This window comes from Rutilus rutilus, assembly GCF_951802725.1.
Source record: "Rutilus rutilus genome assembly, chromosome: 8".
NCBI lineage: Eukaryota > Metazoa > Chordata > Actinopteri > Cypriniformes > Leuciscidae > Rutilus > Rutilus rutilus.
In genome coordinates, this window is record NC_140222.1 from 5410103 (window position 1) to 5553973 (window position 143871).

Consider the following 143871-nt stretch of genomic DNA (forward strand, 5'->3'; position numbering starts at 1 on the left):
TTTGAACCAGATAATAGTCACTCCTGATGGGTAGAAACCTGTGGCATGACACACTACTGGAGAAGAGGGATGCTTCTGTAACAGAGACACTTCAGGAGCTGAAAAAGATTGAGAAAAATTAGGGACAAAGTTTAATACTTCAGATCATATACATTTAAGAATAAAAAATATACTTGGTTTAATGAAGACAATGAGATAAAACAGAGACAAACAATGACTCATTATTAAAGATGCATCGATGTATCAGCCGCCAATATTGAGAGAAATAAAACCATCAGAATATCGGCTAATCGGTAATAGCATGAAAAAGGCAGATTTAAAAAGATGCAAAAATTTTGTGTGCGCGCAAGAGCATTGACATATATTTCTCTCCTCCCATCTCATGTTTCTTCGTAAAAAATGGATTCAATCCATGTTCAATGAAAATGATTTGATGATGCAGATAAATCCTATCAGTGCATCCCTACTCCTATATCTCTCTCTCAATATATAAACATATAAATTATCTACTTGGTGAACAAAGTAAATTTCTAAACAATAAGGCACCTGTTATCCTGTCAGCCTCTTTCCTTAACTTCAAGAACTTCCTTAGCCAGTAAACACACTCATAATCATAGTATTGTTTCAGAGATGTAAGCAGTGCTCTGTCTTCATTCCACTTAATCACTGGGAGTACTCCCTGTTGTACAGGTGTGATGTATCTGAGCTCTTCCAGGTCCAGTGAGATGAAGTCCTCTCCATCATAACCGTACTGATCAAACCCTTGTGAGTCTTCAGTCTCATCATCCCATTCACAGCCAAACATCCTCTGATACGCATGAACACCTGAAGAAGAGGACACCATAACATCTGCTCTTTTTTAATGTACAAGATAATCTTTAACATTTAAAAATGTAGTATAAAGTTTTTTCTCTCACCCTGTGACTGATTGAATCGCTCCATAATAACATGAATGTTGATTTTGCAGATCTGCTGTTGTTTTTCTCTGATCTCAGTGTATTTCTTCCACAGTTCTTCAGATGCAAACTCCTTCATCCAGTCCTTTTTGGGAATCATCTTCTTTATGTTACTGTCATTATAATAGATCTGTTGTCCATCCAGTGTCGTTACAGCAGAAAACTCTGGAGTTCCTGCAATCGTCTTTCCATTTAATTCAGTGTATGTGGTGAAGAAGCTGTGTATCTCTGAACAAACAACACAAAGACACAAAGCTCTCAAACGCAACTTACAGTGTCATTCACTTTTTTTCTTTTAATTTCAAATCAATACTTTTGCACAGATATTTTAGTATTTTAGGTATCATTAGAAAAAACATTTAAAATGAATCCTGTGAAACTTTTGAAATTGAACATTGTTTTATGGTAATGCTACTTTAAAACCTTTTAGCGGTAAAACCTTTTTGAGACATCAACTTCAAATTTGGACACAACTTGGTTAGACATATTGCTTTGATTTAACAATTTAAAGTAACAATTATTCTGTAAAACAAATATAAAAGTACATTTGTCATAAATCTGTCATATGGCGAGTTTTCTCTGAATTTATACTCTTCAGCCACGCCTATTTTGGCGCGCTCGAGGCTGGCAAGGTGCCAAGCATTCCGATTGGACTGCTCACCTCTGCTGACTCGCCATAGGTTCGTGCAGTTGCTGCAGCACAGCCAATCATCTCGCTCACTCGAGCTATGATGCTCTAGCTGTGCAGCTGCAATGCATTTTAAAATAAAGGCTTCAATTATTCTCGAGAAAGGAGTTTCCCATAGTGTTTGCAACGCAGTACGAGAGAACCGTTCTCGTACGGGAACCAAAGGTACGCAGAGGAAGAGGATGATGAACTTCATTATGGATGAAAATCCTTGTATTTGACCCACACTTCATTAAGTGAAGTCGCCGAAGAGCGCTGTAAAAACTCTTGTCTTCACCACATGTGGGTCAACAGGAAGAAATGGTTACTAAAGGAAGATGCAGATTGTGCAGAACTGACGTCACTGATGCTCTAGATAAACAGTCTCAATACAGACATTTAGAGGAAGCTTTTCTATACATATATACTAAATGTTCATGCTCCAAAAAAAACAAAGGTAGCATGAAATTAATCTGTGTATCCATTTTATTTTGCAATGTGGAAATTAGCAATCTGTGAATGTGCAAGACATTCGATTCATTAGCCGCCAAAGAGAAATAAAGGGAAATAATGAGAAGAATAACAAAGAGGCCATATTATAACCTTTAACAAAGTCTTGATTTTGTTTTTGGGCTCTACTAGAATAAGAATAGAATATGTTCAAAACACATTATTTTCCCCATATTTGACATTGTTGCAGCTTCTCTCTCTCTCTCTCACGTCCACTTGACTTATTTTAAAGGATCTAAGCTCATGGTCTAAAGCACAAGTGCACTTAGGGTGTCCGAACGGGACGGGAAAAATGGTCGGTGGTCCCGGCGCATGGTCTAAAAGGGTTATCTCTATTCTCTTCATGAGTAATGGCTGTGTTTTTTTCTCTATTCTCTATGAGTAATGAGTGTGTTTTTGGCGTAACGTGCAATAAACCAATCAGAGTCTCTTCTCCCATTCCATTTAAAAGCCAGTTGCGCTTGTGCCATGGCGGATTCACTTTTACATGACGGAATTTGCATCGGAAAAACTGAACAGAGAGGAAACGGATCTGCTAGTGTGTGAGGTTAAGGCTGTGTGTGTGTACAGTAAGTGTTGTTAGTAAGTGTGTGTGTGTGTGTGTGTGTGTGAGAGAGAGAGGTTAAAGCACTCATGCAGACTATCTACAGGACAAGCCGGATTCCACCATATCTTTATGTACACAATATTCATCTTTTATATTGTAATCCTTTTTATTTTTAATATTTGGCATGTTTGTGTGCTGCTGTGCGTCCCTGTGTGTGTAATAAGCAAAGTATTCACGCGTTGTGGACCCGCCTATTAGACTCACATTACTAACGTGCAACAAGTTTCATAACAAAAAATAAATAAATATTGCACCATTGACTTTAGAGCAGGTGTCAGTTGGTCAATGGCTCAGTCTATTTCAGTTCCTCAAAATAGCAACATGCCAACAATGCGCCTGAACACACTCGTTCTCAGACCAGTAGCCCATGGGCGCACAAATGGGCGCAAATGCATTTGCTATAAAAACAATGTGGTGCAGGACGTGAAAATGAAAACTGCGTTGGGCTTAAACCAGCAAAAAACACTTGTTTGGTGCTGCATTGCGCTGTGTGTATGATAGGGCCCTAAATCTGTTAACTACTTCTTTTAGCTTGGATATTATAAAAGATGTTTAAGAAAATTTTACACATCAGATTAAAAACAACTCGTGATTTTCTGTTAGTTCAACAACTAACTATTAAAAGCATTTCTGTTGACTTCAATAAAGCTGAAATAAAATACAATTAATAATAAATACAAATTTTAGTTGAAAAAAAAAAGAAGAAAAAAAAGTTGCCTTGGCAATAAACGGAAATAATAAGTTGAAGAATTAAAATTATTAATTTGTTTTTCATTAACATTTTTTGTTATTCTGGTTGAAACTAATAATAGAAGTGGTCTAAATTTTAAACATTTACATATATCTTTTGTGGAAGTCTCAGGACCAAAAAATGTTTGTTCGATCATTGCATTCGGTCCGAATACGATACAGTGTCCTTCCTGTCTGTCAACGTATTTATTTCCAGACATGCGCGCACCTGCTCACGCAGACATCACACGGCATCAACGCATATCGTTAGGCTATGCAGAGTTGTAGACAGACGTCAGTCACCGAGTGCCGCAAACGAACAACAGCCGTCTTTTACAGTTCCTCCTGAACCAAAACAACTAGCTGATACTGCGTTCACGCAATGCCGTAACTGTAATTACAATTGCTCATTGCTGATCGCTGTACATCTTCATGTGTTTTGAAGGATGCGTGGCTTTTGAGATGCACTGAAGGGAGGGTGAGAGCTAATGCTTTCAAAGCTAACTCGCTATTGCTATCCTCTCCGAAATTGCCTACCCTACCTTTAACAGAAAAATAGAAAACTAAAAGTTTAAAAAAAAACTAATAAAAATAAAAGGCAATTCAAAATAATCATAAACCTATACTAAAACTAAAGTAACACTGAGTTCAACACACGCGTAGCTGAAGGCCTTGCATGACAGAGAATTCATCGTTTAAATGACTTTATTAAATGATTCTCACCTGAGTAAACCAAAGGTACGCAAAGGAAGAAAAGGATGAACTTCTTCATTATGGACGAAAATCCTTGTATTTGACACACACTTCTTTATGTCCAGTCGTCAAAGAGTGCTGTACAAACTGTTGTCTTCACCACATGTGTCAACAGGAAAAAGTGGTTACTAAAGGAAGATGCAGATTGTGCAGAACTGACGTCACTGATGCTCTAGATAAACAGTCTCAATACGGAAGTTTAGCTTTTACTCACTAGTGGTCGTCGCTTTGCTCAGTAACCATTTTTTTCCAGACAGACAATTGATGATTTTTTTTTTTGCATGTGCACATCCTTGATAAACCCGTGTTTTAAAGGGATACGCCACCGTTTTTTCATATTAAACTATGTTATCCCCTTAACTAAGAAGAGTTGATACATACCTCTCTCAACTCAGTGCGTGCACTCAATTGCTCTAGCGCACGGTGACACTTTGAAAGCACTTAGCTTAGCCCAGTATATTCAATGGTATCTAACAGCAATGAATTTAGAAGTGACCAAACACCTCCACGGTTTCCCTATTTAAAAACAGTTACACGAGTAGTTATACGACCAAGTATGGTGACAAAATAAAACGTGGCGTCACGTCTCTTGACAGAAGTGAGAGGAAGAGGATCAGGCGTGACTTTTTACTGCGCCGAGTCGAAGTACTCCCAAAAGTGCTATTCCGCCATACATTATAGTTATCCTTTTTAACCCGCTTAGAAAAGTTAGTTTTATTTTGTGTCACCATACTTGGTCGTATAACTACTCGTGTAATTGTTTTTAAATAGGGAAAACGTTGATGTGTTTGGTCACTTCTAAATTCATTGCTGTTAGATACCATTGAATATACTGGGCTAAGCTAAGTGCGATCAAAGTGTCACCGTGCGCCAGAGCGATTAAGTGCACACACTGAGACTAGAGAGGTATGTATCAACTCGTCTTAAGGGAATAACATAGTTTAATATGAAAAAACGGTGGAGTATCCCTTTAATAGACAGCTTGATTAACTTATTCAGGCCAACATTACTTTAGAGAGGTTGAACTGTGATCTTCAGTTCCTGCCACAACATAACCTCCATTGTTTAATCTGTTGTGGTTTTGCACCTTTTTTGTCAAGACTGCATTGGCTCCCTATTAAACATCATGTTAATTTTTAAATATTGCTGATTATTTACAAAGCACTAAATGGTTTAGCTCCCCAATACTTGAGCGAGCTCTTAACGAATTATAGTCCTTCACGTCTATTGCGATCTCAAAATACAATGAGATATCATTAAAAGAAAAACTTATTTTTGTTTTCTTCCAGTTGCGTTCCATTTTTCTGGCTGCTCTCTTAAGGGCCCGAGTGTGCTCGTTGTACCACGGCATTGGACTATTTTCTTTAATCTTCTTTAAGCGCAACGGAGCAACTGTGTCTAAAGTGCTGGAAAAGAGAGAGTTAAAAGTTTCTGTTGCAATATCTAGTTCTTCTAAGCTATCTGGGATGCTAAGATTATGAAACTGATCAGGAAGATGATTAATAAAGCAATCTTTAGTGGCAGAAGTGATAGTTCTAACATATTTGTAACACAGAGTCGACTTTGCAACCTTGGCTAAATTAAGTTTACATGAGATTAAATAATGATCTGAGATGTCATCGCTCTGCTGCAGAATTGCTACGGCATCAACATCTATTCCATGAGACAATATTAGATCTAAAGTATGATTACGACAATGATTCCTGACACATGCTGTCTAACTCCAATTGAGTTAAGAATGTCTTTAAATGCCAATCCCAATGCATCTTTTTCGTTATTTACATGGATATTAAAATCACCAACAATTAGGACTTTATCTGCAGCCAATACTAACTCTGATAGAAAGTCAGCAAATTCTTTGATAAAGTCTGTATGGTGCCCTGGTGGCCTGTATACAGTAGCCAGCACAAATCTCAAACGTGATTTATAATTTACACTAGATAACGTTACAGAAAGCACCATCACTTCAAAATTATTATATCTGAAACTAGACTTCTGAGTAATACTGAAGATTTTGCTATAAATTACAGCAATACCCCAGCAATACAGTAATTGTCTTTTCCTTTTAAACGAGCCTCGTGTTTATAACAGTAATCTCGCGGAGTGGACTCATTTAAAGTAATGTAATTGTCTGGTTTTAGCCAGGTTTCTGTCAAACACAGCACATCTAGATTATAGTCTGTAATCATATCATTAACAATAAGTGCTTTTGAAGTAAGAGATTGAATATTCAGCAACCCAAGCTTTATCATTTGTTCATCTGCATTATAGTTTTTTATTTGTTGAACATCAATCAAATTTCTACCCTTAGATAAGTTTGGAAGTTTTTTGTATGTCCTAATTCGGGGAACAGACACAGTCTCTATATGATGATATCTAGGTGAAAGAGGCTCTATGTGATGGGATTAATCTGACCTTGGTGACGCGAGGCCGCTAGCAGATGGTCGGTTTAGCCAGTCTGTCTGCTTCCAGACCTGAGCCCCAGATTGTCATGTTTGAGCTCTAAGACTATGAGCCATATTACTAGAGAGAAGAGCAGCACCATCCCAGGAGGGATGAATACCATCTCTTTTCAACAAGTCAGGTTTGCCCCAAAAACGTTTCCAATTGTCCATGAACCCTATATTATTGTGCGGACACCACCGAGACAGCCAGACATTGAGTGAACACAATCTACTGACTATCTCATCACTCCGGCGAACAGGAAGGGGGCCAGAGCAAATTACAGTGCTTGACATAGTACTTGCAAGTTCACACACCTCTTTAACATTAATTTTGGTGATCTCCAACTGGCGATCATATAATGTCTGCCGACGTGAATAATGATCTTATAGAATTTACGATTAGCATTAGCCAGCACTTTTAAATTTGCTTTGATGTCAGGCGCTCTGGCTCCCGGCAAACATGTGACTGGTGGCTGGTGTCTCTATTTTCACGTTCCATGTGATCGAATCACCAATTACAAGGGAATAATCAACAGGATTCTCAGTGGATGTTTCACTGAGAGGGGAGAATCTATTTTAAGTTGTAATCGGAATGGAAGAGCGGTGTTTTGTCCCGCGACTATGGCGTCTCACGGTCACCCAGTTGCCCTGCTGCACGGGCTCTACAACCGGAACCGAACAATGTACAGAGTTCACTAAGCTAGTCGAATCCAAAGCAGTATCTAAAGCCCTTGCACTCTTGCTATCCTCGATTAAAGTTTGGATGTGTGTCTGTCTCTGTAGTTATGAAATCTGACTATCTCCCTGCAATTATAATAATATTAATAATAATAATAATAATAATAAATACATTTATCATATGTAAAGCACTCTGTGCTGACAGAGAAGGCTATACTATACATGTGACACGCAGTGCAAGTGACAATAACAGGAGAATACATGACTCACCGTGTTTGTTGACTGATCCTATTCACCACAGTTGTTTGATGAACTCGAAAAAGGCGCGAGAGAGAAAAAAGATGGCAAACAGGCACGGCAGATTAACAGGCTAGCGAAAGGCTAGCGATAGTGATTTAGATCAAAGCTAGCGAAGTCAGATCAATGTGACAGACAAAATTAGATAATATCAGATTTCTGGTTGATGAGTACGATATATTTAGCGATATAAACAACAAGGAGTGATAGTAAATAGAGATTCAAAACGCAAAGCTATATGGAGCTTACAGACGCAAACCACACGGCAGCAAGACAGCAAGGCAGACCGGAGCCTCACATAACAGTCAGTAAACCACCTGAACAGAACAAGAGGTCTACAGTTTATAATATACCTCTTTTTAATGTAGGATGTACTTGCAATGCCTTAGCTGTTGAACAATTCTTCCGGGTTGAATGAAGAGATGGTAAACCTGTGGTGTTAGTCTGACTCGGTTATGGTCAAGAAAGTTACGAAAGGGCTGGTTGTAACTTGAGTGCTGCGCACCAGGGAAAAGGTCTTAAAAGGCCTTTTTTTTTTCTTCACACGAACAGCAACCAGAAGAAGAAAGAAGAGAGGTGGCTGGCTGCAAATTAGCCAAACTAAAAAATAAAATTACACTTCAAATGTTTTTTAAAGATGGTGTCTGTCATTTTAGGTAGCTCTTATTACGATGTTTTTTTCTTATAAGCTTAATTTTAGTTAGTAATTTGATGCTATAAAATAGGGCGTGGCGTCATGATTGACAGCTCTGCTGGAGATTGAGTCTCAGACTCGGGAAATGGCCATTTCTGTATACAGGCAGTGCAGAATTATTAGGCACGTTGATTTTCTGATCATATTTTATTCCCAGGAACATTTTGCCAATTCCAAACCATATTAATCTTAATAACTACTATTCATTTTGTATTTAATCATTTATAAGTGATATATAATTGTTCATGAAGGCTGGAAATGAAAAATGCCTTATTTTCAGGTGTGCAGAATTATTAGGCAAGTTTTCTTTTTCAGATAAAATAAGCCAAAAAAGAGACTGAAAAGTCAAAAATTATTAAATGCCCATGAGAAGAATGCAATACTAATGCAATACTAGAGATTGCAGTTAAGTTAACTGCATAAGAATTAAGAATTAAGGTGAAGAATTAAGTGTGAAACCATCAGGAACCCTTTAGTCTTCAGCGCCACCATTTTCCAGACCTGCAACCTAACAGCAGTCTCCAGAAGGGCAAGGTGTCAGGGTCTCAGAGACTTGGGTTAGGAAAAGAATCCTAAAAAATGACCCCCTCTTAATAAGAATCACAAGCTGAATTGTTGTGAAATACATGAAGACTGTTTTTTTATAGGCTTTATAGACAGACAGATTGAGAGTGAGACAGATTGACTCTTGAAGGACCAGCACCACATCCTCTTCTACCACTGTTTGAAGAATTCATCTTCCAGAATACGTTTTAATAAGTTTTGTGATTTTATTTTTTGTCAGATAAACGTTCGACGAGTCCGTCCATTTGAAGGTGGTACACGGTCGTCCGCAGTTGCTTTACCCGGAGTAGGCGGCAGAGATCAGCCATTAGCCGGGACATGAACGGTGTTCCCTGATCGGTCAAGATCTCCACCGGTATGCCGACTCGGCTGAACAGCAGAAAGAGCTCGTGGGCGATATTCTTCGCGGTGGCTTTCCGGAGAGGGATTGCTTCGGGGTAGGGAGTGGCGTAGTCGACCACGACGAGGATGTGTTCGTGTCCCCGGGCCGACTTTGGCAACGGCCCTACCAGATCCATCCCGATGCGCTCGAAGGGCACCTCTATGATGGGCAGCGGTATTAGTGGTGTGGGGGGAGGTGACTTGGGTGATGTCTTCTGGCAGACTGGACAGGCTGGACAGAAGCGCTTCACTTCTGCCTCCAGGCCGGGCCAGTGGAACCGGTCTCGAATGCGTTGGGTGGTATTTGCTGCGCTGAGGTGTCCTGCCAATGGATGAGAGTGCGCCAACTGCAGGATTGTCTCCGTCTTCAAGCACGGAACCACTAGCAACTTTTTTTCCTCCCCCCTCCGCTGGGCGACACAGTAGAGAAGACCGTTCTCCACGACGAAGTGGGGGAAAGGATGGGGCTTTGGCCGTGTGTCTTTTCCATTCATCATGCAGACCTGTGTCCAGCAGTGTTTCAACCGCTCATCCTCCCGCTGAGCGCGGCCAAAGGAGCCCCTTCCCGAAACCTGTTGTTAGATATCATAGAAGAGATTAGTGGAATGGGAAGGGGACTCACCATCTCTCCCACTGTCGGAGGCCAAGAGAACGAGGCGGCGGCGGGACATCTTCACTGGGCGCCGCCCATTGCGACCCCAACTGGGTTTGACAGGTTGTGTGGCGTCGTTGAGCAGGGCTTCGAAGCCCGGCCAGTCTCGGCCCAGCAAGACAGTTACGGGCAAATCTTTAATGAGCCCGACTTCCATGGGCCAGGATCCCGGAGCTGCGGAGATAGTGACGCGCCGAGCGGGCACCTGTCGTGTGTCCCCATGCACGCAGGTGATTGGCAACACTGTCTTGGTCTTGTTGCTTGGGGGCAGAATCTCCACCCTGACGAGGCTGACAGCGCTGCCCGAATCGAGGACCGCTTTGAATGGCCGGTCGTTGATCTCGATCTCGGCCTCTGGGGCTCCTCTGGGGAGCTTGTGGTGCACCGCACATCCTACCAACCAGCTTAGGCAGAAGAGGGCGCTGTTGGCATGGACTCATCTTGTGGCTCGGAGGCCGCCGTCCTGCTTATTGGCCGCGAGGTGCCTTCCGGTGCGTGCTGCTCTGGAGCCATCCTCCCGAGAAAAGGCGGTGCTCACTCCCCAGCCTCACGTCGGTGGGTCGCCTCCGCCAGCTCAATCGCTTCCACTAGCTCTGACTTGGTTGTGGGGTTTCGCAAGCTGACGGCCTGGCGGCAGGTGCGGGGAAGGGCCCGAAGGAGGCGGTCAATGACCACGCGTTCCGTTACCTGGGCAGGCGTGGGTGCTCCATCCATCAGCCAATGTTGCGCTATACGAGACAGTTCGGCCGCTTGAGTACTTGCGGGACGTCGGGGCTGATACGACCAATCATAGAAGCACTGGGAGATAGCCCCACTCTAGCCAAAATTTCCCTTTTTACATCCTCATACCATTTTGCCATCGCTGTGGGGAGGCTGAAGAAGGCACGTTGGGCTTCGCCAGTGAGAAGAGGGGCGAGTGCGCGGGCCCAGTCATCCGGGTCCCACCCCTCCGTTGTAGCAGTATTCTCGAGCATTTGTAAATATGCCTCGACATCATCATGGGGGGTCATTTTGGGGAGTAGCTGGGCGGCCTGAACCCGTGGGTCAGGCAACTGAACGCGCTAGCGGTCGGCCGTGCAGAGGGCAGCGATTTCCTGGTCAGCCTGGCTCTGGCGTGTGGCAAAATGCTCCACGATCTGGTGCTGGCGCATGCTGACCTCCGTTAACTGCCGGAGAAGTTCTTCCATCCTGAGGGGAGGAGTACCGCCTGTCTGGAAGAGAACAATGTGAGAATCTGGAGATCACTTGTCGACGGAAACTTCCTTTTAATCTGCCTGCATTCTCCACCACTGTGACGGGGTGGAAGAATCACGTGACAAGGAGAGCTCAAATTAATACCCCGGAGGGTGGATTTATTAACAAGTGGTCGGTGAAGAGTGAAGAGTGAAGAGTGGCTTGCTGAGGTGGTGCGGTGTTCTCTGTGAGAGATTTCCTTGGTGCGGTGAGTCAGTGCTGTGCTCGTGTCAGGTCTAGCTCGGTCACACGCTGGTTTCTGGAAAGAACAAGAGACGACACGTTAGTTCTCAGCTTTCAAGACGCCAGTCTTGCCGTTATCCAGCCTCATGCTGCTTATATCACTTCACTCCACTTATCCCGTAGTCTTTTGGACCGTAGGGGCACCACTGAAGACTTGGCAACCAGCTTCTTCCATTCCTTCTGGTTCTGTGCTTTCCGCACTGTATCACTCAGTTCTAGACCTGTCCACTCTCTGATGTTGTCTTCCCATCTCTTCCTCTGTCTACCTCTTCATCTGCTTCCCTGTACTGTGCCTTGTAATATTATGTGGGCAAGTCCTGATGATCTTGTGACGTGCCCGTACCAATTCATCTTGCGTTTTTTTACTGAAGATAGGAGGTCTTCATATGACCCAATGGCGCTCTCAATTCGGGCTTTCACTTCTACATTAGTGATGTGATCTCTGTAGGAGATGCCAAGAAGTCTGCGGAAGCATCTCATCTCCACCGCCTAAATCCTTCTCTCAATATCGGCTGTCAACGTCCATGACTCACATGCGTATAGAAATATTGACATGACCAGAGAACGCATCAGCCTGATATTTGAGCCAATGGCGATGTTACTGTCGTTCCAGATGACCTTCAATTTGGTCAAGGCGGCTATGGTCTGTGCTATCCTGGAGAGTATTTCTGGCTTATTTCTGATCCTTCATCCGAAACGATGGCTCCCAAGTACTTAAAGCTGTTAACAGTCTCAAGCTTCTTATTGTTTATCTTGATCTCAGTGCTGATTCCATTGGGGTTGTTGGTCATCAACTTGGTTTTCTCTGCATTAATCTGCATATTATATGCTGCCGATGCCTCGTTAAGATGTTTCACAAGATTGTTCTTTTCCAGCTAATCCATCGATGTCATCGGCAAAATGCAAGTTTGTAATCGTCCTGCCTCCGATGTATGATCTTCCAATGCGTCGGTCAGATTCGTTCTAAATAGATGTTAAAGAGAGTGGGGGAGAGCAGGCAGCCTTGGAAGACTCCGACTGTGGTTCGAAACCATTCTCCTATGGTTGTTATTGGAGTAGACTGCACTAGTAGACTTGTCATATAGGCGTTCTATTGTCTTGATCAGGTTGGCATTGATGTTGTATAACCTCATGGTAGCCCATAAAGCCGCATGCCAAACCCTATCGAATGCCTTTTTGAAATCTATGAATACGTGGTAGAGTTCTTGCTGATGTTGTAGGTACCTCTCGCAAGTTATTCTAATACTGAAGATTTGTTCTGTCGTGCTGCGGCCTGTTCTGAAGCCTGCCTGTTCTTCGGCAATGATCTCCTCTGCTTGCTGTCTCAATCTATTTAGTAAGTGAAGTGAAGTAAAGTGAAGTCAAGCCCTGGTGAGCGAGTGCAGGTGTTTCGCGTCTTTCTCCAGGGCAACGCTGATGAGTGCTCGGGACGCTCGTCACAAAATGAAATCTTCATCAGATTTGACCCATTTATTACAATTGACAAATTGACATGGTTAGACGAGACTCTTTTTTTATTTAGACTAGTCCAGTGGTTTTCAACGGTTGGGGTTTGCCTCCCCAGAGGAGGGGCACAGAGTGCTCAAACATTAATGGAATTAATTAATGATTAATCATTTAAATCAATACATTATAGCAAAAACAATTCTTTAAAAAGCAAAAAGATGCAGGGTTTTTGACAAGAGACGTTGTTATGTGTCCGTTATTATTAATGTGCAAACATACTGGGTGTGTTCAGCACTCTCGGCGCAATAATCTCTATTGAAAATTCGTTTAAAAAAATTGGGTGTATGTGTTGTGTATGTCAAAAGTGAGGTCCACTGTCTTTGAAAACTCCTGGATTAATGTCAATAAGACTATTGTGGTTCATTTAAATGCAGCAAACGGGATTATGCATCTAGTGATTGACCGCATTAACAATATGTCTAATTCCTTGACATTTGAAGATATTTTGGAGTCAGTTTACACTAACATTCAAAAGTTTATCACATGTAAATTTAACTGAAATGATGGCTATTGAAGATGAGGCTGTGCAGTTTAAAAACAATAATTAAGAATAATAGTGATTCTCAACTTTAGTGAAGCATTAGCTTAGTTTAATTCCAATTTAATGGAAATTCTATCAAATGCATTAAATTATTATCTGTGTAAATCAAAACTTGAATGAGAAATAAGAGCAGAAAAAAGACATGTAAACATATACAGTACTTACTAGCTTAAACCTGACTGCAAAACCAATAACCAGGACTGTCAATACTCCCATCACACAGTGCTACTTATGGCGCTTTTCCACTACACAGTACCAGCTCGCCTCGGCTCGGCTCGGCTCGACTCGACTCGGCTCTGTTTGGTTTTCCACTGTGTAAAAGTTGTACCTGTACCTGCTTCCAGGTACTTTTTTTCGTACCACCTCCGGCGAGGTTCTAAGCGGGCTGAGGCGAGCTGAGGCGATACTAAAATGTGACGTGAAAACACGGCAGACTGCTGATTGGTCAGAGAGAATCGTCACTATTCACTGCATCATCATTGCACACGCCAGACGGAGTATCCTGAATAAAAAACAGCAAAAACAAAAACATCCAAAAACAGCATACACTCGATTTCCTCCATTGTCCTGTGTGTGTGGGTAGCGGGTGTGTTTTTTTTTTATTTTTTATTTTTTTTATTGCAGTTGAACAATCAAATAACAAATAATAATACAATTGAACATTCATAACAATGAAATGGCAGTGGATGACAAAACAAAGAAGGAAGACAATACAAAAAAAAAAAAAAAAAAAGTATTAATCCAATTACACTTCACTCAACAAAAGATCATATAATTTTAAAAATGGGTAGCGGGTGTGTCTCGCGCGTCTCGCGTAAAAGATTAAGTCACGGCAGTTTCCTGCGGCGTCGCTATGACGACCAGGTACTATTGTGGAGGTACTATCTGCAATGGAAAACGGAGCGAAAAGCGAGCCGAGCCGAGCTGAGTCGAGGCGAGTCGAGTCGAGTCGAGCTGGTAGGCCTACTGGTAATGGAAAAGCACCATACGTTTGCATTTGAAGGTTCTGTGATGGATCACGATAAATACCGTTCTTAAAGGGATAGTTCACTTTGAAATAAAATTTTGGTATGTTTTAGCTTACCTCAAGGGCATCCAAGATGTAGGTGTCTTTTTTTCCGCAGTAGTTTCAATTTTGATATTTTTAGGTCAAACCGTTCTTGTCTGTCAGTCATATAATGCAGGTCGATGGTCACTGTCTCAAAACACAAGCACAGAGTCCAAATTAAAACAATTCCCCATCGTCCAAATGAAACAATTCCCCATCGTAAGTACACATTGATGGCCTAAGACACGAAACGAGCGGTTTGTGTGAGAAAACGAACAGTATTTATATCGTTGTTATCTCTTGAACACAGCACACGTCCAAATGATCTGACGGCGCGGGCGGGTATAGATATATACATAGATGTCGCCTTGGCTACTGCAGTTCATTGGAACGAAACCGTAGCCAAGCGACATCCAGTGTATACATCTATACCCGCCCGCGGGCGGGTATAGATGTATACACTAGATGTCGCCTTCGCTACTGCAGTTCATTGGAACGAAACCGTAGCCAAGGCGACATCTATGTATATATCTATACCCGCCCGCGCCGTCAGATCATTTGGACGTGTGCTGTGTTCAAGAGATAACAACGATATAAATACTGTTCGTTTTCTCACACAAACCGCTCGTTTCGTGTCTTAGGCCATCAATGTGTACTTACGAAGGGGAAATTGTTTAATTTGGACGATGGGGAATTGTTTTAATTTGGACTCTGTGCTTGTGTTTTGAGACAGTGACCATCGACCTGCATTATATGACTGACAGACAAGAACGGTTTGACCTAAAAATATCAAAATTGAAACTACTGCGGAAACAAAGACACCTACATCTTGGATGCCCTTGAGGTAAGCTAAAACATATCAAAAATTAATTTCAAAGTGAACTATCCCTTTAATTATGCTATAGTTAAAGTTTATAGAGATAATCACGTGGTAACTAGAGAGCCTATCCTCTAGTCGCGCCCTCAAGAAGTTAGACGATCAGTCTATTCAAATGAATATTCCATTATAAAATAATAGATGTATTAATTGTATTTTAAGTCTGCCTTTTGTGGTACTTCTTAAACCTTCTTTGCAATATAACAACACCCTGTTACATGCTGCCTCTTTGGCTAGGCTATATGATCAAATCAAAATGCATGGTAATAATTATTTTATCAAGAAAGAAATGCTCACCCCTCGTGCGTCTCCTTCAAAAAGGATTTCCTGATCCAGGCAGAAGAAAGTGTACTCAAATGATCCAAGGTCCAGTCAGATGATTATAGTAAAAGTTATAACAAACTTTATTAAAATGAAAAGAATACTTGTTACAGAACATAAATGAGTACTAACTAACAGATGTAAAAAATAGCTAAAGATAGCATGCTTCTTGCTTCTAGTAAAAGCTGGCACACTAGATTTTCTAAGGCAAGGAAGAGCAATAAATCTTCCTTTGTTTGCGTCTTATATAGTCTTAAATTCAACTGAACTCAGGTTCTGCCTTTTAAAATTGTTTCCACACACTTATTACAGCATAGCTCTAAAAAGCTATTCTAACGGCATAGCTTCTAACAGTCGTTGATACTGATCTTCCGCACAAGCTCAAGCATCTCTGCTTCCGACATCTCATGGAGGATGGGTGACTTTCTGTTCTGTTGTTTTGTTCCAGAAACATCCATTGCCTAGGAAATGCCATGTTGGTAAGGCATGCGGAGAGGCCCTCTCTTAGCAGACTCTTTCACAGTTCTAAAAGATAAACAAACAAACAAAAAACACTTGAGAATACTATAATATAAACAGCAATAAAAGGCTGAAACAACTAACTGATGAAATAAATAATAATCAATACTAAAAATAAGTTATTAGTTAGGTCCAGTTAGGTTACTGTAGGTTAGTTAGGTTATTATCCTTAACAACAACAAAAAAGTTAATTGAAAAACAGCTCAAATCAAATTAAATATATTAGATGAAAAACAAAAACAAAACGAAAAAAAAATTTCCATGGAAAATACCCCAAATGGGTTTAAGTCAAAGTACTGTAATATAAAATAAATACAAAACTAAAACCGAACAAAAATTTAATCAAACCTAAATAGTACTATAAAAAAAAACTAACAACAATGACACAACTACATAACAAAATTACAAAAAAATATATATAATAAACAGAAAATGAATATGAAAAAAAAAAAATCGAATACAAAATATTAATACAGAACTATAATAGTATATAAATAAATAATACTAAATAACACTGGATGGCTGGTCCTAATAGTAACGGTTTGATTTTGCGTCTGAAGACTGACTGCAAGAATTAATTTCTTCATTTTTGGCTGAACTATCCCTTTCAAATTGTTAATGTTAGATATTGACTTCAGATATCTATTTGATAACTATTTTAATGATTAAAATCCATTTGATAAATTTGCCCAGTGTAACCTTAAAATCCTATTAGCCAAATGTGGTAGGATAGGATAATGACTCATAATAACAAAAAATCTACTTTTCGAACAAAGTGAAGTTCTCAATAACAAGGTACCTGTTCTCTCGAAACCCGGTTTCTTTAACGCCAAGAGATGTTTCAGCCAGTAAACACACTCATGATCGTAGTATTGTTTCAGCACTGTAAACCGTTCTCTGTCTTTATTCCACTTCTCCACTGTGGGTGTTGCCTGTGGCACATGTGCAGTGTATCTGAACTCCCTCACATCCAGCGTGATGAATTCCTGTCCATCATAAGTGTACCGATCAAACCCAACTGATACTTCATTCTCATCATTATAATCACATCCATACATCCTCTGATACATATGAACTCCTGAAGAGGGGAAAAAAAAAGGGAGAAGGTACAACTTTTTGTTTAATACACAAGTAGGGATGGGCAATATGACCAAATTCTTATTTCACGCTATTTTTACAATAACAATAAAGAACACGATATATTTATTTTGTGTTATTTGATCTCATTTCTGTTAATAAAAATAAAAAAAAAAGAAGCAAATTACAAAAACTAGGTCAAATATAATATAAATAAAATATGAATGAAACAAAACTTATTGCGCTTAATGACACTTTTTAACATCAAACACGTCCCAGATTCGCCCATCCACATCCCTCCCAGCCCTCTGCACAAGGTAATCGTTTAACATTTAAAAATGTAGTATGAAGCATTTTAACTCTCCATCTGAATGGTTGAATCGCTCCATTATAACATGAATGTTGTTTCTGTAGATCTGCTGCACATCTTCTCTGATCTTAGTGTCTTCTTTCCACATTTCTGTCAATGTAAACTCCTCCATCCAGTCCTGTTTGGGAATCATCTTCTTTATGTTACTGTCATAGTAATCGATCTGATCTCCATCCAGTCTCGTTTCAGCAATAAACTCTTGGATTCCTGGAGCCGTCTGTTCATTTAGTCCAGTGTATGTGGTGTAGAGCTTGTGATACTCTGAACAAACATTGACCAAAACAACACAAGACATAAAGCTCTCAAACATGGTTAAGAATCTCATAATGTCAAATCAAATAACTATAAAATACCATTATCCAAATGAATATTACATTAATCTGAGACACCAATCCCACTGAAATTACTTACTTACTTTCTTTATTCTTTGATATTTTAATCAATTCTATTACAAACATCTCATGATTGTGTGTCAGTTCAACACACGGAAGTAGCTGAACGCCTTGCTGACAGATAATTCATTGTTTAAACGACTGTACGAAATTAATCTCACCTGAGTAAACCAAAGGTATATAGATGAAGAAAATTATGAACTTCATTGCTGACGAAAATCCATGTATTTGAGACATAATTGTTAAGTGTAGTCGTCGAAGAGAAACTTTACTGAGCGAGTTACGACAACCTGTGAGTGAAAAGTTCCACCCTTCCGCATTGAGACCGTTTCTCTAGAGTTGGTGACGTCAGTTCTGTACCCGTCATTTCCTGTTGATTCAGATGTGGCAAAGACTAAAGAGTTTTTATAACACTCTTCGATGACTACTGTCGCGGAAATTTTAAACTGTATATTAAACTAACCATGTTTCTAACATCTAACCTTATTTAACATCTAACATGGGAACAGGATGTACTGTACGAAACCAATGGAAAACTTGTGTCTTTGACTATGTGCGTATGTGTGTAAAAATAACACAGTTTGGGGAAATGAAACTAGACGGTCTGTTAGAATCTTGTGATTAACAGATGAAGTCACCACAAGATCAGAGTTTGCTTTACCTAGTAACAGAGGGGTTTGCATATGAAGAACCAATCAAATAGTGGGGAAATTATGTAATGCAGCCTGACATTTATGCCATACCTCTATGCTATAAAAACTGTTGTATATGTGTTTTACGGTGGGATGTCTCAATGGAATTTGTCTGAGATCCTCCAGCCTTGATTCTTCTTGGGAGAGTTTCTCTGAGAACTGCTCGAAGACTCTCCCGGCCGTTATTAAAGCATTTAGAGGACATTTGCTGAAAGTCTGTCTGTTCATTTCTGCTGCGCAGCAGGTCGGTTTAGGGAAGCAAGTAAGTTAGGGTAAGAGACTCGGCCAGTTGTCGACTGAAGACGCAAGAGCTGGAGTATAAAGGTTATTAAGTGTCGATTGTAGACGCTCTGTGTCGATTGTGGAGGCAACAGATTTATTTTGTTTAAGTGTCGATTTGTAGACGCTAGATAGTCGGGTTTTAGGGGAAAATCCACTACACTACACAAAGAATTTTCATTTGCAATGTTTTTTTTTTTCATCTGCAATGAGGTTAATAATCCTTTTCTTCATCTACAAGCCTTTGGTTTACTGAGGTAAGATTAATTTTGTGATGTCATTTTAACTACGAATTCTCTTTCAACAAGGCCTACTTCCGTGTGTTGAACAGACAGAAACTAAGAGTTTTCAAATCTGATATGTAATATTTTCTCAAACATCTTGTATAATATCCAGGATAATAGAACTTGTTCTTGAACTGAAAAGCAGGATTTTGATTTGTTGAAGCTGCACTGAAATTTTTTCTCAGTATTTTTGTTTCAGAAATGGTTTCAGTATTTTCCAATTATATGTATTTGTCTCATGCAGCCTTCGGCTCGCCAGGCCATGAAGGTGGCACATGCAGGGCTCTCACGCACTCCTCAGATGAGCACCGTGAGTGCATTACCTGCCTGGACTGTGCCCACGCTGAAGCCGCGCTCATCGAGACAAATTGCTCTCGTTGTGCGAGCGTCTCGTCCTGCTCGCCACACCCGGGTACATCACTCTTCCCACTCTTCACAAGGGGATTCCTTCTCCTGCGAAGACCAGCACCCACATCTGGTGTGAGCGGTTTGGTCTATTTCCCAGGTTTCCGAGGAGGAATTCACTAATGACATTCACCATGTCATTGGCAACTTATGATGTGAAGGAGTGGTTGAACTCCATGGAGGACTCTGCCCCTTGCCGCCTAAGGAGCCAGTTGATGTCAGGCCTGGTCTGGACGCCAAACTTATCAGTTTCCTGACCAAGGCTGATGAAGAGCTTGGCTTGTAGTGGCCCCGTAAGTGCCTGCCCGCAGCCGCCTTGACGAGCGGTTCCTGCAGAACTGCTCCATTCTTTCCCGAAAAGTCATGGCGCTCCCGCCTACTTGGCCTGTGTCAACTCTTTTGCTTTGCCTGCCCTCACCACTGTTGACGCCGCAGAGAAAAAAAGCTACAGGAATTCCTGGAGGAGGCCATTGTCTCTCTGCCTTGTTCACCACGCTAAACCTTGCAGGGCCACATCTGCCTTAGCAGCCAGAGCCTACTCTGTGGCTCGTCAAGCTTGATCTGCTTTCCACTTGATGGCGATCCTTCATAGGCCCTATTTTAACGATCTGAAACGCAAGTATCAAATGCGAAACGCAAGTAACTTTGCGGGCGGATCTCAGGCGTTGTTGCTATTATACCGGCGGGATAAATGACTCTTGCGCCCGACGCAAATCTAAAATGGGTTGGTCTGAAGTAGCTTCATTACTCATAGGTGTGGTTTGGGGCGTAACGTGAAATAGAAGACCAGACCAACAACATGCAGAGCACGAGCACTGCTGTCACGGATCCATTCGCTGAATTGGTGAACGCAGTTCGTCAGTCACTTCCTCCACCACCCACCACTTCTTCACCTGCTGCCTCTGCCAGTACCATGGCCCGACCAGCAACATACTGCGGCGAGGCGGAGGATTGCAGCGGGTTTATTCTTCAGTGCATCCTACACTTAAAAATAGGATTTTATTTTAGAAACAAAGCCTGTTTTTCTTGGAAAACCAGGAGGAGATTGGTTGCTGCCACCTTTCTCACTGCACTCGATTACGGTGATTTGCTCTATAGAAATGCGCCTGGTCGATGTTTGTCTTTGTTGGATACTGTCTACCATAATGCATTAAGATTTGTGACTGGATGTAAGGCATCAGTACATCATTGTACCTTGTACAAAATGACAAACTGGCATATACATTGGCTTATTTTTATTTATAAGTCTATGCTGGATATGCTTCCATCTTATCTTTGCTCCTATATGTCACGTAATATCAGTTCTTATAATTTACGCTCTGGTAACCTGTACTTGTTATCTGTACCTACGGTTCGTACAGAGCTTGGTAAGAAGGCTTTTAGTTATGCAGCCCCGGCCACCTGGAACACACTACAGACTGATTTGCAATTGCGAACTCTGATTTCTTTTGGTGAATTTAAACAATGCATGAAAGTTTTGGAAATAGATGCCATAAATTGTTGTCACTGTTTTTAAAATAACTAAATCGTTTTAAACCTTTTAAATCGTTCTTACTTTTAAGTAGTCTTATGTTGTTTGTTGTATCTTGAGGATCTTGTTTAAATGTTTCTTGTTGTTGTGCGTATGCTTGGTGATCATATTTGTAACTATGCACTGTTAATATGCTGCCATTTTGGCCAGGTCTCTCTTGAAAAAGAGGTTTTAAATCTCAATGAGATCATCTGGTCAAATAAAGGTTAAATAATTTTTTTTTTTAAACTTCGAGATGCAACCTCATCTTTACACCACCGATCGAGCGTGCATACCGTTTGTGCATACCTCCGGTCGTGCTCTTCAGTGGACTCAAGTGCTATGGCAAGCTGAAATTCCCGTTACTAAGTCAATGTCTGCATTTCTAAGACATTTAAAAAAAAGTCTTCGGTCATCCACTCTATCCGTCCATGATCAACTCTTTCACCTTCGACAAGGTAAACAATCGGTGGGTTCCTACACCTTGCACTTCCGTACACTCGCAGTGGCAAGTGGATGGAATGAAACGGCTCTTCTCACAGCCTATCGTCAAGGTTTAGATCCTGAGATTCGTCAACTAATGGTTGTTCACGATGATAATATGGGATTAGAGAACTTCATCCAGAAATCTATCCGAGTTGCCCAACGACTTACTGCTTGCTCATCATTCCAACCCGCTTTGCATCCTCCGCCTCAGGTACCATCTGCCGCCCTTCCAACACCAGAACCCATGCAGGTAGATACTTACCATCTTACACCGGCGGGGCGTCAAAGGAGGTGGTTAAATTATCTATGTTTGTACTGTGGGGGAGAAGGACATATCATTTCCAACTGTCCCTTTCGACCTCCATGCCCAGCGGTGAGTACCATCCAACTTTCTCCGAAAATTGCATCTCTGACCCATACCACAGTAACCCTTGTAACGTCCCTTTCAACTGTTCCAGCACAAGCTCTCATCGATTCCGGCTCAGCGAGTAACTTCATCTCCCACAACCTCCTACAAAGGCTCAATGTCAAGAGAAAACGCTGTCCGCAGAACCTAGAGATTCACACCATCCAGGGTAAGCCGCTGGGTTGTGGTCGTATCTGTCACTTCTCCCCACCATGATGCTCCGCATCGGCTGCCTACATTCCGAGGACATCTCGTTCTTGGTGTTGGAAGGATCCACCGTGGACATCATCCTGGGACGCCCGTGGATGCTCCAACACGAACCGCTGATCAACTGGAATACTGGTGAGATTCTTCAGTGGGGCAGATCCTGTCGCCTAGCCTGCCTAACACCTGTGATCAAAGTTCTCCATCACCAACACTCCCCATCGACTGCCAGCAGGCAAACTGGTTCCACTGCCAATTCCTCATCGCCCATGGTCCCACCTGGGAATCGACTTCATGACCGATCTTGAGCCGGCCAACTTTATCGTGTGGAGCTATGTCTACCGAGGTGGGTAATACATCACACACATGATCATAGAACATTCACATGTACATTTTGTATTCTGTTATCAACCATAAACCGTAACAGGGGGTGGGTGGATGAAGCTAGCAAATATTACCGCTTATAAATTATCTTAGTTATAGCCTAACCTACCCCCAATGGGACTGTGATTGCCAAGTTTAGCTTATCATCGTGCAGACAAAACTCACATTGCATTCTTTTATAATGTGGACGAGATAAATTATAGTTTACAATGACTGTGTTTTACCTGTTATTATTGAACAATTGTAGATCATAAAGGAGTTATTCGACCTAAGTATAAACAATTTACGCCCATTCATTTTCCTTTACTACAACATCAAACGTTAGCCTAATAAATTAGCTCCTGACGGTAGACTACACAATGATTCATTTAATGATAATATTACAGGATTCAACTTCGAATTCGGCCTCGTCAGAATTCACCCCTCAGGCGATAGGAACCAGAAGTGCTAAAGCTAAACCTCTAAGGCTGAGGGCACCAATGAGGGGCACAAGACCCAAGGACCTCGAACCTGATGTCCAGAGCAGGCTGAGGGAACTGCAGGAGAAACGGACAGATGAGACAAAGGTTTGTTTGTGATCAGACAACATTAATCTTACTGTTAGTTTTTGTCTGAAGATATATGTATCTAATAAAACAAATAATGTGTTGTAGGAGAAAATTCATTCTCTGGAGCCTGGCCAGAAGGACGTACTCCTTGAGAAAGTACTCACTAGACTACCTGGGTTGATGTTTGACATCTTGTCCCTAATGGAGGTAACACAACAACCGGACCCTGACCCAGAAGGACTTCACTGGTGCGTGTGTGGCCATTGTCGGGATATGGCAACAGACATCGAGAAGGTCTGCTGTTGCCAAACACCAGAGCACTGCATCAGTAACATAGCATACATGGCGTACTATATATTAGACGAGGGGGTGTTGCGCCTGGCCCGTGGAGCTTGGAATGACATTTTTGCCATAAATGATCACCAGGAGCCAGGGGAGGAGCAGTGACAGTATAGACATTCAGCCTACCGCCAGTTTGTGCTGGGGCAGCATGGCTGCCTTGGAATTGAGAACAGGGTGGTCATCCCAAGCTGTTGCATCTGGAAAATTAGAGACCAAGGGGTCAGTACATGGGATTTAGGGTCATGTTTGAATTTGCTGAATCTTTTATTGTAAATAGTTATTTCAAACTTACAATATTTTATTGTACATTTGAATAGAGACAGTTTTTTCGTTGAATGTGTTTATTTGTAGAATAAAAAATATACTAATAAAAAAATAAAAAGGCCATAATTGAAACTACACTTTGAAAATTGTAAGAGGGAATAGTGTCAGTCCTCTTGTGGGTTTGTGGGTGCAGTGTCCCCTTGTGACACATGTTTTTGGATGAGCTCTGATGTGGGTAGTGGTGGCTGTGCAGAGGAAAGCAAACCAAGTCGCCTTGGATCGTCTGCCCTTAGAGTGGTCTTGCGAGGAAGGCCGGTCCCACTCTTCAGCCTCCTACCAAGAATGGCCTTCTGGAGGTCAGGGATGTACTTGTATTCCTTTTTCTCCTTGACTGTATACACAGCCCCGTTTTTGGATTTTTTTATTGTACGATCAATCAATTTTCTTTTGTACCTGAAGGGCAGTTTGTAATATGCTGAGTCACAAAAGTCACAAAAGTTTGAACAAAAATATATATAACATGGCAAGGTGTATTTTAAAAAAAAAACAAAAAAAAAACTTTATTATTATAGTAAGTACCTACATTTTGTGGCCATCCTTGTTTCGAGCTGGCATGCGTTGATTGTGCAGATTATAATCAATCGCAGCCAGCAGTGTCCTGGTCTTGTAGACAAATGGGGTGTACGACATGCGCTTAGATGCGTAGAGCAGAATATGATTTTGGAAACTCTCCAAATCCGACGTCGTCCTGTGAAGTGTGTTTGGGGCAGAATAATTGAAGTTAGATTATCTCAGCTCTCACCACACGTTTACAAATCTACTGTGACCCTTTCCTTATGTCCAAATGAAATAAGGACCTCAGCTCAGTATGTCAAATATCTCATTTGATAAGGAAATAAATGACTATTGCTTGAGTGCACAATTAAAAACATTGGAAATGTTAAAGTGAGAGCAGATGATTACCTGAAGTTTAGGAACTTTTTCACCTAGTTCAGCCATCTCTTATCGAATACAATTGCAGCCAGGGCCCGGTGGGCTGCTGAACCTGTAAACGCATCATATTATGAGTGAAATGAGTGCAGTCATGTAGGGAATTCATTTTTACAGGTCTATTTCTTATATGGTCACCTTGCTCCATCCAAGGCTTGTTTTGGCTGCCTTCCTCCAACGGCTCATGCTGACAGCAACCGGTTGGCCAGAAATGTTCGTTGCGGACATGATGCATCACACCAACCCACATCAACTGCAAGAAAAAGTACAATACATACAACTAAAAACCAATCTGCCACAAACTTTTTTTTTTTTTACACTAAAAAACTCTACTCTCAAACATACCTTGAATTGCTCCTCTGTGGAGGCCTGTTTGCTGCAGTACCAAAAGTGGTTGACAATGTCCCGGGTCCAGACCTGAATTTGCCCTTTCACTGCTCCATCCTGAGCATCCATGCACATCAATAGCAGTGTCAATATGCAGCTATAAACAAACTCTGCTTTTGCCATGATGTTACAGGTAAAACGTTGGTCCATATGGAATTGTTGAGAGTATCCTGGCAGTATGATATTGTGGATGGAAACATACCTTTCGGAGCCTTTTGCTAAGACTTTTAGCAGCATGCCAAATGTCAAGTGAATGCTGTAAACCCCATGCTTTATATCGTCCACGTTCAGGATCTGTGAATAACAAAAAAAATTGACACAACTACGATATGAAAGTCAAGACTTCAAATAATACAACACATAAGTTCTGCTTACTCAGTAATGCGGTGATCTGTGATCAGTAACCACTTCTTTTATTGTGACATTTGGGAGCAGAGCATCCATGGTGGGGAATGAAGCACTCCTTCTCCATGATCACCGAGTTGCGACTACTCTCCCTTTTGTCAACAGAAACGATGTGGACGATATCTCTAGAGTCATGCTCAATTGTTGTATATGTGCAATACTGAGCACAGTGTCCTGAAGCATAAGCACAGTTGTCAGCATATGAACTATGTTTATCACACAAAATAAACGTATGCACTCAGAACTTACCAGGAGAGTCCATTTGGCCATCTCCTACAGCCAATTGAATAAAAGGTGTTAGAATCTAGAAGGTTTCAGATTGTCTTGGCTAAGCATAGATATCTAAGTAATTGATGTTGATGAAGACACAAAAGTATGCCTCACCTAGGACTACAATATGGTCCTTTTGGCGCATACGCTCCATGACTTTGGCATTGATGTTGTCCCAGAATTCTTGGACATGCTCTATGCAGTATGCATCTTGGATACGGTAGTATGTTGATTCTGTAACCATCCCCATGGCCATGAACTTGAAAAGCAAAGCTACTTTTCTGTAGTTGTTGCCAGACAGGAGTATATTTGTGGACAGCATGAAGTCACCACCCTGCATGTCAAACTTTAACGTTGGCTGTGAGTTCCACTTCCACTGGCTGTGTCCGAAGGGGTATAGCTAATGTAATGGGGAAAAAAATGTGCGACCAAATGTGCTGTGTCTATGCAAACCTTCACACATTTAATGGCTACAATCAGCAGACCCTGAAAGTCATCCTCCCCAATGCCTTTTGATGTGAAGTTGGGATCTAAATTACATGTACATTCACATTGTCCACCACCATCTTACCCATTCCAAAACTGCTCCAGTCCCCCAAGGTTTCAGGGTCACCTGAAATGGTGGAACACCAGGACATGGAACACCAGACAGTCTGTCCATGTGTTTGCACTTCTTGATGGGTAGTTTCAGGTGCCGAGCGGGTTGAAGGAGATTATCATTGTAGGTAATGTTGGCGCATTTACCAACCAGGTCTTCCTCTGTAGTTACTCTCTGCTGGTCCAGAACAGATTCTGATTCTGATGCCTCTACAGGACTATCAGATACTACAAAATCAAACACAGCTTCGTCCACACTGATTTCAGGAAGCTTGTCTGTTTTGGCACCAACAGTTCTTTGTGAAGAGACAAAATATGTATGCATTGATCACCACATCAAATTCCTATTAACTATTACATAATCAGTTTAATCACTGGTACGAGCAGGCCACCATCTAGTTTACTACCAACAAGGACATTTTATCTCAAATGAAGAAATGGGACAAAATCCTCATCGGAGCTGTCCCCATCTTCCAAGCCCAAATTACTTGGGTGAGCCCAAAAATCATCCATGACAATGCTGTGAATTAAACATGTATAAACACCTTAGAATGGTTGTATAAATCAGTGGATCTAAATGAAACACAATGTACATTACTTACTACGTATTCCTCAAATCATTCACCGCCTCTTCATCTGGTGAATCTTGGTTTTCGTGTTTACTAATATCCAGGGAGTGCATGCTGCAAGCATAACAATAAACACATGACCAACTAAATAAACAGGTGGATAGTAAACAGAAAAGATACATATCAACCCAAATCAAATACAAATACAGTACAACACAGTATGAGCAAGCTCACCTGGATTCCAAAACCTCAATTTCTCCCTCTCTAACCAGTGGTTGAACACCAAGCTCATGGGCATTCATTTCTCTGATTGAAAAGATAAACAAACCATCAATAAGTTTCTGCAAGATCGACAATGTCTGAAATAGTAGTGCTTTGGGAGAAAAAACGTACAGGTCACAATCCGACTCCTTGCCGATACTCGACACTACTGGTTGTGGTGGTCTGGACTGGCCCTTGCGTGGCGTGGACGTTGTCGCTTGCCAGCGCTTGTAGCTACAACAAAATCGAGAGGTCAGGCATCACCTTTACACAATGTGTATATTTTCTACACAATGTAAAACTGAACAGACATTGAGGACTAGTGCTAATCCATTACGAAATCTGATGCTTCGCTTCGAGTTAGTCTAGTTAGGAGACACGTATTTTTGACCTAGGCTAAAACACGAATGCAGAGACACATCCAGGATCAGGGTTATTACCCTAGGTTATTATGTAGCACTATAAGGCCCAAGGTAAAATGTAAATATGACAATAGTTGTCTGGCAAGTTTGCCACATAGATAACTGTTAGCAGCAACCCAATACAACAGCTACCAATCTACGTACTCAAAACAAGCACGTTGGCTCGCTAGCCAGCCAGCTACCACAGACGGTCATGGATTGAACACATTTATAAACACTAACAAGAATAAGGAATAAACAGAAAACAAAGACATACTTACAATTGCATTAGCAGAAACGCCAGGTCAGCATCTGTTTTGCATGCTTCACTTTACCAGCTCTCGCCACTCAGTGAACACACGACCAATGGTCCATCGTCGCTTGTTATCATAGCTAGTATTGAGGGAGGCGTGTGTGTTTATGTCGAATTGCCGTAAAGCAGTTCGTGTTTGCGCTCGTTCTCGCTTCTCACGAGACTTCCAATTTTTATCTTACCGGGACGTTAGTCCCCATGTTGCAAGGTTGGTTTTCCACCTGGGGACACTGGGGGGAGCGGGGAAAGTCATCAATTTCACCAGAACAGGTTGTTTAACCATGATTTCTAGACGGTTTTATTAAGTTAAAATAGTTGCCAAGTTCACCTCTAATGTCGGTGATTACCTCGCCCTACCTACCTTGCCTTTATTCAAGCGTCCTGGGCCAAGGCCTTTGAACGATTGCCATTCCGCAATTATAAGCAGAGTGATTGGACTGGTTTCTAGCGACGCAGTACGAGTGAGCCGTATCTATAGTACGTTCAGTCGGTTAACAGGAACGAGTACTGCGTAACTTGCCTTGCTATCATGCTGCACTCTTCAGTCGAATGCTCGCATTATATAGAGAGGTAGTGTTAAAATATTTTCTCTATTCTATAGAAAACAATTGTAGAAGTAGTTTGAATACTATACAAGCCATATGTGTTTTTAAGGCCTATGTGACTGTGACTATAAAGATCAACAAGAGAAGTGTGCAGCCACAGAGCAGTTTTTGCTTAGCCAGGGATTTTCCAGTAAACAACAGGTGATGTGAAAGATTAAGATCATTGTTAAGAGGTGTCACGTGAGAGACTGTTGAGAGGAGAAACAGTCAAAACAGTCAGCTTCCACAGTTATTAACATCGCACATCTAACAAAGTTTTCATATTTAATATATAATTTTAAAATTATATATTTAATATTTAGTATGAATGTACATTTATAACAATATATGTTATGTTATATTACCTTGGCATTACATTGCAAAAGAAAAACTAGTAAACACTGCTGCGAGGTTGTTTCTAAGGGAGTGACGATTAATTTGACATCTTTCTCTCTTCTGACTGCTGTAATCAATCTCTCTATATTTCCCCTTTTGGAAAGTCGTGGAAACGCTATTGGATCAAATGAAAACTCAAAAATTATACTTGATGTTTTCATTTGAGCTCCATCAGATGAGGCCGTTTACTACCGTTTTCTGGTAACCGTTTTATAAAAGAAATAAGGTACTTGAGGCGTGCTGTATTGTGAATATAGTCAAAGGCTATAGTCGTGTCTAACCACACCCTTCATTCGTGAGGGACTTATTCACAATACAGCACCCTAATTGCTTACATAAAATTACTATTCCTCCAGGGGGCGCTTGACATAATAAATGTAAGAAAACATGGAGAGACTCTTGAACCTTAGAGTGAGAAAGCTTTATTGCTAAAGGCAAGCAAACACAGAGTAAATATACAGCAGTCGTGGTTAATTGATATATGTGTCGTGTAGAGAAATATAAACAAAAAAATTTAAATTAAAACCTTTTTAAATAAAAATCTGACACTGAAAGAGAGAGCACAAGCTCAAACAAACACACTTGAAGTTCAGCGTTCTGCTTTAGATTTCAATACTTTCTGAAAAAGAAAAACATATAAAGGCAACAATTATTAAAACTCACAAATATATTTGAAAAATCGGTTTGTGAGAAATTAAATCAATCATGTACCTGATGTGTGAATATGTGCTTGATCTTTTTACAGTTCTTCTGGATCTGATCTCAAAAACCACAAGAATGACAATAGCCACGCCCACCAGAGCAGAGAGGACGAATCGGATCACAGCTTCAGTAGGACCACGCCAGTGGACAGAGTCTGAGGAATAAAAACATCAAACTGAGATCAGATCAGTCAATAAACTTTAATACCAAAAGTTTTCAGTCGTCACGGTCTGACCTTTACCATCAGATCAGACTGTGGCCCTCAGTTCATGTCTGCTCAATTTCAACAATTCTGTGAGGAAAATGACAGTCTACATGTGAAGACAAAACCAAAATGGCCACAGGCAAATGCTGAGGTGATGCGTCCAAATTAAAAGGCATATGAATGCTATCCATCCACTATCCATCTAGATATCCTCTGCTTCTGACCGGATGCCCCTTGGTGCGGCCTCCGAAGGATACAAAAAGCTGTTCCATGTGTCTAAAAGAGGCGGAACGCTCCATGTATATTCTCAAAGCCCTGACAGGGCAGAGTAAATGCAGCTCTTGTTCATCCGCGGACGGGGGAAGTGCCGAGAGGGAGATGACCTGTGCTAGCCTGCGGCCTGAAGTAGAGAGCACCTTAGGTACATAGCCCTGCTTTGGTTTAAGGATGACTTTGCAGTCGTTTGATCCAATTTTCAAGCATGAGGCGCTCACAGAGAGTGGATGTATGTCACCTACACGCTTGACAGTGCTAGCAGAACTATGGTCTTTAGCGTCAGTGGTCTAGTGCTGCTGCGTTTAGTCGACGTAATTGACCATGAAAATTAGTAGACGGCAATATTTTTAGTCAACGTGTCGTTTTACTATTGCCCACCTATTTATTTTTGGTCTCCCGTCTCAAACGGCTCACTGTAATTCACCTCCACACACCAGTCTGTGCGCTGTGCACGCCCTGCTGGTTAATCTGCTATCCTCTTTCTTCCCCCTCGCCCCGCCTTCACTGCTTTGATATGAAAAATGGCGGAGGCAGGTGACGGTGCTTTCACACTGGGCTCGTTTGCTGCGGTCCGAGCCCAAGCGCGATTGTTCCTGGTGCCCCCCGCAGCATTGGTCTGGTTTCACACTCAACTTAACTCTATCGAACCCTGGTGCGTTTGCGTGCATGTTACGTCATTGCCATGCACGCAAGTGTAAACGCGAGCAGCATAGCTGCGTGCCTGTCTGCTTTCAGCGCGATTCATTATTAGGCAGAGCTAAGCGGGGGGAGCTATAAGCGTAGTAGGCTAGCCAAGACTCTTTCAATTCAATTCAATTCAAATTTAATTATTTATTTATTTATTATTTGTAGCGCTTTTCACATTACATATCGTTTCAAAGCAGCTTTAACGAACATGCATGCATCTACTTTACGATTCAGAGTGATGTTATCAGTTATGCATTTCAGAAATGTACATAAACAAATTTACAGTTCCAGTTACAGTCTCAGAAAAAATTCTGATCTGGGGGATCAGAGCGGTCGGGGGAAAAGCGTATAGGAGAAGGCTGGGCCAGTCATGGGCCAGCGCATCCCTGCTCTATGAAAAATAAGTTGGGCAGTGAGAGTTGTCTTCTGAGGCGAAGAGGGGACGTTGCTTTGAGATAGCATGTCTGTACCTTGGTTCAGCTTGCCCGGCACGTGCGCTGCTCTCAGAGAGCGCAGGTTGTGGTGTGCCCATACCAGGAGGTGTTTCACCAATTTGAACAGAAGTTTCGAGGTGAGCCTGCCCTGGCGATTTATGTAAGACACCACTGTCATGCTGTCCGATCGGACCAAGACGTGGTGTCCTTTCAGGTCTGAAAGGCTTGACAGACTGCTAGCTTCTCCAGGCAGTTGATGTGTAGCCGACTTTCCTCATTTGACCAGGAGCCAAAGGCTCCAACCTGTGTTGGAAGCGTCTGTCGAGACCACCTTCCTTCTGGTGACCACTCCCAGCGCCACGCCAGACTGGAACCAATGAGGATTCCTCCAAGGGACCAGGGCTGAGACACAGGCCTGGTTCACCTTGATGCATAGGCGTCCGTGATGCTAGGCATAGGCTGGTACTCAAGGTTTCAACCAGTACTGTAGGGGCCACATGCGCAGCGGGCCTAGCTGAAGTACTGGAGATGTAGAGGCCATGAGGCCCAGCATCCTCTGGAAAGACCTGACGGTGGGACTACAATTTTGAAGGAGGCCGCGGGCTGCTGAATGGTCAGAGCGCGCTCTGACGTGACCGTGGCCCACATGTGGGTTGAGTCGAAGACTGTTCCCAGGAATGAAATCTGTTGACTGGGGGACAGTGAGCTCTGAGTCCCAGGCACTTCAAGTGGCTGAGGAGCATGGATCTGTGAGAGTTTAGCTCCGTCTCTGACTGGGCCAAAACAAGCCAGTTGTCGAGATAGTTCAGAATGTGGATTCCCATCTGTCACAGAGGGGAGAGGGGCTCCCCAGGAAATATCCATGCACTTCGTGAAAGTGCAAGAATTTCATGAAGGCGCGATTCAGGCATATGAGGTCAAAGATGGGTTTGAGACCACCATCTTTCTTGGGGACAAGGAAGTAACGGCTGTAAAAGCCTGACTGGCTCTGTGCTTGTGGGACCGTTTCTACGGCTCCTTTCGTCAGTAAATTCATCACCTCGATGCGAAGGACGAGAGCTTCGCTGCTCCTTACTGATGTGGGAACCCCGCCGCTGAAGAGTGGTGGTCTGAGAGCGAATTGTAGAGAGTAACCTCTTTTTATTATCCCTAAAACCCATTCTGACACTCTGGGGATGGCCTCCCAGGCCTTGGCCTGTGTGGCAAGGGGTTCTATCAGGTCGAGCGCCAGGCCGCTGTGCAGGGGCCTGGGGCTCGTGTTAAGTGGAAGAGGAAAAGAGCTCCCTCTTTTGAGTATGTTTGTGTTCGCTATAACAGCATGGGAGCGTGAAACTGAACAGGCCCAGAGGCTGCAACAAACACACTGTCTCCAGAACCGGGAACTGAACCGGGTGCTAGGAGGCATAAAAGAAGCTGTTTTGGGAGCCTTTGTTAGTTATATGAGCCTCACCTGACAGTCATGGAGGAGAACATCATATACAGTATTAATGAGCTACTAGCATCGCATTTAGCTGAGCGCTGTCAGTCCTGGTCATAGAGCGTAGAGCTCACTCTCGCAAAATGTGCAGCACTGAGGATTTCCCTCTGCTGCAAAAAAAGTGAGACACGCGGGATATAGACTGACGTGAGCTCACTTATGGCGCTTTTCCACTAAACAGTACCAGCTCGCCTCGGCTCGACTCGGCTCGGTTTGGTTTTCCACTGTGTAAAAGTTGTACCTGTACCTGCTTCCAGGTACTTTTTTTTGTACCACCTCCGGGAAGGTTCTAAGCGAGCTGAGGCGATACTAAAATGTGACGTGAAAACACGGCAGACTGCTGATTGGTCAGAGAGAATCGTCACTATTCACTGCATCATCATTGCACGCGCCAGACGGAGTATACTGAATAAAAAAACAGCAAAAACAAAAACATCCAAAAACTGCATACACTCGATTTCCTCCATTGTCCTGTGTGTGTGGGTGGCGGGTGTGTCTTGCGCGTCTCGCGTAAAAGATTAAGTCACGGCAGTTTCCTGCGGCGTTGCTATGACGACCAGGTTCTATTGTGGAGGTACTATCTGCAATGGAAAACGGAGCGAAAAGCAAGCCGAGTCGAGTTGAGCTGGTACTGGTAATGGTAATGGAAAAGCGCCATTAGACAGGGTTCCTACACATTTTCCATCTTAAAATTCCATTCTTTTCCAGACTCAAATTTCCAAACCTCTCTGTAGATTTTCAGATCATATTTAAAGTGCCCCTATTTAGATTTTTCGAATATTCCCTTTCATGCAATGTGTAATGCAGCTTTCTGCAAAGTTCTGAAGACAAAAGAGCACGCGATAAATAAAGTTGTTGGTTCTCAAAAGAAAGAATCGACTCTGAACTGCCTAAACAAGTCGTCAGGAATTTGAATCTTTCTTCCGTGACGGCTACGTCACTGGGTAACACATTTGCCTAATGCCCACCTATGTTTTATGTTGTCCGCCCGCAAACAACTTGACCTGCCCTCAAACACTGTAGCAGGTTCGTGTTGTGTATGTTGAGAAGACGCTGTTTTCTGCTCTGCAAAAGCAAATTCTCTTTGTAAACCCTTTCAAAGGATGAGGATGTGAAGAGTCTGGTTAAAATTACCACAGCGATACAACAGTAGTATAACCTTTAGACGAATGCTTCTAAAATCTCCATGAGGTCTAAATGAGGTTTACGCTTCTTTACAGTGTGTAATCGCTGAGGACTGAGGAAGCCTCCGGAGCTGAAGTTCAGTTATGGTAATGGATGTTTAGCTTTTGACAGGCGCTGTAAGCGGTCAACCAATCACAACAGACTGGGCTGTCTGGCCAATCAGAGCAGAGCAGGAAGCGGAAAGGAGGGATTTAAAGAAACTGAATTCATCGGACGATTTGTTTGAGAATCATTGAAAAACGCCTTATCACGCCACCATATGGTGATGTACAATGTATATTATGAGAAAATGAACGCGTTTGTTGTTGGAGACCTCCAAAGCAAAAATTTTATTTTCACCCCCAAAAAATGGTATTAAGACAGTTATTTATATCCTTTGCTGTAGTGTCAGTAGGAAATATCAGTTTACACTTCCAAACTTTTATTTTGCCATTGTAATTATCACAGTGAGATTTTAATATGCATTAGGAGTCCGACAACAGCCGGTGCTCCACATGGAGATCTGATCTCACCATCATCGAGTCCATCTGGGATTGCATGAAGAAACAGAAAAAACTACTAAATCCAGAAGAACTGTGGCAACGTTTCCAAGACGCTTGAAGAAACCTTCCTACAAAGCTACTTTATAAGCTATCTGCAAGTGTACCTGGACAACAGCTGTTTGAAACGCAAAGGGTGGTCACACCAAATATTGATTTGATTCAGTTAAAGGAGAACTCCGGTCAATTTTAACATTGAGCTCATTTTTTTGTAAATTTGGAGTGCTGTCAATACAGAGAACAACGACAAAAATCAGTGTTGCCTACACCGTGTTATCCTCTTTAAAAAATTTACACCCTGTTGACTTCAATGGGGCATATTTTAAACCTGCTTTTAGCCTCTTAACATCCTTGATGTGTCATTACAAGTGCCCAGCCATGTGAGTGATTCCTTCAGAGTGAACACGGTGAATCTGACTGCAGTAGATGTGAAAGATATGAATAAAAGTGATGTTAATTCAGCCAGCGCTCATACCTGTATTTACATCCTGTTTTCGGTCGAAGTCCACAGTAATCAAATGTCAAGTTCACGTGCGTGATCATAGGTAACTAAACCGGTTTAAAACTTGCCCCATTGAAGTCAACAGGGTGTACATTTTAATAAGAGGATAACACGGTGTCGGCAACACCGATTTTTGTCGTTGTTCTCTGTACTGACAGCACTCCAAATTTACAAAAAAATGAGCTCAATGTTAAAATTGACCGGAGTTCTCCTTTAATAGAAGCTACTTGATAAATCAAATCTATTTATGTCATTATTTTGGAAAGCATCCTCACTTTACACCATTTTTACACAAGTGCCTAAAACGTCTCACAGTACTGTAGCTTTGCAGGAAGGTTTCTTTAAAGTCCCTGTAAAGGCAATTCTAAAAAACAATTCTAAACACATTATAAATGTTAGAAATGTATTACTAAAACATATTACAAAGACTGTGAACTGTGAAATACTGAATTGTCGAGTTAGACCGTTAAACAGTTTTTCACCATTGCTGGATTTTTTGGGCGGGGCTAAAACGGGGGCTCGATGACGCACTGAAGCCCCTGAGCTCCTGGACACGCCCCTACTTGATGACGCACTGGAGCCCCTGACGCTGCCCCTCCCCTAACAATATAGCACATTCATTCACATCAGTTTGCCGATCGCGAGTTACTGTCAGTACTATTAGTTACTACAGCCTACAGTTTGCTAGCTAGCTATGCCTTCGTCACGGAAATGAGTACTACCTGGATGCGATCATGTACAAAACAGATCGGTGTCCTTATTTAAATTTACGAAAAATGATCACATCAAGAAGAGGTGGATTAATTTTGTGAAGAGCCACCTTGATGGACAGCTGAGGATCACCGCCAAAACCCGCCTCTGTAGTGATCATTTTACACGGGATAGTTTTATAAACTTTCTCATTTTTCCTCATTCCTCAACCAAATCATCCTCCCGTTGCGCCGACAACTGGTGCCATCGTCGGCAGTGCGAGCCCACCAATGAGTGTAAGTTGCCTTGTGTGCTTATGTTAGAATTATAGTAGGTAACGTTAGTCCAGGCTCGAACATGGCTTTGTAAAACCTAGGAGCATCCATTCCGGCTGTAGCGGTGACAGTTGAGTGTGGCAAGTCGGCGACGGCAGCTTTCCCGCGAGTGGGCGTGGTTTCAGCGCAGCCAGCGGACACGCCCCCAGCGTTTGAGTGCAGAGACTACTGCTCATTTTTTCAAGATTTTGATAGCTTATTTTATGTACTTGCCGGCTTTTTTTATCATTCAAATTTGGCTGGGTGGCTAATAACACATGTTTCTGTGGTGTGACAAACTCAGAACACATACTTAATTTTGAGTTAAGCATCTTGGAGACATTGCTGCAGTTCTTCTGGATTTAGTCTGTCTCAATTTTTTTTCTGTTTCTTCATGTAATCACAGACAGAATCAATGATGGTGAGATCAGATCATACCAGCTCTTGTCACTCCTTGTGCATGCAAAAATCTCACTGGATTATTACAGTTAATGGCAAAATTAATGTTTGGAAATGTAAGCAGACACACTACAGCAAAAAATATAAATAACTGGCTTAAAACTATTTTTTGGGGGGTGAAAATACTAAAATACTGCAAAAAGACTTTTGCACAGTAGTGTATATACAAACTCTTGCATGCAGACAAGAAACTTTCGTGCCCTCGAGAAACTATTCACATGCGCACAGTAATTTTTTGCATGCTTACAATCTACAATTACGCATTACAATTCCTAGTTTTACATACTATAACCTATGTTCTTTTTGCGTCCCTGCCAGCTTACTATGAAGAAAAAGAGAGCAAATATGCACATGAAATAATAGAATTATAGGCCCATTTGTTCAAAATTTGGCTTTCCTTAGGGTAATACCTCTAAAATTCAAGGCCTAATGTCCAATTTAATGTATCCTCTATGGCGGAGGAGAAACATGACATGAAATGGGCTGATGGCACAATATAGCACGCTTCTCTGCCATAGGCTCGTGCAGCTCCACTGCCTCGCCATTGGTTCGTTATACTACTCTGCACGAACCAATGGCCGTGCAGTTTCACTGGGTGATTAAAAAGGCTTCAGAAAGGAGTTTTCCACATAACAGTGTATAGCGACGCAGTACGAGTAGAGTATCAAAAGGGAACTATGAATTAAAGAGGCATAACCATAAAAATACTATGCAGCATTATTAACAACTTACTGTACTTATTCTTGATCTCATCGTCAATCTTCTGGATGGTTTTTCCCTGGTGCTCCACTTCACAACTGAACTGGTTGTTCTTCCATTCATCTGGAGAAACACGAAGGCTAGATGTCTTCTGGAAGGTCTCGTCCTCATTTGGCAGAAGCTCTCCAAGATCCACATCCTCATGGTGCTCCTGTCCATTTCTGAACCAGGTAATAGTCACTCCTGATGGGTAGAAACCTGTGGCATGACACTCTACTGGAGAAGAGGGATACTTCTGTAACAGAGACACTTCAGGAGCTGAAAAAGATTGAGAAAAATGTGAGAAAAAAAGTTTAATACTTAAGATCATATCAGTTAAATATTCATTAAAACAAAGAGACAAACAATGACTCATTATTAGAGATGCATCGATGTATCAGCCGCTGATATTGAGAGATATAAAGCCATCAGAATATCGGCTAATCGGCAATAGCATGAAAAAGGTGCAAAAGTTTTGTAAGAGCGCGCAAGAGCATTGACATATTTCTCTCTTTCCATCTCATGTTTCTTCGTAAAAAATGGATTCAATCCATGTTCAATGAAAATGATTTGATGATGCAGATAAATCCTATCAGTGCATCCCTACTCCTATATCTCTCTCTCAATATATAAACATATAAATTATCTACTTGGAGAACAAAGTAAATTTCTAAACAATAAGGTACCTGTTATCCTGTCAGCCTCTTTCCTTAACATCAAGAACTTCCTTAGCCAGTAAACACACTCATGATCATAGTATTGTTTCAGAGATATAAGCTGTTCTCTGTCATTATTCCACTTCTGCATTGTGAGTACTCCCTGTGGTACAGGTGTGATGTATCTGTTCTCCTTCAGGTCCAGTGAGATGAAGTCCTCTCCATCATAACCGTACTGATCAAACCCATTTGAGGCTCCAGTCTCGTCATTCCATTTACAGCCAAACATCCTCTGATACGTATGAAGACCTAAAGAAGGGGATACCATAACATCTGCTCTTTTTAATGTACAAGATAATCTTTCACATTTAAAAATGTAGTATAAAGTTTTTTCTCTCACCGTGTGACTGATTGAATGTCTCCATTATAACATGAATGTTGATTTTGTAGATCTGCTGTACATGTTTTCTGATCTCAGTGTATTTCTTCCACAGTTCTGTAGATGCAAACTCCTTCATCCAGTCCTTTTTGGGAATCATCTTCTTTATGTTACTGTCATAGTAATCGATCTGTTGTCCATCCAGTGTCGTTACAGCAGAAAACTCTGGGATTCCTGCAATCGTCTTTCCATTTAATTCAGTGTATGTCGTGTAGAGCATGTGATACTCTGACAAACAAACAAACAACACAAAGACATAAAGCTTTCAAACGCAACATACAGTGTCATAAATCTAATTACTGTTTGAGTCATTCGCTTTTTTTCTTTTAATTTCAAAACAATAGTTTTGCACAGATATTTTTGTATTTTAGGTATCATTAGAAAAACACTCAAATAAGAAAGGGGGCCCTATCTTCCTATTCTTCTGCAATCCAGAACAGCAGCAGCTGAAAGGTTTGTTTGAGCGGCGCCCTCTACTATACAGATGTGAATTTGCATTTCATTTTGCATTTGCACTTTTGGCCCTATCTTGCACCCAGCGCAATTGACTTTGTACAGCGACGCATGTATCATTCCTATTCTGCACCTGCGCACAGCGGACTTTTCCCTCGGCAGAAGCACGTCAGTAAATTAGGGAATGAACTTGCGCTCCTGGAGGCGGTTCAGCGCAAAGAGGAGGCGTGTTCCGGCGCAAACGTTCCCTGGTGCTATTTTGCAGTTTCAGAAAACAATTCCGCCACAGACCAGGAGAATAAAGTCAGTGGCGCATTTTCAGTGCCGCGTTCAGATGCTATTTTAAGGGTGCATGCTTATTTTAAGGCACATGCCATAATGTAGCATATCTCATCTACACAGATGCAGCAGTTCACATTTTTGCAAACCATACATAATTACAAGGCAAAATATTAACACACGAAGGGAATCATTGTGGTGTCCATGAAGATTTGAAAAATAGGCATAAATCTAGCTTACACATTTACCCAAATTATCATACGCCTGTTTAATCAAAGCTAATTTGGGTGTGTTTCTCCATCCCCAATGTCACTTCTCTGTGTTTTACGGCCCTGACGAGAGCGTCGGTCTCCTCGGCTGTGAACCGCTCCTGGCAAATCCGCCGTTATAATAGCAAACCGCCATGGAACAAGCGCGCCTGCTCTTAAAGGGAATGTGAGATGTCGCTCTGATTGGTTTATTTCACGTTACACCCAAACCACACCTATGAGTAATGACGCTTCTTCAGACCAACACATTTTAGATTTGCACCGAGATCCGCCCACAAAGTTACTTGCGTTTCGCGTTTGATACTTGCATTTCAGATCGTTAAAATAGGGCCGTATTAACACATTTCAGTGAAAAAAAAGATCAGATTAAAAACATCTCATGATTTTCTGTCAGTTCAACAACTTAAACTATTAAAACATTTATTTTAACTGAAAAAAATGAAATCAAATAAAATGAATAATAAATAGTGTAAATATTAGTTGAAAAACTTAGACAAAACTCAAATTAGAAATGTTGCCTCAGCAATAAATGGAAATAAGTTCAAATTGAAGCACTGAAATTATTAACTTAAAATTATAATAAAAAAATACTGAAATAAAAATGAATTCAACCGAAATAGCAATATATATATATACAGTGAGGAAAATAAGTATTTGAACACCCTGCTATTTTGCAAGTTCTCCCACTTAGAAATCATGGAGTGGTCTGAAATTGTCATCGTAGGTGCATGTCCACTGTGAGAGACATAATCTAAAAAAAAAATCCAGAAATCACAATTTATGATTTTTGTAACTATTTATTTGTATGATACAGCTGCAAATAAGTATTTGAACACCTGAGAAAATCAATGTTAATATTTGGTACAGTAGCCTTTGTTTGCAGTTACAGAGGTCAAACGTTTCCTGTAGTTTTTCACCAGGTTTGCACACACTGCAGGAGGGATTTTGGCCCACTCCTCCACACAGATCTTCTCTAGATCAGTCAGGTTTCTGGGCTGTCGCTGAGAAACACGGAGTTTGAGCTCCCTCCAAAGATTCTCTATTGGGTTTAGGTCTGGAGACTGGCTAGGCCACACCAGAACCTTGATATGCTTCTTACAGAGCCACTCCTTGGTTATCCTGGCTGTGTGCTTCGGGTCATTGTCATGTTGGAAGACCCAGCCTCGACCCATCTTCAATGCTCTAACTGAGGGAAGGAGGTTGTTCCCCAAAATCTCGCAATACATGGCCCCGGTCATCCTCTCCTTAATACAGTGCAGTCGCCCTGTCCCATGTGCAGAAAAACACCCCCAAAGCATGATGCTACCACCCCCATGCTTCACAGTAGGGATGGTGTTCTTGGGATGGTACTCATCATTCTTCTTCCTCCAAACACGTTTAGTGGAATTATGACCAAAAAGTTATATTTTGGTCTCATCTGACCACATGACTTTCTCCCATGACTCCTCTGGATCATCCAAATGGTCACTGGCAAACTTAAGACGGGCCTTGACATGTGCTGGTTTAAGCAGGGGAACCTTCCGTGCCATGCATGATTTCAAACCATGACGTCTTAGTGTATTACCAACAGTGACCTTGGAAACGGTGGTCCCAGCTCTTTTCAGGTCATTGACCAGCTCCTCCCGTGTAGTTCTGGGCTGATTTCTCACCTTTCTTAGGATCATTGAGACCCCACGAGGTGAGATCTTGCATGGAGCCCCAGTCCGAGGGAGATTGACAGTCATGTTTAGCTTCTTCCATTTTATAATTATTGCTCCAACAGTGGACCTTTTTTCACCAAGCTGCTTGGCAATTTCCCCGTAGCCCTTTCCAGCCTTGTGGAGGTGTACAATTTTGTCTCTAGTGTCTTTGGACAGCTCTTTGGTCTTGGCCATGTTAGTAGTTGGATTCTTACTGATTGTATGGGGTGGACAGGTGTCTTTATGCAGCTAACGACCTCAAACAGGTACATCTAATTTAGGATAATAAATGGAGTGGAGGTGGACATTTTAAAGGCAGACTAACAGGTCTTTTAGGGTCAGAATTCTAGCTGATAGACAGGTGTTCGGGGGGGGGCTCTAGTAGAATAGGTTTACATGCTTGAATGTTCAAAACACATTATTTTCCCCATACAGCGCTATGCATAAGTTTAGACACCCATGCTAAAGTTGACTAAAAAAAGGGAATAAAAAAATCATCTTTTGGAAATTGAACTTAATGCCTTAATGCCTTAAAAATCCAACCTTTAAGGACACCAATTTTCTTTGTGAATGAATAATGTATCGTAAATAAATAAATGTTCTTCCTTAAAATACAGGGTGCATAAGTTTGGACACCCCTATGTTAAATTCCCATAGAGGCAGGCAGATTTTTATTTTTAAAGGCCAGTTACTTCATGGATCCAGGATACTATGCATCCTGATAAAGTTCCCTTGGCCTTTGTAATCCTTTTTATTTTTAATATTTGGCATGTTTGTGTACTGCTGTGTGTTCCTGTGTGTGTAATAAGCAGTGTCCACGCGTTGTGGACACGCGTACAGGCGCACATTACTAACGTGCAACAAGCTTCATAACAAAAAATAAATAAATATTGCGCCATTGACTTTAGAGCAAGTTTCAGTTGATCAATGGCTCAGTCTATTTCAGTTCCTCAAAATAGCAACATGCCAACAATGCCCCTGAACACACTTGTTTTCAGACCAGCAGCCCATGAGGCACAGATGCATTTGCTATTTAAACAACGTGGTGCAGGACGTGAAAATGAAAACTGCGTCGGGCTGAAAGCAGCAAAACACACTTGCTTGGCGCTGCATTGCGCTGTGTGTATGATAGGGCCCTAAATCTGTTTACTACTTCTGTTAGCTTGGATATTATAAAAGATGTTTGAGAAAATTTTACACATCAGATTAAAAACAACTCGTGATTTTCTGTTAGTTCAACAACTAACTATTAAAAGCATTTCTGTTGACTTCAATGAAGCTGAAATAAAATACAATTAATAATAAATAAAAAGGTAAATTTTTGTTGAAAAACTCGCCTTGGCAATAAACGGAAATAAGTTTAAGTTGAAGCATTAAAATTATTAATTTGTTTTTCATTAACACTTTTTGTTATTCTGGTTGAAACTAATAATAGAAGTGGTCTCAATTTTAAACATTTACATATATCTTTTGTGGAAGTCTTAGGACCAAAAAATGTTTGTTCAATCATTGCATTCGGTCCGATTCCGAATACGATACAATGTCCTTCCTGCCTGTCAACGTATGCATTTCCATACATCCGCGCACCTGCTGACGCAGACATCACACGTCATCAGCGCATATCGTTAGGCTATGCAGAGTTGTAGACAGACGTCAGTCACCAAGCGCCGCAAACAAACAACAGCCGTCTTTTACAGTTCCTCCTGAACCAAAACAACTAGCTGATGCTGCGTTCACGCCATGTCATAACTGTAAATACAAGATGGCAACCTGAGCTGTTCACATCCTCAGACTTTATTTATGATATGTGCTTCAATGGCAACACTAGAGCTCCATAAGTTGTTAACGTTCATTATTGTAAAGTTGTGTGCTTTGAGACATGAGGTAGTTTAATGCTGTCTCAATTGACGGTTTGCAGACTCTGCTCATTGCTGTACATCATGTGTTTTGAAAGATGCGTGGCTTTTGAGACATATTTTAGACGTATTCAAAGTATTTAAAAAAAGCTAATAAAAATAAAAGGCAATTCAAAATAATCATAAACCTATAATAAAACTAAAGTAACACTGAGTTCAACACACGGAGTAGCTGAAGGCCTTGCATGACGTTTAAATGACTTTATTAAATGATTCTCACCTGAGTAAACCAAAGGTACGCAAAGGAAGAAAATGATGAACTTCTTCATTATGGATGAAAATCCTTGTGCTTGACACACACTTCTTTATGTGCAGTTGTCAATGAGTGCTGTAAAAACTCTTGTCTTCACCACATGTGAGTCAACAGGAAGAAGTGGTTACTAAAGTAGGAACTGACGTCACTGATGCTCTAGATAAACAGTCTCAATACAGAAGTTTAGCTTTTACCCACTAGCTGTCCGCCACTGACCAGGAAAAACCTAGTCTAAAGTCAGTGGTGCGTTGCGCATGTTATTCAAATGCTATTTTAAGGGCGCATGCTTGGACATAATCAATGTAGCGTGTGCACAACGCGCACACACTTTGCTTATCTCATCTACACACAGACACAGCAGTTCCCATGTTTAAAAAAAACATACATTATTACAAGGAAAAATATTAACAAACGAGGGAAATCATTGTTGTGTCCATGAAGATGTGAAAAAATATCCATAAATCTAGCGTACACATTTACCCAAATTTTTATACGCCTGTTTAACCAAAGCTAATTTGGGTGTGTTTCTCCATCCCCAATGTCACTTCTCTGTGTTTTACGGCCCTGACGAGAACGTCGGTCTCCTCGGCTGTGAACCGCTCCTGGCAAATCCGCCGTTATAATAGCAATCCGCCATGGAACAAGCGCACCTGCTCTTAAAGGGAATGTGAGATGTCGCTCTGATTGGTTTATTTCACGTTACGCCCAAACCACACCTATGAGTAATGAAGCTACTTCAGACCAACCCATTTTAGATTTGCGTCGGGTGCAAGAGTCATTTATCCCGCCGGTATAATAGCAACAGCGCCCGAGATCCGCCCACAAAGTTACTTGCGTTTCGCGTTTGATACTTGCGTTTCAGATCGTTAAAATAGGGCCCTATGTGCCATATTACTAGAGAGAAGAGCAGCACCATCCCAGGAGGAATGAATACTTCTCTTTTCCACAGGTCAGGTCAGGTCAAAAACTTTTCCAATTGTCTATGAACCTTATATTATTGTGCGGACACCACTTAGACAACCAGACATTGAGTGAGGACAATCTAATAACTATCTCATCACTCCTGCGAACAGGAAGGTGACCAGAGCAAATTACAGTGCCTGACATCGTACTTGCACATGTAGTTCACACACATCTTTAATGTTAATTTTATTGATCCCCGACTGGCGAAGTTGAACATCATTAGTGCCGACATGAATAATAATCTTAGAAAATTTACTAAGAAGCACTTTTAAATTTTGCTTTGATGTCAGGCGCTCTGGCTCCCGGCAAACATGTGACTATGGTAGCTGGTGTCTCTATTTTCACGTTCCGTGTGATCGAATCACCAATTACTAGGGCACAATCAACAGGATTCTCAGTGGGTGTTTTACTGAGTGGGGAGAATCTATTTGTTATGGTAATCAGAATGGAAGAGCTGTGTTTTGTCCCGCGACTACAGCATCTCATGGTCACCCAGTTGCCCATCTGCACGGGCTCTACAGCCGGAACCGAACAATGTACAGAGTTCACTAAGCTAGTCACATCCAAAGCAGTATCGAAAGCCCTTGCACTCTTACTATCCTCGATTAAAGTTTGGATGCGTGTCTCAAGTTCTGAAATCTTCTCAGACAGCCTGACTATCTCCCTGCATTTATAATAATAATAATAATAATAATAATAATAATAAATACATGTATCATATGTAAAGCACTCGGCGCTGACAGAGAAGGCTATACTATACATGTGACACGCAGTGCAAGTGACAATAACAGGAGAATACATGACTCACTGTGTTTGTTGACTGATCCTATTCACCACAGTTGTTTGATGAACTCGAAAAGGTGCGAGAGAGAAAAAAGACGACAAACAAGCATGGCAGATCTCAAACTCAGTTCCTGGAGGGCCACAGCTCTGCACAGTTTTGCTCCAACCCTAATCAAACACACCTGATCCAGCTAATCAAGGTCTTCAGGATTACTAGAAACTTCCTTGCAGGTGTGAGTTGGAGCTGGTTGGAGCTAAACTATCAACAATGCCTTAGCTGTTGAACAATTCTTCCGGGTTGAATGAAGAGATGGCAAACTTGTGGTGTTAGTCTGACTCGGTTATGGTCAAGAAAGTTACGAAAGGGCTGGTTGGAACTTGTGAAAAATAAGGTGATATCAAATGCATCACGTGGTGTGGTGTATTATTTAAAGGTACAGTGCACCCAAAAATGAAAACTGTCATCATACATCATGTTAAACGTTTGATGTTTAAAAGTCTTCTGGGTAAAAGGCAAATGCAGCAATTGATCTGAGATTATCAACAATAAAACTGTACTAACATATTTGTGATTGATACAACTTTAAGTTCATGAAAAAGACTCTGGACTGGTCATTCCAGTATAAATAACAATATAAACTCATAAACGGTAATCTGAATAATACATTCGTGCCGTGGTGCATTCTGAAAAGACATAACGCATTTATTGGTGTGGACAACAGTTCCAGTCAAAAGATAAGACTGATAATAAAGAAGTCACATATACGAGAACACATACTTGTAGAAACTAACTTAAATGGCAATTTACATAATGAGAAAATCAGTGAATTAGCAGCAAACAAATGAAGATATGAGCCTGTACGAAACTTGTGTATATTAGTGTTTACAAATATAAATTCATGTTTCTTTTTTTTTTCTCGGGATACTGAGACAAAACGTCTACATTGTGAGATATAAAGCAATAAAATAAATAAATATTTCCTAAATAAAATACTTTTGCAATTTTGCATTCAAATGCAAGATATTAACTAGTATTTAAAAATAGAAATGAAAATATTACAATTTCAAGAGTATTTCTCAATTTTTACACATACTTTACAAACTTTTACTATTTTCATCTTTATATTTTCTTACCTACAATTTTTATTTAAAAAAAAAAAAGAACTGAACATTTTCTGAAATGTTTCAGTGTTTATTTTGTTCCATTTGAAACGCACAAAAGCTGTCAAACTATTACTAATCAGTGAACTTACAACTTGAAAATAAATAAACCGTAAATCATTTATCATTTAAATCATTATCATTTAAAATTTCAACAAATGCTAAAATGAATCAACACTGAAGCGTGTCCCACAAGCATGCTGGAAATATCTGATCTCCCACATCCTGAAGATTCCCATCCGGGCTGAAATCTGGAGAGAGTGCAGACGACTGGAGGAAACTCTTCATTTTTTTTTGTCGGAGGTCTCTTCTTGACTAGATACCCGCTTATATCCATTGTTTCGTTTCTGCAAAGTTATGTCATAAATATTAGTTAAATAAGGCTATTTTAATTACACAATTTGTATGACCACTGAAACAGCATGTGACCAATTCCAAATCCCACATTTTTGCACTTACACACTGCAATTGTAAAAACAGCAAATTCTGCAAAGGTATTTCTCTAAAATGTGCTTAAAGATAAACATTTGGCTTTGACTGGTTTTGTAAATATAGCTTTTAAAACTTAAATTCAACTTTATTAATTGTTGTCAGTATAGCATCAAATGAAAACAAGAACCAAATAATAAATTATTTTTTATAGTTACAGAAAACTTTTTGAATCCAAATGAAATCTTCATCAGATTTGACCCATTTATTACAATTGACAAAATGATATGGTTAGATGAGACTCTTTTTTTTATTTAGACTAGTCCAGTGGTTTACAAAGTGTGGGGTGTGCCTCCCCAGGGGTGATTATTAATTAAATAATCAAAAAATTAATGGAATTAATTAATGATTAATCATTTAAATCAATACATTATAGCGAAAACAATCCTTTAAAAAGCAAAAAGATGCAGGGTTTTTGACAAGAGACGTTGTTATGTTTCCGTTATGTGCAAACACTTTACACTAACATTCAAAAGTGTATCACATGTAAATTTGACTGAAATGACTTTTGAAGATGAGGCTGTGCAGTTTAAAAACAATAATTAAGTGATTCTCAACTTTAGTGAGACATTAGCTTAGTTTAATTCCAACTTAATGGAATTTCTATCAAACGCATTGAAATGTCTGTGTAAATCCAAACTTTTGAATGTTTGTGTGATTGCTGAGGACATTCCCATCATCCTACAGCTGATGAAACCACTGGACTGAGAAATAAGAGCAGAAAAAAGACATGTAAACATAGACTTACTTTCATGAAAACAGTACCAATAACCAGGACTATGGCTCCTCCCATCACACACATCAAAAAAGTTGAAAAGTTTGCCTTTGAAGTTTCTAAAAAATAAACAAACAAACAAACAAACAACACTTGAAAATACTATAATATATTGAAACCGCAATAAAAGTCTGAAACAACTAACTGATGAAATAAATAATAATCAATACTAAAAAATAACAAGTCATTAGTTAGGTCCAGTTAGGTTACTGTATAGTTAGGTTATTACCATATACAAAAAAAAAAAAATGTTAATTGAAATACAGCTAAAATCAAATCAAATATAAATATTAGATGAAAAACGAAAATTACACTAAACAAATGTTTCCATGGAAAATACCTGAAATGGGTTTAAGTCAAAGTATTGTAATATAAAATAAATAAATAAACTACAAACAAACTAAAATTTAATAAAACCTAAATAGTACTTATAAAAAAAACGAACAAAAATGACAAAGCTAAATAACAAAATTACAAAATAAATAAATAAATAATGAATATGAAAAAAAAAAATCGATTTCAAAATATTAATACAAAACTATAATAGTATATAAATAATACTAAACAACACTGGATGGCTGGTCCTAATAGTAACGGTTTGATTTTGCGTCTGAAGACTGACTGCAAGAATCTTCTTCATTTTTGGCTGAACTATCCCTTTCAAATTGTTAAATTAACCTTACAATCCTATTAGCCAAATGTGGTAAAGATAGGATAAACATTAAAGTATATATAAAAAAGAAATATAAAAACATAAATAGATGGTTACAGATAGTTACATTTATATGATTAACTTAGTTTAAAAAAAAAATTGTTTTAATGAAGCAATGCATGAGAAAAGAGAAACACCAATGACATTTTAATAAAAAATAAAATTTTTTAACAAAGTGAAGTTCTCAATAACAAGGTACCTCTTCTCTCGAAATCCGCTTTCCTTAACGCCAAGAACTCCTTCAGCCAGTAAACGCACTCATAATCGTAGAATCGTTTCAGCACTGTAGGATTTTTTTCTGCATTGGCATTATTCCACTTCTCCACTGTGGGTATTGCCTGTGGTACATGTGCAGTGTATCTGCACTCCCTCACATCCAGCGTGATGAATTCCTGTCCATCATAAATGTACCGATCAAACGGTACTTCTGGTACTTCAGTCTCATCATCATAATCACATCCAGAGATCCTCTGATACATATGAACTCCTGAAGAGGAAAAAAAGGGAGAAGGTACAACTTTTTGTTTAATGCACAAGTAGGGATGGGCGATATGACCAAATTCTTATTTCACGATATGAGAAATGTTATTTTTACAATAACAATAAAGAACACAATATATTTATTTTGTGTTATTTGATATCATTTCTGTTAATAAATATAAGAAAAAAGAAGCAAATTACAAAAACTATGCCAAATATAATATAACTAAAATATGAATGAAACAAAACTTATTGTGCTTAATGACACTTTTTAACATCAAACGCGTCCCAAATTCGCGCATCTGGCTTCAGGATATATTGAGCTTATATATATATAGGATATATATATATATAAATATAAAAATATATAAATATAATATATATATATATATATAAATAAATAAATATATAAATATATAACTGTATATCGTTTTATATTGTGGTAACCAAATATATCTTGATACCTCCCAGCCCTATGCACAAGGTAATCGTTTGACATTTAAAAATGTAGTATAAAAGCATTTTAACTCACCACCTGACTGGTTGAATCGCTCCATTATATCAGGAATGTTGTGTTTGTAGATCTGCTGTTGTTTTTCTCTGATCTCAATGTATTCCTTCCACAGTTCTGTAGATGTAAACTCCTCCATCCAGTCCTGTTTGGGAATCATCTTCTTTATGTTACTGTCATAATAATCGATCTGTTGTCCATCCAGGAAAGTTACAGCTAAAAACTCTTGGATTCCTGGAGCCGTCTGTTCATTTAGTCCAGTGTATGTGGTCATAAACCTGTGTATCTCTGAACAAACATTGAACAAAACAACACAAAGACATAAAGCTCTCAAACATGGTTAAGAATCTCATAATGTCAAATCAAATAACTATAAAATACCATTATCCAAATGAATATTACATTAATCTGAGACACCAATCCCCCTGAAATTCTTAACTTACTTTCTTTATTCTTTGATATTTTAATCAATTCTATTACAAACATCTCATGATTGTGTGTCCATTCAACACACGGAAGTAGCTGAACGCCTTGCTGACAGATAATTCATTGTTTAAACGACCTGAAAATTAATCTCACCTGAGTAAACCAAAGGTATATAGATGAAGAAAATTATGAACTTCATTGCTGACGAAAATCCATGTATTTGAGACATAATTGTTAAGTGTAGTAGTCGAAGAGAAACTTTACTGAGCGGGTTACGACAACCTGTGAGTGAAAGGTTCCACCCTTCCGCATTGAGACCGTTTCTCTAGAGTTGCTGACGTCAGTTCTGTACCCGTCATTTCCTGTTGATTCATATGTGGCAAAGGCTAAAGAGTTTGGGAACAGGATGTACTGTACGAAACCAATGGAAAACTTGTGTCTTTGACTATGTGCGTATGTGTGTAAAAATAACACAGTTTGGGGAAATGAAACTAGATGGTCTGTTAGAATCTTGTGATTAACAGATGAAGTCACCACAAGATCAGAGTTTGCTTTACCTAGTAACAGAGGGGTTTGCATATGAAGAACCAATCAAATAGTGGGGAAATTATGTAATGCAGCCTGACATTTATGCCATACCTCTACTATAAAAACTAAGAGTTTTCAAATCTGATATGTAATATTTTCTCAAACATCTTGTATAATATCCAGGATAATAGAACTTGTTCTTGAACTGAAAAGCAGGATTTTGATTTGTTGAAGCTGCACTGAAATTTTTTCTCAGTATTTTTGTTTCAGAAATGGTTTCAGTATTTTCCAATTATATGTATTTGTCTCATGCAGCCTTCAGCTCGCCAGGCCATGAAGGTGGCACATGCAGGGCTCTCACGCACTCCTCGGATGAGCACCGTGAGTGCATTACCTGCCTGGACTGTGCCCACGCTGAAGCCGCGCTCATCGAGACAAATTGCTCTCGTTGTGTGAGCGTCTCGTCCTGCTCGCCACACCCGTGTACATCACTCTTCCCACTCTTCACAAGGGGATTCCTTCTCCTGCGAAGACCAGCACCCACATCTGGTGTGAGCGGTTTGGTCTATTTCCCAGGTTTCTGAGGAGGAATTCACTAATGACATTCACCATGTCATTGGCAACTTATGATGCGGAGGAGTGGTCGAACTCCATAGAGGACTCTGCCCCCTGCCGCCTAAGGAGCCAGTTGATGTCAGGCCTGGTCTGGACGCCAAACTTATCAGTTTCCTGACCAAGACTGATGAAGAGCTTGGCTTGTAGTGGCCCCGTAAGAGCCTGCCCACAGCCGCCTTGATGAGCGGTTCCTGCAGAACTGCTCCATTCTTTCCTGAAAAGTCATGGCGCTCCCGCCCACTTGGCCTGTGTCAACTCTTTTGCTTTGCCTGCCCTCACCACTGTTGACGCCGCAGAGAAAAAAGGGCTACAGGAATTCCTGGAGGAGGCCATTGTCTCTCTGCCTTGTTCACCACGCTAAACCTTGCAGGGCCACATCTGCCTTAGCAGCCAGAGCCTACTCTGTGGCTCGTCAAGCTTGATCTGCTTTCCACTTGATGGCGATCCTTCATAGGGCCCTATTTTAACGATCTGAAACGCAAGTATCAAACGCGAAACGCAAGTAACTTTGTGGGCGGATCTCAGGCGTTGTTGCTATTATACCGGCGGGATAAATGACTCTTGCGCCCGACGCAAATCTAAAATGGGTTGGTCTGAAGTAGCTTCATTACTCATAGGTGTGGTTTGGGCGTAAAGTGAAATAGAAGACCAGACCAACAACATGCAGAGCACGAGCACTGCTGTCACAGATCCATTCGCTGAATTGGTGAACGCAGTTCGTCAGTCACTTCCTCCACCACCCACCACTTCTTCACCTGCTGCCTCTGCCAGTCCCATGGCCCGACCAGCAACATACTGCGGCGAGGCGGAGGATTGCAGCGGGTTTATTCTTCAGTGCATCCTACACTTAAAAATAGGATTTTATTTTAGAAACAAAGCCTGTTTTTCTTGGAAAACCAGGAGGAGATTGGTTGCTGCCACCTTTCTCACTGCACTCGATTACGGTGATTTGCTCTATAGAAATGCGCCTGATTGATGTTTGTCTTTGTTGGATACTGTCTACCATAATGCATTAAGATTTGTGACTGGATGTAAGGCATCAGTACATCATTGTGCCTTGTACAAAATGACAAACTGGCCCTCATTGTCAGTGAGGAGGCATATACATTGGCTTATTTTTATTTATAAGTCTATGCTGGATATGCTTCCATCTTATCTTTGCTCCTATATGTCACGTAATATCAGTTCTTATAATTTACGCTCTGGTAACCTGTACTTGTTATCTGTACCTACGGTTCGTACAGAGCTTGGTAAGAAGGCTTTTAGTTATGCAGCCCCGGCCACCTGGAACACACTACACACTGATTTGCAATTGCGAACTCTGATTTCTTTTGGTGAATTTAAACAATGCATGAAAGTTTTGGAAATAGATGCCAAAAATTGTTGTCACTGTTTTTAAAATAACTAAATCGTTTTAAACCTTTTAAATCGTTCTTACTTTTAAGTAGTCTTATGTTGTTTGTTGTATCTTGAGGATCTTGTTTAAATGTTTCTTGTTGTTGTGCGTATGCTTGGTGATCATATTTGTAACTATGCACTGTTAATATGCTGCCATTTTGGCCAGGTCTCTCTTGAAAAAGAGGTTTTAAATCTCAATGAGATCATCTGGTTAAATAAAGGTTAAATAAATAAAAATAAAAAACTCTGAGATGCAACCTCATCTTTACACCACTGATCGAGCGTGCATACCGTTTGTGATCTCACTCCTCTCCGGTCGTGCTCTTCAGTGGACTCAAGCGCTATGGCAAGCTGAAATTCCCGTTACTAAGCCAATGTCTGCATTTCTAAGACATTTAAAAAAAAGGCTTCATCGTCCACTCGATCCGTCCATGATCAACTTTTTGACCTTCGACAAGGTAAACAATCGGTGGGTTCCTACACCTTGCACTTCCGTACACTCGCAGTGGCAAGTGGATGGAATGAAACGGCTCTTCTCACAGCCTATCGTCAAGGTTTAGATCCTGAGATTCGTCAACTAATGGTTGTTCACGATGATAATATGGGATTAGAGAACTTCATCCAGAAATCTATCCGAGTTGCCCAACGACTTACTGCTTGCTCATCATTCCAACCCGCTTTGCATCCTCCGCCTCAGGTACCATCTGCCGCCCTTCCAACACCAGAACCCATGCAGGTAGATACTTACCATCTTACACCGGCGGAGCGTCAAAGGAGGTGGTTAAATTATCTATGTTTGTACTGTGGGGGAGAAGGACATATCATTTCCAACTGTCCCTTTCGACCTCCATGCCCAGCGGTGAGTACCATCCAACTTTCTCAGAAAATTGCATCTCTGACCCATACCACAGTAACCCTTGTAACGTCCCTTTCAACTGTTCCAGCACAAGCTCTCATCGATTCCGGCTCAGCGAGTAACTTCATCTCCCACAACCTCCTACAAAGGCTCAATGTCAAGAGAAAACGCTGTCCGCAGAACCTAGAGATTCACACCATCCAGGGTAAGCCGCTGGGTTGTGGTCGTATCTGTCACTTCTCCCCACCATGATGCTCCGCATCGGCTGCCTACATTCCGAGGACATCTCGTTCTTGGTGTTGGAAGGATCCACCGTGGACATCATCCTGGGACGCCCGTGGATGCTCCAACACGAACCGCTGATCAACTGGAATACTGGTGAGATTCTTCAGTGGGGCAGATCCTGTCGCCTAGCCTGCCTAACGCCTGTGATCAAAGTTCTCCATCACCAACACTCCCCATCGACTGCCAGCAGGCAAACTGGTTCCACTGCCAATTCCTCATCGCCCATGGTCCCACCTGGGAATCGACTTCATGACCGATCTTGAGCCGGCCAACTTTATCGTGTGGAGCTATGTCTACCGAGGTGGGTAATACATCACACACATGATCATAGAACATTCACATGTACATTTTGTATTCTGTTATCAACCATAAACCGTAACAGGGGGTGGGTGGATGAAGCTAGCAAATATTACCGCTTATAAATTATCTTAGTTATAGCCTAACCTACCCCCAATGGGACTGTGATTGCCAAGTTTAGCTTATCATCGTGCAGACAAAACTCACATTGCATTCTTTTATAATGTAGACGAGATAAATTATAGTTTACAATGACTGTGTTTTACCTGTTATTATTGAACAATTGTAGATCATAAAGGAGTTATTCGACCTAAGTATAAACAATTTACGCCCATTCATTTTCCTTTACTACAACATCAAACGTTAGCCTAATAAATTAGCTCCTGACGGTAGACTACACAATGATTCATTTAATGATAATATTACAGGATTCAACTTCGAATTCGGCCTCGTCAGAATTCACCCCTCAGGCGATAGGAACCAGAAGTGCTAAAGCTAAACCTCTAAGGCTGAGGGCACCAAGGAGCGGCACAAGACCCAAGGACCTCGAACCTGATGTCCAGAGCAGGCTGATGGAACTGCAGTACAAACGGACAGATGAGACAAAGGTTTGTTTGTGATCAGACAACATTAATCTTACAGTTAGTTTTTGTCTGAAGATATATGTATCTAATAAAACAAATAATGTGTTGTAGGAGAAAATTCATTCTCTGGAGCCTGGCCAGAAGGATGTACTCCTTGAGAAAGTACTCACTAGACTACCTGGGTTGATGTTTGACATCTTGTCCCTAATGGAGGTAACACAACAACCAGACCCTGACCCAGAAGGACTTCACTGGTGCGTGTGTGGCCATTGTCGGGATATGGCAACAGACATCGAGAGGGTCTGCTGTTGCCAAACACCAGAGCACTGCATCAGTAACATGGCATACATGGCGTACTATATATTAGACGAGGGGGTGTTGCGCCTGGCCCGTGGAGCTTGGAATTACATTTTTGCCATAAATGATCACCAGGAGCCAGGGGAGGAGCAGCGACAGTATAGACATTCAGCCTACCGCCAGTTTGTGCTGGGGCAGCATGGCCGCCTTGGAATAGGGAACAGGGTGGTCATCCCAAGCTGTTGCATCTGGAAAATTAGAGACCAAGGGGTCAGTACATGGGATTTAGGGTGACATGTCATGTTTGAATTTGCTGAATTGAACATCTTTTATTGTAAATAGTTATTTCAAACTTACAATATTTTATTGTACATTTGAATAGAGACAGTTTTTTCGTTGAATGTGTTTATTTGTAGAATAAAAAAAAAAAAAAAAAAAAAAAAAAGTCCATAATTGAAACTATTTACACTTTGAAAATTGTAAGAGGAAATAGTGTCAGTCCTCTTGTGGGTGCAGTGTCCCCTCGTGACACATGTTTTTGGATGAGCTCTGATGTGGGTGGTGGTGGCTGTGCAGAGGAAAGCAAACCAAGTCGCCTTGGATCGTCTGCCCTTAGAGTGGTCTTGCGAGGAAGGCCGGTCCCACTCTTCAGCCTCCTACCAAGAATGGCCTTCTGGAGGTCAGGGATGTACTTGTATTCCTTTTCTCCTTGACTGTATACACAGCCCCGTTTTTGGATTTTTTATTGTACGATCAATCAATTTTCTTTTGTACCTGAAGGGCAGTTTGTAATATGCTGAGTCACAAAAGTCACAAAAGTTTGAACAAAAATATATATAACATGGCAAGGTGTATTTTAAAAAAAAAACATATTATTATAGTAAGTACCTACATTTTGTGGCCATCCTTGTTTCGAGCTGGCATGCGTTGATTGTGCAGATTATAATCAATCGCAGCCAGCAGTGTCCTGGTCTTGTAGACAAATGGGGTGTACGACATGCGCTTAGATGCGTAGAGCAGAATATGATTTTGGAAGCTCTCCAAATCCGACGTCGTCCTGTAAAGTGTGTTTGGGGCAGAATAATTGAAGTTAGATTATCTCAGCTCTCACCACACGTTTACAAATCTACTGTGACCCTTTCCTTATGTCCAAATGAAATAAGGACCTCAGCTCAGTATGTCAAATATCTCATTTGATAAGGAAATAAATGACTATTGCTTGAGTGCACAATTAAAAACATTGGAAATGTTAAAGTGAGAGCAGATGATTACCTGAAGTTTAGGAACTTTTTCACCTGGTTCAGCCATCTCTTATCGAATACAATTGCAGCCAGGGCCTGGTGGGCTGCTGAACCTGTAAACGCATCATATTATGAGTGAAATGAGTGCAGTCATGTAGGGAATTCATTTTTACAGGTCTATTTCTTATATGGTCACCTTGCTCCATCCAAGGCTTGTTTTGGCTGCCTGACAGCAACCGGTTGGCCAGAAATGTTCGTTGCGGACATGATGCATCACACCAACCCACATCAACTGCAAGAAAAAGTACAATACATACAACTAAAAACCAATCTGCCACAAACTTTCTTTTTTTTTTACACTAAAAAAACTCTACTCTCAAACATACCTTGAATTGCTCCTCTGTGGAGGCCTGTTTGCTGCAGTACCAAAAGTGGTTGACAATGTCCCGGGTCCAGACCTGAATTTGCCCTTTCACTGCTCCAGCCTGAGCATCCATGCACATCAATAGCAGTGTCAAAATCCAGCTATAAACAAACTCTGCTTTTGCCATGATGTTACAGGTAAAACGTTGGTCCATATGGAATTGTTGAGAGTCTCCTGGCAGTATGATAGTGTGGATGGAAACATACCTTTCGGAGCCTTTTGCTAAGACTTTTAGCAGCATGCCAAATGTCAAGTGAATGCTGTAAACCCCATGCTTTATATCGTCCACGTTCAGGATCTGTGAATAACAAAAAAAATTGACACAACTACGATATGAAAGTCAAGACTTCAAATAATACAACACATAAGTTCTGCTTACTCAGTAATGCGGTGATCTGTGATCAGTAACCACTTCTTTTATTGTGACATTTGGGAGCAGAGCATCCATGGTGGGGAATGAAGCACTCCTTCTCCATGATCACCGAGTTGCGACTACTCTCCCTTTTGTCAACAGAAACGATGTGGACGATATCTCTAGAGTCTTGCTCAATTGTTGTATATGTGCAATACTGAGCACAGTGTCCTGAAGCATAAGCACAGTTGTCAGCATATGAACTATGTTTATCACACAAAATAAACGTATGCACTCAGAACTTACCAGGAGAGTCCATTTGGCCATCTCCTACAGCCAATTGAACAAAAGGTGTTAGAATCTAGAAGGTCTCAGATTGAATATAAGTCTTGGCTAAGCATAGATTTCTAAGTAATTGATGTTGATGAAGACACAAAAGTATGCCTCACCTAGGACTACAATATGGTCCTTTTGGCGCATACGCTCCATGACTTTGGCATTGATGTTGTCCCAGAATTCTTGGACATGCTCTATGCAGTATGCATCTTGGATACGGTAGTATGTTGATTCTGTAACCATCCCCATGGCCATGAACTTGAAAAGCAAAGCTACTTTTCTGTAGTTGTTGCCAGACAGGAGTATATTTGTGGACAGCATGAAGTCACCACCCTGCATGTCAAACTTTAACATTGGCTGTGAGTTCCACTTCCACTGGCTGTGTCCAAAGGGGTATAGCTAATGTAATGGGGAAAAAAATGTGCGACCAAATGTGCTGTGTCTATGCAAGCCTTCACACATTTAATGGCTACAATCAGCAGACCCTGAAAGTCATCCTCCCCAATGCCTTTTGATGTGAAGTTGGGATCTAAATTACATGTACATTCACATTGTCCACCACCATCTTACCCATTCCAAAACTGCTCCAGTCCCCCAAGGTTTCAGGGTCACCTGAAATGGTGGAACACCAGGACATGGAACACCAGACAGTCTGTCCATGTGTTTGCACTTCTTGATGGGTAGTTTCAGGTGCCGAGCGGGTTGAAGGAGATTATCATTGTAGGTAATGTTGGCGCATTTACCAACCAGGTCTTCCTCTGTAGTTACTCTCTGCTGGTCCAGAACAGATTCTGATTCTGATGCCTCTACAGGACTATCAGATACTCCAAAATCAAACACTGCTTCATCCACACTGATTTCAGGAAGCTTGTCTGTTTTGGCACCAACAGTTCTTTGTGAAGAGACAAAATATGTATGCATTGATCACCACATCAAATTCCTAATAACTATTACATAATCAGTTTAATCACTGGTACGAGCAGGCCACCATCTAGTTTACTACCAACAAGGACATTTTATCTCAAATGAAGAAATGGGACAAAATCCTCATCGGAGCTGTCCCCATCTTCCAAGCCCAAATTACTTGGGTGAGCCCAAAAATCATCCATGACAATGCTGTGAATTAAACATGTATAAACACCTTAGAATGGTTGTATAAATCAGTGGATCTAAATGAAACACAATGTACATTACTTGCTACGTATTCCTCAAATCATTCACCGCCTCTTCATCTGGTGAATCTTGGTTTTCGTGTTTACTAATATCCAGGGAGTGCATGCTGCAAGCATAACAATAAACACATGACCAACTAAATAAACAGGTGGATAGTAAACAGAAAAGATACATATCAACCCAAATCAAATACAAATACAGTACAACACAGAATGAGCAAGCTCACCTGGATTCCAAAACCTCAATTTCTCCCTCTCTAACCAGTGGTTGAACACCAAGCTCATGGGCATTCATTTCTCTGATTGAAAAGATGAACAAACCATCAATAAGTTTCTGCAATATCGACGATGTCTGAAATAGTAGTGCTTTGGGCGAAAAAACGTACAGGTCACAATCCGACTCCTTGCCGATACTCGACACTACTGGTTGTGGTGGTCTGGACTGGCCCTTGCGTGGCATGGACGTTGTCGCTTGCCAGCGCTTGTAGCCACAACAAAATCGAGAGGTCAGGCATCACCTTTACACAATGTGTAAATTTTCTACACAATGTAAAACTGAACAGACATTGAGGACTAGTGCTAATCCATTACAAAATCTGATGCTTCGCTTCGAGTTAGTCTAGTTAGGAGACACGTATTTTTGACCTAGGCTAAAACACGAATGCAGAGACACATCCAGGATCAGGGTTATTACCCTAGGTTATTATGTAGCACTATAAGGCCCAAGGTAAAATGTAAATATGACAATAGTTGTCTGGCAAGTTTGCCACATAGATAACTGTTAGCAGCAACCCAATACAACAGCTACCAATCTACGTACTCAAAACAAGCACGTTGGCTCGCTAGCCAGCCAGCTACCACAGACGGTCATGGATTGAACACATTTATAAACACTAACAAGAATAAGGAATAAACAGAAAACAAAGACATACTTACAATTGCATTAGCAGAAACGCCAGGTCAGCATCTGTTTTGCATGCTTCACTTTACCAGCTCTCGCCACTCAGTGAACACACGACCAATGGTCCATCGTCGCTTGTTATCATAGCTAGTATTGAGGGAGGCGTGTGTGTTTATGTCGAATTGCCGTAAAGCAGTTCGTGTTTGCGCTCGTTCTCGCTTCTCACGAGACTTCCAATTTTTATCTTACCGGGACGTTAGTCCCCATGTTGCAAGGTTGGTTTTCCACCTGGGGACACTGGGGGGAGCGGGGAAAGTCATCAATTTCACCAGAACAGGTTGTTTAACCATGATTTCTAGACGGTTTTATTAAGTTAAAATAGTTGCCAAGTTCACCTCTAATGTCGGTGATTACCTCGCCCTACCTACCTTGCCTTTATTCAAGCGTCCTGGGCCAAGGCCTTTGAACGATTGCCATTCCGCAATTATAAGCAGAGTGATTGGACTGGTTTCTAGCGACGCAGTACGAGTGAGCCGTATCTATAGTACGTTCAGTCGGTTAACAGGAACGAGTACTGCGTAACTTGCCTTGCTATCATGCTGCACTCTTCAGTCGAATGCTCGCATTATATAGAGAGGTAGTGTTAAAATATTTTCTCTATTCTATAGAAAACAATTGTAGAAGTAGTTTGAATACTATACAAGCCATATGTGTTTTTAAGGCCTATGTGACTGTGACTATAAAGATCAACAAGAGAAGTGTGCAGCCACAGAGCAGTTTTTGCTTAGCCAGGGATTTTCCAGGAAACAACAGGTGATGTGAAAGATTAAGATCATTGTTAAGAGGTGTCACGTGAGAGACTGTTGAGAGGAGAAACAGTCAAAACAGTCAGCTTCCACAGTTATTAACATCGCACATCTAACAAAGTTTTCATATTTAATATCTAATTTTAAAATTATATATTTAATATTTAGTATGAATGTACATTTATAACAATATATGTTATGTTATATTACCTTGGCATTACATTACAAAAGAAAAGCTAGTAAACACTGCTGCGAGGATGTTTCTGAGGGAGTGACGGTTAATTTGACATCTTTCTCTCTTCTGACTGCTGTAATCAATCTCTCTATATTTTCCCATTTTGGAAAGTCGTGGAAACGCTATTGAATCAAATGAAAACTCAAAAAAATTATACTTGCTGTAGTCTTGCTGTTTTCATTTGAGCTCCATGAGATGAGGCCGTTTACTACCGTTTTCTGGTAACCGTTTTCTAAAAGCAATAAGGTACTTGAGGCGTGCTGTATTGTGAATATAGTCAAAGGCTATAGTCGTGTCTAACCACACCCTTCATTCATGAGGGTCTTATTCACAATACAGCACACTAATTGCTTACATATAATTACTATTCCTCCAGGGGGCGCTTGACATAATAAATGTAAGAAAACATGGAGAGACTCTTGAACCTTAGAGTGAGAAAGCTTTATTGCTAAAGGCAAGCAAACACAGAGTAAATATACAGCAGTCGTAGTAAATTGATATGTGTCTAGTAGAGAAATATAAACAAAAAAAGCCTTTCAAATTGTAATTTTTAAAAAATCTGACACTGAAAGAGAGAGCACAAGCACAAACAAACACTAGAAGAACAAGAACACACTTGAAGTTCAGTGTTCTGCTTTAGATTTCAATACTTTCTGAAAAAGATAAACATATAAAGGCATAAATTATTAAAACTCACAAATATATTTGAAAAATCGGTTTGTGAGAAATTACATCGATTAGGTACCTGATGTGTGAATATGTGCTTGATCTTTTTCAGCTCTTCTGGATCTGATGTCATAAACCACAATAATGACAGTAGCCACACCCACCAGAGCAGAGAGGACCAATCGGATCACAGCTTCAGTAGGACCACAACAGTTGTTCTCAGAGTCTGAGGAATAAAAACATCAAACTGAGATCAGCTCAGTCAATAATCTTTAATATAAAAAGTTTTCAGTCGTCACGGTCTGACCTTTACCATCAGATCAGACTGTGGCCCTCAGTTCATGTCTGCTCAATTTCAACAATTCTGTGAGGAAAATGACAGTCTACATGTGAAGACAAAACCAAAATGGGCACAGGCAAATGCTGAGGTGATGTGTCCAAATTAAAAGGCATATGAATGCTATCCATCCACTATCCATTTGGATATCCTCTGCTTCGTGACCGGATGCCCCTTGGTGCGGCCTCTGAAGCATACAAAAAGCTGTTCCATGTGTCTAAAAGAGGCAGAACGCTCTATGTATATTCTCAAAGCCCTGACAGGGCAGAGTAAATGCAGCTCTCGTTCATCCGCGGACGGGGGAAGTGCCGAGAGGGAGATGACCTGTGCTCTGAACGGAGTAGAGAGCACCTTAGGTACATCGCCATGCTTTGGTTTAAGGATGACTTTGCAGTCGTTTGGTCCAATATTCAATATTTTTAGTCAACGTGTCGGTTTACTATTGCCCACCTATTTATTTTTGGTCTCCCGTCTCAAACGGCTCACTGTAATTCACCTCCACACACCAGTCTGTGTGATGTGCATGCCCTGCTGGTTAATCTGCTATCCTCTTTCTTCCCCCTCCCCCCGCCTTCACTGCTTTGATATGAAAAATGGCGGAGGCAGGTGACGGTGCTTTCACACTGGGCTCATTTGCTGCGGTCCGAGCCCGAGCGCGATTGTTCCTGGTGCCCCCCGCAGCATTGGTCTGGTTTCACACTCAACTTAACTCTATCGAACCCTGGTGCGTTTGCTTGCATCTTACGTCATTGCCATGCACGCAAATGTAAACGCGAGCAGCATAGATGCGTGCCTGCCTGCTTTCAGCGCGATTCATTATTAGGCAGAGCTAAGTGGGGGAGCTATAAGCGTAGTAGGCTAGTCCAGACTCTCTCAATTCAAATTTATTGTTTTTTTTTTTATTTATTGTATAGCGCTTTTCACAATACATATCACTTCAAAGCAGCTTTAATGAACGTGCATGCATCTACTTTACAATTCAGAGTGATGTTATCAGTTATGCATTTCAGAAATGTACATAAACAAATTTACAGTTCCAGTTCCAGTATCAGAGCGGTCAGGGGAAAAGCGTATAGGAGAAGGCTGGGCCAGTCATGGGCCAGGGCATCCCTGCTCTTTGAAAAATAAGTTGGGGAGTGAGAGTTGTCTTCTGAGGCGAAGAGGGGACGTTGCTTTGAGATAACATGTCTGTACCTTGGTTCAGAGTGTGCCCATACAAGGAGGTGTTTCACCAGTTTGAACAGAAGTTTCAAGGTGAGCCTGCCCTGGCGATTTATGTAAGACACCACTGTCATGCTGTCCGATTGGACCAAGACGTGGTGTCCCTTCAGGTCTGGTAGGAAAGTCTGAAAGGCTCGACAGACTGCCAGCTTTTCCAGGCAGTTGATGTGTAGCCGACTTTCCTCGTTTGACCAGGAGCCAAAGGCTCCAACCTGTGTTGGAAGAGTAGGTCGAGACCACCTTCCTTCTGGTGACCGCTCCCAGCGCCACGCCAGACTAGAACCAATGAGGATTCCTCCAAGGGGCCAGGGCTGAGACACAGGCCTGGTTCTACTTGATACGTAGGCGTCCGTGATGCCAGGCATAGGCTGGTACTCGAGGTTTCAACCAGTACTGTATGGGCCGCATGCGCAGCGGGCCTAGCTGAAGTACTGGAGATGCTGAGGCCATGAGGCCCAGCATCCTCTGAAAAGACCTGACGGTGGGACAGGCTCCAATTTTGAAGGAGACCGCAGGCTGCTGAATGGTCAGAGCACGCTCTGACGTGACTGTGGCCCACATGTGGGTTGAGTCGAAGACTGTTCCCAGGAATGAAATCTGTTGGCTGGGGGACAGTGAGCTCTGAGTCCCAGGCACTTCAAGTGGCTGAGGAGCAAGGATCTGTGAGAGTTTAGCTCCGCCTCCGACTGGGCCAAAACAAGCCAGTCGTCGAGATAGTTCAGAATGTGGATTCCACATCTGTCACAGAGGGGAGAGGGGTTCCCCAGGAAATATCCATGCACTTCGTGAAAGTGTGAGGATTTCATGAAGGCGCGATTCAGGCATCTGAGGTCAAAGATGGGTCTGAGACCACCATCTTTCTTGGGGACGAGGAAGTAACGGCTGTAAAAGCTTGACTGGCTCTGTGCTGGCGGGACCGTTTCTATGGCTCCTTTCATCAGTAAATTCATCACCTCGGTGCGAAGGACGAGAGCTTCGCTGCTCCTTACTGAGGTGGGAACCCCACCGCTGAAGAGCGGTGGTCTGAGAGCGAATTGTAGAGCGTAACCTCAATTAATATCCCCAAAACCCATTCTGACACTCCGGGGATGGCCTCCCAGGCCTTGGCCCGCGTGGCAAGGGGTTCTATCAGGTCGAGCGCCAGGCCGCTGTGCAAGGGCCTGGGGCTCGTGTTAAGGGGAAGAGGAAAAGAGCTCTCTCTTTTTAGTATGTTTGTGTTTGCTATAACAGCATGGGAGCATGAAACTGACCAGGCCCAGAGGCTGCAACAAACACACTGTCTCCAGCACCGGGAACTGAACCGGGTGCTAGGAGGCATAAAAGAAGCTGTTTTGGGAGCCTTTGTTAGTTATATAAGCCTCATCTGACAGTCATGGAGGAAAACGTCATATATTAACGAGCTACTAGCATGCATTCAGCTGAGCGCTGTCAGTCCTGTGCTCACTTTCACATTGCACATAGAGCTGGGAAATCCCCTTGCTGCAGAGACGATGAGACACGCAGGAAATAGGCCGGCGTGAGCTCCCCTAGTCCCATTCAATCAGCATTGCGATTCCATTGTTTCTTTGTCTCATGTTAGAGAGAAAGGAAAACAATGTAGAACGAGGGGAGGAGCCTGCGAATGCATCGAGGCGAGACTCACGTTCTTCAATGAACACAGCACTCGTCTTCAATGAACACAGCTTGTGGGGCCGGAGCCGGCAAGTGACACGCTCAGATGTTTGGCATTTTACAGCAAACGCAGGTGAAAAATTGCTCTTTCAGAAGGAATATACTCCATGAGTCTCATCTAAGTCATAGAGCGTAGAGCTCGCTCTCGCAGCATGCGCAGCTCTGGGGATTTCCCTCTGCTGCAAAAAAAAGTAAGACATAAGCCGCTTTCCGACCAAGTAGTTCTAGGAACTTAGTTCTAGGAACTGTCCACTTCTAAACAGTTCTACCAGAAAGACTCGGGAGATAAAATGATATAACAAGAGTAAATTTATTTATAGCTCAGCAAGCATAGTCTTTGGCGTAGGCCCCATCCTTAGCAAGCAATGCGAGGGTAACGGAATCTGCAAATCCCGCCTGAAGATGAAGGCAGGGGCGCAGCCGACCCCCTGGAGGTAAAGGAAGGGACCATCCTGGTGGTGGTGGGGAGGATGGAGGGAAAGGACCATCTTGGAGGTGGTTGGGAAGGATGGAGGTAATTGGCGCCGTCAGTATCTGCGAACTCAGACGGATGTAAGTACCATTCTTTTATACTGAGAGTGTTAACACGTGATTGGTTAGAAGTGAGTTAATTCATGACGCGCTGATTGAGTCTTCCTGGCAGAACTTAACGCTAAGCTTACATTTCTAAGAACTACTCTCCCCCAAACTCGGTTTTGCTGTTTGCGTTGGCACTGGCCAAGTGGCCATAGGAACTGGTAGGAGGGGTAAGGGAGTGACGCAAGCACGGTGACTTTTATTTTGACGGCGCGACCCACCTTTATTTTGGCGGCGCTGAGAACGCCAGAGCAAACAATGCTCGCATTCTCTGTGTTAATTAGTTAGCGATCTGTCTAACAGTACTGTTTAATATCTTATTAGATAGAACTGTTATAGAAAGTAGACAGTATATGAAAAAAGGTTATTAGCCTATGCCGTGTGGTTGATGTCCAGTGTTGCTAGCTGGGCAGATAAACATAATCATGTTTGGCTTGGTCCCCTCAAAGTTGCGTTGGATTTTCTCTTCAGCATAAAGGTTTAGAGACCCATCTATCACTGTTTTCCATGTTTGTATAGTTAGTTTATGGAGTAAATATATAGGCTATAATCTGTGTGTTTACATTCTAGCTGTTTTAAAAATGGCGGGTGCTGGTGTTCCACGTGCGTTCGGTCATCAGCGTACACTAACGTCACGGATAGTTCCTATAGTGCTGGTTTAGACCCTACTCTGAAGTAGGACCCAAATTAGTTCCTACAAATGGAGTTCCTAGAACTAAAATCGTTCCTAGTTCCTGCGGTGCGAACACGCCGACATCCGGGTACTTTAGCCAATAGTTCTAGGAACTGTGAAAAGGTTCCTCCGGTTGGAAAGCGGCTATAGACCGACGTGAGCTCACTTAGACAGGGTTCCTACACATTTTCCATTTCAAAATTCCATACATTTCCAGACTCAAATTTCCAAATCTCTCTGTAGATTTTCAGACCATATTTAAAGTGCCCGTTATGCTTTTTCGAATATTCCCTTTCATGCAATGTGTAATGAAAACGAAAGAGCACGCGATAAATAAAGTTGTTATTTCTCAAAAGAAAGAATCGACTCTGAACCACCTAAACGAGTCGTCAGGAATTCGAATCTTACTTCCGTGACGGCTACGTCACTGGGTAACACATTTGCCTAATGCCTACCTATGTTTTATGTTGTCCGCCCGCAAACAACTTGACCTGCCCTCAAACACTGTAGCAGGTTCGTGTTGTGTATGTCGAGAAGCTGCTGTTTTCTGCTCTGAAAATTCTCTTTGTAAACCCTTTCAAAGGATGAGGATGTGAAGAGTCAGGTTAAAATTACCACAGCGATACAACAGTAGTATAACCTTTAGACGAATGCTTCTAAAATCTCCATGAGGTCTAAATGAGGTTTACACTTCTTTACTGTGTGTAATCGCTGAGGACTGAGGAAGCCTCCGGAGCTGAAGTTCAGTTATGGTAATGGGTGTTTAGCTTCTGACAGGTGCTGTAAGCGGTCAACCAATCACAACAGACTGGGCCGTCTGGCCAATCAGAGCAGAGCAGGCAGCGGAAAGGGGGGATTTAAAAAGACTGAATTCATCGGACGATTTGTTAGAGAATCTTTGAAAAATGTGGTGATGTACAATGTATATTATGTGAAAATTAAAGCATTTGTTGTTGGAGACCTCCAAAGCAAAATTTGTATTTTCACCCCCCAAAAAGGTTTTAAGACAGTTATTTATATCCTTTGCTGTAGTGTCAGTAGGAAATATAAGTTTACACTAACAAACTTTTATTTTGCCATTTGCCATGAGATTTTTATATGCATTAGGAGTCTGACAACAGCCGGTGCTCCACACGGAGGTCTGATCTCACCATCATCGAGTCCATCTGGGATTACATGAAGAAACAGAAAAAACTACTAAATCCAGAAGAACTTTGGCAACGTCTCCAAGACGCTTGAAGAAACCTTCCTACAAAGCTACCTGAAACGCTATCTGCAAGTGTACCTGGACAACAGCTGTTTGAAACACAAAGGGTGGTCACACCAAATATTGATTTGATTCAGTTAATAGAAGCTACTTGATAAATAAAATCTATTTATGGCATTATTTTGGAAAGCAAAATAATCAGGTCATACCGGCTCTTGTCACTCCTTGTGCATACAAAAATCTCACTGGATTATTACAATTAGTGGCAAAATGAATGTTTGGAAATGTAAGCTGGCACACTACAGCAAAATATATAAATAACTGGCTTAAAACAATTTTTGGGGGGGTGAAAATACTAAAGTGCCTAAGACTTTTGCACAGTAGTGTATATATACAGACTCTTGCATGCAGACAAGAAACCTTTTGTGCCCTCGAGAAACTATTCACATGCGCACAGTAATTTTTTGCATGCTTACAATTTACAATTACGCATTACAATTTCTAGTTTTATATACTATAACCTATGTTTTTTTTGCGTCCCTGCCAGCTTACTATGAAGAAAAAGTGAGCAAATATGCACATGAATTAATAGAAATATAAGCCCATTTGTTCAAAATTTGGCTTTCCTTAGGGTAATACCTCCAAAATCAAGGCCTAATGTCCAATTTAATGTATCCTTTGTGGCGGAGGAGAAACCATGACATGAAATGGGCTGATGGCACAATATGGCTGTGTGCATTGTCCTATTTGCCAAGTTCAAGGGTCTATCAAAAGACTGGTACTTAAAATTTTTTACAAAATTAAAAAAGTGGTAAAAATGTGGCTTTCATAAGGGCAGTACATTATATTTCAAGGCCTTAGGTCTAGTTTAACACGTACTCTATGGCAGCCAAGAAACCACACCGTGAAATGGGCTGATGGTGCAATAGGGGGCTCAGTGTGCATTGTCTATGCTAAGTTTAATGGTTTCTCATGCGCACACGAAAGTCTGCATATTTTTTTTTTTTGCAAAGATCCTTTTAGTGTCTCTGTAATACGGTGCTAAGAATATCATGAGAAGAAACCCAAAGCGCTTATAACCTGCTTTTTTGCATAATGTAAAAGTGCACCTTGAATTCAGTTCTGTTTGACAATCACTAAACAGCTGCCACGAAAACACACTTCTATGATAAATGTATGTTCATTAAGGGGGGGGTGAAATGCTATTTCATGCATACTGAGTTTTTTACACTGTTAAAGAGTTGGATTCCCATGCTAAACATGGACAAAGTTTCAAAAATTAAGTTGTACGTTTGATGGAGTATTTCTGTGCCAAAAATACTCCTTCCGGTTTGTCACAAGTTTCGGAACGTTTTTTTCGAGTATGGGAATGTGTGACGTCAGATGGGGCGGAATTTCCTTATACGGGTCCTAAGGGCACTTCTCCCGGAAGGGCGCGCGCGCACCAGTAGACCAGAGCGAGAGAGTGCTGTGCTCGGCTTTAGGGAAGTCATCGGCTGCGCTGCCCAGTTCGACGCCGGATTTGCAGATCTTCTAATGCTTAAAGGGGTCATATAATGCCATTTTTGTACAAGCTAATATGATTCTTTAGGGTCTAAATTAAAAGTTTGTAATATACTTTAATTAAAAATTCTCATTAGTATTGTAAGAAATGCTCATTTTACCTGGTCAAAAACAGCTCTGTTTTCAGCACGCCATTTAAGTGCATGTGTCTTTAAATGATAATGAGCTTTGCTCACCCCGCCCCTCTGTTCTGTGCGCACACCGTTTCTAACACAATAACACAATAACCATAATGCACTGTTCATTATAAACGTGGGATTATGAATTATATTGAGAACGTCATACATAAAAAACATGCCGTAATGTACCTGAGTGTAAACCTTAGCCGCATTCATCGTGAAGCGTGCAAGCGATTTGCAAAGATTAATATAAATATTAATATAAAGGTTAATAAAACGTTACACTCACTCACTTCTTCTGGAGGTGCAGCAGGAACACGAATATTTGGTACCGATCCTTTTTTCAGGAGCAGCTTCTTAGCAAAACCAGCTTTATAACGTTACTGACCCTCGTTTTTAAAGCAGTCTGGTGAGAAATGATTTGTGCAAACATGAAAGCATTGACGTTGTGGGGAATATTCCCTTCGAAAACAAACTCAGCCACTGCGTCTTCAGCGGTTCGGATTTAGGAACATCAAAATGACTGCTGTGTTCGTTATTACACCCAAGAACAGAACACCACAATCGCTTAGACGCCATTCTGCTCATGGACAGTGCTCCAGCATCAACAATGACCGCGCCGGTCCACGCGGACTATGATTGACAGCTTCGCTCACGAGCGAGGGCGGGTCTGTGTTGAAACGCTCCTGTCAATCAACAATCGTGGGAGGGGTGTCGACGGCTTGATTCAGGAGGGGGAAACATATAAGAAGATTTAAAAAAAAACACTGGATGGATTTTTATCATTATATGATGGTTGTGTACAGGCACTGCCAACACACATTTCAGTACAATCAACTTGTAAAAGTGCATGTACCATTATATGACCCCTTTAAGGATGGAGCAGTCCCAATGATAAAGGTTCACGGTCGTGCATTGGAACCCCAGGCGGTGAGTAAAACTGCTTTAAATGTCTGTGTTGTTAGCTATCGCATAAGCACAGCAAGTAAACAATATTCGTGATTCTTGCACTCCGTCCACAAGGCACGCCTCCAGCCACTCGTTTTTTTCTGGAAAGACTCGGCACAGCCTATCTTTCTTTTATAAATATAATAAAACTAAAGACTTTTTGGAGATATGAAGGATGCAATACTACTCTATAGGTACTCAAGATTAACATGAGATTGACTGAAACTGAGTGTTTTAGCTTAGTCTCGAAGTCCAGCGAAGAGACAGTCATCGTGGCTGAAGGAGAATTGATCTGAGGATCCTATGTCAGAATGCCTGCTTATATAGCCAAATGCCACGCCCATTCTGGCGCGCTTCTCTGCCATAGGCTCGTGCAGCTCCACTGCCTCGCCATTGGTTCGTTATACTACTCTGCACGAACCAATGGCTGTCCAGTTTCACTGGGTGATTAAAAAGGCTTCAGAATTCGGAGAAAAAGGAGTTTTCCCCATAACAGAGTCTAGCGACACAGTACAAGTAGAGTATCAAAAGGGAACTATGAATTAAAGAGGCATAACCATAAAAATACTATGCAGCATTATTAACAACTTACTACTCCTGATCTCATCGTCAGTCAGAATCTTCCGGATAGTTTTTGCCTGGTGCTCCACCACACAACTGAAATGATTGTTCTTCCATTCGTCTGGAGTAACATAAAGTCTAGATGTCTTCTGGAAGGTCCCGTCCACATTTGGCAGAAGTTCCCAAAGATCCAGATCCTCATGGTGCTCCTGTCCATTTTTGATCCAGGTAATATACACTCCTGATGGGTAGAAACCTGTGGCATGACACTCTACTGGAGAGGAGGAATCCTTCTGTAACAGAGACACTTCAGGAGCTGAAAAAGATTGAGAAAAATGAGGAAAAAAGTTTAATACTTCAGATCATATAAATTTATGAATAAAAGTATATTTGGTTAAATGAAGCCAATGAGATAAAACAGAGACAAACAATGATTCATTATTAGAGATGCATCAGCCGCCGATATTGAGCGATATAAAACCATCAGAATATCGGCTAATTGGCAATAGCATGAAAAGGCAGATTTAAAAAGATGCAAAAGTTTTGTGAGAGCTCAAGATCATTGACATATTTCTCTCCTCCCATCTCGTGTTTCTTCGTAAAAAATGGATTCAATCCATGTTCAATGAAAATGATTTGATGATGCAGATAAATCCTATCAGTGCATCCCTACTCCCATCTATCTCTCCCAGTATATATATATATATAATTATCTACTTGGTGAACAAAGTAAATTTCTAAACAATAAGGTACCTCTTATCCTTGGAGCCTCTTTCCTTAACTTCAAGAACTCCTTCAGCCAGTAAACACACTCATGATCATAGTATTGTTTCAGAAATGTAAGCTGTTCTCTGTCATTATTCCACTTCTCCACTGTGGGTACTCCCTGTGGTACAGGTGTGATGTATCTGTCCTCCTTCAGGTCCAGTGCGATGAAGTCCTCTCCATCATAACCGTGCTGATCAAACCCATCTGAGGCTCCAGTCTCATCATCCCATTCACAGCCATACATCCTCTGATACGTATGAACACCTGAAGAAGGGGATACCATAAGATCTGCTCTTTTTAATGTACAAGATAATCTTTCACATTTAAAAATGTAGTATAAAGCATTTTCTCTCACCCTGTGACTGATTGAATCGCTGCATTATAACATGAATGTTGATTTTGTAGATCTGCTGTTGTTTTTCTCTGATCTCAGTGTATTTCTTCCACAGTTCTTCAGATGCAAACTCCTTCATCCAGTCCTGTTTGGGAATCATCTTCTTTATGTTACTGTCATAATAATCGATCTGTTGATCATCCAGTGTCGTTACAGCAGAAAACTCTGGAGTTCCTTCAATCGTCTGGCCTCTTATTTCAGTGTATGTGGAGATAAACTTGTGCATCTCTGAACAAACAACACAAAGACATGAAGCTCTCAAACACAGTTAAACACCACATACAGTGTCATAAATCTAATTACTGTTTGAGTCATTAGAAAGCACTCAAAATTAATTATTTGAAGCCGTTTTGACATTGAAAATTGTTTTACTATGGTAATGCTACTTTAAAACTAAAAACATTTCAAATTGTACTTTAAGATTTTTTGAGACATCAACTTCAATTTTGAAACACAACTTGGTTAGACATATGGAGTATTAGAGTATTTGTCTTGTAAAACATATACAAAATAAAAATGTTTAGGTCAGTACATTTGCTTTAAAGTAAACCTGAATATCTAAAACTTTTGTATACTTCTATGTTTCAAAGTGCTTTCATTTCTGCAATAATTTGCTGAGTTTTTTATTTTTTTAAAGGTCTTCACTCCAAAACATTCATGATCAGGAGTGACAGTTAACAGGTTAATTAACATTAAAATGTGCATAACTTTATTCATTCTAATAGGACTATTCTCAGACTTGTTATAGTTTTTTTGCCTTGTAAATAGCCTGCATGAGACAGATCAACGTCATTGGAAAATACTGAAACATATTTGAACATTTCAGTGAGAAAAAAAAAAAAAAAAAAAAACTGCCTTTCAACCCACAATGGAAATGGCAAGCACTGAATCAGATTAAAAAGACCTCATGATTTTCTGTCAGTTCAACAATTGAAACTATTAAAAACCTTTTTACTGAAGTAAAGATGAAATCAAATAAAATTAATAATAAATAAAATGTAAATAGTAGTTGAAAAAGTTGGACTAAACTTAAATTAGAAATGTTGCCTTGGCAATAAATGACAAATAAACAATAAAATTGAACAAATTGAAGCACTAAAATTATTAACTGAAAATAAATAAAAAATATACACTAAAATTCACATTAAAATATAAACAAAAAATAAAAGCTAAATCAAAATGTTGATAAACATACCTTAAAGGGATTCTTCAGGATTTAGCATTAAGCTTTGTATCAGTAGAAAACCTGTAGTATTTTCGAATTACCGTGCTTTCCTCCCTCATATCCCCCTGGCCCTGAGACGAAAGATTCATGTATTTTTTGTCTGGAAAAAATCCTCCGATGACGCAAAAATGGTCATTTTGAGAATTACCTGGGTGACGTACTAATTATTGCAAGATTCGGACTTAAAGTGATAGTTCACTTTGAAATTAAATTTTGGTATGTTTTAGCTTACCTCAAGGGCATCCAAGATGTAGGTGTCTTTTTTTCCGCAGTAGTTTCAATTTTGATATTTTTAGGTCAAACCGTTCTTGTCTGTCAGTCATATAATGCAGGTCGATGGTCACTATCTCAAAACACAAGCACAGAGTCCAAATTAAAACAATTCCCCATCGTCCAAATGAAACAATTCCCCATCATAAGTACACATTGATGGCCTAAGACACGAAACGAGCGGTTTGTGTGAGAAAACGACCAGTATTTATATCGTTTTTATCTCTTATACACAGCCACGTCCAGTGATCTGAGGGCGCGAGCGCATCCTGGTGTGTGACATGTGCGCAGACTGGTGCATAGATATATATACACTAGATGTCGCATTAAAGACATTCGTTCCAATGAACTGCCGTAGACAAGGCGACATCTAGTGTATATATATATATCTATGCACCAGTCTGCGTACACGTCAGATCAGATTACTTGGACGTGGCTGTGTATAAGAGATAAAAACGATATAAATACTGGTCGTTTTCTCACACAAACCGCTCGTTTCGTGTCTTAGGCCATCAATTTACGATGGGGAATTGTTTTAATTTGGACTCTGTGCATGCTCTTTGAGACAGCCACAGACCTGCATTATAGGACTGACAGACAAGAACGGTTTGACCTAAAAATATCAAAATTGAAACTACTGCGGAAAAAAAGACACCTACATCTTGGATGCCCTTGAGGTAAGCTAAAACATACCAAAATTTTATTTCAAAGTGAACTATCCCTTTAAGTGCGTTCGAATATGCCTACTTTCCTACTATAGCGTATAGCAGGCGAAAACAGTACGTGATGGAAGCAGTACGTTCGAAACATCAGTATTCATAAAAGAGTAGGTGAGAAGTTCCCGGATGGCTTACTGCTTCCGGCCAGATTTTTGAGTGCTCAGCCGATGGATACTTTTCTATCCCAGGAGGCCACGCGAGAGGATACGTCATAAAAAAGAAGAAGAAGAAGAAGAAGGATACGTCATACCCGAACATGATGGAAAGGATGACGGACGAGAGTGTTTTCAAATGTGAGTATTACAAATCAAATGATCGCATGTGTTGAAGGTGTAAAGACGCTATTATAGTATGGTAAATTTGTGATTTTGCTGTAAATCACATTTTATTATGTATAGCTAACAGAGGAGCTCCAGTAAAGACACATACGTTTCCAAAGTGGATTTGCATACATTTCAATTACTAAATTACTGTCTATTTAATATCTGGCAAGAAAATCTTCTATAAGAATTGCAGATTACTACGTCTAATAGATATGAAATAGGCATCTGAGTGTATATGTGTACTATTGTTTAGGAGAATTCACTGTTGTCAACACTGTTTTCATTAGACGAATGTTTAATACATTTACATAAAGTAACTAAACATAAGTAATCTATTTCATTTGTCCATTAGTACTGTTGAAAAATTGTGGATCATTTATGATCAACATGTAAATGTAGTGTTGAGCTCATGTCTGGATGTTACAGGGTCAGATGAACAGATGTGTGTTTATCCAGTGGAGAGTTGCTCATGAAGCTGAATGCTGCCAGCAAAGGCTTTGAGTGAGTATACTGCAGAAATGAATAACAACAACTATTTGTTCACTCCACCTGCCCTTCACTCCACCTGCCCTTACGAGACCCTCCATCACTCCACATGCCCTTACGAGACCCTCCATCACTCCACCTGCCCTTCACTCCACCAGCCCTTACGAGACCCTCCATCACTCCACCTGCCCTTCACTCCACCTGCCCTTACGAGACCCTCCATCACTCCACCTGCCCTTACGAGACCCTCCATCACTCCACCTGCCCTTCACTCCACCTGCCCTTACGAGACCCTCCATCACTCCACCTGCCCTTACGAGTCCCTCCATCACTCCACATGCCCTTACGAGACCCTCCATCACTCCACCTGCCCTTACGAGACCCTCCATCACTCCACATGCCCTTACGAGACCCTCCATCACTCCACCTGCCCTTACGAGACCCTCCATCACTCCACCTGCCCTTACGAGTCCCTCCATCACTCCACATGCCCTTACGAGACCCTCCATCACTCCACATGCCCTTACGAGACCCTCCATCACTCCACCTGCCCTTACGAGACCCTCCATCACTCCACATGCCCTTACGAGACCCTCCATCACTCCACCTGCCCTTACGAGACCCTCCATCACTCCACCTGCCCTTACGAGACCCTCCATCACTCCACCTGCCCTTACGAGACCCTCCATCACTCCACCTGCCCTTACGAGACCCTCCATCACTCCACCTGCCCTTCACTCCACCTGCCCTTACGAGACCCTCCATCACTCCACCTGCCCTTACGAGACCCTCCATCACTCCACCTGCCCTTACGAGTCCCTCCATCACTCCACATGCCCTTACGAGACCCTCCATCACTCCACATGCCCTTACGAGACCCTCCATCACTCCACCTGCCCTTACGAGACCCTCCATCACTCCACCTGCCCTTAAGAGACCCTCCATCACTCCACCTGCCCTTACGAGACCCTCCATCACTCCACCTGCCCTTCGAGACCCTCCATCACTCCACCTGCCCTTCACTCCACCTGCCCTTACGAGACCCTCCATCACTCCACCTGCCCTTACGAGACCCTCCATCACTCCACCTGCCCTTACGAGTCCCTCCATCACTCCACATGCCCTTACGAGACCCTCCATCACTCCACCTGCCCTTACGAGACCCTCCATCACTCCACCTGCCCTTACGAGTCCCTCCATCACTCCACATGCCCTTACGAGACCCTCCTTCACTCCACCTGCCCTTACGAGACCCTCCATCACTCCACCTGCCCTCCTTACGAGACCCTCCATCACTCCACCTGCCCTTACGAGACCCTCCATCACTCCACCGGCCCTTACGAGTCCCTCCATCACTCCACCTGCCCTTACGAGACCCTCCATCACTCCACATGCCCTTACGAGACCCTCCATCACTCCACCTGCCCTTACGAGACCCTCCATCACTCCACCTGCCCTTACGAGACCCTCCATCACTCCACCTGCCCTTACGAGACCCTCCATCACTCCACCTGCCCTTACGAGACCCTCCATCACTCCACCTGCCCTTACGAGACCCTCCATCACTCCACATGCCCTTACGAGACCCTCCATCACTCCACCTGCCCTTACGAGACCCTCCATCACTCCACCTGCCCTTACGAGACCCTCCATCACTCCACATGCCCTTACGAGACCCTCCATCACTCCACCTGCCCTTACGAGACCCTCCATCACTCCACCTGCCCTTACGAGACCCTCCATCACTCCACATGCCCTTACGAGACCCTCCATCACTCCACCTGCCCTTACGAGACCCTCCATCACTCCACCTGCCCTTACGAGACCCTCCATCACTCCACCTGCCCTTACGAGACCCTCCATCACTCCACCTGCCCTTACGAGACCCTCCATCACTCCACCTGCCCTTACGAGACCCTCCATCACTCCACCTGCCCTTAAGAGACCCTCCATCACTCCACCTGCCCTTACGAGACCCTCCATCACTCCACCTGCCCTTCGAGACCCTCCATCACTCCACCTGCCCTTCACTCCACCTGCCCTTACGAGACCCTCCATCACTCCACCTGCCCTTACGAGACCCTCCATCACTCCACCTGCCCTTACGAGACTCTCCATCACTCCACCTGCCCTTACGAGACCCTCCATCACTCCACCTGCCCTTACGAGTCCCTCCATCACTCCACATGCCCTTACGAGACCCTCCATCACTCCACATGCCCTTACGAGACCCTCCATCACTCCACCTGCCCTTACGAGACCCTCCATCACTCCACATGCCCTTACGAGACCCTCCATCACTCCACCTGCCCTTACGAGACCCTCCATCACTCCACCTGCCCTTACGAGACCCTCCATCACTCCACCTGCCCTTACGAGACCCTCCATCACTCCACCTGCCCTTAAGAGACCCTCCATCACTCCACCTGCCCTTACGAGACCCTCCATCACTCCACCTGCCCTTCGAGACCCTCCATCACTCCACCTGCCCTTCACTCCACCTGCCCTTACGAGACCCTCCATCACTCCACCTGCCCTTACGAGACCCTCCATCACTCCACCTGCCCTTACGAGTCCCTCCATCACTCCACATGCCCTTACGAGACCCTCCATCACTCCACATGCCCTTACGAGACCCTCCATCACTCCACCTGCCCTTACGAGACCCTCCATCACTCCACCTGCCCTTACGAGACCCTCCATCACTCCACCTGCCCTTCACTCCACCTGCCCTTACGAGACCCTCCATCACTCCACCTGCCCTCCTTACGAGACCCTCCATCACTCCACCTGCCCTTACGAGACCCTCCATCACTCCACCTGCCCTCCTTACGAGACCCTCCATCACTCCACCTGCCCTCCTTACGAGACCCTCCTTCACTCCACCTGCCCTTACGAGACCCTCCATCACTCCACCTGCCCTCCTTACGAGACCCTCCATCACTCCACCTGCCCTTACGAGACCCTCCATCACTCCACCTGCCCTTACGAGACTCTCCATCACTCCACCTGCCCTTACGAGACTCTCCATCACTCCACCTGCCCTTCACTCCACCAACCCTTACGAGACCCTCCATCACTCCACCTGCCCTTACGAGACTCTCCATCACTCCACCTGCCCTTCACTCCACCAACCCTTACGAGACTCTCCATCACTCCACCTGCCCTTCACTCCACCAACCCTTACGAGGCTCTCCATCACTCCACCTGCCCTTCACTCCACCAACCCTTACGAGACTCTCCATCACTCCACCTGCCCTTCACTCACCAACCCTTACGAGACCCTCCATCACTCCACCTGCCCTTACGAGACCCTCCATCACTCCACCTGCCCTTATTGCCTCAGATTGCGAAGCACAACACATCACGCAACAACCTCCGGCACGAGGGAACGGCTCACCTCTGGTGGTCAGCTGATTCATCAGAATAAAGCCGCAGAATGGGAACTGCTGTGTTAAGACGGCAGAAGGATGTGGGGTTCAGCGCCTGTAGCCTACATACATGATTGTTGTTTGAATAAAGCTTTGTTTCATGTGTTGACTTGTATATGCATTTGTTTATTGTGTGATGGTGACTTTCATTCATTCTTTTACTAATTTATTAATATTTCTCATTGTTGTCAGTAAATAAAATATAATTATTTAATTAACGCTTTATTTAATTGTTTGAATGAAAATGTAGATATGTTCACAATATACACATCTAGAGTGTATTCAATCATGCATAGCTGTGTCATATGACATACATTACATTTTGTTTGTTTTATTGAATTATATCATTTTCAGTAAAAAGTAATAGAATTAAGTATTGGTCAGCATTTATCGTTGTTGTTATTGTATGTTTTGGGGTGGGATAGCAATGCAATTCATTCTGGGGTAATATTAATTTTTAATATTAATGATACTTACATTTTTTGAGTATAAAATCAACAATTTTCTCCAAAGGCAAATCTTCACACAGCTGCCCTTTGTGCAGACATTACAAACGCTGAGGAAACCCGTTCATGGTAGGGCTGTCGAGTTACTGATGTTATATATATATATATATATCAATCATGGGTTTGCATACATAATGAGATTTTTTACACAGGAAAAAAGAACCTACAAGGTTGAATATCTTAATATATATTTTCTTACATAATTCATTATAATACATTTTATTTTTTGTTATTTATAGGCCTAGGCCTGAGGGATGAAACAAGAGTTAAATTCAACAAGAAAAAGAGGAAAACATAAAGCAGTTAGCAATTTTTGCTTGTGGGTGAAAATGTTTGGATATAAAATAAAGAAATTAACAACATATTCAAGAGATGACAATTTTGGGATTTCGTAATAAAAATAAATAATATCGTTAAGGATAAAACGGTGGGTCACATTAGTAGGGTTAAATATAAGAACTTAAATCAACCCTAAATGTATTCACAAAATAAAAGGGCAGCAGTTTCTTCAACAAGACCACAAAATGAGCAAGTTTAATCAATATCAAGATATTTACAGATAGATGAATTAAACGTGTCGTTCAAATCAGTGGTGTAGTCTAGTTTTTTGTAGTGAGTATACTGTAATATCCCCCCCCCCCCCCCCCCCCCCCACCAGAAAAAAAGGTGTTATTTTAAAATACATTTTACCTTGCAATTTCTTTCTAATTTATTTGAGTTAGACCGAGCTTTTATTTTGGTGGTTTTAGACATTTGAGTTTCTGTGTGTTTTAATAAATTTTTATTTTTATTTATTTTAATAATTTTCTATTATTATTATTATTATTAGGCCTGAAGTATACTTTACTGTGCAATAGTAATATATTTCTGTTATAATTTCTTCAAGTTATACAGAACTTTTATTTTGACAGGTTGTCGTAAAGACATAACAGTTTATGTGTGCATGAATGAATGACGATAGTTATATCAAATGAAATGGTGAAATTCTCGTCAAGTGACTCTCATAGCAGCTCTGCGATGAAATGCACATGTGTAGCCTACATTATGTCTCAATACAGTGAAACGCTGAAAACACCACGAGCGTGAGTCACGCGTGCTTCTGTGTGTGTGACTGTGTGTGTAACAGTTAGTGGAGCACACATTGAGCGCTCATTCCCAGAGACGCGTAGAACAATTGCAGTCTCTTTTAGCTTTAATATTCATAGACACTAGTCCATATTATCGAGATTTGATTCATTGTACAGGCAGCCCTACTTTTGATTTATTCATTCAAAAAGAGCCTAATTCCATGACGTTCTGCTTTATACAGCAAGTTCCATTTGTGACTGGATTCCGCGATTCGATCCGTCGCTTCGCAAACACAGACAGGGTGAATTTATGAATGAAAGTGTGAAAGTTCTGACACAAAACGAAGTTGATACGTATCCTCACGCTTTTTTTAAGTTGTTATACGCAAATCCCGGATTTTTTGGAATCGATTCCTCACTGTTATTTTTGTTTTTTTGTTTTGGTTTTTTAAATACCAACACCGTGTCTAACATTGTCGCGTCTTACCGTGCCACACAGCGAGAAACTCTCTACACCGGGCGCGATAAAGCGACCGTTGCAAATCCATTTGTCCCTCCTATTAGACATATTGCAAGTGCTGTCATGAATAGAACGAGGCATTTAATTTGGGGATTTGCCACGTCGTGCTTCCTGCGTCAGGTGTAGACAGTAGACACAGTGTAAAGACTAGGAATATGTTCACCATATACATATATGCGGTAGATTCTATTTTACAGACATACCTACACACACACACACGTATACATACACTTATGTATGTGGATAGATTTTTATTTATTTGTGGTAGCCTACATATACTTCATTCAGTATCATAAAACTATAGCTAAAATTCCTGTTAAATTCTAAAAGCATTTTGTTCAGGACCAGACTCATGCACACTTTACACATACAAACTTTTCTAGGCCTTACACATATCAACTTTTTTTTTTTAGGACCTTTACACATATTCACTTTTTTTTAGGCCTTTACACATATACACTTTTTTTTACACGCACACCTGCAAACTAACACCGTTTTTACGGCGACACAAATAAATTACGAAAAGAGCTCTTTTCTGTCTGTGTCATATGGTCACGTGCCCACTATAATGTTCGCACCGTCTATGGTTTGCTCCCCTACACACAAGCACTGTTCCCACACACAGTAACCATTCCTCCAGGTTACGCTGCGAATGCAATAAATGCACTATGAAGTGCGCACCACTACACATAAGCAATGTTCCCACAGTTTCAAGTTTTCGTAAAAAAAGTTAAATACCTTGGAGGCATTCTTCTTCGCGTGAGTGTGATTGATTGTTGTTGACAATTGATTTAATAAATCAGATTTATTCTTCTTGTCCTAAACTACAACGAGTAAGATCAAACCCCGCCCAGCAACCGATTCTAAAGATTTCATTGGGTCAGTCATTGCGCTGATTGCCTACACAATGCTGAAATAATCATCCTACCCTAAACCATACTCTGTGTCACGACTGGATCCATTTATTTAGTCTGAACTTTATTTCTTTACAGGTGACGTGATTGTGTTGACAAATGAAATCAGCTACACGCCGCGGTTTGTGTTTAAAAAAAAAATCTTAAAGAGGAATCGATTCCCCTTAATGGAATCGATTCCAACCTTTGGAATCGACACTCAATTCCCAACACCTCGGAATCGATTCTTTTTGGAATCGATTCCCAGCCCTAGTCGTAGGTCACATGATAACGTCAACATGGCAGATGTCCGGCTCGCATTCATACTTAACGAGATCAGGCTATAAAGTAGCCTTTTAGCAGTCGTTAAGTAAGTAGGCTACTTATTGAAATTAAGTAGCCTACCTACTCATTGAGTATGCGGTTTCGAATGCAGCCACTGAATGTACAGTGTCAGCCATCTTTCATTTAGAAGCTAAGTTAACGGGTTCTTATTCTGTGGAGAAAGCTGAGTAGTAGGGGTTAACTTACCCATACATCCTCTTTTTCCCGGACATGTCCGGCCGTCGAGAATGTCCAAAATGTCCGGGATTCAGCTTTTGCTTTCTACAGTCGCCATTCATTGTTTACATGCACACCTTTTGTTTCAATCTAACTGAATTCATTCCGATTGGTGAATCTGAATGTAGTGTTTACATGAACGCAGGTGTAGAAAAGGCCCCAAAGTTATGTTTGTGTTGCTATTATTTAGTACAGTTGACCATATTGGGAGTTATGTTTTACGTTTACTGCCGTTATTCAGAGCTTGTAATAGGATAGTGGACGCGCGCGCTGGTTTGTATATTGTATGTGACGTCACGCGGTTAGTATGCAGTATGAAAGATAGTCGGTCGGTTGTCAAAGTTAGTACGCAGTACGATAGAGATCGTCAGTCAGTTGGATTCTCATTGTGAGCGACATTTTCCTCAGAGTGTGCGTGAATGAGAAAAGTAAGTATTTCTGCTGTATTACTCGTGATATTGCATTTCTTTGTTAGCTGTTATTTCTGTTATTTGATATGGATGAGAGTTAGAAGTTTAAGGGTCTCTACGCGAGCGTTGTGTTAATTATATTCGCGTTCGGACGTTACTTTCTAGCTTCGGTCCACCTGATTTATACTATACTACTTATCAGTACTTTGTGGTTGAGTAAAATCTGAAGTAAGTTGTGTTAAATATTATTATCTGGACCATTATAGGCTATCTAGGCTATTGAGTAGCTATATCATAGATGACAGAAAGTTCGTTATTGGTGACTTAATGCATAGAAAATCTGAGAATCCCATGTAAGTGTTTGAATCTTTCTCTGCCTACATTTTAGAGTTTAAGATATATATAGTCATATTCTGACTATTGTTTATTTATATTGTAATGTATATTAGTGCTTAAGGAGAAATTATGTGTATGCATATGTTTCCTTTATTCATTTGTATTTTGTTTCTCTCTGTATAGAAACCACACTCAAATTACACTGAAAATTACTGACACAAGAAAGAGGAAAGAATAAACAGAATAACAAGAACTATCTATCAGCTCGTCATTTCATACTCTGGAATATTTGGCCTTAAGTGGTGTTCTGGCCGACACTCCTGAGTGAACCTGGTGATAAACCCAGAATTAGCACCTAGACTGAGCTTCTACCCATTATCTTCACTTCATTGATGGTCCTTCGAGCCGGATCACTGGGTTTACGTCAGAGATGGAATTACATCCAGAGTATGATGCTTGCGGTACACGTCCCAAGCGGCACATTCGCCCACCTGTGCGCTATGCAGATTATGAGGTCGATTATCAAGGCTACATCGGTGAGAGGTACAGAGAGGAATTAGAGAGTACTCACCAGGAGGGAAATGCCAGGATGACACCCCTCACCTCCCCTTATGACTCTCCCCTTCGCCTGCAGAGGAGGGATGCTATTCTTCAGGAGATGGACCTGGGCTATAGGGTAGAGAACCAACAGCACAGCCAGAAGAATCAGCTAGCCCCCCAGCGGTTTCCGGAGAGAGAGTTTAGGGAACAGCTACGAGATTACTCTACTCCCTTACCTTCAGCGCTGCACCCCATACATCCACAGGAGGAGTGCCGAGTTGAGTTGGATGACATTCGTCATGAAAGACACCTCCTGCAGCAGACACAGCGGCACATGGCATCAGACTTAGTCGAGCTTAGAGCATTGCGAGCAGACATGAGACAGTTAGTAGATGCTGTTCGCAACATGCAGAGTCCTACTTCTATTCATACCAGAAAGCCAGAGTTAACGGTGATGTCGCCACGGCCACCTGTTGAAAGTGAATCTAGAGCTGAGGAAGAGGATGATTGGCCTGCACCACCACCATGGCCAGACCCAGTAATGGACAAACTTCCGCCAGACCCACCTATGGCACCATCTCTTATTAGGAGAATAGATGAGGTTCCAAGAATTAAGGAAGAAGCATTGCCAGCCACAGCTCCTGACATGTATGTGGGTCAGCCACAAGTTAATCACTCAGCACGTGAGGCCCTTCCTACTGCAAAGCCATGGGATGACACTGCCCGTCATCTATCGCCCTGGCTCAAGCCCTTTCAGTTTCCTCCGCAGCCACACAGATTACCTCCAGCTGAGCCCAAGTACCCTACGGCTTATGGTGGTCAACGGAGTGAGCTTGGCTGCAACCTAATGCCCCAACAGCGACATCCAGGCATGGCATGGACACAGCCCCTGCCCTTTAGCTCACCTCAAGGTCATAACTACGTCTCAGAGCCAAGTTACCGGGGGCCACGCCCAACAATCCGCAACTTCTCAAGTCGGGATCCAAGTGAGTTCGCACGGCTCAAGATCTCATTGGAGAACCTCTTACCACATGATGCATCTGAGTTGTTTAAATACCAAGTGTTGGTTGATCACCTACAACTAGAAGAAGCCAGGTTAATAGCAGATGCTTACCTTAACTCCCCAACACCCTTCTCAGACACAATGGTTGCCCTGAATGACAAGTTTGGCCAACCACATCAGATAGCGCTGAGACGTATTGCTGCTGTGATGGACTCACCAGACATAAGGCGGGGAGATTTTGTGGCATTTGAGAAGTTTGCACTCCAGATACAGTCACTGGTGGGGATGCTGAAGACACTAGGACACGAGGGTGAAGTGGAACTACAGTGTGGCTCACATGTTGCTCGTCTGCTGAGCAAGCTGCCGCCTGAGCAGAGAGCGGAGTTTCGCCGCTGCATGTACCATCAGGGCACACAAACCCACACCTTAACTAATTTTTCAGATTGGTTGAAATACGAGTCTTGGTGCCATGATTCTGAAGGACAGTTAGCTGTGAGAGGAGCTCGAGAGAAGCCGGTGTCCAGATATGAGGGTAGGAAGGGTAAGCAACCTACCACTGTCCTCCATGGTGCGAAGGATACAGCTAAGAAACCTGAGGCTCCAGTGCCAAGCCGCTTCTTCAAAGGGAACAAGAGCAAGCCATATTGTCCATTCTGCAATAATGAGGCCCACTACCTTAGCCAGTGTACAGAGGTATCCAGGCTAACAAAGGATCAGCTGACTGAATGGATAAGGAGCAACAAGAGGTGTTGGCGATGTGCACGGCCACACCAGGCGGCCCAGTGCAACTTAAAGAAGACATGTAGCCTCTGCCAAGGGAAACACCTTCAGGTTCTGCATGAGGTGAATATGAGGTCACCCAAGGAGGCAGTGTCAACACCGGCAGCGGAAAGCCAAGGCCCAACAGAGGTTCTGTATCTAGACAGACCCACTGAAGGCAGTCGGGTCCTTCTGAAAGTTGTCAAAGTCCGCATTCACCATGGTGACCAATCAATCAACACCTATGCCATACTTGATGACGGTTCAGAGAGAACTATGCTGTTGTCAGATGCTGCAGAGAAGCTAGGTGTGCAGGGGATTCAGGAGGATCTACCACTACGCACAATTAGAGATGAAGTGCAGACCCTCCGTGGTGCATCAGTGTCGTTCTCCATTTCTTCGCCGTCAAAGCCAAAGACCAAGTTCAAGATTGTAGGTGCCTTCACCAGTGGTCGTATTGGACTAGCTAACCATACTTACCCCATGGATCAACTCCGGAAAACCTACAAGCACCTCACTGGCCTTCCCATACGGACTCTTATAAATATCAAGCCTCTGCTTCTCATTGGGAGTGACCATCCTCATCTCGTCACTCCCATTGAACCTGTCAGATTGGGACCTCAAGGTGGGCCTGCTGCCATCCGCACAAGGCTGGGCTGGACTCTACAGGGCCCAGCGAGTGTAGTCCGTCATCTCGCCCAACCACAGCAGTGTCTATTTACAACAGTAACACCCCAGGTGAGCGAGCTGATGAAACATGTTGAGAGATTATGGCAGGTCGACACTGTCCTATTCAGAAGCGAGAAACTAGTTACTCGTTCAAGGCAGGACCAAGAGGCCATCAGCATCCTGGAGACCAAAACCATCAGGGTGGAGGTTGATGGCATTCTCCGTTACGCCACCCCGCTGCTCCGCCGGAAAGACATGCCGCTCTTCCAGGCTACTAAAGAAGCCGTCATGCCCAGTTTACGGAGTGTAGAGAGGCGACTTGCCAGAGATCCTGCACGGGCTGAAGCCTACAGAGTGGAGATGGAGAAACTTATAAAGGCGGGCTCTGTCATCAAGTGTGAACCGAAAGTTTCAGACGAGGAAGGTTGTGAGGAATGGTATATCCCTCACCATATGGTGAGCCATAATGGCAAGAATAGGCTGGTTTTCAACTGCTCCTATCAGTATCGAGGGCAGAACCTCAACGATCATCTACTGCCTGGTCCGACCTTAGGAGCATCACTACTGGGAGTTCTGCTAAGATTCCGAGAGCATGCAGTTGCAGTTAGCGGTGACATTAGAGGCATGTTCCACCAAGTTCGCCTCCTCCCAGAAGATCGTGCTCTGCTCAGATTTCTTTGGCGTGACATCAGTCAAGAAGGACCTCCTGCAGTGTATGAGTGGCAAGTGATACCGTTTGGTACAACATGTAGCCCTTGCTGTGCCACATTCGCCTTACAACGCCATGTCTCGGATAATAGCCAGCCAGATGAAGATGTGAGGATATCCGTTCTGAAATGTTTTTATGTGGATAACTGCCTCCAGAGTGTCCCCACAATTGCTGAGGCGAGGCATCTAGTCGACAAACTACGAGCCCTTCTTGCGTCTGCAGGCTTCGATTTACGTCAGTGGGCCAGCAACGAACCAGGTGTAATAAGTCACCTACCAGAAGAGAGCTGCTCGGCTAGTGTTGAGCTATGGCTGGCTCAGAACAAGACAGATACCCCAGAATCTACTCTAGGGCTAAGCTGGCTCTTCCACACTGATGTCCTTGGTTACAAGCATCGTCATGTGGAGTACGGGGTCCCCACGATGCGTAATATCTACAAGGTGCTGGCGAGTCAGTACGACCCCTTGGGCTTCATCTTACCCTACACCACCAGGGCTAAGATAATTGTCCGACACCTTTGGGACAAACACAGGGGATGGGATGATCCACTACTACCGGAGAAGCTTCTGCAGCAGTGGAAAGACTGGGAAGAAGAACTTCAAGTCTTACCTCAAATCACTCTGCCCCGACCGTACTTGTCAAAGTCCGTGGACATCTCCGGTCTCCAGAGAGAGGTGCATGTATTTTGCGACGCCTCTGAAGAGGCTTATGGTTCAGTGGCGTACCTACGGACCACTGACAGACACGGTGAAGTGTATCTGTCATTCCTGATGGCCCGTTCCAGAGTCGCGCCTAAGCGATTTCACTCTATGCCCCGATTAGAGCTCTGTGCTGCCCTTACTGGTGCACAGCTCTCGCAGGTGCTGAAGAGGGAGCTTACCATCCACATTGATCAGACAACCCTTTGGTCAGATTCCACAACGGTGCTGACATGGCTGAGGTCTGAATCCTGCCGGTTTAAGGTCTTTGTGGGCACCCGCGTGGCCGAGATACAGGAGCTGACTGACGGGCATGCCTGGAGATATGTTGATAGCGCTAGAAACCCTGCTGATGATTTAACACGAGGAAAGAAGCTGCGAGAGCTTGTTCAGCCAAATAGATGGAGCCTGGGGCCTGCCTTCCTCCTGAACAGTCCAGACTCATGGCCAGAGGACCACACTGTTGACCAAGCAGAAGATACCTCAGAGCTGCGCAAGTCTATCTTCTGTGGGGTCGCCGCAGTTGCATCAAGCCAGTCGACTTCAGACGTGGGCCAATACGGCTCGTGGAAGGAGCTGCTGGAAGTGACAGTGCAGGAGCTGCATGGGGCGGCCAACTCTAATGATAAGCCCACGGCTGTAGATTACCGACAGGCTGAACAGTTGATACTTCAGAGGGCTCAGAGGGATAGTTTTCAGCAGGAGTACAGCCTCCTGAAAGCTGGTAAACCCGTCCCAAGCAGCAGTCGACTTCGCACGCTGTCTCCAGAGCTGGATGAAAAAGGAGAGCTCATCCGTGTTGGAGGACGACTCCGTCGAGCAGAAGGCCTAGAACTGACCACTCTTCATCCAGTCATCTTAGACCCAGGTCATCGAGTGACTACGCTTTTGATCCAAGACTTTGATAACCGCCTCCACCACCCAGGCTCAGAGCGGGTGTTCGCTGAGCTTCGACGCTCCTTCTGGATCCTGCGAGGGCGTGAGGCTGTCCGGCGCTACCAGTATAGCTGCGCTGACTGTCGACGATGGAGGGCAAAACCCGCAGTGCCGAAGATGGCAGACCTGCCATCAGCCCGTCTGCGCCTTTTCAAGCCTGCCTTCTATTCTACGGGGATGGACTGCTTTGGGCCATTTGAGATCAAAGTGGGCCGGCGCCGGGAGAAGAGATGGGGGATCATTTTCAAGTGCCTCACAACTAGGGTGGTGCACTTAGACCTCCTTACCTCTATTGATACAGATGCTTTTCTGATGTCCCTTCGTCGGTTTATTGCCCGTAGAGGAACGCCTGCAGAGCTGTTCTCCGATCAGGGGACAAATTTCAAGGGAGGTGAGCGAGAACTCCGTGAGACCTTCGTTGGAATGTCTAACGAATTACAACGTCTACTTGCACCACAGAAGATCTCCTTCCGCTTTAACCCCCCAGCAGCTCCCCACTTCGGAGGGGTGTGGGAGAGGGAGATACGCTCAGTTAAGAGCGCACTCTATGCCACAGTCGGTGCTCAGCCTGTTCCAGAAGAAGTGTTACGCACCGTTCTTACTGAGGTGGAAGCGATCCTTAACAGTAAGCCCTTGGGTTATGTTTCTTCAGATGCCAGTGACCCAGATCCAGTGACTCCCAGTGTTCTTCTTATGGGGCGCCCTGATGGCTCGCTACCTCAGGTAGTCTACCCTGAAAGTGAGCTTATCTCTCGCCGCCGTTGGAAACACTCCCAAATCTTGTCTGATCACTTTTGGGCCCGTTTCATCCGACTCTATGTGCCGAGTCTGCAAGCTCGTCAGAAGTGGCAGGCTACACCAGCTGACATTGCAGAGGACTGTGTAGTGATGATCGCTGATCCACATCTTCCAAGAGCCCTCTGGCCCATTGGAAAAGTAGTCAAGACTCATCCCAGCCCTGACGGGCACATCAGGTCCGCTGATGTTAAGGTGAAGGAGAGAATCTACACCCGGCCAGTTGCCAGGCTGGTTGTCCTCCCTGCACTTCCTTCTGGAGAAGATGAAGACGGTTCCACTCCTGCCACTACACCCCAGCCATAGAACTTTGTTGCCTTTAATGATGAGCAAATGTATTACATACATTCGGGGGCGGCTGTAGAAAAGGCCCCAAAGTTATGTTTGTGTTGCTATTATTTAGTACAGTTGACCATATTGGGAGTTATGTTTTACGTTTACTGCCGTTATTCAGAGCTTGTAATAGGATAGTGGACGCGCGCGCTGGTTTGTATATTGTATGTGACGTCACGCGGTTAGTATGCAGTATGAAAGATAGTCGGTCGGTTGTCAAAGTTAGTACGCAGTACGATAGAGATCGTCAGTCAGTTGGATTCTCATTGTGAGCGACATTTTCCTCAGAGTGTGCGTGAATGAGAAAAGTAAGTATTTCTGCTGTATTACTCGTGATATTGCATTTCTTTGTTAGCTGTTATTTCTGTTATTTGATATGGATGAGAGTTAGAAGTTTAAGGGTCTCTACGCGAGCGTTGTGTTAATTATATTCGCGTTCGGACGTTACTTTCTAGCTTCGGTCCACCTGATTTATACTATACTACTTATCAGTACTTTGTGGTTGAGTAAAATCTGAAGTAAGTTGTGTTAAATATTATTATCTGGACCATTATAGGCTATCTAGGCTATTGAGTAGCTATATCATAGATGACAGAAAGTTCGTTATTGGTGACTTAATGCATAGAAAATCTGAGAATCCCATGTAAGTGTTTGAATCTTTCTCTGCCTACATTTTAGAGTTTAAGATATATATAGTCATATTCTGACTATTGTTTATTTATATTGTAATGTATATTAGTGCTTAAGGAGAAATTATGTGTATGCATATGTTTCCTTTATTCATTTGTATTTTGTTTCTCTCTGTATAGAAACCACACTCAAATTACACTGAAAATTACTGACACAAGAAAGAGGAAAGAATAAACAGAATAACAAGAACTATCTATCAGCTCGTCATTTCATACTCTGGAATATTTGGCCTTAAGTGGTGTTCTGGCCGACACTCCTGAGTGAACCTGGTGATAAACCCAGAATTAGCACCTAGACTGAGCTTCTACCCATTATCTTCACTTCAGCAGGGGCGTAGCCATCATTTCAAAAGTGAGGGGGACAGAATGTCAAGTGTAATACCAGTTTTTTTCCAACTTTTGTTGACAGGTTTTTGCTTAATTGGCTTAATATGCTATTTATTTTTAAAGCAATAAAACAGAAAGAAAGAAAGAAAGAAAGAAAGAAAGAAAGAAAGAAAGAAAGAAAGAAAGAAAGAAAGGTGCTCAGTACTTTATATTGCACATGCAGGGTTTTTCCTGGCTCAAAACTAGGCGGAGGTGGTAAAATCCTGATCATGTATTTTAATAATAAGATAATTAAATTTGTATGTTTCGTAGACCATCATAGCCTACTGTGTTTGTGGGTGGAGCTTGGTACCTCTAGGGGGGTCCGGGGGCATGCCCCCCTGGAAGATTTTTTTTTACATTTTAAAGATAAATTCTAGCCTGGCTAACGTCAGACCACTTTCTCTTTGAGACGTGGTCTGGATACTACATGTTCATTTTCTCGTATTTGAGGCGTGGTTTACGAATGCCCAGAGCCGTTTATTGGGCGCTACAAATGTCTATCAAATGCGCCTGTACGTAGCTTATAGCCAATCGTTTCAAATTATACCAGATGACGTAAGTAGAGCGACAGATATTCAACGAAGAAGACGACGATGGGTCAGAGATTTATGTGTACACCAGAGAGTCCTGCACGGGTCCGATTTTGTAAATCCGCACCCGACCCGTTTTCCAACAGCAGCACTAATAAAAATCTGCACCGACCCGCTTAAAATAGAACCGACACCCGACCCGCACCCGAAATAAAATCAGTTTAGACTATCACATTATAGACACTTACAAAAATGTTTATTGCCAGGTCATACAGAAGTTATTACACGACAATTAACACAAGGACAACTTCAGCCGAAGCTGTCAAAAGGCCGATACATGAAGAACATGGCTAACGTTACCACACAAATCGAACAGACGCGGCTACACCACTATATGCCACGCAATTTCGTCTAGCCTACATCTGACAATTTTGGGTTCAAACACGCCCTGCACACCACACATACTAACAGTGTTAAATATGAAAAATACAGTTCGATAGAACGGCTTTGTTACCACAGTTTCTGCGTGCTTCCTCGGGGATGAAGTTCCACATTTGCGGCTATCCAACACGAAAATGTTTGCAGCAAAGCTTTTTACAATATTTTCTTCAGATAACTCCAAATTTCTCCCACACACTGGACTTGATTTTTGATGACGTATTGTCGACAACTTTACAATCTCCACTAGCTATTCTTTTCTTCAACTCCTCAGCATCTATCTCGACGACTGCAAGCAGATCGCGTGCGCGCGCGGTTATGATGAATTTTTAAAAGTGGAAGTAGCCTAGGTAACGTTATAGATCCTGGTAGGGGTGGCGCGTCGGCACAAATAAACTGATGTGGATTTTAAATTATTTTATCAACTTGAAATAGAGGCATATTTTTGTAGATGTGTTTGCTTGCTAAACTAAATATGCATATATTTTTACGTCTGTCAAGTTGGATCCATAGATAAACAAACTGCTTCGGTGTGTCGCATATACTTCGTCATCGTCTTGCTGCTCCCTCCCCGTTCTGTGATTGGTTCCCTATTTCAGGGGAAAAATTAGCCCATGGTAGCCAGACTACCTTGCAGCGTGAATAAAATCGCGCTGCTCAAGGCAGTATGGGGAAACCCAGGCTAGATAAATTCATTAATCTGGTGCACTTTGTGTCACCCGAATCTGCTGTTAAAAATAAATAATCCACCCGCCAACCACCCAAACCTATGATATTTGATCATCACATTACAATTATTCAAATTCTCAGTGTTAAGCATGATAATATGGTAAAATGTCACACTGAAGTAGGCTGCTTTAAAAATAACATTTATTTAAAATAAAAGTTCTTCTTTTGGCAAAATTACATTTCCTATAGACTAAACAGAGGCTCCCTTCAAACTTAAAACTCCCTTCAAACTGTTGGAAAACACTCTTATCAGAATAAGTTTTTTATCTTTATAAAGGGCATTTTTTCCTTAATTTTATTACATGTAGCCTATGCTCCATCTTTCATTTCAAATTGAAACAGCGAAACTTTGTTACCGTCAGTGTATTATTATCAACTATAGGCTATCAATCGCCACTTAACATTAAATGAAATTAAATCAGAATCATCTTTGCATTATCTGTGATTCCCTATTTATTATCTATCTATCTATCTATCTATCTATCTATCTATCTATCTATCTATCTATCTATCTATCTATCTATCTATCTATCTATCTATCTATCTATCTATCTGTCTGTCTGTCTTACTAAACTAAAACTTTCCAATTGAAAACCTTCAAACTTCAAGCTTTTAAAACTTTCTGGTTCGGCTTTTTCAAGAGAACTTAAAGTTTGTCATCATGTAGGGGAGCGCGGGGCACAACCTAACGCGGGGCAAGTTGTAACACACTTGTTTTAAATACTTCCACACATGCTTGGATGATGAAACTTAGTGTATTTACTAGTTGCCATGTCAACACTATATAGAGAAAAAATTGCGCCAAAATTATTTATTTTTTTTGGAAGATATCCATAGACATTTATTAAACCATAGCAAAAGTACATTTCTTACTTAAGTTAATTTTTCATCTCTATTTTTTGTGTTTATCTAAAATTAGACAAATCTGATATTATTTTAATCTCCAAGATGTTATTTAACAGTTGAGATAGTTCTTTAATGCTTCGCTAACTAGCAGAAGACACTAGCCGGGTTTAAATCCCAGTTGTGCAGGCGGGGCATGTTGTAACACTGCGTTACAATGTGCCCCTATTAGAAATATGCTATGATATTCTATAGTTTTATTATTTTTTTGAGAAAACGTGAGAAAAAGGTGAATAAAGACTGAGAGTCAATGTTCAGAAATGACTAATTATTTATTTGTTTTGAACTATGTTGTATAGCTGTGTTTTCCTGTGTTCGTAGTCAAAATTCAAAAATGAGTTTATATTTAATTATTAAAAATTGCCATTATTTTATATGAAAGAGTTTTTTAATTGTATTTTATTTAGAAAATATTTTAGTTTGTCTTGTATATTTTTTTTATTAGATCAGATAACATTTTAAGCTGTCATATGTCATGTTACAATGTGCCCCTCACATGTTACAATGTACTATGGGGCATGTTGTCACGTTTCACTTCCATTCTTTCGGGGTATATCCAGAAAAAAGTATATACTGTATTAGTAAAACAAAACCACATAATTGTACTAGACATGTGGGAAATTAATGTGGGAAAATATAAGCAGATTTACACAAACTGAAAGTCAAAAAGCGTTACTTTGTGCCCCGCTCTCCCCTACACATGTTACAACGCTGCCTGATTCAAGCAGGCTGTTAATGCATGAAAATACAAACTCAGCATTAACAATCACCATGTTCATTCTAATTTGAAGGGCTTTGATAACATCTGTGAAAATAATAGACATTACGAATAAAAATATATTGAAAATAAGTGCACGTTTGTGCGGGTAGTGAATATTTTCAATTTACAACAAAACTTGTTAATTATTCAACAAGAGAAATAGGCAGAGTTATTCATCATTGTGCAACACAATTCGGATACCACATGACAACTAAGTTACTTACAGTGCTTGACTTTTTCGTGAAAAAGGATTGAAGAGTTTTTTGCCGTTTTGAACTCATTGCGACCTCTATGAAAAAAAATGGATTGCGCGCGGGTGCGAGCATGGGCGTGTCGTGATTCACGAGTGACTGATTACCATGGAAACGTGAAAGTCACGTAGATAGACTATCCTTGACTCTTTGGATTTTAAATCTCGATGTAGGCTATAGCCTACACACCCGCGAAAACCTCAGCGTGTCGTGGACACACTTGCCCTATGAAAAAGTGCGGGGGACGAATTTACATTTTATAAAAAGTGGGGGGGACACGTCCCCCGCGTAGCCTATGCATGAACGCTAAACAAGCGATCGGTTGATGTGCGTTTTACCATTGCTAAGAAAATTACCGCTCCTCTGTGAGAGATACGAGACCGGTGCGTCTCAGTAATCACACCACCGGCCCCGCGCCGTTCTCCCGCGGCCGTCAGCCTCGTCCTGCTCGCCACAGTAAACATAATGAATGGCGACTGTAGAACGCAAAAGCCGAATCCCGGACATTTTGGGCGATCTCAAAAACCCGGGCAGACGGAGTTTTTGTCACGGAGATTCACTAGTAGCTTAGCTTTTGCTGCTAGTGATAGAAATTAAATCATTATGTAGGCTAATAATGAAATAATGAATGATTTTAATTGTATTTAAAATAATTGACTAATTCAAAGACCAACAAATAAAATGATTATAGGCCTAAAGGCGCACACACATTTGTTTCGACTGTCTGATCAGCCTCACATTCTGTTCTTGTCAATCATACAGGCAGGGAGGGCCGAGCTAACTCACTCACACACACACACACACACACACACTAGAGATGCGGATAAACCGCGGATCGGGCGGATGACGTGACGAAAAATAATATTTTAATTAAATTCGGGCGGATGGCGGTTGAACCAGTCAAATGAAAAAAGTTTGCCACTAAGCAAACCTGCAAGCTATGAGCCCAGCTGTGAGTAGGCTACTATTGAAGGAGGGCTAAACATCTTGTAGCCTAGATGAGACTTCCTGGGTTATTTTGTTTCAAAATTAGTTATATTTTAAAACAGCCAATCGTAGCCTACCACTCGTGGAATAGGCATTTAAAAGATAGACAGATTATGGTCTGATATGACTCAGAAATCACATCGGGCAATTGCAGCGCAAGATGTTCAGAAGAACGCAAGAGCTAAACTTCTACAAGCTCAATAACATCCACATAAAAAAAAAGAAGGTAAGAAAAATAGTCATAACTTTGCCCATTAATTAGATGTGCAAGGCAAGCAGACACGTTTTGGGGTTGTTATGGACAATAAAAAATGTGAATATTCACGTTGCACAGTTGTGCGGTGGACTTTCAGCGAGTTAAAACATTTTTTAAAGAGCCGTTTGTAAGTCAAAAGAGCCAGCTCTTTTCAGTGAGCTGAGTCAAACGAGCCTGCTCACGAAAAGGAGCCGGAATGCCCATCACGTAGGCGTGGCTTGGGAGTGGCCTCCTAGGGCAGCGAAGCAAGTGCATTCTGGGAGTTGTTGTCTTTCATCCACATGAGCCAAAAATACATTTTCTGGCTTTTCACATTCTAGAAAGCTCCAAATTCAAAAATAATTTCACATTTCTACTACATAAATGACCCAATTTAAATACACATTCATCTTTCCAGAGGTGAAGTATCCCTTTAAACTAAAACTGAAATAAAAATAAATTAAACCTAAATAGCATTTTTTTTTTTAAAGACAAAAGCAACGAAAATTACACCTAAAATTAACATGAAAATATACACTAAAATATAAAAATAAAAGCTAATTGAAAATAATAACAAAACTAGAGTAGCACAGAGTTCAACACACGGAAGTAGCCAAAGGCCTCGCTGAATTCATCGGTTAATCGACTTAAATGAAACTCACCTGAGTAAACCAAAGGTACGCAGATGAAGAGGATGATGAACTTCATTTTGGATGAAAAGCCTTGTATTTGACCCGCACTTCTTTAAGTGTAGTCGTCGAAGAGCGCTGTAAAAATATTTTAGTCTTCACCACATGAGTCAACAGGAAGAAGAGCTTAATAACGGAAGATGCCGATTCTGCAGAACTGACGTCACTGATGCTCTAAAATAGATGAACTCTCAGTACAGACGTTTAGAGGAAGCTTTTCTATACATATAAACAAAATGTTTATGCTCCAAAAAACCATAAAGGTAGCATGAAATGAATCTCGACATGATCAACTTTATCCACTTTATTTTGCAATGCGTAAATTAGCAATCTGTGAATGTGCGAGACATTCGATTCAGGAAATAACAAGAAGAATAACAAAGAGGCAATATTATAACCTTTTACAAAGTCTTGATTTTGCTTTAGACTCTACTAGAATATGTTTCCAGGCTTGAATGTTCAAAACACATTATTTTCCCCATATTTGACATTGTTGCAGCTTCTCTCACGTCCACTTGACACCATCATCCAGAGCTAGGGCCCTATTTTAAGGATCTAAGCTCATGGTCTTGAAGAATAACACATTTTAAGAATCTATTTCAAATATGCTTCCGTACACTGTAAAAAAAAAGTGTAATTTTACAGGTAATTGTCTGTATTTTTTTACAGAATTTTACCGTTTTGTCATTATACAGCAAATATCTGTAAAATAAAAGGCATTTGCTGTAATTTAAAGGTCCATTGTTAAATTTACAGGTAATTGCTTGTATTTTAGTTTTACAGCAATTTTACGTTTTTTAAAAGGAACTTGTCTGTATTTTTACAGAGTTATGTGTAATTTTACAGAAATTAAGTAATATTTTACAGATTTTTTCTGTGAAATTAGAAAACAAAGAAAAGAAGGTATAACTGCGTAAATCAGCATCTATTCAATATGTTTTCCTTACAGACAGATTATTAAGCATGTGGGGGTTAAAGTGAGTTTTTTTTTAAGGTTAAATAAAAGTATTTGTACCATAGACTGTGATTTGTACAAACAGTACCCTACAGACTACAGTAGGCCTGAATTATTTTTTATTTCACATTTTATTTTATACTCATTTTGATCATTATTATTCTCAGTATAATAATCTAGTATAGTAAAGTATAATAATAAACAGTCTTATTCTCCCATAATTTCATGTATATTTTATAAATATTTTTCCAAATCTCTGTTGCTTCACATTCAGGGCTTTGTGTGTGTGTGTGTGTGTGTGTGTGTGTGTGTTTGAGTGCGCGCGCGCGATGACGCAGATTCAAATTCATTTCCGCTGTTTACTCCCGCCCACAACGGTTTACGTTAGCTGATCCGTCGAGTTTGGGCAAGCGGGAGATTTGAATTCAGTCTAGTGAGTCTACTCTCGTGAAGTGGATTGTGAGATCAACAGTGGTTCAAAGCAATCGTATTCATCAAGAACAGCCGTGAGCAGGAGCTCGTCAGTCAGTCCGTTTGGATTCTTCGGAAATAACGCCCTTTTCAGTGAGCCTTGTTCGTCACAGCGGACATCATGCAAACCGATCACCGGCTGAGGTAAGAGTCTCTTATACTAAGTTACATGTGAACGATATTTTATATTACATTTGTGTTAAGTTTACAGGTTTCAAGCTAACGTTAGCATTCTTAAATGATGTTCAGTTAACTGGCGAGAGCTGGAGGCCAAAACACTGAAAATGTAACGTTAGCATGCGTCTTTACATTTTCCATCTGTTTTAAGAAAGATCAGTTGAACCCACAACTCAAAAGACCTAAAACGAGCTTTCGTAGACATGTTATAGGCTACATATTAAAGTCCGTTTAATTGTCTATAAAATCTTCGTTAATACGCGATAGTAGGCCTATCTGTCAGTAAATCAATCTCTTAAATGGCGGGACATTTTGAAACACTGTCTGGAAGCTGAAAACTCTTCTCTTAAAAATATCCTTGGTTTTAATTATAGTAAAATTATAGTAACCACGTCTTTGGCAGATTTTTATTACCATTTTTAATAACCACAGTTATACTACAAATAGGCCTACCATGTTTGTTTGTTTTTTAGTTTTTTCTTTGTGGTTAAACCATAGTTAATTTTCGTAAGGGTTAACGTGGCTATCAAGACTGTTAAGAAAACGAATTCAGTAAATACTGTACTTGATACAGGAAAGCACATGAGACTAGAATATGAACACAACATGATAAATTGCATATTCTGGCTGCATCTGCTTGCCAACACGTAACGTTAGCTATAGAATGCATACATGTGCATATATTAGGCTTATAAAATAAAAGTTGATAGAATGTTTGTGTTCTGATGAAGAAATGAACTTATCTACATTTTGGATGACCTGGGGTCATCATAGTAGCCTTTTTCATAGGATACTTTTGATCATTGGTTATGAAAATTGCATTGATCCAGATGAACAGAAAGTTACACCCCTAACGTTAGGTGTCTCAGCTCAAAACATCACTGTTAGCCTTTCCTGCTCAGCTTCCAGATCATAGTCAGTTGAGGTTTTGCATTGTCCCAGTGGAACATATTCTGACATGTGTAAATGTAATACTGAGTTGTAAAAATTTTTTTTTGTTTTTTTGTGATTTCAGGTCAAGTGGAAAGCAGAATGATCATGGCAAACAAGGTATGGGAAGTCTACAATGGCCGAGTCTTCTGATTCCATATGATTGCACTAAAAGTGGCAGAACATTTAATTTGTTTTATACTGTATTTTCCCATGTGAATATTCATTTGATCCTTGTGAGGCCACTGGAGCTGCACAAGGTTTGGTTTTACTACAGTAAGACCACGATTGTGTTAGATTCCACCCATCTATTTATTTATTATTTTTTTATTTATTTTTTGTAGTGTAACTAGGCTCTGTCATTTAGAAACATGACTTTTCCTATCACTTAATGACACATATCTCTACCTTTCATTCCAGCCAGAGGATCAGACGGTTGCTGCTCGCATCTCAGCCTACCTGATGGAAAATTCTTCCTTCACCTTCAACTCAACCTTGCCAAGACAGAACTGCTTATGGTTTCAGCCAAACCATGCGATCCTGCTGATTTGCCTTATACAACATCAGAAAGATCTGGCCCTTCCTATCGGAGCCACACAACTCCTTGTCTAAGCTCTTGTTCTATCCAGACTGGACTACTGTAATGCTCTCCTGGCAGGCCTTCCAGCATCAGTCAAACCTCTGCAACTGATCCAGATGCTGCAGCAAGACCTAAACTCACTGCTTCAGATCTGTGTGTCTCCAGAAGCTTGTGTTCTGCAAGTGAACGGCGCCTTGTGGTGCCATCATCCCAAAGAGACACAAAATCACTTTCACTGACCTTTCCCTGGACTGTTCCCTGCTGGTGGGATGACCTGCCCAACTCAACACATTTTCAAGAAACTGCTAAAGATCCATCTTTTCATAAACACTTGACCCAATAATACTAAATCTTTGTTTTAATAATAAATAAATGAACTTGTGTACTGTGCTAAACTAACTGGGACTTGTCGCTGCACTTGTTGCTTCTATTGTTCTCTTAATTTTAAGTCACTTTGGATAAAATGTAATTGTAAATATTTGAAATAAGTTATATTAGAGTATAAAGGCATACAGCAATTGTCTTTTAATGTTGATATTTTTACATGTTCTAAATGATATACTAAGCCTGTATTTCCTATCATTCACGTATCTTGATGTTCAGTGTTTATTTAATGAGTAATACTGTAAATGTGCAGGTATTCCGTACTTGTACGTTTAGTTAATTTAACAGACATTGACTGTACATTTGCTATTATTAAGTACTTAATTAGAGATTGGTCAAAGTTGTGAAACTGGATCTGCAAAAAAATAAAACTGTAAATATACAAACTTTGTACTTGAATTTATGTACTTATTACATTTTTATACATAACTTCATAGTTATTTTACACAGAAAAACTATATATTAAAAGATAATTACTGTAGATAGACAGAGCATTATTATAAAATAAATTTATAAACCCCTAAATTTACAGTTTAACTTTGCTTTGGAAAAACTAAACTCCAGAGCGCAAACGGATCTGCTCGTGCGCGAGGTTAAAGCTGTGTGTGTGTGTGTGTGTGAGGTTAAAGAACAGACCATCTACGGGACAAGCCGAATTCAACCATATCTTTATGTGTACACAATAATAATATTTTACATCCTTTTATTTTTGTTTGGCATGTTTGTGTGCTGCTGCGTCTCCCTGTGTGTGTAATAAGCAGAGTGTGTGTGTGTGTTATAAGCAGAGTGGTGTGCAATATTATTATTGTTAAAAGTTAACTCTTTCCCTGCGAGCGTTTCTTATAAACGCATAAACACACACAGCTTCACAGCCCTATACATTTAGGTCGTCCTTGGTCAAGATTCAGAAGTTTAGGCAGTTTTGATGTATATGCTGTTTAATATTAATATTCACATTATTTTCATAAGCATATGATTACATATAGGGCAAATTCCAAACGGCATTTTTGCGCCCTTGAAGATAAGCTTCGGGAAGAGGGCATTTGGTATAAAATGTATATTTATTTGCAATAATTATGTTAACAGCAATAATGAGACATTTCTGACATAAGAACAGCTATTCAACTGATGGGACACCGTGCTGCGCTGTTATGGGAACATCCCAGGTTAAAATAATGAGAAAATGATGTTGGTTGCATCCGAAAACGTAGGCAGTGACTTGTTGCCTCACTTCCCAATCAGGCAATGACTCTGCAGGCAGCGTTTGCCCACGAAGGAACCTCACGAAACTGATTTCAGACTGACTTCTGAGGCAGTGTCACAGTTTAATGATCTACAGCAGAATAGAGCGAGCTTTGGTGAAAACTAAGAGAATATTTAGTAACTTCTCGCTAGAAATGACATCATAAGGGGAAAACATTGATCAAAAATGTACATTCACACACAAACTGATTACCAACCACAACTTTCAGACGCCATCTTTATTTTTCTAGCTCAACTATCAATGGAAAGCACAGGATTGTGGGATATTAAAGGCAGTGAAGGATACATCTATGCTGCCTTCAAAAATCGATCAGATGAAGGTTTCTCAGGAGACAGGAAGTGAAACCAACATTGCATCCGGACGTGTCTTGATGCTTTCCGACCTTGAAATACATCCTCCGAAGGCAACATTTATCAGTTTTCGGACGCAACCGTTGTCTTTCTTTGCTCCGTTCGCCAAGTGTGTTCAAAACGGCTACATAATAATGGCACACATGTGCCCTGCTCACTCCCAAGTCCCCACTTCAAGAGCTCTGAAGGGAGTAGGGCACAGGGATACACACTTCAGTTTGGAATTTGCCCATGATCTGGCTTGTTTCTGCTTCTTTTCCTGCGTTTTGATCAGGAGATTCTGCACTCTTTCAGAAGAAGCATAATAGTGTATAATCACCGTATAACAGTGAAAACACGGAAAGCCAGAAAACTCCATCAATGGCGGGGAAGGAATTAATAATTAACTTGATGTAGCGGAATTAATATTACAATTAATTAACCTGTTCATCCAGCGAACACTCAGTATTGATCATCTATCGTGGCCACAGAGAAATAACTTCTTCTTTTTTTTACCGAATACAGTGCTACTCAAAAGCTATGTAGCTGTGATCGCATTGAGACTTTGCAAGCAGAGATTACAGAATCAATGCTGACGTGAATGTGTACTAAAGTTTTATTTAACAAAATCACAATCACATAACTAGTGTAAACATACACACAATCACGCATACATGGGTGAAATGGAAAGTGAAAGTTAATGAATGAGACTGAAACAGGGGAATGAAGCTATATGGAAATGTAACCACACGTAATAGTCAGTAAACCACCTGAACAGAACAAGGGGTCTACAGCTTATACTTCTGGGTTGAATGAAGAGATAACAAAGTTGTGGTGTTAGTCTGACTCGGGTATGGTCAAGGAAGTCAGGAAAGGGCTGGTTGTAGCTTGAGGACCCTTCGACTGCTCGACTGCGCACCGGGGAAAAAGTCCCGCCGTCGGAATGGATTTCTCCAGACTTTTCACACAAACAGCAACCAGAAGAAGAAAGAAGAGAGGCAGGACACTGAGACCGTGCCCTTTAACTTTCATAGAGTTTACACATCGAGTTTGGCGTGTCCGATGAGAAAGGGGTATTTTTCAAGCGATAAAGGTTCCTTTGTTTGGAAGCGGACTCATTTGCATGATCACAGTGAGCTGGCAGTTTGTGTCCCTTTATGCTCTGAATTAATATAACAAGCATACAATGAGGAGGTGATGTACACCAATGTGCAGGGCATTAATCGAGGGTTATTTTTGATAGGACGCATGATACCAATAAAGTTACATTATCTAATAGGTCTATCATAAGGCATGCATAAAACAGGATACAATACACACAATGTCCTGGGGATATGCATGTTCATTCATAGAAAGGTTTGTCAATGAAATGAAGGAGAGAAGTTTTTTTTTTTTTTTTTTTTTTGCCTGTGTCTGCCTTACCTATGGCCTATAACCATCTTATCTCGCTGGCGTGCCTTTGCTGCCTCTTCTGCCCTACTGGGGGCTTGTCAAACACACCTTGGCACTTAGTTTGTTATTGGGAGAGGGAGTTTGCTGGATTATTCATTAAATATAATGAATAATTGTGTGTCTGATTGGTCCAGCTGCTACAAGGCCTAAACTCCTCAGTCTGTGGACTAAAAAGTAGAAATGAATATAGACTTCCTTATGAAGCACAATGTCAAATTGACTTTCTCCAAAAATGCCGCACATCTGTTTGTATTTTTACATTACAAAAACTAATTGATACAGTATGTACATCAAAACAAAAAGGCAATTTTTTCCTTGTTTTGTTGATTTCAAGAAAGCATTTGGTTCAATCTGGCTTGAAGGATCATACCTAGAGCTTATTGACAGTGGGATAGGGGGAACATTCTATGATTTGATCAAATCACTGTACACAGCCAGCCAATGTGCTGTTAAAACTGGAAACCACAGAACTGTGTGGAGTGAGACAGGACTGCGGTTTAAGCTCCTCCCTCTTTAACATTCACATCAACCGATTGGCCAGTGTATTAGAAGATGCTCCCATTGAAGGTCTCCCTCTACACACACAGAGATAAGTGTCTTCTCTACACAGATGAGCTGGTTCTCCTGTCGCCCACTAAAGAGGGTCTTCAGGACAGCCTGGATCTGCTGGAGGATTACTGTGAGTCCTGTGACCGTCAACCTCCAGAAGACTACAGCAATGATGTTCCAGAAACACTCCAGATCTCAGGGACCAATACATTCACACCATCACACAGAACCATCGAGAGCACAAACATACACTTACCTCGGCCTGAAGATATCTTCAACAGCTAACTTTACTGTGGCTGTGAATGAACTTAAAGAGAAAGCTCAAAGGGCTTTATATGCCATGAAAAGATTGATTAAAATTGACATCCCAATCTAAATTTGGCTCAAACTTTTCAAATCAATTAATTGGACCAATTCATGAATATCAGTCACGTGACCTCTTACGTCATCCGCTCTTTTTCCAGTTGACGGCCGCCATCTTGAGTACCTACCGAGTACTGTCTATGGTACTGACAAACCTATTATCTCAAGTCTTGTTAGAAAACAAACAAAAAAAATAACTATTCTTGAAACATTATTTGAATTCTTTAAAAAAATGTATTGTATGGAATAGAATAGCTCCTGCAGCAGGTGCATTAGCACAACAGGTAGCATAAAGCTACATGACACAATTTAATTGATTAATATTACACTTTTACTTTTAACTCACTTTAAAACACCATCGAGGATTTGTATCATATTCCGGTCGCGGTTTAAAATGGTTTCAAGTCAAAAAAACATTTTGAAATATGTTATATTTAACATTTTATATGAAGCTATGGCCTATCCTTACCTAGCATGCATACTGTAAACATTCTTTATTCATATGAAAATTCCCCAATCGCACGAAAATCACACACAAATCACATATACTTCAAACCGTGCATTTATTAGCTTCTCGTTTCAGGTGAAGAGATGTTACTTTAGCTTTGTTATCACGGATGTCAGAATGATGAAGTCATGCAGGACCGCAGGCAGAACAGAAGCGTGATTTTTTTTTTTTTTTTTAAACCACTTCAGCGGAAATCCCGCCCTGCAGCTGATTCTAAAGTTTTCATTGGTCATATCAATCACTGTACTGATTGCCTACACCAAACACTGATTACCATTGGACTAATAGCCCTGGCGGATACTGTATTGCATGTATTTGAACACAAATAAACCGGAGAAGACGTGAATGAATGCTTTTTGAGTGATGATTTCTATTCAAAATAACGAACGTTACAGATTTATGTTATGTTATATTTAAGTTATATTTATGTTACCGTGTTGTGAAAGCATAGCTAGCTAGTTCCTTTGCAACTGACATATCGATCTTGCCGAGTAAGGTACTCAAGATGGCGGCAGACAGATTTTAGAAGTGAATGACGTCAGTGAGGAGACGTTGGTGACATCATCTGATATTCATGTATTGTTTTATATGGCAGTGAAGTGTGGGGTCCTCCTATAAAATTTGATTTCTTAAATTGGGAAAAACATCCGATTGAAACTCTATATTTATAATTCTGTAAAAGAATACTCAAAGTTCAAAGAAAAACGCCAAACGACGGTTGCAGGGCAGAATTAGGCCAAATACCTTCTCCTTGAGATAAATACGAAATACGAATCTCCTGATCAAAACACTAGGACTTTGAAGCTTTGGAGGTGTTGATGGACTCCATCTACTCCATCTATGTTTCGATCATCGTTCTGAATCCCATCCAGATGTAGTCTCTCACTGAAACGTGATTTTTTTCAGCTTTTTGCTCAAAATGAAACTTTACGAAGCTAGAATAAAACTTTCTTTTGATTTATTGCATGTTCTGATATTCATACAACAAAATATTCTGGGGGCCATAAACTTTTGTGAAAATTATAAAAAAAATGCTGGCGGAGGCTGGCAACTAGCAAAAACGCTGGCAGGGAAAGAGTTAAATGCAAACATACTCATGTAATGAGAGAATCAGTGATTTAGCAGAAAAGAAGTGAAGATATGAGCCTGTGTGCAAACATGCCTGTGTATTTTAGTGATTACAAAGATTAATTCATGTATCGTTTTTTTTTTTTTTTGTTATCTTGGGATACTGAGAAAAAGTCTAAATCGTGAGATATGAAACAATAAATAAATATTTACTAAATAAAATACATTTGCAATTTTGCTTTCAAATGCAGGATATTAACTACTAATTATATATTTAAAAAAATTAAATTAGAGGTTAAAAATGTCACAATTGCAAGCAGATTTTTTTCCATTTGTACCTTATTTTCAGATTTATATTTTCTGCATATAAAAGAGAACTGCATGTGTTCTGATATGTTTCATTGTTTATTTTTTTCCCATGTGAAACTCACAAAAGTTAGCAGTCAAACTATTAGTAATCTGTGAACTTACAACTTGAAAATAAGTAAACTGAATATTTACAACAAAAAAGGTGTCCTTTTCATTTAAAATATATACAAACGCGAGTGGTAAAAGACAAATTCACACACAGCAGTATATCTAACATCATTACACCTGATATTAACAGAAGTTTCATATTCAGACAGTCTCTAAGTGTTCTTTAGCTGATTTGCATTTGCACTTATATATCAATGCGCCTCCATTGTGTTTTTATAGACTCAATAACACACATTAGAAAGTGTTATTTTTCTTTGTTTGTTTGGTTGTTGTTTCTTCTTTGGGAAAACAATTCCATGACGTCCATACTCATAAATATTATTCAACACTGAAGCGTGTCCCACAAGTATGCTGGAAATATCTGATCTCCCACATCCTGAAGATTCCCAACCGGACTGAAATCTGGAGAGAGTGCAGACGACTGGAGGAAACTCTTCAAAAACCTTTATCAATGAAAATCGAGCCGTCGTCACTACCGGATACCGGCCTAAACCCACTCATTCGTTTCTGCAAAGTAATGTCATAAATATGAATTAACAGCATGAGACCAATTTCAAATATCAGATTTTTGCAACTACACACTGGAATTGTAAAAACAGCAAATTCTTTCAACTTAACAGCAAAGTTTCTCTAAAATATTGCATGAAGACAAAAATTTGGCTTTAACTGTTTTTGTATATATAACTTTTAAACCTTAAATTAAACTTTTCTTAATTGTTGTCAGTTGTATTAAGTCTGTACATGTGTGTATATATAGAGGATAATATTAAATATGTATTTTTAAAATGCATCATTTTTTATAGTAACAAAAAACTGTTTGAATCCAAATTAAATCAGTTTTTGCCTGTTATTTCCAACTGACATGGTTAGATTATACTTTTTTTTATTTTTAAACTTAGACTAGTCTGAATAAGACTTGATTATTGTGGTTCATGTAAACTTCTTGGCATTTGAAGATGTTTTGGAGTCAGTTTACACAAGCTTTCTAAAGTTCATCGCATGTAAATTTAGGCTGTGCATAATGAACAGTAATTCAAAAACAATCGTGATTTTCAACATTAGTGAAGCATTAGCTCTGTTTAATTGGAATTTATTGGAAATTGTATCAAACATTAAAATGTCTGTGTAAATCCAAAATTTTGAATCCATTGCTGAGGACATTCCCATCATCCTGCAGCTCATGAAACTACTACAATACAAGAAAAAATCACAAATAAAAAAACACAAATACAAGTAAATAAATAAACATATACTTACTTTCATCTTATTATAAACAGTACCAGTAAGCAGGACTATGACGAATCCCATCACACACACAAGAATTGTTCCGTATAGTTCTGTAGGTCGTTAAAATAAAAGAAACATGTAAAAGAAATACAGTAATATACAGAAACAGCAATATAAGGCTGAAACAACTAACTGATGAAATAATAATCAATACTAATAATAACAAGTTAATAATCAGTTAGGTCCAGGGTTATTATCATTAACAAAAACAACTAAAACTAAACTAAAAATTAAACCTGCAAGAATCTTCTGAAGGCATAAAGGCTTTGTTTGAGGAACAGCCCAAAACTCAATATAATCTGGTGCCTTATTTACACACATGAGAATAAACCTGTGTGCATAGTGCACTGAGATGAATACACACTTACATTTAAATGAACAAACAAAGCTATCATATGACTTCGGAAGACTTGAAATACAAGTCATATAGACTCATTTCATAATACTTATTTTGTTTTCTTGACAAACTCTTTTCCTAGACACTTTCATATAAGAAACATCAGACATATTGCTGTATGTCGTCTTTATGAGAGTCGCACAGGTTTGAATGACATGAGAGCGAGTAAATGATGACAGAATGATCATTTTCAGGTGAAATTATTATTTTTTTAAATGTATTTGATAGATTTGCCCAGTGTAATCTTAAAGGGATAGTTCAGCCAAAAATGATAAATCTGTCATTAATTACTCGCCCTCATGTCGATCCAAACCTACAAGACTTTCGTTTATCTTTAAAACACAAATGAAGATCTTTTTGAAGAAATTGTGTAGATTTCTGTCCCTCCATTCAGATCAAATGACCAATTATCCAAATATGATAAAGATAGGATAAACTTTACAGCAAGTACCATAAACACTCTATTACCACACTATTAACAACTTACTGTAGTTGCTCTTGATCTCATCGTCGGTCTTCTGGATGGTTTTTCCCTGGTGCTCCACCTCACAACTGAACTGGTTGTTCTTCCATTCGTCTGGAGTAACATGAAGGCTAGATGTCTTCTGGAAGGTCTCGTCCTCATTTGGCAGTGTCTCTCCAAGATCCAGATCCTCATGGTGCTCCTGCCCATTTCTGAACCAGGTAATAGTCACTCCTGATGGGTAGAAACCTGTGGCATGACACTCTACTGAAGAAGAGGGATTCTTCTGTAACAGAGACACTTCAGGAGCTGAAAAAGATTGAGAAAAAGGTGAGAAGAATTTAATATCTCAGATCAGATCAGTTACATTTATCCATATGATTAACTTATTAAATTGGGCTACGTTTTTATGTTTTAATGAAGCAATGCATGAGAAAAGAAAGACATTAATGACTCATAGTAAAAAAAAAAAATGGTATACTTGTTGAACAAAGTAAATTTCTAAACAACAAAGTACCTGTTATCCTGGGAGCCTCTTTCCTTAACTTCAAGAACTCTATCAGCCACTCAACACACTCAGATTGCAAGTATTGTTTCAGAAATGTAAGCTGTGCTCTGTCATTATTCCACTTCTGCATTGTGAGTACTCCCTGTGGTACAGCTGTGATGTATCTGTTCTCCTTCAGGTCCAGTGAGATGAAGTCCTCTCCATCATAACCGTACTGATCAAACCCTTGTGAGTATCCAGTCTGATCATCATATTCACATTCATACATCCTCTGATACGTATGAACACCTGAAGAAGAAAACAGGGAGGGGGAGAGAGAAGAAATACAACATGTGCTCTTTTCTAATGGACAAGGTAATATTTGACATTTTAATGTAGTATAAAGTTTTTTTTTAACTCACCCTGTGACTGGTTGAATCGCTGCATTAGAACATGGATGTTGTTTTTGTAAATCTGCTGTACATGTTCTCTGATCTCAGTGTCTTCTTTCCACATGTCTTTGGATGCATAATCTTTTATCCAGTCCTGTTTGGGAATCAGCTTCTTTATGTTACTGTCATAATAATCGATCTGTTGTCCATCCAGTGTCGTTACAGCAAAAAACTCTGGAGTTCCTGCAATCGTCTTTCCATTTATTCCAGTGTATGTGGTCATGAACCTGTGAATCCCTAAAAAAAACAACACAAAGACGAAACGGTTAAACACCACATATACAGTGTCATAAATGAAATAACTAAAATACCGCTATTCAAATGAATATTGATTGAATTTGAGAAACTAATCCCACTGAAAATAATCCTTAGGTTTCTACTTCTTTCACTCATTAAACACATTTACTGAGTGTGAATCCAGTTCTGATCTTTACCTTAGCAACTTTACCAAATCTAATTTCTATTAAAAACATCTCATCATTATCTGTCAGTTCAACACACGGAAGCAGCCGAAGGCCTTTCTGACGGAGAATTCATTGTTTAAACGACTTAATGAAATGATTCTCACCTGAGTAAACCAAAGGAATGAAGAGGAAGAAAATGATGAACAACTTCATTTTGGATGAAAATCTTTGTATCTGATCCACAATTCTTTAAGTGCAGTCGTCGAAGAACGCTGTAAAAACGTTTTAGCCTTTGCTACATCTGAATTGAAAGGAAAAACACATTACTGAGCGAAGCGACGACAACTTGTGAGTAAAAGGTTCCTCCCTACACTTCCGTATTCAGGCTGTTTCTCTAGAGCTGCAGTGACGTCAGATCAGTAACCTGTTTTACCTGTTGATTCAGATGTAGCAAAGGCTAGAGTTTTACAGCGCTCTTCGACGACTACACAAAGAAGTGTGTGTCAAATACATGGATTTTCATCCAAAATGAAGAAGTTCATTATTTTCTTCATCTTCATACCTTTGGTTTACTCAGGTGAGATTCATTTTATAAAGTCATTTAAACAATGAGGTCTTTGTCAGCAAGGCCTTCAGCTGCTTCCGTGTGTTGAACTGACAGAAAATAAGACGTTTTTAATCTGATGTGTTATATTTTCTCAAACATATTTTATAATAGCCAGGCTAATAGAACTAGTTCTTATTGTTTCTGTCGTGGGCTTCAAAAGCAGGATTTTTTTTTGTTGAAGCTGCACTGAAATCATGCAAAATCAACGGCAAAAACTGAGAAACACGAATGACACTAGTCATATATGAATGACTAAAGTTATGGACATTTTACTGTAAATGAAAGAACAGGTTTGCCACACAGGTGTTCACGGTTCTGTGAAGGATGTTTAACTTAATAAAGTAATTGATTAGATGGTTGTGGTTTGCTATTGGTGGATCTCATGTGAGTGACAGGTTGCCCCGCCCTCGTCATCAGAGATGAGTAGCTATTATTCTGATTCCAGGTTCCACATGAATTTAACAAAATAATAATGATAATCTATTAAAAGAAACTTGATTATTGATTTTATAATGGCTTTTCATAACTGCAGTTTCTCCAGTGCTGTGAATGTGAGTGAGTTTGAAAATGGCGTCTTCTTGGCAAATGCTTTAGTCTCGTAACACTGCAATATTCCATAAAAAAATACGAATTTTAATGTCAAAAGTTGGTGTCAAATAGTTATTTGATTTATGACATTGTATGTGGTGTTGAACCGTGTTTGGGAGCTTTGTGGTGATGTGTTTCTGTGATGTTGATTGTGTGTTCAATGTTTGTTCAGAGAAACACAGGTTCATGACCACATACACTGGAATAAATGGACAGACGACTGCAGGAATCCCAGAGTTTTCTGCTGTAACGACACTGGATGATCAACAGATCGATTACTATGACAGTAACATAAAGAAGCTGATTCCCAAACAGGACTGGATGGAGGAGTTTACATCTGAAGAACTGTGGAAAGATTACATTAAGATCAGAGAAAAACAACATCAGATCTACAAAAACAACATTCATGTTCTAATGGAGACATTCAGTCAGTCAGACGGTGAGTTAAAATGCTTTATTACACGGCTCTCTGAAATGCTTGATTCTGATTGGTCAGTCGTGACATTCTGAGGTCTATTATTTAAGATAATTACCTTCATCAATATCAACACTATATAATGCCGCTCATCCAGGTATTTGTGATGTGGATAGACGTGCTTGCTCTCGTTTCATTCAAACACAGCCTCAGTTATCGACTACTTACTGTAAAATGAAACTGGAGGATTATGCTAATATTGTTCAAGTGTTCGTCTTGTTGATAGAACAATTGTTTTGTACACTTTCATGGATTATAAGAAAATAATAATGATTTTCATGTATCTGTTATTCATGTGGTGAGAAGATATATAATAAGTGATATGATTATAATATCCCTTAAATGTCCATCTTGTTCGTTAGTCTAGGCTCAAAGCTGCTTGCTAGGAACTGTAGGAACTGACTCGACTTTCATCACATAAATGTTGACTTAAAATAATCTGAAGTCGTTCAATCCCTAGTAATAATACAGGATAGTGTACATCCAGTCAGTTGTTATGACAGAATAAACCCCAACAGGGTGATGAGGAGGAGTCTTGAATCATCCCTTACTTTTACTACATTTATAAACAACAAAGGTTTAGTTTGAACATTAAAAAACAAAGAAGAACAGTATCCAACTCTCTCTCTTTCAGGTCTTCATACGTATCGGAGGATGTATGGCTGTGAATGGGATGATGAGACTGGAGAATCACAAGGGTTTGATCAGTACAGTTATGATGGAGAGGACTTCATCTCACTGGACCTGAAGGAGAACAGATACAACACACCTGTACAACAGGGAATACTCACAGTGGAGAAGTGGAATAATGACAGAGAACAGCTTGAATTTCTGAAACGATACTATGATAATATGTGTGTTTCCTGGCTGATAAAGTTCTTGTATTTGTCTAAAGCTACTTCTAAGAAAACAGGTACAGTCTCAGAGTTACCAACTGATTATTTCTTTCTTGCATGTGCAGATCCAGATAAACCATGTTTTAACAGACAGCTTGATGAATCTATGCAGGCCAACTTTAGAGACTGTTAAACTGTGATAAGTGGAAAGTGCAGGGGTTTCTTTCTCTGTTCTCAGTTTTGTTCCCTGTTCTGTATTTACTTCTAGATCCTCCTAAAGTGTCTCTGCTGCAGAAGAACCTTGAAGAATATGTGGAGTGTCACGTCACAGGCTTTCTCTTCAGAAACACAAGCATTTCATGGAGGAAGAATGGACAAGCTCTGAGCGATCCTAGTAACTTGGTGAAGTCTGGAGACACATTTCCAAGTGAGGACGGGACCTTCCAGAGGAGAGTTACCCTGTATGTCCATCCAGACGAATGGAAGAAGAACAATTACACCTGTGTGGTCGAGCACAAGAGTTTGACTGAGCCAATCCAGAAGATTCTGACTGAGGATCAGATCATGAGGAGCAGTAAGTTTAAACATTTTTTCGTCCTGAACTGTACTCTGACCATGAGAATGACTTTAATTTTCTCTTGTTTTTTAGGTTTGTTTGTTTTTGTTGTTGTTTAAGTTTTTAAGCAATATTATTCATTGCATATTGTTTATGTTTCTCTGTGTGTGCTAGAACCTGGATCAGATGCTTCATATATCATGTCTCTGGTTCCAGTCATTATCACAGTTATTGTTGTACTGTCTGGACTGTTTGTACTTTGGAAACACAGGAACAATCTCAAAGATTGTAAGTACTAATGATCTGTTGAGGGATATGATTCCCATCATAAGTGCAAATGTTTTACATTTGTTTCTGTGTGTGATGGTAGTTCCATCATGTTTTTATTCCCTAAAATAATCAAACTTTAAGAATTGTGTTGGTTGTGTGTGTGTGTGTGTGTGTGTGTGTGTGTGTGTGTGTGTGTGTGTGTGTGTGTGTGTGTGTGTATGTGTGTGTGTGTGTGTGTGTGTGTGAAATCATGTGAATCCTTTGACACTGTTCTTTGAATTTCATTACAGCATGAAACACCTCTGTTTATCTCTCTTCACAGACGGCAAGAAGATCATCTATTTCAAAAGTAAACCCTCAGAAGAACCTGCACCGTCTGAGGAATCTCTTCTCTCCACTCCCTCTAATGAAAGTACATCCCGTCGAAAACCCTGAGATACGTAAGTGAGCGGCACCTCATGGTTCCTTCACAAAGATGAACAAAATCACTTTCCAGAATCTTCACCTTCACAGTTCCTCACCGGTGGACCGATCTTCCCAACCCTGCCCGAGTCCTTTTATAAAGTTCAAGAAACATCTAAAGACCTTTAAAGACTCTTTTCCATGACCATTTAACTACACATCCTCAAATTAATCTTCTTTATACTTTTACATTTTCTTCCATCTCTAATCTTGAAATTTTAGCATTTCTTTTAGAATGAATCACTTTAGCTGCTTTTCCACCGTTCTCTTCGCTCAACCGTTCAATTCCGTGTCATGGTTTCATTGTCCACTGTGTTGCTGATAAAGAAGCTCTTTACAAATATACAATGTGTCAGTCGTTGTCTTGGTAATGCAAGAGTTAACAGACGTTATGAGATGTAAATAGTGACCGTGGAGGATGATGGGATATTTCTTGTGTTTACGTTGCTCAAATGGCCATCTACAGAGAAATCGCGTGTGAATCGTGAGTTCTTTGAATTTCATTACAGCGTATTACACCTCTGTTTATCTGTCTTCACATACAGCAAGACGATGACCTACCGTTCCAAAAGTACACCCTCGCCAGAACATGCACCGGCTCAGAAACCTCTTCTCGCCACTCTCTCTAATGAAAGTACATCCTCTACAGAAGCCTGTGATTCACCAGTGAGCGGCCCCTTCATGATCCTTCCAAGTCATTGTTTTAGTAATGCAAGAATTGACAGACGTTATGAGATGTAAATAGCGACCGCGGAGGATGATTGCGTTTACTTCGCTCAAATGTTCAGTTAGAGAGAAACTACAGCCAGACGACAGACAAGTGACCAATCCTGAGTGTCGACGTCACTTCACATATTCTACTGAGCCAATCTCAAGTGGAAATACAACCGTAACTATTTCTTTCCGTTCTTAGAACCGTTCTCCCAACGATGGAAAACAATGTTTTCCTTATTTGTTGCTTTGAATTTTGCGAAATGATAAAAAATGTAAATATTTTCTTAATGATAATTGTCTCAATGATATTTCTTGATGTGCTTTTTTTATTTTTATATCTAAACTAAAATTCCCATTCTGTTGAAAACAAAGTCCTACAAATCTTTACTAAAAAACAATATTTTAGGACTGTCAGTAGATTATAATATTGATTAACATTTTTGAATTTGCTGAAATTTGCCTCTAGATAACAAGTTATATGCTATTAAGATATGAGCCAATACCATTTGTACCATTTTTATCAGAGTATATTTCTCAATCAGATGTTTATATGTTTATGCACATATTGTATGTGTAATTATATGTGTAAGTACTATATATGTGCCTTGTTTCCTGTGGAAATATATGTATATATATCTTTCTGTGTTCTGGAGTGAATGATCAGTTTAAGTTTCCTCAGTCTGATGATTTCTCACTGAAAAGTACTTGTTGATCTTGTGGTTTAACAGAACAGCATAACAACTGATGATGACCTGTGATCAATCAACATGTATTCACTTTTTTTTTTTCATCCTGTTTGTACATTTTTTATCTTTCTTGCCTTATTCTGTACTATATTAAATAATAAACCCTTTTAATTTTTTTTTTTTTTCTGAGTGAGTTCAGTCTCAGTCATTAATCAATAGTTTTAATAGAGATCACGATTCTGACTAAATGTGTTTCATGGATTTTGCTACACAGATTTTAACTCATACATGTCAACTATGGCAATATGTAAAACTACATTCAAAAAATGTACCGCAGAATTCTTGATTGCATATGCGAGACTTAATCTCAAATTTAATTATCTAATGAACTAACACCAGACTGTAACTTATGGATCCAAGTTCTTACCGTACAGTTACACTATCAGTCAAAAGTTCTTGATCGGCAAGATTTGTAATGTTTAAAAAAAAAAACTTCTGCTCAGCAAGGCTATTTGATTAAAAGTAAAAAAATAAATAAAATAAAAACAGTAATAGTTAAATATTATGACAATTTAAAATAACTTTTCTATTTTAATATTTAATATGTAATTTATTCCTGTGATCAAAGCTGAATTTTCAGCATCATTACTCCAGTCTTCAGTGTCACATGATCCTTCAGAAATCATTCTAATATGAGGATTTGATCAAGAAACATTTATGACTATTATCAATGTTGAAAACAGTTGTGTACAATTTATTTTCAGGATTCTTCGATGAATAGAAAGTAAAAAAAAAAACAGCATTTATTCGAAATATAATCTTTTGTGACATTATAAATGTCTTTACTGTAACTTTTGATCAATTTAATTAATCCTTGATGAATAAAAGTATTGATTTTTTTTTTATTTCCCCCAAAAAATGTAATAAAGATTCTTACTGACCCCAAACTTTTGAACGGTAGTGTTTAATGTTACAAAAGCTTTATTTCAGATAAATGCTGTTCTTTTGAACTTTCTATTCATCAAAGAATCCTGAAATAAAAATGTACACAACTAATAATAAATGCAGCCTTGGTGATCAGAAGAGACTCCTTTTAAAAACATTAAAAATCTTACCGATCAAGAACTTTTGACTGGTGTATTTATATGTAATTTATTCTAATCCTTATAACCTAGGTCAGCCTCAGTATGATGACGTGTGAAGCGCTGGCAGTGTGTGTTCTCAGCAGGGGGGTGTGTGTGTGTGTGTGTGTGTGTGTGTGTGTGTGTGTGTGTGTGTGTGTGTGTGTGTGTGTGTGAGGGATGTTCACAGGAGGTTATTAGTCTCTTCACTGACACACCTAATCAGAGCTGGTCCAAACCAAAGTGAACAACTGGATCCCTTCACGAAGGGCTCTTCCACAAGGCCACTAGCGAAGGGAACATGCGATGGTCACTTCAACGCAGTCATTTGATCATTTATGGTCATGTGACCCAGTAAATACTCGAGATTCGTTTTAAAGTGAGATGGTGGGAGAGTTCGAGTTAACTTACAAACAGAGCAATTCAAGTTTTGTTTGGTTCGTGATATATTTCACCCATTTTTGTCATGTCATTTTTAAATAAGTTTCATAGGTAAGAAATGTGTTAGTTAATGCAGGGCCCAAAGATGAGACGGCAAGTTTTAAAGTTGAGAGCAGAGAAATACACACACACACACAAATATATAACACATATTTTAAAAACTTTTTTTGTATAAAATGTATATTTATTTGCAACAGTTCTGTTAACAGCAATAATGAGACATTTCTGTTGTAAGAACATAACAATAATGGCACACAAGTGTGTTGCTCACTCCAAAGTCCCCACTTCAAGTGTCCTACCCTTCGAAGGGAGTAGGGCACAGGGATACACACTTCAGTTTGGGATTTGCCCATTGCTGCGTCTCAATTCGCCTACTTATACTACGCCCTAAAAGTATGTACTCTTTTTGTGAAGAAAAAGTACACAAGATTTGGGACATACTATCATGTCATAGAATTGCATCTTTAACGGTTGCTCTCTGTCGCATCCTGACACAGTAAACTGACCTGTCAATCATCTTGTCAAAGATAAACTCCTCCACATTTCATTTTATTTCATTTCCTACCGCATCGGACAGAAATGTTGATCTGCAGTCGCGGGTCTTTCATACAGAGACTCTCCTCATATTAATGCATAATGATGCATTTAAAAGTTAATGGCCAAACGGATCTTTATAATAGTCCACATTGTTATTGCAGATGAAATATAACATTGACATTAAAATAAATATTTTATTATCAGGTTAAACTTTGATTAGTCACTCAAACCTTTATCTAAACCTCTTAATGTTGGTCGCGCATATCCGCCATGTTTTGTAGGCTAGTGTTTTTTTTTTGTAGTTTTGTAAACTTTTTACTTGTGTGTGTGTGTCGTGTTTACTCCTCCTTCAAAGCGAAATGGATCATGGGTAATATTATCTTAATAATATTATGTAATATTGAGCACGGATCCACACCTCGAAAATCCACCGAGAATAGTAGAGCATCCAGGGACTTCTGACATACTCTTTTCAACATACTATGCTTTGGGACACACTTATTTTGATCTCACACACTGTTTAGGATAGAAACAGGGGAGGAAACGGAAGTATAAAGACCCTTTATACTCTGAATTAATATAACAAGCATACAATGCATGCTATGAGGAGGTGATGTACACCAATGTGCAGGGCGTTAAACGAGGGTTATTTTGATAGGATGCATGATACCAATAAAGTTACATTATCTAATAGTTCTATCATAAGGCATGCATAACACAGGATACAATAAAGACCATGTCCCCGGGATATTCATTTCTGTCAGGACCACTATCGTCAAATTAGACAATTAGCATACAGTTTGGATTGGTGGTATATGGTTCCGTTCTGGGCGAGAATTCCCTGCACATCCGTGCAGCCTAGCATGGATAAGAGCAATAAAACCCCTTGGGGTAAACAGAACAGAACCAACATGAATGTATGCAAATACATTTAATTCAAGATTTTAAAGTACAACATAATTCGATAATTTATTCTGATTCAAGGGGAATCAGTAATGCCAAATCCTGACTGACGAGAGGTGGAGCTGGGGAGGTAGAAGGGTAATTAGCTCCTGAGAAAAGCGATCGCTGCTGATAATACTGAAGCTTATATACTGTATGTATATGGTGATAGGCGTCGTATTCCTATAGGTAGATGTGGATCAGCTGAGAGTCACTGATGCGAGCTTGACTAACGTGACCTGCCAGAACTGACACTGCACTTGATGTTCATTCATAGAAAGGTTTGTCTATGAATTTGAAGGAGAGAAGTTTTGGCCTGTGCATGTCTGTCTTTCCTTTGGCCTCTGTCTTCAACATTTTTCACGTCATAACCATCTCATCTCACTGGAGTGCCTTTGCTGCCTTGGCACTTAGTTTGTTGTTGGGAGAGGGGGTTTGCTGGATTATTCATTAAATATAATGAATAATTGTGTGTCTGATTGGTCCAGCTGCTACAAGGCCTAAACTCCTCAGTCTGTGGACTAAAAAGTTGAAATGAATAGACTTCCTTATGAAGCACAATGTCAAATTGGCTTTCTCCAAAAATGTCGCACATCTGATCACATTTTTACATTACAAACACTACTTGATACAGTATGTACATCAAAACAAAAGGCCTCTTTTTTTCCTTGTTTCGTTGATTTCAAGAAAGCATTTGGTTCAATCTGGCTTGAAGGATCATATCTAGAGCTGATTGACAGTGGGATAGGGGGAACATTCTATGATTTGATCAAATCACTGTACACAGCCAGCCAATGTGCTGTTAAAATTAGAAACCAAAGAACTGCGTGGAGTGAGACAGGGCTGCGGTTTAAGCTCCTCCCACTTCAACATTCACATTAACCGATTGGCCAATATATTAGAAGATGCTCCCATTGAAGGTCTCCCTCTACACACACAGAGATAAGTGTCTTCTCTACACAGATGAGCTGGTTCTCCTGTCGTCCACTAAAGAGTGTCTTCAGGAGAGCCTGGATCTGCTGGAGGATTACTGTGAGTCCTGGGCCCTGACCGTCAACCTCCAGAAAACTACAGTAATGATGTTCCAGAAACACTCCAGATCTCAGGGACCAACACACACATTCACACCATCACACAGAACCATCGAGAGCACAAACATGCACTTACCTCGGCCTGAAAATATCTTCAACTGGTAACTTTACTGTGGCTGTGAATGAACTCAAAGAGAAAGCTTGAAGGGCTTAGATTGATTAAAATTGACATCCCAATCCAAATCTGGCTCAAACTTTTCAAATCAATAATTAAACCTATTGCATTATATGGCAGTGAAATGCATTCGGAAAATCTCAGAATCGATCCAGAATCATTTCTCGATTCAAGATGCATCAATTTATGGTTAATCAAATTGACAGCACTAATTTAAAAACAAAAAACAACTTCTATAGCATTAAAACCAAGTGGGCCACGCACGTGCTAAAGCGTCTCGATCGCCCCCTGGTGGCTGGCTGCAGTATAGGTCAAAAGCCCCGCCTTCTCCATGTAATCACATGGGACAGAGCCAAACAAAAAAATCCAATTACACATAACATTTTTTCCAAAGATGGTTTCTGTCATTTTAGCCAGCTCTTATCACGTTGATGTTTATTCAAGTGTTCGTTTTTCAATTAAGTTTGGTTTAATTCAGTTATTTGATGCTATAAAAACGGGGTGTGTCATCATGATTGATAGTTCTGCTGTGATCAGACTCAAGGCCCTTGCACACTGAGTCCGAAATTATCGCATGCGTTTTTTCGCTTTCGTGATTTCGGTGGCTCTGAACTGTCAAAACACCATTCAAAATGTTTGCTACGGATTCGAAAAACGCAGAAAATCGAACCTGATTCGATTTTTTTTTTGACGGACGAAAGTTTCGGAGGCAGTGTACAAGCGTGATTGACATAACGTGAGGTCGTATTTATTTTTTAACGTGCGAAAATTTCCACATCTGGATTCCCAACCGGACTGAAATTGGAGAAAGTGCAGACGACTGGAGGAAACTCTTCAAAGACCTTTGTCAATGCAAATCTGCCCTTCGCTTTCACAGGATACCGGCTCATGCTTTATGTGGCGAGCAGGGCGAGGCCGAGGGCCGTGAGAGAGCGACGCACCGGTCTCGTATCTCTCACGGAGGAGTGGAGGCATAAAAGGAGGAGTGACGACAGTGGAGATCAAGAGAGGACCAGGCCTGGATTTATGTTGTGTTTTGTTTTATTATATGTGACAGCAGTCGTCCGTGAGGGGCTGCTGTCTTTTACTTTCGTATTTTTGGTATTAAAATGTGTGTTAACCAGTAGCGTTTTTTGGCACGGGCGAACCGTATAAATAAATAAAATGCTCAGCGCCACGAAGCGGTTTTCTATTAACGATCATTTCAGTTTGGCAAATTGGCGCCCCCTGCTTGCTGAGAAGGTGCCAAATACAGAAGCTGTGTGAGAAGGGGAAAGGGGGGACAGTTCACCTCTGGGTCTCTCCCAAATGGAACGGAAAAGGGCACAAAGGCTGTATAGAGCAATACTCTAATGGAATTATGGCTCGTTTCCACTGAGCGATACGGTACGGTATAGTACAGTACAGTAAAGTATGATTCGGGACAGTAAACCCTGATCCGGCTTGCGTTTCCACCGCCAACAGTAGGCCTACCCTTACTTAATAGGCGTGGTGTAGCCTATGCCGGAAAGAAGCAATCGACGTCATTTTTGCGCGAAGAAGAAAGTGACATAAACAACACTGGATGACATACAGTACTTGTACATACTTGTTCTTGCTTCTCGGGCATGTTTGTCACAAGAAGACAAGCGCCGACATTAGCCGTTTCTCTATAGCAAGTACGCAAAGTTCAGACTTGCCAAGTCCGACTCAGGAGAATGACTCTTGAGGACGGGAATTCGGTAATTTTGCGAATGGAACAGCGCGTTCTTGAAAGCGTCACTCAGCTCGCTCTGCTACTCCGGTTATCTCTGTATGTATATTTTAGGCAACAATAAAACAAACTATGTTATAAAACACCACTCTGCCTCTTTTCGTTTTCATTTAAAGAAATCTTAAGCATTATATAGCCACACAAATGTGGTTCAGGCAACGTGTATTGATTATATTCACTGCATGTATAACGTTAGCCTATTTATAACTAAACAAAATATAAAACACTGCCCTGCCGCTATACGTTTAAATTTGAACAATTTTATCAGGCAATATGTGCATTTGTACTCTGATCATCTTCACTGTAATAAAATAAAAAAATGACAAAACTCAACCCTGTCTCTTTTTGTTAAATTTCAGTTTTATCAATAATATCCATTATAAAAGTACAATAAGAAATAAAGCAAACAATTCAGTCAAACATACAAAGTCAGCGCTCTATTCTAACGTTACAACAGTAAAGATAAATAGCCTAAATATAAAGTCGAAGGGGGTCTCAATGTGTTCGAAGTGCTTGAAGGGGGTCTCGAAGTGCTTGAAGGGGGTCTCGAAGTGCTAGAAGAGGGTCTCAATGTGTTCGAAGTGCTAGAAGGGGGTCTCGAAGTGCTAGAAGGGGGTCTCGAAGTGCTAGAAGAGGGTCTCAATGTGTTCGAAGTGCTAGAAGGGGGTCTCGAAGTGCTAGAAGGGGGTATTGAAGTGCTTGAAGGGGGTCTCGAAGTGCTAGAAGGGGGTATTGAAGTGCTTGAAGGGGGTCTCGAAGTGCTAGAAGGGGGTCTCGAAGTGCTAGAAGGGGGTATTGAAGTGCTAGAAGGGGGTCTCGAAGTGCTAGAAGGGGGTATTGAAGTGCTAGAAGGGGGTCTCAATGTGTTCGAAGTGCTAGAAGGGGGTCTCAATGTGTTCGAAGTGGGTCTCGAAGTGCTAGAAGGGGGTATTGAAGTGCTTGAAGGGGGTCTCGAAGTGCTAGAAGGGGGTCTCGAAGTGCTAGAAGGGGGTCTCGAAGTGCTTGAAGGGGGTCTCGAAGTGCTTGAAGGGGGTCTCGAAGTGCTTGAAGGGGGTATTGAAGTGCTCGAAGTGCTTGAAGGGGGTCTTGAAGTGCTAGAAGGGGGTCTCAAAGTGTTCGAAGTGCTAGAAGGGGGTCTCGAAGTGCTCAAAGTGCTTGAAGGGGGTCTCGAAGTGCTAGAAGGAGGTCTCAAAGTGTTCAAAGTGCTAGAAGGGGGTCTCGAAGTGTTCAAAGTGCTAGAAGGGGGTCTTGAAAGGCTCGAAGTGCTTGAAGAAGGTCTCGAAGTGCTCGAAGGGGGTCTCAAAGTGCTTGAAGAAGGTCTCGAAGTGCTCAAAGTGCTTGAAGGAGGTCTTGAAGTGCTCGAAGGGGATCTCGCCCAGGGTGTAGAACCGCCACTGGTGTTAACATTTGCCGGTTCCCGCCTCCTTCTTTCCACAACATCTGACCTCGTTACACTTTGGTTTCTGCAAAGTAGTGATTAACTAAATTAGGATATTTTTAATTATATGATTTGTATGACCACTGAAACAGCATGTAACCAATTCAATATTTGTTTTGTTTTTTGCAATTACACACTGGAATTGAACACCAAATTCTGCAATCTCCTTCTCTAAAATGTTGCATAAAGATAAAAAATTGGCTTTGACTGTTTTTGTAAATATAGCTTTTAAAACTTAAATGCAGCTCTTCATAATTGTTGTTGGTTGCATCAAATGCCCAATTGACATGGTTATGAGACTCCTTAAATTTAGACTAGTCTGAATAAGACTGGACAGTTGTGCTCCATGTAAATTCAGCTTCTGAAAACTGGATTATGCATCTAGTGCTTGGCCGAATTAACAATATGTCTAATTTCTTGACATTTGAAGACGTTTTGGAGTCAGTTTAGACTAGCAATCAATAACATGTAAATTTGATCGTGATGGCTATTGATGATGACAAGGCTTTGCATTTTAATAACATTATAATAAATAACAGTGATTTTCAATATTAGCGAAGCGTTGGCTCCGTTTATTTCCACTTTGGTGGAATTTCTATCAAACACATTAAAATGTCTGTGTAAATGCAAACTTTTGAATGCTTGTATGATAGCTGAGGACATTCCTATCATCCTAAAACTGATGAAACCACTTAAATGAGAATTTCAAGAGCAGAAAAAAGACTTGTAAAACCTACATTACTCTTTAAATATTTAAGATTCCAATAACAAGGACTATGAATACACTCATCACACACAGTATACCCATAAGTATTAAGTAAAGTTCTGAGAAATAAATAAAAAAACTTGTAAAAGAAATACAATATAAGCAGCAATATAAGGCTGAAAAAAAACTTTGTTATTATCATTAACAAACAACTAAAACTGAACTAACAATGAAATAAACCTGCAAGAATCTTCTGAAGCCGTGTAAAGGCTTTGTTTGAAGAAAACTCAATCAAACCTGGTGCCTTATTTACATACATGAGAATAAACCTGTGTGCATAGTGCACTGCGATGAATATCAATTTAAATTAAAATCAAAACAAATCGAACAAATTCTTTCTTTTTTTTCAATTCTAAAATCTTTTTTTTTTTATTCCAGAATCGATATTAATTCAAATTCAATTGCTTTATTTTTGTCCTTGCTTGTAGACGAGGTTGACAGAAGTTATCCACTTTCGTTCCAACAGAGGATGAAATGTGTCGTTATCTTTGAGTGTTGAGTGACGTAATATCCAGAGTGGACGCGTTGAAGAGTCGTGAGACTGAAAGACTGCTCATACGCTGAGAGAGATAAGACAGTAGAGCTGCACGATGTGATCTCCATTCAAACACCCACGCGATCTTTCAATTCGTCTGTCTATTAAACTTTGACAAAATCATATCGCGACATTCAAAGCTGTGTTGCCGCTGACCCGGAGAGAGTCGTCATGAAACAGCTTCACAAACACTCTTTTCAACCTCATGGTATCATTATTTCTGTGATGCAATAGTTAAAATTATCATAGAAGTACTGGGATAAAAGTTCAAATATGAACACTGATGTCTACGATAGCGATCGAAATCAGCTTTTGATAGAAACTTGACGCTTAAAATAACGTATTTATCGATTACATTGTTTCGCCAGTAGGTGGCGACAAGTGACTATTACATTTTTTTTTTGATATTGAATAATTTATTCAGGAGAATGTAGTACTGTATGATTCTTCTGAAATAAAAATCAGAAAGATGTGATGATGTTTTTGTAAATATGACTCATCTTATACATCATGTACAGTCTGTACAAGTGTATGATTTAACTTTTCCCGATTGTCTAGTGTTAAAAAAATTGCAATATCGAATCGCAATACTTGTAGAATCGCAATACATGTTGTATCGTCACCCAAGTATCGTGTTAGTATCGAATCGGGAGATAGGTGTTTCGTCCCAGCCCTAAAAGCAATCATATGACTTGAGAAGAGTTTATTTACAGGCCACAAGTCATAATGTTGTGTTTTTGTGTTGACAAACTCTTTTCCCAGTCACTTCATTGTATGAAAGATCAGACATAGTGCTGTATGTCGTCTTTATTAGAGTCGCACAGGTTTGAATGACATCAGGGCGAGTAAATGATGACAGAATGATAATTTTCAGTTGAAATAACCCTTTCACCTTGTTAATGTGTGTAAAAAAAAATCTATTTGATAGATTCGCCCAGTGTTATGTACAAGGGTTAGTTCAGCCAAAAACTGTCATTAATTACTCGCCCTCATGTCAATCCAAACTTGACTTTTTCAAAAATCCAAGACTTTTGTTTATCTTTAAAACACAAATGAAGATCTTTTTGAAGAAATTGGGTAGATTTCTGTCCCTCTGCTAAGATCCAATTAGCCAAATGTGATAAGGATAGGATAAACTTTATAACAACTACCGTAAATACTCTACCGCAGTATTAACAACTTACCGTAGCAGCTCTTGACTTGACCAATGAAACGAGGCTGTCAGTCCCCAAAGATTTTTCCCTGGTGCTCCACCTCACAAGTGAACTGGTTGTTCTCCCATTCGTCTGGAGAAACACGAAGGGTAGATGTCTTCTGGAAGGTCTCGTCCTCATTTGGCAGTGTCTCTCCAAGATCCACATCCTCATGGTGATTCACTCCATTTCTTAACCAGGTAATGCTCACTCGTGATGGGTAGAAACCTGTGGCATGACACACTACTGGAGAAGAGAGATCCTTCTGAAACAAAGACACTTCAGGAGCTGAAAAAGATTGAGAAAAACGTGAGAAGAATATTTAATATCTCAGATCAGATCAGTTACATTTATCCATATGATTAACTTATTATTAACTTATGAGAAAAGAAAGACATTGAAGACTCATAATAAAAACAATGATCCACTTGGTGAACAAAGGACATTTTTCAACAACAAGGTACCTCTTATCCCTTTAGGCTCTTTCCTTAACTTCAAGAACTCCTTCAGCCAGTAAACACACTCATGATCATAGTATTGTTTCAGAAATGTAAGCTGTTCTCTGTCATTATTCCACTTCTGCACTGTGAGTACTCCCTGTGGTACAGGTGTGTTGTATCTGTTCTCCCTCAGGTCCAGTGAGATGAAGTCCTCTCCATCATAACCTTACTGATCAAACCCGTGTGATATTCCAGTCTCATCATCCCATTCACAGCCATACGTCCTCTGATACGTATGAACACCTGGAGAAGAAAACAGGGTGGGGGAGAGAAAAAAATACAACATGTGTGGGTTTTTTTATGTACAAGGTAATCTTTGACATTTTAATGTAGTATAAAAGCATTTTAACTCACCATCTGACTGATTGAATCGCTGCATTAGAACATGAATGTTGATTTTGTAGATCTGCTGCACACCTTCTCTGATCTCAGTGTCTTCTTTCCACATGTCTTTGGATGCATAATCCTTCATCCAGTCCTGTTTGGGAATCATCTTCTTTATGTTACTGTCATAATAATCGATCTGTTGTCCATCCAGTGTCGTTACAGAAATAAACTCTGGGATTCCTGCAGTCGACTCGTCTGTCCATTTATTCCAGTATATGTGGTGATGAAGCTGTGTATCTCTGAACAAACATTGAACAAAACAACACAAGACATAACGCTATCCAAAACAGTTAAACACCAAATACAGTGATATAAATCAATAAAATACCGCTATTCAAATGAATATTGATTGAATTTGAGACACTAATCCCACTGAAAAAAATCCTTAGGTTTCTACTTCTTTCACACATTAAACACATTTTCTGAGTGTGAATCCAGTTCTGATCTTTACCTTAGCAAAGTCTAATTTTCTATTAAAAACATCTGTCAGTTCAACACACGGGAGCAGCTGAACGCCTTGCTGACAGAGAATTCAACGTTTAAACGACTTCACGAAATGAATCTCACCTGAGTAAACCAAAGGAATGCAGATGAAGAAAATGATGAACCTCATTTTGGATGAAAATCCTTGTATTTGACACACTTCTTTAAGTGCAGTCGTCGAAAAGCGGTGTAAAAACTCTTTAGCCTTTATTACATCTGAATCATCAGGAGAGAGAAAAAAAAAACAGTTATTGAGAAAGTTACGACAACTTGTGAGTAAAAGGTTCCTCCCAACACTTCCGTGCTGTTGACGCTGTTTACCTAGAGCTGCAGTGACGTCAGTTCAGTAAGCGGTTTTTACTTTCGATTCAGAGATGTAGCAAAGGCTAAAGAGCTTTACAGCGCTCTTCGGTGGCTATGGCGCTTATAATATTACAAAATGAATTGTTGACAAATGTAATCTGACAAATTTGAATAATATGTGGAATTTTAAATAGTTCTGAATTCGATTTCTTTAAACGAATATTATTGAACATTTGAAATTTAACAAAGTAAACGAACTGAAATGTTTTTATGGCTGAATTTTATATGTATTTTCAAACAGCTGTTTTTTGTTTGTTTTTGTTTTAATTCTTAGACTGCAAATATCCGGTTTAAAAAAAAAAAAATACAGATTCAAGTTTTCAAGATGAAGAAGAAATTCGGAACTTCAAATTCAGTTTTCTAAAATTCAAAACGCTGAAAATTCAGATCGTCCAGAAAGTAGGTCACAGGTCATCCACAGGGAAGAGTAGAGGATCTCAGAAGAGTCGAATGGAGCATTGTGGCCAGTTACAGAGCTGCACTGGTTTTCTGCTGCAAACGTGGTGGTGGTTCAAGAGAATTCGTGTATAATTCGTTCAGTCGTTTTTTGATTTAATAGTAGAAAAATGATAAAACAGCTTGAATAGCGGTCCGTGTACTTTTGTGTCTATTCCTTTTTCCTTTTTTAACTTGTAATTGAAAAACGTACAGTTAAAAACTTCTTTATTTGTTTTTAGACCGGTGAAAAAATATTCACATACAAACTTATTTCCCTTATATACAAAGCTTATTTAATTGAAAATAACAATTTGTGTTGTTTAATTTCTTTTTGTTCAATTTTTTTACATTTAAACTCATAAAAAAACTATTTTCAATCAGTGAACTTGATATTTTTTTATTCATTTATATTTACAGGACCTTTTAAAATATTTACAAATGCAAGAGGCGAAAGACAAGATCACACACAATTTTCCCGTTTAGTCATGTCGTACAGTGTAAAAAATTATCGTAATTTTAACGGTAAAAGACTGTAAAAATGCTACAGTGAAAAACTGTTAATTGGTTAACAGAAAGTTTCCGTACTATATACGGTAAATAACTGTGATAGATCTAACGGTACATTTAATGTAATTTTACTGTAACATACCGTTAAATTTACAGTTTTTGAAAGTGAAAAAACAACTCATTGTATCATTTACAGTGAAAAACCGTAAATTGACATTCCCACAATTCCCTGTGACACTTCACATTTGATGTATTTTTGTTGAAATAACTATGTTTGTTTCTTCATAGTTTTCTTCGTTTTTTCTAATCAGTTATGTACATTAGGGGTTTATGTTACATTTAATGTTGTTAAATTAATGTTTATTGCATTTTTAAAATTTCATGTGTTACCATGATGGTGTTTAATGTTTGTGTGAATGACACTGTGCAGCTTCTATATATATTAGTATTAACTCTCTTGTGGAAGAACTGCTTATGTTGACCTTTGATTGATCATGTGACTCTCATCACTGCTGTGATTGGTGGTTATCAGTGTAAAAAACAGATATTAATACTTCAATAGGACGGTAAATTAACATTATATCATATTACCGAAATCCAATGTTAAATATACAGTTTTTTTTCGTAAAAACAACGGGAAGAAAGACCATTTTTTTACAGTATTTTTCCGTTTTTTAACAGGAATTTTCTGGCGCCCCAGCTGCCAGAAAATTACCGTTTTTTTACGGGTTTTTTTTTTACAGTAAAAGACATTCATACTCATGAACATTATTCAACACTGAAACGTGTTTTGACACACAAGCATGATGGAAATCATCTGTTCTCCAACATCCTGAAGATTTGTCTGCCCAGACGGTTGAAGAAATCTCTTAAAATCTCCATTTTACAATTTCGTTTCTGCAAAGTAATGTCATAAAGATGAATTAAATTAGGATATTTTTAATTACACAATTTGTATGAAACAGCATGTGACCAATTCAAAATCCCAAATTTATGGAATTATACATTGGAATTGTAAAAAGAGTGTTAAAAAAAAAAGGTGTGATGCAGGAGATTCAGAGAAATAAAGGCCTGGTTTCACAGACAGGGCTTAGATTAAGCAGGATTAGGCCTTAGTTAAATTAGGATATTTAAGTAAGTGCCTTAGAAAAAAAAAAACATTACTGGTGTGCATCTTGAGACAAAACAATGGCGCTGACACATTTTAAGATATGCTTTCAGTTAAATCAGCTCAAACATGCATTTTAGTCTGAGACTAGACTTTATGGAAGCATATGGGTAGCAATATTCAATTTGAAATGTAAATGCAATTAAGAAAAATAACATTTAAATGATCATTTTGCTACATTTTTTGCTTTAACATATTAAACATATCTAATCATTTCTGTAATACATTTTCATTTTGCAACTTATAAAGCGTTAAAATATGTATTCAATTTACATATTAAAACTAGTGTATGAAATGGCAAATGTAAATTCTATAATTGAATTTTCATTTTGCACCAAACGTTGCACAAATGTAATGGAAAATGTAAATTTATATACAGAAATGCATTGCCTTTTTACATATTGCATTGTCATTTTGAATATTGAATATTGCTACCCATATGCTTCCATAGACTTGAGCCTTGTCTGTGAAATCGGCCAAAACAGTTTATTCATAAATCCAAGGAAAAACACAGGAGAACACATTAAAACCTAGATATAAACAAGAATGAACTGAGAGGAGCCTAGGCTACATTCACACTGTCAGTCCAAACTCGACTATTTGTGTATCCGACTGGAATCTGATCTAAAATGATTGACGTCCACACTGTGTATCGCAACTGTTCAGATCCGATTATTGTGTCCATGCCGCTCTTTAGTTTTCCAGAATATCTGCATTGGTTTCTATGGCAATAAATAAATGCCAAATACATATTTAATGCTGTTCACACTTGCTAAATCTGATCGGATCTGGACTGACAGTCTGAACCAGGCTTAAGCTCTTAAGTACACGGGGTGAGGTAAATAACTGGAACAGAAACAGGTGCGTGATAAATCAGAAACCATGGAAACCAATAACAACCAGGAACACAGGCAAACAGGAACAGGGAAAACAAAACCAAAACACAATGGCCCTCATTTATCATTATTGCGTATATGTTGGCGTAAGATTATGCTTACACTCCTCTCACCGCCTGATTTATGAAGCTGTGTGTACCTTTGAAATCCAGGTGTACGCAATACCTGCCCTTGATAAATGCCGGGGCTGAAAACGAGCGTCATTAGAATAACACGCCCCTATACTGTATATTCAAGTCTCCGCTCCCCCCACGCCCTCATTTTACGCTATGGACACACGGAAGACGGCAAAGAAGAGAAACTTCTTTGAGAAAGAGAAAGAGAAACCAGGGAAGTGGAAAGAAACAAAATTGATTTCTAGATTTTTATTATTAATGACGCTTATTGTTATTTAGAAGAAGAATGTCGTTATTATTATTATTTGTATTATTTAAAAGAAGAATGTCATTTTTATTATTTTGTCAGTCTGAATTATTTTTTTGGTCATTGAAAGCCTTTCATTACTAAACCCAGTCCGTGCGCTCCTGCCGGGCCTAACCCTGGCCTAACCATCGTTTCAAAGAATAGTACAACGGCGAGCGCGTCGAGTATAAACGCCTCGTCCGTTTGGGGAGGTGCGCGCGCAGTCTGCGGAGAATCGCGCTGCGGAGCCAGGCGAAAGTATAAACAAGGCTTGAAACGTCAGGTAAAGCGCACAGGCTCGCAACTGAAGGAATACATATGCCTACAATTCAAATGCTTTGGTAAAGTCACACAAATTAAACATGCGCATTTCCACACTAACTCAAAACGTGCGTACACCACCTCCTGAGCTGGCGTAGGATTTGAGCGTGCCGTACGCCAACGTCCATATTGATCAATCTCAAAGTCACCGTGAATTTTGGGTGTACGCTGGAAATTTGGTGTACGCACTTTTGATAAATGAGGGCCAATGAAACTAAACAGACTTAGACAAACAGACTTAAACTAGATTAGATTATTTTTTATTTTTTTTACATCTTTTGCAAAAGTGTTTGAATTAAATATATCATCATTAAATAATCATATTTGGCCAGCTTATTCCAATTGACATGGTTAGGTGAGAATAGTCTGAATAAGAGCTGATTATTATGGTCCATTTATAGACAGCTATTGAAGACTGGATTTAATGCTTGCTTTAACAATAAATCCTTTAAATATAATGTAAAGATAATTTATTTACAATGTGTTCTCAATGTTTAAAGACATTTTTACACTATGACTCAGCTGCAGTAATGGCTACTGAAGATGAGGGTTTGCAGTTTATTGTAATTCAATCATTTTGAATCATTTCCAGTAGAAATAGTTGCTCTATTTAATTCCATTTTACTGGAATTTTTACCTAATCTACCAAACATATTAAAATGTGAGTAAAATGTAGGAATGCTTGTGTGATTGCTGAGGACATTCCCATCATCCTACAGCTGAAGAAACCACTGGAATGAGAAATAAGAGCAGAAAAAAGACAAATAAACATATACTTACTGACTTAATTAGTAGAAAAACACAAATAACCAGGACTCCCATCACACACACTGGTATGTATTCTTTTGTAGGTCCTTAAAAATAAAAACAAAACATTTGGAAATACAATACAGCAATATAATGCTGAAAGACCTAAATGATGAAATAGTTAATAATCAATACTAAAAATAACAAGTTATTAGATAGATACAGGATTATTATCATTAAATTTTTTTTTATTGAAATACAGCTAAATCAAATTAAATATAAATATTATGAAACTTGAAAATTGTTAATTAGAAACTATCTGAAATAGGTTTAAGTTAAAGTACTAAACTAAAACTGAGCTAAATTTTTTTATTAAACCTAAATTATAATATATAAAATAACAAAAACTAATAAAAATGACAAAACTAAGTAACAAAATGACTAAAAATGAACCAGAAAATGAATACAAAAATATAAAAAGAAACCCTAATTTAAAATTCAAAATTATAATAGTGTCATGATCTCTGTATTTGTCTTCTGACTTTTGTTTCACCTCCTGTCTCATGTGCCATTGTAGTTTTTCACATTAAATGATTTGTTCCCTGATTGTTTCTACAGGTGTTTCGTGTTCCCCTTGTTAGCTTGACCGCAAGAATTTTTCATTTTTTGGCTCAACTATCCCTTTCAACTTTTTAATGTGTGATATTGACTTCAAATATCTAATTGATAAATTTGCCCAGTATAATCGTACAATCCTATAAGCCACATGTGGTAAAGATAGGAGAAACATTGTAGTAAGTATATATAAAAAACACAAAACCCTAAAAAGATGGTTACAGATTAGTTACATTTATCCATATGATTAACTCAAACATAAATTGTGACAGGTTTTCATGAAGCAATGAGAAAAGAAAGTGAAACACAAATGACTCATTATAATAAAAAATAACTACTTGTCAAAGAAAATGTACCTCTTCTCTTGAAAACCCCTTTCCTTAACTCCAACAAATATGTCAGCCAGTACATGCACTCATGATCGTAGTATCGTTTTAGCAATGTAAACCGTTCTTTGTCATTATTCCACTCCTCCACTGTGGGTATTGCCTGTGGTTCATGTGCAGTGTATCTGCGCTCCCTCACACCCAGCGTGATGAAAGTTTGTCCATCATAACTGTACTGATCAAACCCATGTGAGCCTCCAGTCTCATCATCCCAAACACAGCCATAGATCCTCTGATACGTATGAACTCCTGAAGAAAACAATACAGCATTTGCTCTTTTTGTTTAATGAACAAGGTAATCTTTGACGTTTAAAGGGGTCCTAAAATGCTCTTTTTACGAAGTCTTGATTTTGTTTTCAGAGTGTACTAGAATATGTTTTCATGCTTGATTGCTCAAAAAACATTATTACAGCTCCTCTCTCCCCAGTCTGGTTGAACACGTCGTTTTTGATCGAGTCCCTCCTTCCGAAATAAGAAATGTGTTGTGATTGGCAGCGCTTTAGTGCGTGTTCAGGAAATGTCCGGCTCCTCCATAACTGCGAGTTCTTCTCTGGTGTAAATATTGAGGATGGCATCAATTTCAAACCAATTCAAGCCATATTCAGACCCTGACAATGTTTACGAACAAAAGGATCATGCAGAACGGATTTCATGCACTGACTTTGCAAGCATGGATTTCACAGGACGTTTCAGAGTGGTATGTTTTTTGTATTTTCTTATTCATTATAGATATGATGTTATCCACCATTTAATGGTGATATTTGTTGGAAAACTAAGGTAATACAAACAGTAATTGTTAATACAAACTGTTCTCCATAAAATGTGCAGCGCACAGATAAACGTTTGTACGGAAGCCCTGAACCGCAACATAAAAAAATAAAAAAAATCTGTAAAAAAAATAAATAATCTGAAAAAAAAAATAATAATGCTATCATTTCGAGATTAAAGTCGAAACGTTTCGAGATTAAAGTCGAACCGCAACGTAAAAAAAAAAGTGCAGAATAAAAAAAATGCTGAAAAAAATGCTAAAAAAAAAAGAAAAAAGAAATGCTATCATTTCGAGATTAAAGTCGAAACGTTTCGAGATTAAAGTCGAAACATTTCGAGATTAAAGTCGAAACATTTCGAGAATAAAGTCGAAACATTTCGAGAATAAAGTCGAAACATACAGTCTTCTGTAGAAGTTGCGTATGTGCTTGCCGTTATTTCACATTGCCGCACAGACATTCATGCGTGTGTGCGTGTGTGTGTGTAAACTGGATCTACACAAAATAATAGCTTTACTTTTATTTTGGCTTTTAACAAAAGGAACATCTACAGGTCTACCGATATGGCATTAGGCTATAGGACGTTATAAAATATACTGCGCCGAAATAGACTTTAGCCTACAGGCGAAAACACTTTTCAGACTGGATCAAGAAATCCAGCTTGAATGAATGCATGAATGAGGCATTTATATAGCGCTTTCATATGTTTACTGTAGGCTTACACTTAAAAGCGCTTTACAATCATTTCAGGGAATCTCTCCTCAACCATCACCGGTTATTATATCTGAGGAAATCACGGGATCCGGCCAAATGATTGGATACAGAATGATGCACTTAAAATGTATCCAGAACGGTGAAGAGGGAATCAGTGCGGTTACTGTTAAAGGGATAGTTCACTTTGAAATTAAATTTTGGTATGTTTTAGCTTACCTGAAGGGCATCCAAGATGTAGGTGTCTTTGTTTCCGCAGTAGTTTCAATTTTGATATTTTTAGGTCAAACCATTCTTGTCTGTCAGTCATATAATGCAGGTCTATGGTCACTGTCTCAAAGAGCATGCACAAGTCCAAATTAAAACAATTCCCCATCGTCCCCCACTGATCTGACGGCGCGGGCGGGTATAGATATATACACTGATGTCGCCTTGGCTAATGAACTGCAATAGCGAAGGCGACATCTAGTGCTAGTGTTTCTATACCCGCACGCGGGCGGATATAGATATAGAAACACTAGATGTCGCCTTCGCTATTGCAGTTCATTAGCCAAGGCGACATCAGTGTATATATCTATACCCGCCCGCGCCGTCAGATCAGTTGGACGCGGCTTTGTTCAAGAGGCAAAAACTATATAAATACGTTTCGTTTTCTCACACAAACCGCTCGTTTCGTGTCTTAGGCCATCAAAGTGTACTTACGATGGGGAATTGTTTCATTTGGACGATGGGGAATTGTTTTAATTTGGACTTGTGCATGCTGTTTTGAGACAGTGACCGCAGACCTGCATTATATGACTGACAGACAAGAACGGTTTGACCTAAAATATCAAAATTGAAACTACTGAGGAAAAAAAAGACACCTACATCTTGGATGCCCTTCAGGTAAGCTAAACCATATCAAAATTTAATTTCAAAGTGAACTATCCCTTTAAGTGTTCTCGACCCAGATAGTGTTGCCTATTATAGACGAGCACGAAAACACGTCAAAAACACTGCCACATAAAGCTTCGACCAGATTGTGAACCTACTCCGGCGGAGTCTGTGCTCGTCTATAGGCAACTCCATGGTAATGCATGTTGGTAGATTGGCACCTGTCGAATTTTCTTTTTGTTGAAAGTCCAGATAAAAGTAAAAAGCTACTATTTTGTGTAGATCCATGTCCGAGGCAGTTCAACTTCACAAGTGCATTTCTTTACACAGACACACACACACACAAATTCAAAATTGGAAACACGCCTATGAATGCACACACACGCAACTTCTACAAAACAGTAGACTTTATTCTCGAAACGTTTCGACTTTAATCTCGAAACGATTCGACTTTAATCTCGAAATACTAGAATTTATTTTTATTTTTTTTACGTTTTTTTAAACGTTTTTTTACGTTGCGTTTCAGGGCTTGCGTACGTTCGGGTTTTAATGTTCAGGAACAGTGTTTAAAATAAATGTTACACACTAAGTTCATCAGCTTTAGAAAGGTCAAACAAATAAGTTTTGTAAATGTTGTGGAAAACACTGTCTCTTTGACATAGCGACAACAATGTCTTCTCTAACGCAGCTCACCCAGGCCTTGTCATCTTTTTTTTTGCGTATTCAGTGGGCGGGGATTATTTAAATGAGAAACATTATGAATTCATAAGATCTGGAAAAATCGCGTTGTTGTCCAAATGAACCGTTTATTGTAGTTCTTGAAAAGGGGATTCTGTTAAATAAAAGATCTCCCTTTGGAGGGACTTTGAGCTTTGTAACCCTGCAGATCTTTATGCTCAAACAGCAACATTACAGACTAACTAATGTTGAAAAAGTGGAAAAGCATATTTGGACCCCTTTAAAATGTATCATGTACATGTACAAAATGTCAAATGTAAAATGAATATTTTCTCTCACCCTGTGACTGGTTGAATCGTTTCATTAGAACATGAATGTTGTTTTTGTAGATCTGATGCACACCTTCTCTGATCTCAGTGTCTTTTTCCCACATGTCTTTATATTTAAAGTCCTCCATCCAGTCCTGTCTGGGAATCATCTTCTTTATGTTACTGTCATAATAATCGATCTGATGTCCATCTACTGTCGTTACAGCAGAAAACTCTGGATTTCCTGCAGCCGTTTGTTCATTCATTCCAGTGTATGTGGTCATGAACCTGTGTATCTCTGAACAAACATTGAACACACAACACAAGACAAAGATATCAAAAACATGATTAAACACCACATACAGTGTCATAAATCTAATTACCAATTCAAGTATCCAAATGAATATTATTTGAATTTGAGACACTAATCCCACTGAAATTATTGTCTTACCTTTAATATTCATGGTTAATACTTTTAATACTCATTATTTTCTGTTTGAACACACGGGAGTAGCTGAAGGCCTTGCATGACCGAGAACTCATCATTTAAATAACTTTGCGAAATGATTCTCACCTGAGTAAACCAAAGGTATGAAGATGAAGAAAATGATGAACTTCTTCATTATAGATTAAAATCCTTGTATTTGACACACACTTCTTTAAGTGCAGTCGTCGAAGAGCGCTGTAAAAACTCTTTAGCCTTTGCTACATCTGAATCAACAGGAGAAACACGTTACTGAGCGAAGCGACGACAACCTGTGAGTAAAAGGTTCCTCCCAACACTTCCGTATTCAGACTGTTTCTCTAGAGCTGCAGTGACGTCAGCTCTGTAACCTGTTTTACCTGTTGATTCAGATGTAGCAAAGGCTAAAGAGTTTTACAGCGCTCTTCGACGACTGCACTTAAAGAAGTGTGTGTCAAATACATGGATTTTCATCCGTAATGAAGAAGTTCATCATTTTCTTCATCTTCATACCTTTGGTTTACTCAGGTGAGAATAATTTCGTAAAGTTGTTTAAACGATGTATTCTCCGTCATGCAAGGCCTTCAGCTACTTCCGTGTGTTGAACTGACAGAAAATCATGACGTTTTTAATCTGCTATTTTCTCAAAAAAAATTCGTATAATAACCAGGCTAGAACTAGTTAACAGATTTAGTGCTTGCCGTTTCCGTCGTGAACTTAAAAGCAGGATTTTGTTTTGTTGAAGCTACACTGAAATAATTTCAGTATTTTCCAATGATGTGTATTTGTTTCCTGCAGGCAGGTCCACTTTAAAGGCAAAACTATGACAAGACTAAGAATAGTCCTTTAAGAATGACTAAAGCTATGCACATTTTAATGTAAATTAAAGAATATGCTTCCTGTGCAGGTCTAGATGTGCCACGGTTTTGTCAAATATAGTTATCTGTGCAAAAGTATTGCTTTAAAATGAAAGTTGGCATGAAACTGAAGTTGCGCTAGTCTTTTCTTCCCTATTGTGTCGTATATCCGAGTAATACGGCTTCTGGAACAAGAACAAATGAAGGGCAATTAAAGATGGCAAGGCACATGACTTTAAACCTCAATAATATAAAAAATAAATAAATAAATAAAAATCAAGAATTGTCCAATTTGATTTTGTGGTGACTTTAAAGGTAGGGTAGGCAATTTCAGAGAGGCTAGCAATAACGAGATAGCTTTGAAAGCATTAGATCTCACCCTCCCTTCAGTGCGTCTCAAAAGACACGCATCCTTCAAAACACATGAAGATGTACAGCGATCAGCAATGAGCAGAGTCTGCAAACCGTCACGAGAGACGGCATTAAACTACCTCATGTCTCAAAGCACACAACTTTACAATAATGAACGTTAACAACTTATGGAGCTCTAGTGTTGCCATTGAAGCACATATCATAAATAAAGTCTGAGGATGCGAACAGCTCCGGGTAGAACTTCACAGGTTTCCATCTCTTCCAAATGACATGGCGTGAACGCAGCATCAGCTAGTTGTTTTGATTCAGGAGGAACTGTAAAAGCTGCTGTTCGTTTGCGGCGCTCAGTGACTGACGTCTGTCTAACTGATGACGTGTGATGTCTGCGCGAGCAGGTGCGCGGATGTATGGAATTACATACGTTGACAGGCAGGTAGGACATTGTATCATTGCATTCGGACCAAGTGCAATGATTAGATGAAAATTATTGCTATCAGGATGTGAAGAGAGAACAGTATAACAAAACATTGCCTACCCTAGCTTTAAAAGAAAAAACTTAATGACTTGTCTTGGTATCAAATAGTTGTTGGATTTATGACACTGTATCTATGTTTATTTACCAGTTTGAGAACTGTATTGTTGAATGTGTGTTCAATATTTTTCAGAGTTACACACCTTCATGGCCGCTTACACTGGCCAGAGGTTTTCAGGAATCCCAGGGTTTTCTGCTGTAACGACACTGGATGGAGATCAGATTGATTACTATAACAGTAACATAAAGAAGCTGATTCCCAGACAGGACTGGATGAAGGAGTTTGCATCTACAGACATGTGGAAGGAATACATTAAGATCAGAGAAAAACTACAGCAGATCTACAAAAACAACATTCATGATATAATGGAGACATTCAGTCAGTCACAGGGTGAGTTAAAATACATTATTACACAGCTCTCCGAAATGCTTGATTCTGATTGGTCAGTCATGATGTTCCGAGGTCAGTTATTCCCCGATAATGACCGTAGTCAATAACAATGTATATAGAGAGCAACAGTCTGGTTCTGGAAGTAAAAACTCCATTAATTTTCTCCATAGTGAAATAGATTTTTAATAATAACTTTGAATTCTGTCATCATTTACTCACCCTGAAGTTGTTTCAGACCTGTATGAATTTCTTTCTTCTGCTGAACAAAAAAAGTATGTTTTTTCCTACAATGGAAGTCAATGGGGTCCATCAACTGTTTGGTTACCGACATTCTTCAAAATATCTTCTGTGTTCAGCAGAAGAAAGAAATTCATACAGGTTTGAAACAACTTCAGGGTGAGTATATGACAGAATGTTGATCTTGAAGTGAACTATTCCTTTAAAAAAATTAAGTAGTACAATATCTCACTCTCTCTCTTTCAGGTCTTCATACGTATCAGAGGATGTATGGCTGTGTTTGGGATGATGAGACTGGATTCTCACATGGGTTTGATGAGTACGGTTATGATGGAGAGAACTTCATCTCACTGGACCTGAAGGAGAACAGTTACATCACACCTGTACCACAAGCCTCTCCTACAGTGATGAAGTGGAATAATGACAAAACACAGCTTACATCTCTGAAGCAATACTACGATTATGATTGTGTTTACTGGCTGAAGGAGCTCTTACATTTGTCTAAAGCTACTTCTAAGAAAACAGGTACAGTATCAGAGTTACCAACTGATTATTTCTTTCTTGCATGTGCAGATCCAGATAAACCATGTTTTAACAGACAGCTCGATAAATCTATGCAGATCAACTTTAGAGACTGTTAAACTATGATTAGTAGAAAGTGCAGGGGTTTCTTTCTCTGTTCTCAGTTTTGTTCCCTGTTCTGTATTTACTTCTAGATCCTCCTAAAGTGTCTCTGCTGCAGAAGAACCTTGAAGAATATGTGGAGTGTCACGTCACAGGCTTTCTCTTCAGAGACACAAGCATCTTATGGAGGAAGAATGGACAAGCTCTGAGCGATCCTAGTAACTTGGTGGAGTCTGGAGACACACTACCAAATGAGGACGGGACCTTCCAGAGGACTGTTGTCCTTTATGTACCTCCTAACATATGGAGGAAGAACCAGTACACCTGTGTGGTCGAGCACAAGAGCTTGACTGAGCCAATCCAGAAGATTCTGACTGAGGATCAGATCAGTAAGTTTAAACCTGGTGAATTTTTCTACCCTTACATTTGACTTATTTTAGGGGCAAAACACTGACAATAGCCGCTTTCCGACCAAGTAGTTCTAGGAACTTAGTTCTAGGAACTGTCCACTTCTAAACAGTTCTAAGAACTACTCTCCCCTAAACTCGGTTTTGCTGTTTGCGTTCGCACTGGCCAAGTGGCCATAGGAACTGGTAGGAGGAGTAAGGGAGTGACGCAAGCACGGCGACTTTTATTTTGACGGCGCGACGGACCTTTATTTTGGCGGCGCTGAGAACGCCAGAGCAAACAATGCTCGCATTCTCTGTGTTTATTAGTTAGCAATCTGTCTAACAGTACAGTTTAATATGTTATTAGATAGAACTGTAATAGAAAGTAGACAGTATATGAAAAAAAGGTTATTAGCCTATGTGGTTGATGTCCAGTGTTGCTAGCTGGGCAGATAAACATAATCATGTTTGGCTTGCATGGTCCCCTCAAAGTTGCGTTGGATTTTCTCTTCAGCATAAAGGTTTAGAGACCCATCTATCACTGTTTTCCATGTTTGTATAGTTAGTTTATGGAGTAAATATATAGGCTATAATCTGTGTGTTTACATTCTAGCTGTTTTGAAAATGGCGGGTGCTGGTGTTCCGCGTGCGTTCGGTCAATCAGCGTACACTAACGTCACGGATAGTTCCTATAGTGCTGGTTTAGACCCTACTCTGAAGTAGGACCCAAATTAGTTCCTACAAATGGAGTTCCTAGAACTAAAATCGTTCCTAGTTCCTGCGGTGCGAACACGCCGACATCCGGGTACTTTAGCCAATAGTTCTAGGAACTGTGAAAAGGTTCCTCCGGTCGGAAAGCGGCTAATGAGAACTGCTTCACTTTTTTCTGTTTTTAGATTTGTTTTGTTGTTGTTGTTGTTGTTGTTGTTTGGTGTTTTCTGCTATATTATTCAGTATGTTTCTCTGTGTGTTCTAGAATCTGCATCAAATGCATCATATATCAAGCATCTGGTTCCAGTCATCATCCTAGTTACTGTTGGACTGATTGGACTGTTTGTACTTTGGAAATGCTGGAAGAAACTCAAAGCTTGTAAGTATTAATGACCTGTTGAGATATATAATTCCCATCATAAGTGCAAATGTTTTACGTGTGTTTCTGTGTGTGGCGGTACAATGAAGAAGAGTGCAGTGAATGTGAACCTGTTGCTGTTTTATCAGTTCCATCATGTTTTTATTCTCTAAAATGATCAACCTATAAGATTTCTCTCTGTCTGTGTGTGTGTGTGTGTGTGTGTGTGTGTGTGTGTGTGTGTGCGCGTGCATGTGTGTGAAATCATATGTGAATCGTTTGACACTGTTCTTTGAATTTCATTACAGCATGACACACCTCTGTTTATCTCTCTCTACAGGGTACAACAAGAAGACCACCAATGTCAAAACTAAACACTTGCAAGAACCTGCACAGGCTCAGGAACCCCTTGTCTCCATTCAGAAGCCTATGATTCGTAAGTGAGCGGCGCCTTCATATTCCCTCCCAGAGATGAACAAAATCACTCTCCAGAACCTTCACCTTCACAGTTCCTCACCGGTGGACCGATCTCCCCAACCCTGCCCGACAACTGAGTCCTTTTATAAAGTTCAAGAAACATCTAAAGACCTTTAAAGACTCTTTTCCGTGACCATTCAACTACACATATTTAAATTAATCTTCTATATACTTTTACCTTTTCTTCCATCTCTAATCTTTAAATTTTAGCATTTCTTTTAGACTGAATCACTTTAGCTGCTTTTCCACCGTTCTCTTTGCTCAACCGTTCATTTCCGTGCCATGGTTTCATTGTCCACTGTGTTGCTGATAACGAACAAATATACAATGTGTCAGTCGTTGTGTTGGTAATGCAAGAGTTTACAGATGTTATGAGATGTAAATAGCGACCGTGGAGGATGATTGTGTTTACTTCGCTCAAATGGCCAATTACAGAGAAACTACAGCCAGACGACAGACAAGTGACCAATCCTGAGTGTCGACGTCACTTCACATATTCTTCTGAACCAATCTCAAGTGGAAATACAACCATAACCATTTATTTCCGTTCTTAGAACCGTTCGCCCAATGGTGGAAAAGTGTTTTTATTGTTTTCCTCATTTGTTGCTTTGAATTTTGCGAAATGATAAAAAATGTAAATATTTTCTTAATGATAATTGTCTCGATGATATTTCTTGATGTGCTTTTTTTATTTTTATCTCTAAACAAAAATTCCCATTCTGCTGAAAACAAAGTCCTACAAATCTTAACTAAAAACCAATTTTTTAGGACTGTCAATAGATTATTATAATATTGATTAATTACAAAAAAAAATTAACAATTTTGAATTTGCTGAAATTTGCCTCTAAATAACAAGTTATATGCTATTAAGATATGAGCCAATACCATTTGTACCATTTTTATCAGAGTATATTTCTCAATCAGATGTTTATATGTTTATGCACATATTTTATATGTGTAATTATATGTGTAAGTACTATATATATATGTGCCTTGTTTCCTGTGGAAATATATATATTTCTTTCTGTGTTCTGGAGTGAATGATCAGTTTAAGTGTCCTCAGTCTGATGATTTCTCATTGAAAAGTTCTTGTTGATCTTGTGGTTTAATAGAACAGCATAACAACTGATGATGACCTGTGATCAATCAACATGTATTCACTTTTTTTTCATCCTGTTTGTACATTTTTTATCTTTCTTGCCTTATTCTGTACTATATTAAAGAATAAACCCTTTTTTAATATTTATTTTTCTGAGTGAATTCAGTCTTTGTCTTTAATACATAATAGTTTTAATAGAGATCACGATTCTAACAAAATGTGTTTCATGAATTATGCAACACAGATTTTAAACTCATACATGTCAACTATGGCAGTTTATAAAACTACATTAAAAACATGTGTGAGACTTCATCTCAAACTTAATTATCTAATGAACTAACACCAGACTGTAACTCATGGATCCAATTTCTTACCGTATTACAGTATCAGTCAAAAGTTTTTGATCGGTAATATTTTTAATGTAAAAAAAAAAAAAAGTCTCATGTGCTCACCAAGGCTATTTGATTAAAAGTAAAAAATAAATAAAAACAGTAATATTGTTAAATATTATGACAATTTAAAATAACTTTTCTATTTCAATATTTAAAGTGTTATTTATTCCTGTGATCAAAGCTGAATGTTCAGCATCATTACTCCAGTCTTCAGTGTCACATGATCCTTCAGAAATCACTCTAATATGATGATCTGATGCTCAAAAAACATTCATTATTATTATCAATGTTGAAAACAGTTGTGTACAATTTATTTTCAGGTTTCTTTGATGTATAGAAAGTTCAAAAGAACAGCATTTATTCGAAATATAATCTTTTGTGACATTATAAATGTCTTTACTGTAACTTTTGATCAATTTAATGATGAATAAAAGTAGAGATTTCTTTTTATTTCCCCCAAAAAATAAAATAAAAATTCTTACTGACCCCAAACTTTTGAACGCTAGTGTATATTGTTACAAAAGCTTTCCATTTCAGAAAAAAATGCTGTCCTTTTGAACTTTCTATTCATCAAAGAATCCTGAAATAAAAATGTACACAACTAATAATAAATGCAGCCTTGGTGAGCAGAAGACACTGCTTTTAAAACCAATATTTTACCGATCAAGAACTTTTGACTGCTAGTGTATTTATATGTAATTTATTCTAATCCTTATAAGCTAGGTCAGCCTTAGTATGATGACGTGTGAAGCGCTGGCAGTGTGTGTTCTCTCTCTGTGTGTGTGTGTGTGTGTGTGTGTGTGTGTGTGTGTGTGTGTGTGTGTGTGTGTGTGTTTGTGTGTCTGTGATGTTCACAGGAGGTTATTAGTCTCTTCACTGACACACCTAATCAGAGCTGGTCCAAACCAAAGTGAACAACTGGATCCCTTCACGAAGGGCTCTTCCACAAGGCCACTAGCGAAGGGAACATGCGATGTTCACTTAAAGGAAGTAATTTGATCATTTATGGTCATGTGACCCAGTAAATACTTGAGATTCATTTTAAAGCGAGATGGCGGGAGAGTTTATTTGACTGTTTATTTGATCTTCGTAGAATAAGACAACAGGTCAGAGGACAAACAATCCAAACGAAGATGAAGCACAACAAAGATAATCCACACGAGGAAGGTAAGAGAAGAACACTGGAACAGGACACAACACCGGGGAAGTCACAATGGTCTGACAACATGAGACAGTGATCACTGAACATGTAAAGGGAAAGAGAATTGATTACAGCTGGCACTAATCAACCTGAGATTGGATACCATTACCAAACACACACACACACACACACACACACACACACACACACACACACACACACACACACACGAGGGAGACAGTGGATTCATGAACCGTGACAGTACCCCCCTCAGTTGGCTCTCTTGGTTTGGCCATTGCTTTGGGGATGAAACCCCAAAGACAGACTGACACTCACGCCCAGTAACTTACAAAATTCTTGCCAAAATTTGGACACAAATTGGGGCCCCCTGTCGGAAACCACGTCCATCGGGAGGTCATGTATGCGAAAGGCGTTATCTACGACAGTAAGCGCTGTCTCCTTGGCGGAGGGTAATTTAGGTAAGGGAATGAAATGAGCCGCCTTTGAGAACTGGTCCACAGCGGTCAAAACGACCGTCTTGCCCTGGGAGGGCAGGATGGCGGTAATAAAATCTGGTGAAATGTGGGACCAGGGTCTCAAAGGGACAGACAGCGGTTGGAGTAACCCATCTGGGGGTCGACTGGAAGTCTTACCAGTGGCACAAACCGAGCAAGCCAAAGAGCAAGCCAAGACAAAACTGCGAATGTCACGAGCCATAAGTGGCCACCAGAATCGTTGCTTGACCAAAAAGATGGTGCGGTTAACTCCTGGATGACACGCCACGTTGGAACAATGCCCCCACTGAATGACGTCGGACCGATGTGAGTGTGGAGACAAATAGGGTCTCGGGTAAAATGCACTCGGGAGCTGACGGGCGTTCGGATAGGTCAAAAATACGAGATAAAGAATCGGGTTTAATGTTCTTGGAACCCGGGCGGTACGAGAGAGAAGTTAAAATGTCAGAAAAAAAGTGCCCACCGAGCCTGCCTGGAGTTGAGTCTTTTGGCGGTTCTGATATACTATAAATTCTTGTGATCTGTCCAAACGATAAAAGGCGACCCCTCTAACCAATGACGCCACTCCTCCAATGCTAACTTGACTGCCAACAACTCTCTGTTACCAATGTCATAGTTACGTTCGGCAGGTGATAAACGATGGGACAAAAACGCGCAAGGATGCATCTTGTCATCTGTGGAAGAACGTTGGGAAAGCACTGCACCTACACCCACCTCTGACGCGTCAACCTCCACCACGAACTGACGTGAAGGATCAGGGGCTACGAGGATGGGAGCCAAAACAAAGCGGTTCTTGAGTTTGGCAAACACAGCCTCGGCTGTATCGGACCACCTGAACATCGTTCTGGGAGAGGTCAAAGCGGTCAGAGGTGCGGCTAGTTGGCTGAAGTTGCGAATGAAACGCCTGTAAAAATTGGCGAATCCCAGAAACCTCTGTAGGGCCTTACGGGAATCTGGACTTGGCCAATCTACCACAGCCTTAACCTTGTCAGGATCCACAAACTCCCTCAGATGAGACAATGTAACCTAGGAACGGAACAGACTATGCATTAAAAACGCATTTCTCCGCCTTGACAAAAAACCCATTCTCTAGCAACCTCTGAAGCACTCGTCTGACGTGCTGAGCGTGTTCCTGGAGAGAAGACGAAAAAATCAATATGTCATCCAGGTATATATGAACTGATCAACCATATCTCTCAGCACGTCATTGACGAGTGCCTGGAAAACCGCTGGGGAGTTGGACAGCTCAAAAGGCATGACCAAATATTCAAAGTGTTAAATGCGGTTTTCCATTCATCCCCCTTGCTTATGCGAACCAAATGATAGGCATTACGTAAATCCAATTTTGTGAACACAGATGCTCCCTGTAACCTCTCGAAAGCTGAAGACATCAACAGCAAAGGATAAGTATTCTTTACCGTAATGTTGTTCAACCTTCGGTAATCAATGCAAGGTCGCAGAGACCCATCCTTCTTCCCCACAAAAAAGTACCCCGCCCCCTCTGGAGAAGAGGAAGGACGAATGAACCCAGTTGCAAGAGAATCAGAAATATATTTCTCCATAGCCTCCCTTTCTGGGACAGAAAGCGAATATGACTTGCCCTTAGACGGAGATTCACCTGGCAGTAACTCTATAGCACAGTCATAGGGACGATGCGGAGGAAGAGAAGCAACACGGGACTTACTGAACACTTCCTTCAGGTCGAGGTATGTTAGACAAATCCACTGCCTTCTCCTGAAACACAGAACCAGACACAGACTAACAAGCAGACACTAAACAGGACTCATGACACTTGTTACTCCATGTGGATATGGAATTGTGACCCCAGTCGACTCTGGGGTTGTGTTGAATGAGCCAGGGGTGACCAAGAACCACGGGTGCAAGTGGTGAATCCATGAGGAGAGATGATATGGTCTCAGTGTGATTGCCAGATGTGATGAGTGTGATGGGATCTGTGGTATGAGAAATTTTGGGAAGTTCTTGACCATTGAGAGCGTTGACAGATATCTTTTGCATGAGTGAGGTGATAGGAATCTGGAGTCTGTGAGCGAGTTTGAAGTCCATGAAATTGCCTTCTGCACCAGAGTCCAGTAAAGCTTGAGTGTCGTGCATAAGGGTTGCCCATCTCAGTCTTACCGGGAGGAGGATCGATGATGAGGTCTTCTCGGTGGAGATCCCACCCGATAGTAGCCTCACAGTTACTACCGGGCTTGATCTTTCACCGGGCAGGAGTGGATGAAGTGACCCGCTCTGCCACAGTACAGGCAGAGTCCTTGGGATCTCCGCCTTTCTCTCTCCTCCCGGGAAAGCCGAACTCTCCCCACCTGCATGGGCTCGTTATCGAAAACTGGG

The 143871-nt window shown here is 40.4% G+C and overlaps 11 protein-coding genes and 1 long non-coding RNA gene across 12 annotated transcripts in view; 3 read left to right on the forward strand and 9 right to left on the reverse strand.

Annotated features, from left to right (window-relative positions):
- LOC311294809 (major histocompatibility complex class I-related gene protein-like) overlaps positions 1-4302 on the reverse strand; it is a gene marked incomplete at its 3' end in the record, with an annotated part of 4992 nt that extends 690 nt beyond the window's left edge. Inside the window, exons 1-4 of the mRNA XM_084415837.1 lie at positions 4193-4302; positions 918-1184; positions 547-825; positions 1-98 (exon numbers count right to left, since the gene is read on the reverse strand). The exon at positions 1-98 is cut by the window's left edge and continues 193 nt beyond it. Coding sequence (XP_084271963.1) covers positions 1-98; positions 547-825; positions 918-1184; positions 4193-4241 — 693 coding nt within the window. The 5' untranslated portion in view covers positions 4242-4302. The remainder of the gene's footprint in view (positions 99-546; positions 826-917; positions 1185-4192) is intronic.
- Positions 4303-15760: 11458 nt separating this feature from the next.
- LOC311294703 (class I histocompatibility antigen, F10 alpha chain-like) lies at positions 15761-18531 on the reverse strand. Its single transcript, XM_084415716.1, has 4 exons — positions 18221-18531; positions 17659-17928; positions 17020-17295; positions 15761-16226 (listed from the first exon to the last, which is right to left on the reverse strand). Exons 1-4 carry the CDS (start codon positions 18294-18296, stop codon positions 16219-16221), a joined length of 630 nt encoding a protein of 209 aa, XP_084271842.1. The 5' UTR covers positions 18297-18531; the 3' UTR covers positions 15761-16218.
- Positions 18532-18909: 378 nt separating this feature from the next.
- On the forward strand, positions 18910-23950 carry LOC311294704 (uncharacterized protein). Its single transcript, XM_084415717.1, has 4 exons — positions 18910-19287; positions 19559-22671; positions 23096-23275; positions 23363-23950. The coding sequence occupies exons 2-4, from the start codon at positions 22660-22662 to the stop codon at positions 23702-23704; spliced, it is 534 nt and encodes a 177-aa protein (XP_084271843.1). The 5' UTR covers positions 18910-19287; positions 19559-22659; the 3' UTR covers positions 23705-23950.
- Positions 23951-27121: 3171 nt separating this feature from the next.
- LOC311294706 lies at positions 27122-28321 on the reverse strand. Its single transcript, XR_014628104.1, has 3 exons — positions 27475-28321; positions 27316-27387; positions 27122-27195 (listed from the first exon to the last, which is right to left on the reverse strand). It is a non-coding gene; the product is annotated as an uncharacterized lncRNA (long non-coding RNA).
- Positions 28322-29443: 1122 nt separating this feature from the next.
- Positions 29444-43295, reverse strand: LOC311294701 (major histocompatibility complex class I-related gene protein-like). Its single transcript, XM_084415714.1, has 6 exons — positions 43156-43295; positions 38301-38567; positions 37931-38209; positions 37239-37523; positions 29748-29892; positions 29444-29655 (listed from the first exon to the last, which is right to left on the reverse strand). Exons 1-6 carry the CDS (start codon positions 43202-43204, stop codon positions 29646-29648), a joined length of 1035 nt encoding a protein of 344 aa, XP_084271840.1. The 5' UTR covers positions 43205-43295; the 3' UTR covers positions 29444-29645.
- A 2318-nt stretch (positions 43296-45613) lies between these two features.
- On the reverse strand, positions 45614-49800 carry LOC311294702 (class I histocompatibility antigen, F10 alpha chain-like). Its single transcript, XM_084415715.1, has 5 exons — positions 49642-49800; positions 49084-49350; positions 48271-48558; positions 47333-47418; positions 45614-46442 (listed from the first exon to the last, which is right to left on the reverse strand). Exons 1-5 carry the CDS (start codon positions 49715-49717, stop codon positions 46380-46382), a joined length of 780 nt encoding a protein of 259 aa, XP_084271841.1. The 5' UTR covers positions 49718-49800; the 3' UTR covers positions 45614-46379.
- A 10436-nt stretch (positions 49801-60236) lies between these two features.
- On the reverse strand, positions 60237-94410 carry LOC311294700 (major histocompatibility complex class I-related gene protein-like). Its single transcript, XM_084415713.1, has 6 exons — positions 94262-94410; positions 70481-70747; positions 70111-70389; positions 69389-69673; positions 60561-60707; positions 60237-60468 (listed from the first exon to the last, which is right to left on the reverse strand). Exons 1-6 carry the CDS (start codon positions 94305-94307, stop codon positions 60452-60454), a joined length of 1041 nt encoding a protein of 346 aa, XP_084271839.1. The 5' UTR covers positions 94308-94410; the 3' UTR covers positions 60237-60451.
- Positions 94411-103708: 9298 nt separating this feature from the next.
- LOC311294708 (major histocompatibility complex class I-related gene protein-like) lies at positions 103709-107659 on the reverse strand. The gene is made up of 6 exons (XM_084415719.1): positions 107450-107659; positions 106852-107118; positions 106460-106738; positions 105967-106251; positions 105053-105132; positions 103709-104302 (listed from the first exon to the last, which is right to left on the reverse strand). Exons 1-6 carry the CDS (start codon positions 107496-107498, stop codon positions 104231-104233), a joined length of 1032 nt encoding a protein of 343 aa, XP_084271845.1. The 5' UTR covers positions 107499-107659; the 3' UTR covers positions 103709-104230.
- Positions 107660-107813: 154 nt separating this feature from the next.
- Positions 107814-112655, forward strand: LOC311294810 (class I histocompatibility antigen, Non-RT1.A alpha-1 chain-like; the record flags this gene model as incomplete). The annotated part of the gene is made up of 7 exons (XM_084415838.1): positions 107814-107862; positions 108653-108919; positions 109590-109868; positions 110060-110365; positions 110522-110635; positions 110940-111057; positions 111625-112655. 6 exons carry the CDS (start codon positions 107814-107816, stop codon positions 111050-111052), a joined length of 1128 nt encoding a protein of 375 aa, XP_084271964.1. The 3' UTR covers positions 111053-111057; positions 111625-112655.
- A 6171-nt stretch (positions 112656-118826) lies between these two features.
- Positions 118827-123404, reverse strand: LOC311294811 (uncharacterized protein; the record flags this gene model as incomplete). Its single annotated transcript, XM_084415839.1, has 4 exons — positions 118827-119942; positions 122403-122472; positions 122517-122699; positions 123266-123404. The coding sequence occupies 4 exons, from the start codon at positions 123402-123404 to the stop codon at positions 118928-118930; spliced, it is 1407 nt and encodes a 468-aa protein (XP_084271965.1). The 3' UTR covers positions 118827-118927.
- A 1552-nt stretch (positions 123405-124956) lies between these two features.
- LOC311294711 (class I histocompatibility antigen, F10 alpha chain-like) lies at positions 124957-133737 on the reverse strand. The gene is made up of 5 exons (XM_084415723.1): positions 133536-133737; positions 132993-133259; positions 129595-129873; positions 128657-128730; positions 124957-125986 (listed from the first exon to the last, which is right to left on the reverse strand). The coding sequence occupies exons 1-5, from the start codon at positions 133582-133584 to the stop codon at positions 125903-125905; spliced, it is 753 nt and encodes a 250-aa protein (XP_084271849.1). The 5' UTR covers positions 133585-133737; the 3' UTR covers positions 124957-125902.
- Positions 133674-139617, forward strand: LOC311294707 (zinc-alpha-2-glycoprotein-like). Its single transcript, XM_084415718.1, has 6 exons — positions 133674-133952; positions 135319-135576; positions 136060-136338; positions 136530-136826; positions 137803-137916; positions 138236-139617. Exons 1-6 carry the CDS (start codon positions 133904-133906, stop codon positions 138337-138339), a joined length of 1101 nt encoding a protein of 366 aa, XP_084271844.1. The 5' UTR covers positions 133674-133903; the 3' UTR covers positions 138340-139617.
- Positions 139618-143871: the final 4254 nt, after the last annotated feature.

Excerpts from the sequence above, each read along its gene's own strand:
- LOC311294703 (XM_084415716.1), bottom strand. The coding sequence starts at position 18,296 with ATGTCTCAAATACATGGATTTTCGTCAGCAATGAAGTTCATAATTTTC. Across the intron at positions 17,929-18,220 it reads TATACCTTTGGTTTACTCAG|AGTATCACAAGCTCTACACC; the intron begins GTGAGATTAATT and ends ATGTTTGTTCAG. Across the intron at positions 17,296-17,658 it reads ATTCAACCATTCAGATGGAG|TTCATATGTATCAGAGGATG; the intron begins AGTTAAAATGCT and ends CCTCTTCAGGAG.
- LOC311294704 (XM_084415717.1), top strand. Across the intron at positions 23,276-23,362 it reads AACGGACAGATGAGACAAAG|GAGAAAATTCATTCTCTGGA; the intron begins GTTTGTTTGTGA and ends AATGTGTTGTAG.
- LOC311294701 (XM_084415714.1), bottom strand. The coding sequence starts at position 43,204 with ATGAAGAAGTTCATCATTTTCTTCCTTTGCGTACCTTTGGTTTACTCA. Across the intron at positions 38,210-38,300 it reads GACATTCAATCAGTCACACG|GTCTTCATACGTATCAGAGG; the intron begins GTGAGAGAAAAA and ends CCCCTTCTTTAG. Across the intron at positions 29,893-37,238 it reads TGAGATCAAGAATAAGTACA|ACTCTGTCCACTGGCGTGGT; the intron begins GTAAGTTGTTAA and ends TTTATTCCTCAG.
- LOC311294702 (XM_084415715.1), bottom strand. The coding sequence starts at position 49,717 with ATGTCTCAAATACATGGATTTTCGTCAGCAATGAAGTTCATAATTTTC. Across the intron at positions 47,419-48,270 it reads AGCGGATTTCGAGAGAAGAG|AAACTTCAAAGGCAAACTTT; the intron begins GTACCTTGTTAT and ends TTTATTTTTTAG. Across the intron at positions 46,443-47,332 it reads TTGGTACTGTTTTCATGAAA|AAACGAAACAATGGATATAA; the intron begins GTAAGTCTATGT and ends ATAACTTTGCAG.
- LOC311294700 (XM_084415713.1), bottom strand. The coding sequence starts at position 94,307 with ATGAAGTTCATCATCCTCTTCATCTGCGTACCTTTGGTTTACTCAG. Across the intron at positions 70,748-94,261 it reads CGTACCTTTGGTTTACTCAG|AGATGCACAAGTTTATCTCC; the intron begins GTGAGTTTCATT and ends TTGTTTGTTCAG. Across the intron at positions 70,390-70,480 it reads GCGATTCAATCAGTCACAGG|GTGTTCATACGTATCAGAGG; the intron begins GTGAGAGAAAAT and ends CCCCTTCTTCAG.
- LOC311294708 (XM_084415719.1), bottom strand. The coding sequence starts at position 107,498 with ATGAAGTTGTTCATCATTTTCTTCCTCTTCATTCCTTTGGTTTACTCA. Across the intron at positions 106,739-106,851 it reads GCGATTCAACCAGTCACAGG|GTGTTCATACGTATCAGAGG; the intron begins GTGAGTTAAAAA and ends TTTCTTCTTCAG. Across the intron at positions 105,133-105,966 it reads TGAGATCAAGAGCAACTACA|AACTATACGGAACAATTCTT; the intron begins GTAAGTTGTTAA and ends AACGACCTACAG.
- LOC311294711 (XM_084415723.1), bottom strand. The coding sequence starts at position 133,584 with ATGAAGAAGTTCATCATTTTCTTCATCTTCATACCTTTGGTTTACTCA. Across the intron at positions 129,874-132,992 it reads ACGATTCAACCAGTCACAGG|GAGTTCATACGTATCAGAGG; the intron begins GTGAGAGAAAAT and ends TGTTTTCTTCAG. Across the intron at positions 128,731-129,594 it reads AGGGGTTTTCAAGAGAAGAG|GACCTACAAAAGAATACATA; the intron begins GTACATTTTCTT and ends TTTATTTTTAAG.
- LOC311294707 (XM_084415718.1), top strand. The coding sequence starts at position 133,904 with ATGAAGAAGTTCATCATTTTCTTCATCTTCATACCTTTGGTTTACTCA. Across the intron at positions 133,953-135,318 it reads CATACCTTTGGTTTACTCAG|AGTTACACACCTTCATGGCC; the intron begins GTGAGAATAATT and ends AATATTTTTCAG. Across the intron at positions 136,339-136,529 it reads AGCTACTTCTAAGAAAACAG|ATCCTCCTAAAGTGTCTCTG; the intron begins GTACAGTATCAG and ends ATTTACTTCTAG.